Source organism: Peromyscus eremicus, chromosome 8b (assembly GCF_949786415.1).
Source record: "Peromyscus eremicus chromosome 8b, PerEre_H2_v1, whole genome shotgun sequence".
Classification (NCBI taxonomy): domain Eukaryota; kingdom Metazoa; phylum Chordata; class Mammalia; order Rodentia; family Cricetidae; genus Peromyscus; species Peromyscus eremicus.
Window position 1 is genome coordinate 53,968,340 of NC_081424.1, and position 140,814 is coordinate 54,109,153.

The 140,814-nt window shown below is 43.3% G+C and overlaps 1 protein-coding gene across 1 annotated transcript; it reads left to right on the top strand.

Annotated features, from left to right (window-relative positions):
• The first annotated feature begins 8,311 nt into the window (after positions 1 to 8,311).
• On the top strand, positions 8,312 to 118,084 carry Tulp4 (TUB like protein 4). Its single transcript, XM_059272819.1, has 14 exons — positions 8,312 to 9,994; positions 53,773 to 53,901; positions 62,607 to 62,768; positions 78,963 to 79,143; positions 82,187 to 82,321; positions 89,465 to 89,631; positions 95,152 to 95,376; positions 96,346 to 96,580; positions 101,257 to 101,401; positions 103,897 to 104,041; positions 105,776 to 105,869; positions 109,733 to 109,876; positions 111,392 to 113,904; positions 115,995 to 118,084. Exons 1-14 carry the CDS (start codon positions 9,743 to 9,745, stop codon positions 116,109 to 116,111), a joined length of 4,644 nt encoding a protein of 1,547 aa, XP_059128802.1. The 5' UTR covers positions 8,312 to 9,742; the 3' UTR covers positions 116,112 to 118,084.
• Positions 118,085 to 140,814: the final 22,730 nt, after the last annotated feature.

Below are 140,814 nucleotides of genomic sequence, written 5' to 3' on the forward strand. Positions count from 1 at the left end.
TTATAAGTATATAATTCAGTGGTACTATCTATGTTCACAGTACCAGGCAGCTGCTGTACCATGCAACACTGTAATTTTTCTAAAATTAGAATCGTACGCTGTTAACCTCCCCGACTCATTCTGGGTGCCTCATGTTAATGTTTGTCCATATGTACTTGTCATTTGGGGATTGGCTTTTAAAATTTAGCATAGTATCCTCAGAGTTCATGTCGTATCATGTGCCAGAATTTTCTATCTTGTTAAGATTGGATGATAACTATATTTAAGCATGTACCGTATTTTGTTTATCCATCCATTAGCAAGCACTCCTCAATTAGAGTTAGACAGGTTAATTGTCCATACGTCATAATATACTTAGTAGATACATCATAATATATTTAGAAGGTGTGGTTTTGTCAACACGTCACACCCAGTTGGAAAACCAAAGCTCTTCTCATCCATATAGAGTGATCAAAGCTAGGCTCCATTTCCCTTTGAGAAAGTTACCGTACTAAGTGGGAGGGTAGGATTCCAGAATGCCCACAGTTGGGTTACTGGTACTCTGCCCATCTCTAGTAGTGGCCATCTGTGAATCTTGTAGATCACTAAAGATTTCACTGCTTTGCTACAACAGGCTGTATTCATTCCTGGTCACCTTACTGCATAGCACTCCAGTTAACTGCAATGTGGCTCTCCTTTCCTCGTGTTCCCCTGCCTGTCCCGGTGGGACAGTAAAGCTTGCTAGAGTCAAAGTCTGCTTCTCTGTGGGCCTGTGTCATTCTTTAGCCAGCCCTTGTGTAAAGAGGTGGTTGGTTGAGGTAGTATACTTGCTTGACTTAATCAAGGCTCTTTGGTACTTTTTCTGTCAGTCTGATCTCCTATACTCCATTTGTCTTTTAGTAATTTAGAAGACCCATCAATGGTCTCTTGTTTTCTGCATTTCTTCTTTTATCTCTGGTCATTTTAGTGGGAATTTGAGAAACACATGGGTAAATTTGTCATCTTGAATTTATTCTTGTTTTACTGTCTTCCTTCTTTCTACTGCTATAACAAAATGCCCTAGACTGAGTAATTTGTGAACAATAGAAATTTATTTCCTAGAGTTGAGTCCAAGGTCAAAGGGATCAGTAGATTTGGTATTTAAGGAGGGTTGCACCCGGAGTAATCTTATATTGTGAAAGGGACAAGAAAACTTACTGGAGCCTTTTGTATAAAGGTATTAATCTACTATAAGAATGCAGTTTTCATGGTGGAATCACTTCCTAAGGTTCCCACCTCTTAAACACATTTTTAGGCTTATTTATTTTAATTTATGTGTATTAATGTTTTGCCTGCATGTACATCTGTGTACCACGTGTGTGCCTGGTGCCCTCAGGGGTTGGAAGAAAACATTGAATCCCTTGGAACTGGAGTTAGGGATGTTAGTGAACTGTCATTGAGTGCTGGGAATTGAACCCAGATCCTTGGAAAGAATAAGTGTTCTTAACTGTTATATCATCTTTCCAGCCCAAGATCCCAAACTTGATAGCATCACCCTGAGTGTTAGGCTCTAACACAACAATTTGGGGCATACCAAAATTTACTTAGATCATAGCAGTTGTGTTTTCCCATTTTACTTAACTCTTTTAATCTGTTTTCATTAAATTCTGTTATTTATTATATGTATAGATAAAGGTGAATTTAGGTATTTTCCACTGTTATATGACTTCCTCCCCTGCCCCGTGATAATATACCAACTGGAATTTGGGATGATATTGAATAGCAATTTTGTGGACATCTTTTAGCTTTGGTAATGTTGGTTTTAATCACTTTCTGCATTTTGCCAAATTGTTTTCTGGAACAATAAACCAGAATTGGGAAATGATTGTCATCCACATCCACACTGTGCTGAGTGACCATGAATGTTGGGGAAGTTACTTCTAAATCTGTGGCTGGTCACTTTAAAAGTCAATTTCACTTTGGTGGTTTGTTATTTTGAATGTTTATTGAAAAATTTAGGGGATTGTATCTATCTACACAGAGTGTATTATTTATCAGTAAGTATTGTATGAATTCTTAAAAGAATAAGATACAGTCCCCTATTTTAGCTAAATTGACTTTCATTTAATAGCAGGAACAAAAGATACTACAAAATATATTGCCTTAATAATTTAGATGATGATAAAATTACCCTACTCTCAAGACTTCATTATTTTCTCCCTTTAAGTCATTTGTTATTTCCTTTAGATATTTTGGAGCCTGTGAATAGTCAGATTTGGTTTTGATTCATTTTTGTTCTCATCAAGTAATCGTGTCTTTTCCTATTTCACAGCAACAAGGGGTGGGGAGTGGAAATGACTTTTGCTAATCTTGGCAGTGTAGTTTGGTGGAAAAGGATGAGTATTGGTGGGAGATGTTCAGTCTTATTTCTGTCACTTTTAGACTGGTGAGGTTTGAAAACCTCATTTAAAATCTTTGAACCTGATTTAAGAATTTGTAAAGTGGTTGCATTATCTCTCTGGGAGGTTGTGAATGTGAAGGTGAACAGCAGGCCCTTGGTAATGCAAAAATTCTTAGTTCTTGCTCAGCCTTTCTCCTTTTTTCAGTAAGTCACTATCAAAATATGGCCATTCAGTAAGAAGTGTTATGTTTTAGCCTTTAGTTGTAATTGATGATAATTCCCCTTTCTGCATTATTCTTTATTCCTACTTTTAAAATAGAGTCAGAGTGAGTTGTCTTTGAATAGCTTTTTATTTTATTCCAGATTTTACAAATGGTAGGATATTAATAAAGTAACAATAGCAATGTCCAACATTTATTGAATATTATATGGCAGCCAGACAATTATTTGCAATGACTTTATGTATTTGTTTTAATTTTCCCATAGTCTCACACCTTAGGGAATGGAGTCACAGAAGGATCCAGTTGGGGAGCATGAAAACCATACTGCCCAGTGAGTCTGGCTGCAAAGTTGTAAAGGCTGATCACCTCCCATCTGAAAATAGCATTTCAGATTCTGGATTTTTCAGATTAGGGATCTCAACTAACAAGCCTTTCAGTATCTGAAAGTCTGGGAAACACTGAACTCAAATTTGAACCCCTGATCTTACCCGGTGTGGACAAGGCTGCTCACTGTGCTCAGTCACTGTCTGCTCTGCTACTGTCTGTCTGTCTGTCTGTCTGTCATCATGGCCTCCCCAGGAGTGCCTGTTTGTATGGAGGTCTTTTCTTAGTTCCTGTGCTCTGGAAGCCCATTCTATTGCTTATAGATCTAGATGTAAAATAAATATTACAATGGTCTTTTGAGAAAAGGTAATTATTGTGAAGTTAAGATAGGGTCAGGCATAAAGCATTGTTTCTATTAAATATGTTAATTCTAATCCATAGTATTGAGTTTTTCCTAACCTAAGCAATATAATTTGATTTTTTTTCTTTCCTTGAAATTCTCTCTAATCTGAACCACCATTTTTTAAAATATGTGTGAGTGTTTAGCCACATGTATGTGTGTGTGTGTGTACTACAAGTGTGCCTGTGCCTGCACAGGTAAGAAGAGAGTATCCTTTGGCTTAAGTTGCATACTTTTGTGAGCTGTCTTGGGGGTACTGAGAATTGAACCTAGGTCCTCTGCAAGAGCAGCCAGTGCTCTTAACCACTAACCACCTCTCCAGCCCCACCTTTAGTCTTAACAGTAGTTTAACTTTTTCTCACTAATTAGGGTTTTCTTGTCACTGGAGTTTTGCCACTAAACTTTCCTTGTTTTGGCCCAGCTCTTGCAACATCTCCTTTAGCTCCTGCTGCATTGGCTGTATTGGCTGCATTGCGGGACATAGTTGCATGAAGATTTTTCTCAATTTTGCCTGAAGTATTTGTTGACTATTGTTTGCAGCATTGATCTCTTTGCATAGATGTTTGTTTTGCCTGTTTTCTCCCACTGTGCTTGTGCTGCTTGGCTCAGGGCCTAGACTTCATTGACCTGTGCATTCCCAGTGCTGGCCCAGCCTGGGCTTGTGGTTGCTCAGGAAGCAGTTCCTCCTTGAGCGTGCTATGGTTGATCTTATTTCATTCTTCTCTCTGGACGCTCTTAACTTTTGTTAGACTTCTTAGCTGCATCTTCCACCTTTACCTGATATGGGATGTTAGAGTTCACTACTAGACCCATCTCACTGCTCTAGAGGTGGTGGGGCATGGGAGAATGGAGCCAATAAATGAGGCAGACTGAAGTCTCATGCAATAGTCAACTTTATTCAAAGCCTCTGAGCACTAGGAAAGGTCACAGAATAAAGTTCTCAGGAGTTGAAGCTGTATACAATCACAAGGACAAGCTGCACATGGGAAAAACATGTTTTTACATAGAGGCATATAAAGGATAGTTTAAACATTTAATTGAATAACATCAGCAAGCAATAATGAGTAATCTGAGGTAAACTCACTTCTATTTGCTATACCTGGGAGGAGTGTGAAAATACATTCCTGGAACAATTCTGTGTTTTGAAGAAACTAAGGTCACAAGACTTGTTTTCTGGGAGTATACTCACAAGCACTCAGAATTCTCCTGCAACTCCATTCCTGGACTGTGTTCCAACAGATCTGTTTCTCCATCCTCATCTTCTCCCTTGCTGAGCTCTCTGTTTTTGGTGGCTAACTCAACTTTATGTCAAGTGACTCTGTAGTTAATGTCTCCGATCTGTACTTTTTGGAAGCTGTGATTCAGCAGCTCCTGGATACTGCCTACTGAACAGACCAGATGGACTTACTTCATAAGCCCTCTCAGCCTCTAATCCTATCCTTGTTCATGACAGTTACTGCTTTTACTACCTGGGCATTATTCACAGTAACAGACCTAGCTGAGAGTTTAGTAAGTGCTGAGTACTCTCCAGAGTATTCTCAAGAATTGACTGGGAGTGGACTTAGTGTTAGGACACTTAGCTCACGTGTAGGTTCTTCTTACTGAGCTGTATAGCAGACTTGTTCTCTTCCAAGGAGCTCTCAAAGCAACAGACCTCTGTGGGCACTCGGCCCTTGCCTGACTTGAAATTTAGCATTTGAATCTCTGTCCCCAGAAATTAGACCCTAAATCAGACAGCTAGCTGTTATTTTAGAAAACTACTATGACGTGAGATCATGCTTCTTTATAATAGGCTAACTGCGAGGCATTCGCTGGATGGCTAGACAGATGGGGTGTGTGATTAACTTTTCTAAGTAACTGGGGAGTCACCATCCACACAATTTGTTAGTCAAGAAAATTGCATTGCATATTTCTTACGTATTCTACTTTTGTTTCCTTATACTTACTAACCTGTAAGTTTGTTGTTGGTGTAGATTTTGATCAGACGGTTAGTGTAACAATGATCTTAACTGGTGGAGAAAACCAGTGTAATATGAATACATTTGAAGGAAGCAAGTCTTTTTGTTCTTGGTTGGTTGGTTGGTTGGTTTTTTGAGACAGAGACTCTCTGTGTAGTCTTGGCTGTCCTGGAACTTGTTATGTAGACCCAGCTGACCTCCAACTCACAGAGATCTGCCTGCCTCTGCCTCCCAAGTGCTGTGATCAAAGGTGTGCACCACCACTTCCCAGCTCAACTTAAAATTTCTTAAAAGCTAATTAGTATATAAATTTTAAAATACATCAGTGAAACCCCCCCCACACACACACACCCAAATCTTTTTTTTTTTCCCCTGAAATCTGAGCTCTTCAGAGGCTGAAGCAGAAATAAGTTAAGTTCAAGGCTTTCCTGGCTAGCTAGTGCTGCATAGTAAGATAAGACTTTGTCCCCCCAAAACACACCCTCCCAAATTTTTTGTCTTTTGCTCAGATGCGGTTTTCTTATCATTAGTGGTCATCTGGAAATTAGTCCTTCACTAAGGACATGCATCTTCTGAGTACTAATGTGCCTTCGTCCATTTTGTGTTTGAACTGGAAAACCAAAGCTGAGCAGTTTTTAGAGTGAAAAGCTCTTAGTTTTGGATACTGAGTATCAGAGATTGGGTATTTTTTTTTTAAATCAGGGTTTCTCTGTGTAGCCCAGGCTGTCCTGAAACTTGTTCTGTAGACCAGGCTAGCCTCAAACTCACAGAGATCTGCCTGCCTCTGCCTCCCCAGTGCTGGGATTAAAGGTGTGCACCACCACTACCTAGAGCAGGCCCATCTTGTTGGTCTTTGGTGAGTGCCTTCTAGCTGTGTCAATACAGGGCAAATTGCATCTTGTCACAGACGTGTGTGTGTGTGTGTGTGTGTGTGTGTGTGTGTGTGTGTGTGTGTGTGTGTGAGAGAGAGAGAGAGAGAGAGAGAGAGAGAGATATCGATCACACGACAAGAGAAAGCAAGGGACCACACTCACTCTTCTACAACACCTACTCTGTAAGAACTAACTTACTAATGTGAGATCTAACCCAGTGTGTGAGACCAGCATTACTCCTCAGGGGGAATTCCAGGAACTGGCACCTGGACTCCCTTCTAATGGTCTTACCACCTCTTAAGTATGACACACTGGGAAACCAAGCTTCCAGCACCTTAACCTCTTGGGGACAAATCATATATCCAACCCCTCGAAGTACAAAGAGATATAAAATACAAAATTCCTTCATTTATTTAGTAGTATTACCTTCAGCTGCATGGGAAAGGTCTTTGAGCTTTAGGGAGCTATTGAATCTAGAATACTGGATGCTTATGTTCTTAAAATTCTGATTGTAATTTGAAAGCTCAGCTTTTATTATTGGCAACAAATACTGCCCAAGTGACAGGCTCCCTTTGTTCATGTTCAAGAAAATGTCTACCCAGTAGACAAGCAGTTTGTCATTTATTCTTTTCAGTAGATATGGTGTTTGGGGAAGAACAGTGAGTTCAGTTTGCCACTTAAGCTGTATACGAATACTCCCCATTGGGATTCCCATGTACTCTGACCATCATTAGAGGTGCTTTGATGCTTATTTGATAATCTAGAATGTGAAATATTAAAAAGCCACAAACTTAAAAGGTCAGCATTTTGTTAAATTAATAATTTTTGCTGCTCTAGGTAAAGGTCAGTACTTAATCAAATTGCTGCCAGGTCTGGTGGCATATGCTCGTAATCTTGTTTATTTGGGAAGCTAAAGCAGGGGGATCCAAGGTTCGAGGAACTAGCAAGACTCAGTCTCGAAAATCATTTTTTTTTTTTTTTTTGGTTTTTCGAGACAGGGTGAAAATCATTTTTTTAAATGCTGGTTTAAGTCTATTGTGAAGATACTCTGGCTTTAAAATATTCATAGCCTGCTAGTGCAGTCGGTACTTCTCTGCTGGGTCCTGATAGAACTGACAGTTCGATCACTGTTGCTTTGGCAGATTGATGCAAATGTCAAAAAACACAGGGAAGACAGCCAAAGAGGATCTAGTGCTGTGGTTCTTCACCTGTGGGTCACGACCTCTCTGGGGTTTCCAATGGCCTTTCACAGGGGTCACCTAATGCCATCTGCATATCAGATATTTACAATTCATAACCATAGCAAAATTACAGTTATAAAGTAACAACAAAAATAATTTTATGGTTGGGGGTCATCACAACATGAGGAACTTTATAAAGGGGTTGCAGCATTAGGAACGTTGAGAACCACTGCTCTAGGAGTTTGTAGCTAGTAGAAAAGTTGAAGACTGAGTGAACAGCTGTGCTTTGCTCAGTGATAGCTGGCTGTCAGATATGGGAGCTTTTTAAAGGTCTTTGTTGTTTCGGGTTATTAAGGAATATCCTTTAATAATGATGGAAAAAAACAAAAAACCTACAAATTCATTTCACTAACTTTTCTGGGTCTTTTTGAGTTTTATTTTTGAGAAAATTTGCTTAAACCAAGTCATCAGTAGGAGAAAGAACCACACTGAGGGCCTAGAGTTTTAGAAGGGGCAGTGTGGTGCCGTTGACAGGTGCAGTCTGACAGTATATGGCAGATAACTCCTCCTGCTGTATTCTTCATGTATGTTTTCTTCATATCCATCCACTACTGGATTTTACCAGTCACTACAATCAGTAGTTTCATCCAATAGTTGTAAATGTAAAAACTATTCTTTAATTTCAGCTATAGCACTTATTTGTTAGACCTTTTATTTGCTATTTTGAAAAATATACATCTATCCTGTTTTTCTGTCGTTGTTGTTTTACAGATTTGTAAGAGTCCAAGACCTTCAAGTCACGAATAATCTAATGGTTCCTGAATTACCTGGGAAAACAAACATATCAAGTGCCAGCTGAAGAGTGTGTCTGTATATGTCAAACCTCTCTCCACACACTCACCTTCAGAAGAGGACAGGCTCATTCTACACATATGAAAAGAAATCTAAGCATCAGATGGAACAGCTCCATACTGCTGGGGTCTGGAGTCCGTGTTCGTGGGTAAAGCAGGTTTGCAGAGGCAAACGTCGCAGAGAGTAAGCTCAAGAATACCTCTCCAGCTTGGAGAAGGAGCAGACTTGAACACTCTGGACTGAAACTCAGTGACTTTTACTGTGCTTGTGGCTCAAGTGACGGGACAGATCTGAAAAGGAACAGGTTCCTTTGTGTCTTTAGCTAACTATTGGACAATTTTTTATTTATTGTTTATCTTTTTTCTTTTCTGCATATATAAGGTATTTTAAAATACTAATTGGAACTGTCAGTTACAAAATAAATATCAAGGAAACCCCTTTCTTGGTCTAAAGGTATGTGAACAGGCTTGAATGTGAACAGGAAGGTGCCATTCAGCCAAGTGCGGAGCTGCTCTCAAGAGATGCTACAGCTCGGGGGACTCTGATACACACTTGGGTGAATGGCTTCAAGACTTGCATATGACAGGAAGATTATTTAGTGGACTTAATTCAAAGACTGCTTTTTTTTTTTCATCAAAATAGAATAATACATGATCTTTAGGAGCAGAAAAGCAGAGAAACGAGTTTAAGGAGAAACAAACTCGTGCAGCCTCTCTGTCAGCAAGGACAAAGAAAGCACTTGGTCCAGTCTGAAGCTCTATCCTCTACCTCTGCTGAGGAGAGGGGCTTTGCTCCCGTCCCTATGGCACTGAGGAGTGCTCCAACCAACGGAGGAGTCATTGTAGGGAGCCCCGTGTTCCTAGGGACACAGGGCCAGTCTTGGAGACAGAAAACTTCTGATTGTGAACAGTGGGAAAAAGTGTTTTTCTTCCTAAAATTTGGGCTGCTGTCTGCACACGAGCTCCAGTCTGATTTTGCACGTTAGTGTGCCTTTTCTCTTATGCAAGCTTTTCAGCTACACAGCAGAAATTTGTCTAGTTCAGAAAATGTGCCAGAGAGTGGCTTCAGAAGGAAGATGATCTTGTATTGTCTGCATTTGACCTTTTGAATAGAAAATTCCAGTTAGAGGGATTCTTACTGCCTTAAGTTACTTGAAATCTATGTGTTCGCAACCCTTTATCTCTGGAATCACATTACACAAAACTGGAAGCTCAGGCTGAGAATAACCAAACTGAGTAAAGGCGAAGAGAACTGGTTCTCCATCACTACTTACTAACAGCTCTTTCTCCAAAGGATTGGCATGTTTTTCCCCTGAGAACTTGAAAATGGAAATGGACCCCATGTGTTTTTAGGCATTGCCTTTCTTAGCAGACTGATGATATCTTTTATAGAGGTATTTTTTTCACTATGCATTTGGTGGATCTTTATAAAATACTGACCTAATTAGACTCTAGATCAGTTGTAACTAAAGGAGAAAACCAAACCAACCGAGTTCAGCCACAAAAATAAGCCAATGAAAGAACTTGGTTTGAAATTCTCAGTACTTTTGAAGTGAAATAATTCATTGAAAAAAGTATGTATGCAGCAGTGGAACATGGGCCTGTGCTTTGCAGTGACTCCAACATCCTCTGCCTGTCCTGGAAAGGGCGTGTGCCCAAGAGTGAGAAGGAGAAGCCTGTGTGTAGAAGACGATACTATGAAGAAGGGTGGTTGGCCACAGGCAATGGGCGAGGTGTGGTGGGGGTGACTTTCACCTCTAGCCACTGTCGCAGAGATAGGAGTACGCCACAGAGGATAAACTTCAACCTGCGAGGCCACAACAGTGAGGTGAGCTGGGATTTTGTTTCAGTTTTTCTGTGGTCACTTATAGTGGTCTTTTTCAGCCTCCTTCCTGGCCCCAGGCTTCTTAGTTTCTTTCAGTTTCTTAGACTTGGTGGTAGTGAGACTTGATACTGTGAATTCTGTCTCCTGTATGCCACCAACAAAGATCCTAAGATGGGCTTTGTTCACAGTGTCCTGTCCTTCCACAAGTAAGTCACTGTTTTCTCCTTTCCTGCTTTCCTCCCTTCCTGAGAGTTGCTGCTGCCTTTCTGAAAGGCACAGCTATTTGGGGGATACCCACTATGGGGTTTCTGAATTACGGTGGAAGAATCACGCTAGATGATCCTAACCAGCTTTTTAGGCTCCTGGTTTCCATGACAGAGAAAGGGTGTAATCTATCCTAAGGCTCAGTGTGAAAGCCACAGTGGTGCTGTCTCCACCTCAGTAGCCAATTACTGTTTCTGTGCTGATGGCTTAAAATTAGCCTGTGTTTCTTGTATTTGGAGGTAAAAGAACTCATTAATTTGATAAGACCCATTTTTTCACACTGTATAGACTCTATTATATTGATGTTTGTGTATTCTATATTTATACATAGATTCTTCTGGCCTTCTAAAACCCAAAAGTGGCTTATATGTGAAGTTTATTCTAACTATTTGTTGAGGAATGATTAAGTGCTAACAACTGTATTAAAAGAAGGCCATGATTGATAGTTTTTTGCTAAGTGTTTATTTGTATAACACCATGATAATATGCTTCATTGTTCAGTAGCTTATTTGATTGTTTCATATGAGGAAATCTGTGACGATTTCAGGTATCTTAAAATGTCATTAGATGGTTATGCAAAAGCAAGTATATTTTTGAGATATGTGTCTCAATCCATTCAGACTGCTATAACTAAACACCACAGATTTGGTAGTTTATGAACAGTGAAGACTCCCTTCCCACAGTTCTGGAGGTTGGTCTGAAATCTGGGTTGCCAACTGGCAGGGTTTCGTGAGGATGATGGGTATGCTCCTTTGACTTGCACACTGATGAGTGTTTCTTGTTGGAACAGGTTGAGAGGTCCTCTGGAATCTCCTGAGAATACCAATCCCATTCATGAGGGCTCTGCTCTCATGACTTAATCCCTTTCTAAAGGCCTTCTCTTTGGGTTCTGTTTCAACTTAGGGATTTAGAGAGGAGCACAGCAGTCATACTGTAGCAATATAATTTATAGTCTCACACGTAAACTTCATCCACTTAATTATGGAGTATTTCAGTACCTGTTACACAGACCCGCTGCTGTTCCTTCTCGGACTTTATATTCATCTTAGACCATTTTTGCTGCTGTAATAAAATATCTCATACTAGACAGTTTATAAACAATAGAAATGTATTGTTCCTAGTTATGAAAACTAAAGTCCCAAGCTTTACTCTTTGTTTCATAGGTGTTCTTGTTTTCGTGTCCTCAGGTCTTTTATAGAGGTGCTACTGTGCTTCAGTAAGACACACCCTCACTGAAGGGTAACACTGAAAACTTAGTGTAACATCCAAGAGTCATCTCTGTTGTGTACATTGTTAGACTGTCCTTTGTAACTGGTGTTAGTTTCCCATTGATGTAAGATACACAATTTGCCCATTCTGTTGATGAACTTTTGGATTTCTTCAGTTTGGGGCTGTTATAATCATAACTGCTGTGAACATTCATGCACAGTGTATATCTTTTGGTAGAGCTATGCACTCAGAGAGTGGAATTTCTGAGTCATAGTGTTGGCATGTACTTAAGAGTGGAAATTGCCAAATAGTTTTCCAGGTTATACCATTTTACACTCTACCATCGAAATTTGAAAATTTCACTGTAAAGCCAGGTTGAGAGTCTGCTTCTCAGTGTGAGTTTAATTTACTAAAAACTTTCTTATGAGTTTGAACTTTTTTTACTAAAAGTACAAATTCAGGAGTGTGTGTGTGTGTATATATATATATATATATATATACATACATACATACATATATATGCATATACATAATGTTTTTATTTATTCTTGGAGAATTTTATACTTTGAGGAACTATATTTTATAGATACTTTCAGACTTACCATGGTGAATATAAAAAACACATGTCTTACATATACGTAACCTGAGTACTGTCTTAAAAGATATGTAATAAATCAGCATGAATATGTTTGATAAAGCAGCATATATTTTAGGTCTCACAGTGCTGTAGTTTTGAAATCATCATACAGTGTAGCCTCTGCTCCAGATCTCTCAGTCTGGGTAACACAGTATGCTCAATCAGGTTGTTGGGTTGTAGGACCAAAGGCTTTCGGGCCTAAGGGACCATTCAGCGAACTTGTTTCAGCCTCTGCTCTCTGTGTAATCTTTCTGATTCTGTCCCTGGAGAAGGGCTCCCTGAATTGGCTATCCCCATCTCTATTCTTGGAAGGGTACTACAGATTGTACAAGTTAAGCTGGGTGAGTTTAGAAGTCTGCCTACCACATAGGGGTCTGTACTTCATAGATGGTGACCTGTTTCATTGTTGAAACTATTTTGAGTCATTTTTCCCTCACTGTACATTTTTATTCTTCATTAACTTCTATTTTTTTCACATTAGAATGTGTCCCATTTATGACTGCCTGCAGAGTAGCGTGACCAACTGTGCTAGTTTCACAGTGTGGTACTAGCCATGCTAAATCCAGGGAAGTCCCAAACACACTGAGATAGTTATCCCACTGCCCAGTGACAACCTTGATACTAGAAGCTTCCAGCCTTGTGACTGTTTCCATGGTTCCCAGAAGAGTCACAACAGCATAGATGCTGGACATTTTGTCTAATTTCATGGAATGTGTATGGAAGAGAGCTGGAATTTAATTCAGAGCCCTTTGAGGCCCTTCAGCTTAGTCCCATTTTCTCAAAACTTGTATTACATGCAAATCTGTAGTCCCCTCCCACAGTTTTGAAGTCTAAGGCTTTGAAATGGGAATTTTTGTTAATAGAATGGCAAAACCTGCCCATTCTATGAGTGAGGCTCTTTATTATCATCTCATGATAGGGAAAGAAGCCATAATGGACTGGAATAAAGAGTTAAAGAACTGGCCAGGTGGCAATGGCACACGCCTTTAATCCTAGCACTTGGGAGGCAGAGCTAGACAGATCTCTGTGGGTTTGAGGCCAGCCTGGTCTACAGAGTGAGAGTTCCAGGACAGGCACCAAAACTACACAGAGAAACCCTGTCTCAAAAAAACAAAACAACAACAACAACAACAAGAGTTAAAGGATATTTTGAAAGACTAAGCAGCATTTTCTACTAAGTGTGTCAAACCCGCTGAGCAGACAACTTGAGAAAAGCACTGTCAGTGCAACCACAGGAGCCTGCTCAATGTGCAGAAGAAGGGGAGCACATCAGAGAAAGCATCGCACAGCACGTGACCAAACTTAAGCAGCCGTGAGACCACACTGCAGTAAAGTGGAGTATATACGGCTGGCTGCTAGGAGCACTCGTAATTAAACATATATGTCTGCAGCTGAACTGATGGAATGGTAATAAAGAGCCTTGTCCTTCCCAGTGACCTTACAGTGTTAAACCCATAGGTCTCCTTTCTGCACTTGAGGTACCTAAGGCATCAGTAGAGTTCTCTCTTTCCAGAATACCAGGCTCTCCTACTTTACTTTCCTGGCCTTGACTTTCTACCTTACTTTGTAGCCCTGTCCACCCCATCTTTAAATGTTAGAGAGGGTACAGCTCTTTAAAGATTATCTCTTTGTCTCCTGTCTTCTCCCTGTGGTTCCAGATTACACCGTTCAATTTGATATATGAGATTTAAGATTGGACATTGGTAGTCTCAAGTCATAGTCACCACAGTATAACTCCTTTCCTACTGGCCGCTCCACCATTAAACCAGGACCCTTGGTACTCTACATTTCAGTAGGTAAAGAGTCAGCAGTCAAGCTTCTCTGATCTCCCTGAGGATTTCTGGTCCCAAACCCAGTTGTTATAGCAAGATTTCCCTCTGTATCTGGCTTCCAAATCATATCATAAACACTATTTTCCCATCTTTTCACCACCACACCTAGTACAAGCCTCTTTACAGCTCTTTTCCCTAAATGCTATCACTTAGCTTTTCTGGAGATTGTACTTAACGATATATACTTAGTTTCCCCAAGAGTTATTAAAATATTATAAAAATCATTCTAAAGTACTTTCCCCCTTCTTTTAAAGCCACTGCATGGCATACATCACAATTCTAGACAAAACAGGAATGTCTGGATTATGAGAGGATCTTTTAAATTTAGTTTTATGGCTCTGTCATGCTGTGGGGTGAAGACTCAGAGCCAGACTCCAGGTCTACACCTTAGAGCACAGGGTTGACTAGCTTTCTTTCTTTTTTTTTTTTTTTTTTTTTTTTTTTGGTTTTTCGAGACAGGGTTTCTCTGTGTAGCTTTGCGCCTTTCCTGGAACTCACTTGGTAGCCCAGGCTGGCCTCGAACTCACAGAGATCCGCCTGGCTCTGCCTCCTGAGTGCTGGGATTAAAGGCATGCGCCACCACCGCCCGGCTGACTAGCTTTCTTAAATTCGTAAGAGCTGAAAATACTTGAAAAAATGGTTAACATACAAACTAATGGGTTTTATTATGGCATTGAAAACTTTCAATTTAGAAGCATTTTGCAGAATTTAACATTTAGTAATATATACACTAATTTTGTATTAAAGCCAGCAATGCCCACAAAGCTTTTATTTCTTGCAGAGTCTCCTAGATCATCTATTTGTAGTTAGCAGTAGGTAGTACAATGGTAGTTATTTGTGGTTCTTTCCACTTGCTGTTCTCTTTTGATTCAGAGAGCAAAAGCACTTATTGTGCAACTGACGAACTGTGCATCCCTGGAACCCACAATGTCAGGAGGGCACTGACTCCCAAAAGTTGTCTTCTGACCTCTGCACACACTGTGACACATGCTCCTCCATGCACGTGTGTGCTAATATATTCTAAAACATTGCCACAGTTAACTTCACTGCCCCCTTTTATAAGGCCATGCCTGAAGAAGTGTGTTGTAGCTGTTGTACTGAGCTAATCTCTACTGAGTACTGTAGAAGGTTGGAGGATGATGTGCTGTGGCCCCATGTCATCAGAGAAGCTCTCTGGGCACGTCAGAGAGTGAGCTATCCCTGAGGAGCTTACTTTGATTGCTTTGCCATTTAAAGGACCACGCTGAGGTGGACCCTGCTGGGCTTCGGCTGTACAGTGATGAAATAAGAACTCTTCCGGCCTAGATAACTTGGGCATCACAATGGCTACCATTCAGGTGGCTGTAGTGTTGCTGTTGTTGAAAACACTTGTCACATAAGGCTCCATAATTCTTCATGTGCTCTTTGTTCATTATTTTTAGCCCTGAACAACTCTCTACAACTTGGTATTAACCTTGCTATACTGTCGAAAGATTTGCAGCTCAGAGAGGAGATCTTCCTCTGGGCTGCAGGGCTCGATGACAGCAGACTTAGGATTTGAGTTTACTTCTGTATTCCTCCCATATGACACTGTTTCCAGAAGGTGACATGAAGAGGCACTCTGGTGAGCAGAGAGACAGTGAGTGGTTGTGAATGGCTGTAACAAGTACCTTGGATACTCAACAGTTCAGTGTGGAGATTAGGAGAAGGCAAGGCTGGGTGGTCAAGTGGGGCCAGACATAGTGATGACAAAAAGCGGTAGTAGCAGTTGTTTGTGGGAGGGAAGAAGGCAGCACTTTTGTATACCGCAAACACCACTGAAAGATCATTTTCCGAGAAAAAAATGTTAAGAAATCAAATGTGAATTCAGAAATTAGTGTTCTGTTCAGTGCTTTTATTTCCACTCCGATTCCATCCAGTATGTGGTTCACTTGGTCTAACTCTGTCCCTAGAGCGCCCCCCCCCCCCCCCCCGAATCATTTTGTGCTACTGCATCTCCATTAGAGTCGCTCAGTGGCTTGCTTCCCATCTGATTCCAGAATCCCTTTTGTGATTATCATCTGGGGTATTCCCTTTGTTTCTTACTCCTTTTGAATCCTAGTGCCTTTTACTTCCAGTATTTTTGTAAGAGCCTGAAAATAGTAAATTTTAAGATTTGGTATTACTAAACTGTTTTAATTCTGTGTGTGTGTGTGTGTGTGTGTGTGCGTGTGTGTGTGCGTGTGTGTGTGTGTGTGTGCGCGCGCCAGTGTGTGCCACTGGAGCGCACCCCAGGTGTCATTCCTAGGGAGCTGTCTTCCTTGATTTGTGAGACAGGGTCTCACACACTAGGTTAGGCTGGCTGGCCGGCAAACCCCAGGGGTCCTATTCTTGCACTTCCCAGTGCAGGGGTTATATCACATCTACTCTTCCTGCCTGCCTTCTTTCCTCCCTCCCTCCTCCTCTCTCTCTTCTCTCTTATCTTCTTTCCCCTTCCCTCTTCCTTTCCTTTCTCTCCTCTCCTCTCCTCCCTTACCCCCTTCCCTCCCCTTCTCTCTTTTCTCCTCTCTCTTCCTGTACTGACTGGTTTTGTATCAACTTGACACAAGCTACAGTCATCAGAGAGGAAGGAGCCTCAGTTGAAGAAATGCCTCCTTGAGATCCAGCTGTAAGGCTTTTTCTCAGTTAGTCATCAGTAGGGGAGGGCCCAGCCCCCAGCCCATGGTACGTGGTGCTATCCCTGGTCTGGTGGTCCTGGATTCCATATGAAAACAGGCTGAGCAAGCCAGGGGAAGCAAGCCAGTTAAGCATCACCCTCCATGGCTTCTGCATCAGTTCTGCTTTCAGGATCCTGCCCTGCTAGAGTTCTTGTCTCTATTTCCTTCAGTAATGAATAACAATATGTAAGTGCAAGCCAAATAAAGCCTTTTCTCCCCAACTTGGTTTTTGGTCGTGGTGTTTCATCTCAGCCATAGAGCCCTAAGACACTCTCTCCCTCTCTCTCCCCCACTCCCTCTCTTCTGAAAATGTGTTCTTTGTTCTTAGATGCACTGTTATCCTATGGTAGGGGAATAGGGACTGGAAATGTTGGCATCAAGGGTAACATAGTGAAAGAAGCCGGTTTGAAGAGGACTTGAAATCTTTCCCTACCCGTTGCTAATGCAACAAACACCATAATGTGAGACAAAAGCCGACTGCTGTATACAGAGGTGGGAGAGGAAGATGCTGTGTAAATGACCTGTAAAGGGTATTGAGCCTTATATCCTAGTAGATGTCTTTTCCTAGATCTCTAGCTCACTCCCATTCTTTATTTATAAACTTTTTATTCCTATCCATGTGAGGGGAGAAGCACAGAGGATTATAACAGCTGATGAGGAGTTGTAGGGTAGGGGACATCCCTCCAAGAGAGACTAGGCTGCTGTCACTAGTTCTACCATCAGTTTGGGGTTCCTAGGATATGGGGAACCTATAGTATGTTGCTTTCTTATCTGCAGGGCACTCCTGAGTATGTATTATAGGAAGCTTGTGCAGCTGCTTCTTAAGACAACAGAACCTGACCTGTGGCCTCCAGTGTACATGGAATTATTAGTAGACATTTCAACAAGCCCTTTAGGTCTAATTGCAGAAATGGATCCTTAGAACACTTGGCGATGGACATCGTATTTTAGGAGGTGGTTATTGTTTTGTTTTATCTTGTTTTTTTGTCTGAAAGTCAAAGCTGCCCTGGGATGTGGCGTGGGATGGGGTAGGAAGGGATTCTAGTTGGGTCTGCCGACACACTTGACTCCGAGCTTCCCAAACAAACAGGCCTGTATATGTTTTGCCTAAGATTGCACTGCTGGGTGCTTTTATTGTACCTTCTGGCAGCCTACATTTGGTTTCTCTTCCTCATTGTTGCTGTTTTAGGGAATGCTCAGTGACATATGTTGTTTTTCCACTTGGCCTAGTTAGATTTGATCTTGTAAAATACAGAAGAAACTGTCTCTGTCTTAGAGACCTTCCTTTATCCTCGAATATCTCCTGTTCAAGGCAATAGCATCCTTTTTCCTCCCTGTGTAACCCACCACCTAACAATGTGTAAACTGTTCAGTTCTTTCTCTTTCTTTGCTTACGTTTTTAGACCCTCAGGAATGAGTGTTAAATAGAAAATTACATTGGAAGCACTAATTGCTAAAGTCTTTAGGCTTCCTGGTAGCAGAAATAAATGTTTAATGACTTTATAAGATGCTGTGAGTTAATATTTAGGACTTTGGGAAATGATTTTATTGGTACAGAAAACAAAAGTGATCGATTGTGATCAATTGGGAATGACTTCACGTGAGTACGAGTACTTGTTTAGTTTTCCTTTTAGTTAAAATACCGAATTACCTATTTTCAAGATTGAAATCACCTACTGAAGTTAGAATCTTCAATATAAATCAACATTTTTCTCTTTACCAAAGGAATTGTTTAAGGAAACAAGAGTTCTTACATTTTCTCATTTATTTGTTTTATTTTACTTTTTTTTTTTTTTTTTTTTTTTTTTTTGAGTCAGGATCTCTACATAGCCCTTGCTACCCTGGAACTCATTATGTAGACCAAGCTGGCCTGGAACTCCCAGAGCTCCATCTGCCTCTGCCTTCCAAGTTTTGGGATTAAAGACTGGTGACACTTTTAAAATTCAAAAAGAAAGCGATATCATATTCTAGATCACCATTGTGCAGTAAGAATATAGTATTAACCACATAACCAATATTGGAAGTTTTGAGTAGGAGCTGTTTTTAAAAGAGATGAGTAAATTAATTTTAATAAGACATAACCTAATATACTCAAACTATTATTTCTACATGTAATTAGTATACAATTTTTGAGTGTCACTTGCAGTCTTCTAAAAATTCAGCATATCTACATTTGGGTTAGCCCCCTTGCAACTGCTCATTGCAATAGTAGTGATTGTACTGTACTGTGTAGTGTCAGACACACTTCCTATGGAAACCATAAAGGCAAGTCTTAGAACCTTGGGTAAAAGGCAGTAAATGTTTTCCTAAATTAAGCATATGTGGAAGCTGGAATGAAATACAAGGAGAGTCACTCTTACTGAAGTGCTCTTATTGTTAACATGTTGCTTTAGTGTGTGATTTGCACTCCTGAGAACCCTCCTCTTCCTTTGGGAGGGATGTATGTGCCATGATTTTCACACTTGAATCTTTGTCCTTCTTCATGACTCAGGTGTCCTTTTGCTGTATTTTATCTTCTCACCTGTACTGTCACCCTCTCCTGTCCTCTGAGTCCTAGGTTATACCCACACTTACCCTGTCCCTGGTTGTTATTTTCATGAGAATTGTGAATACAGTCTTTTCTTTAACCTCTTTAGTTTCTTGTTCTATATAGGTAGTCCTCGAGGCTGGTCCACTAGCAGATGAGTGGGTAAGAAGAGTGTGGTCCATATACAAAATGGAAAATGATTCAGCTGTAAAGAAAAATGGATGGGCCTAGAAAGTACATTAACAGAAGTGACTCAGACTCAAAGAAAAAGACTCATGTTTCCCCATGTCAGACGTTAGCCTGTAATGGGCGTCTCTTTTTAAGAACAAAGTTGAGATTTTTTTGTTTTTTGTTTTGCTTTTTTTTCAAATATCCAGGGCCCTTTTTTTTTCTTCCTTATGAATTATGGGTCTTGGTGTGTTGCTCAGGTTGACCTCAGACTCTGAAGCCTTCAAGCTTCCAAGTAATCAATGTTATAGTGTGCTTCGTCTCCTCATTCATTTATATTTAGGAATTTTGGTCCCTTTATCTTTTTCATATTTTATTTTAATTAATTCATTAACTTTTGGTGCCAGGGATTGAACTAGAGCCTTGTGCATGCTAACTGTGCACTTACCACTGTATCTCAAACCTTCAAACTTTTGTAAGTTCTTTGTAGCTAGGTATGGTGGTAATACACTTGTAAAATGAGCACTCAGGAGGAAGAGGCAGAAATATGAGTTTGAGGCCAGCCTGGGCTACATAAGACCATGCTTAAAAAAAATTAGTCTTTGTATATTGGGGACATTAGTCCTTTATCTTTGGCATATATAACAAATATTTCTCTAATATTTTATATAATTTTTGACTTTGCTTTTTGGATTATCTGCTGTGAAAAAGGCTTATTAATTTTTTTTAACATAGTCAAATATGGTAGTCTTAATTGCTAGATTTCGAATCAGAGTTAGAAATTTTAATTTTAGTTTTAGTCTTTGGCCATACTACCCTGGATGCATCTGATCTATTCTGTTTTTGAAAGCTAAGCAGGATTGGGCCTGATTAGTATGTGGGTGGGATAAAGCCTTTTTTTAAATGCAGGTTATAGAGAATCCATGCATATTTACTTCTAGCTTATAAGTAGACTCAAGAGTACTGCTAGTAAGAAAAATCAACATACACTTTGTAATCATTGGAGAGTCTTCTATCTGTGGCTTCCGTACAGCAAGGCAAGCACTATTACCCACACTCAGACATGCCAAGCAATCTGTCTTAACACTCCTCTATACATAGCTAAACTAAAGAACAGAGATTACCACTAAGGTAGTCAGAATATTAATCAGTGAGAGAATTGTGAATATACATATTTTTTAAAATCTCATTAGTTTCTCAGTCTATTTATAGGTAGCTCCTAAGGCTGGTCACTCCTTTTAGAGAATCCTGACAATTAATTTGGTCACTTTGTTTAAGATGGAGTCATCTTGAGTCCACTGTTTGGAGCAGAGTCTAATCTGAGGCTCCTCAGTGTCATAGAGCTCCATTTTACTGCAGAGCTATTTTTTAAAATGAGAAATTGTATATTATAAACCTTGCCCATTCTCCCTGACTCAAACTATGGAGACAGTGCAGGAATGAGAAATGGACTCTCAAATACCTTTTTGCTGTTAAAGGTTGTATAAAGACACCTCCCCTACCCCTGTTGATGAGTTAACCTTTAACTAGAGGTAGGGAGGGAGAGAGTTACCCTGTGCAATTGAATTTGAAACTATTGAGTCACTCATTTCCTCTTTCTAAAGACTGCACAATATGCTAGGCATGGTAGCTCACACCTTTGTTCCCAGTATTTGGGAGGTAGAGGGAAGAGGATCTCTTAGTTCGAAGCCAGCCTGATCTATGTAGACAGCTCCAAGATAGCCAGGGCTACATAGAGAGACCTGTCTGGTTGTTCTGTTTGGTTGTTTTTAAAGATGCACAGTGTGAAAGAAAGAAGAGTCAAGGGAGCTAATGCTGAGCCCTCGGTAATCCCCATTGACGGTCAGGGAACCAATAGGAAGACACTTGGCTTTTGGTGCAGTTCTCAGAGGCACTGGGGTGGTGACTTTCAGTCACCTACTTTCTGAGTTGTCATTTGCTTAATCTGTCCCCCGAGTCAAGATTTTGTTTGTCCAGAAATGAGGACTTTTTCCTAAAAACATGCTTTCTTGAATGAATACAGGAAAGGATACACTGCTGTTGTGAAGAGCAGGGCTAAGCAGAGGCCTGCCAGTTAGTTACTCACTGTTGGAGGTGTGTCTTCCACCAAGCATTTTGAGATGTAAAAATGTTGGCTTCTGTGGGAAGAACATTTTGAGAAGATTGCCTTTCCCAGGTGTCAGCACTGCTTGTGATGTACCTCTGAGATCTTACATAAAGATGCCCAGGGTAAGCCAGCAGGTCCACAGATGCCAGCAGCTCCATTAGATTAACAGAGAGTGCTGTACCATCTGCCCCCGTGTTCATCAGCTGGCAGAGCTACACCAAAGGTGTGATCCTGTGCCCAGAAGAGTCTCCAAGAACTTAGGTGCCTGCCTCATGGTTTGTTGGTCAGAGCCAAGTAACGTAGCTTTCACTTGTACTGACTCTCCATGACGCTCTGACCTCTTACCTGTGCTGCTTTAGGACCTCAGGAACACGCTGTATTCAGAAGGCATGGCTTATGCTCCCTCAGGGTTGGATTCTCAGCCACTCAGGAAGGCTTGGCGTTCTACTAAACCTGACCATCTTCCACTTGGGTGAAGTGAATGAGTCCTGATATTACTTTGACTGCTTTGTGGATTAAATTGGAGAATTTCCAGGAGACTGATCAAGTACCACACAAATGTTGTTTTTAATGTTTTAGTCTGGAATTTCCCCAGGAGAAGTGCCTGACTTGTAGCCTTTCAACCCTTCTCTGCCATTCAAAGTTCTCCTTCTTAGACTCTGCTCTGTAAACTCTGTGGAGGTACGTACCTCAGGGATGAGGAAGACTTACAGCATTTGGAACTAAACACATTAGATGTTCTTTTAAAAACTGATGCAAGTATTAGGGAGCTATTCATAGAGGCAAATAATCATCTATGTGTGGATTTAAGTGTGCTTTGAAAATGTTGTGCTCCAAATCCCTTTAAAGGGATTCCTCACACTACTGAAGAGTCCTCTTTTTTTTTTTTTTAAACCAGTTTTCATTCTTTTACTTAGAGATATTCCAGGACCACTCTACTGTTATTTTTTTAAAATATGCAATATGTATTTCAGGCTGTTCTCAAACTATTAGGTAGCCAAGTATGGCTTTGAACTTCTTTCTTGCCTCCACCTTCCAGGTGACATCAGAAGGTAGCCTTCACAGGAAGCCTTCCCTGATTTGTTCTTTCCCTTATGTGGGTTTCTGTGCCAGCCACCACCCTTCCCCCTTGACCTAGAAGGAAATGAGTCTTGTTCACAATTGTGTGTATTGATGGAACTTGAAGGGAGAATCTCCATCACTTTTTTCTTTTTTAAAGAATCTTTCTGTGACAGTTATTTTTGCATCCTTTTCTGGTTATATTCTCCAAAGGAACTAACATGATTTCAAACTTGGTAGTTAAACATATTAAAATTACACATTTTTCTTCCCTTCTTAAGCTGAGTAGGCCTTGGAACACAAAAAAGTTTACGTTTTATTCTAATTATTTCATGTACCTTTCTGTGGATTAGCGTTAGGCTTACTGTTCAGCTTTTGGCCTTTGGATCATTAAAGCAGACCTTTGGGGTCTGGCCTTGGGGGACTAGATTGTTGTGACTAGCTGGGCTAATGATCAGAATTGATTCTTTGATTTTGAAAAAGTGAACTGAAACTCTCTGCACCACCGCCAGCCCTCTCTGCCCCCCATCTCCAGATTCCCGTGGCAGGAGATCACCCCAGACAGCGTCATTCCAGACAGCATCCCAGCACACAGCCCTGTGGACCAGGGAGAAGCCACTGTGTGCAGCTTCCCCAGCTTTGCTAGATAGGCATTCCTGTGCCTGCTGTCCATATAGATGGGCGTCAGGGTGCAGAGCCTTGAGACAGCATTCCAGGACTGACCGACCCTGAACTCACAGTCTCTTCTGGGAAAAGCAGTGTCTGGCTTAAGGTGTGTGTTGTGGGACACTCTTCTTAACAAAGACCTCTTCACCACAGATAGGGAACTGACAGCAGACCAAAGTCAGGGTACCACCCAAGTCCAACTTGAAGAACCAGTGTTTTTTAACTGGGGTTGCTTACAAGACAAGAAATGACTCGCAGACAAGCTGCATCACCAAAGTCCACTCCAGCATGTTGTTAGCTCGGCTGAAGCTGACACCCAGAGTACACTGCACAACCTGCCGGCAGCTCCACAGGTGGCAGAGTGGGTTGGTTTGTTTTGGCAGCTCTGCTGATTTCTGGCTTTTCTGGGCAGTTGAGCTTGTCCCTCAGCAATCCTTAATTGTATATAGAGGAGTGGAGAGGGCGTGGCCCAGTGCGTCTGGTCAGTTCAGGGACTGTTGGAAGCCAGTAAGTTATTTATTTCCTGATTTGACTAAGCTCCCCTGAAAGATGGAGTGTCTCACCTCTCCTGACCTTAGAAATCCTGTTGTTTCACCCCTCCTTTAACATCCCAGGGGCTGTTTGGTTGTTTTTCAAGACAGGGTTTCTTTGTGAAGCCCTGGCTGTCCTGAAACTCACTCTGTAGACCAGGCTGTCTTCGAATCGAGTGCTGGGATTAAAGGTGTGAGCCACTACCACCCAGCAACATCCCAGCTCTTCACAAGCTCACTCCAAAATGGAAGGTTTTAATCTCAGCGGAAACTACACAGCCACATGCTATAAAACATGCTTTAAGAATCAGGGTCCAAGTTGACACTGATTCTCAGAGTGATCAAGAAGGTGGTGAGAAAGAACACCATCGGTAAGTCAGTGTAGAGCTGGTGAGAACGTAGGTTCTGTCACAGAGTGAGTGATAACAGTAACCAGAAAGGAGGTGAAGGGGAAGACATCCATCCGTTAGTACGTATTTTCTGTTACTTGTCACTTAGCTGTTTAATAGTGGAAGGGATGAAAGATCATCAGAGTAATCCTCTAAGGTCCAAGTAAGTGAAATGGCCCTTGGACAAGCAAAAGCCCGTCCAGTGAGGGGTCAGCACAAAAGCACAGTCTATTCCTGCCATTGGAAGCAGTTATCCTCATCCGAAGTTATCCTGCTACAAGGTTTATGTTATTAGGAAATTTACATTCAGTGTAATTATTAATAGTGTGTTTTTCATCCTGTTTCTGTTGTCTTGCCCCACCCCGCCCCCTTGTTAGTCTTTGGTATTTATTTCCTGCCTTCTTTTTTGCTAACAATTTTTTATACTTTTGTTTGTTTGTTTTGCTTTGCTTTTTTAAAGACAATGTCTCATAGCCCAGGCTAGTCTTCAACTTGTAGCTGAAGATGACCTCTACACCAAAAACTCCTGCCTTTACTTTCAGAGTGCTAGAATTATAGACATGAGCCACCACACCCAACTTTCAAATAGCCTTTTAAACTTCTAATTTTAAATTCTATTTCTTGATTTTTAATTTGTCTTGAATTTATCATGTTATACTTATCAGTTAATAGTGCATTCTTTGTTGTTACACTTACTGTATGGAGTATCACTTATGCACAGTACACTTGTGGAAGTCAGAGAAGGTGTCAGTTCTCTTTTTTAGGGGAGTGAACTGGGCTTGTTAGGATTGGGGGAAGTGCATTTACCTACTGAGTCACCTTGCCAGCCATGAATTCTTTAAGGAAAATTAATTGCACTGATTTATATGTGTGCAGGGGTGTGTGTGTATGCACCATGGTGAGTGTTTGGAGATCAGAGGAAAACCTGTGGGAGTTGGAGTCTGTTCTCTCCTTCTACCATATTGTCCAGTCATGGGGCTCAGACTCCAGTAATTAGGCTTGAAGACAAACACTTGCATCCACTCAGCCATCTTACCAGCCCAACCCTGAATGCTGTGATGAAGTCAGAGCTTGTTACCATCTAGTTTTATTTGTTCCTCCCGAGTCTATATGAGGTGGTCTTCGGTTAGAGCTGCCAGAGGAGGCTGTCTGTTGAACAGTGTTCAGTAGAGCAGTATCGGGAGCAGCTGTTACCATGAGTGGTAACATGAATCTATCCAGATTCTCTGACTCTTTGACTAGAGTAGTGTTTAGCTAGGTTTTGGAAAGTTTCTAAAAAGTTTTGAGTTGTGTGTATTTTAGTGTTCAAAGATAGTAATGTGTTGTCCTTTGCAAATAAGAGATAAGCAGTAAGTTCCTAGGTGAGAACCTAGGAAGCCTGTTTAATCTTCTGTGCCAGAATGTCTCTCAGTGAGTTGTTTGTTTTTATAATTTCCCTTTATTTTTACTTTATATGTATGGGTGTTTTGCCTGCGTGTATGTCTGTGCACCATCTGTATGCAGTGACTGAAGAGAGTCTTGGATCCCCTGTGATTGGAGTTATATGGAGGGTTGTAAGCCACCATATAGGTGCTGGCAGTTGAACCCTAGTCCTCTGGAAGAGCAGCCAGTGCTCTTTACTGCTGAGCCATCTCTCTAGCCCTAAGTTTTGTTGTCTTTCCCTCCTTAATTAGTGGGTTTGTGTTCTATTTCATTGAATTGGCAGTGAGCCCCTAAATTACAGCTTATTGTTCAAATCTTTTAGCATCTCTCTTTTAAGGATGCAAGCCACTTAGCATCATTTTCAAATTAGTATATATACACTTTCAGTAAAAGGCCAGCACTGTTTGGAAAGGTATATACTTAAAGTCTTCATTTCCTTTTGGAGAGGAGCATGGAAAGAGAGCCTCTTGACAGATTACAAGATAGGTGCTCATTTTATTACTTCCATTTACATTACATAATTTTCTTTTTTTAACATAGTTTTTTATTGATTCTTTGGGAATTTCACATCATGCACCCCAATCTCATTCATTTCCCAGTCCTTCCTCATCTGCCCTTCACCCTTGTAACCTCCTCCTTAAAGAAAAGAAAATAAAGAAAAATTAAGATGAAAATAAAATAAAAAAGCACATCTTGCCGATCCTTGTGGGCGGTGACCTGCTCCTCTGTCAGTCACAGCCTTCTCTCATACCGGTCAGGCTGTCGCTGTACTCGTACCATTCCGCTCCTCCGTCTGTCCTGCCTCCCCGTCACATGTCGTTTGTGTAGTGGCACTGGGTGCTGAGGTGTGCCATGCAGTACATCCCTTTGCCCAAACAGCTTTCAATGCAGTGAGCTGGTGGGTTGATTCAGGGCCTCTGGCTTCTGCTACACCATCGATACTGGACCCTCACTGAGACTCTTGCTGTTGCTCAGAGTCATGGAGATCCTGTGGCTATGATTCTACAGGACTGGCCTCTTTACATGCTCCAACAGCTCAGGATTAGATGGGGTAGGTTTTGGGTGGGTCATGTCAAGGCCCTGGATCTAGGCCTGGGTGGTAGCTGAGTTAGTCAGCCTGGGTCTCCGCTGGGCCTCCCCTCCCGCTGTGGAGCCGGCAAAGGCCGGGGCCAGCTCCCCTATTCCTATGCCATCAGGGCCAGCTCTCCTGCATCACCAAAGCCAGGGCCACCTCACCTGAGCCCACGCCACTGCCTGTGCCACTGAACAGCGGCTGTGGAGGGGCCGTGCCAGCAGCTCTCCTGCACTTGTGTCACTGAACACTATCACTGGGGGTGCTGCTGGCCAGTGAGGGGTGGGACCAGCTCTCCCGCTGCAGGCCAGGGGCGGGGCCAGCTCAGCATGTTGCTCAGACATCATGTTGCTCAGGTGGCAGTGCCAGCCACTCAGATCAATATGTCCCCTGGCAGCAGCACAGCCCTCAGACATGCACATGGTCTCAGGTGGCAGCCCTGTCCGTGGACATTCGCACAGCCTTTGGCCATGGACATCAATATAGACCCTGGCTGCAGCAGGACTATGGACCCAGACATGGCCTTCAGCGGCAGCTCAGGCCAGCATATATATCACCATGGCCTCAGGTGGCAGCACAGGCCATGTAGATCATTTTGGCCCGTGGCAGCACCACAGACCATGGACATCCAAATGGCTTTCGGTAGCAACACAGACGCCAGCTGCAGCAGGGCCACGGACCCACACATGGCCCTCGGCAGGCCCAGATGTCACCATGACCTCTGGTGGTTGTGCATACTCCTCATATCTACCTGTTCCTCCCTGTAGTTGCATTTTGCCTCCAAAATATTCAGACATGTCAGCTCTGAATCTTCTCCTGTAGTTGGAAAACTGGTCTGAGATCACTTTTATTGGTCTTTACAGAAGGACGCATTGCATCATTGAAGCAGCTCTGTTGCATAACTGTCCTCGATCTAAAAATACTCACTTGAGTGGCATTAGCATTTGCCAGGGATGTGAACTCAACTCCTCGGTTATCTGTACTAACTCTGACTCCAGACTTTCTTGCTATTTGTCCCCAAAGTGATCCTCCAGAGATCACACCAAGCTTGTTCCAGTGAAGTTTGGTATGTTGTGGTTACTGTGACAGCATAATAGACAGATTGCAATTATTGATGTTTAGGCTTGACCAGTTAATACTGGGGGTTTTAATGGTTGTATGTATACTTCTCAAAGGTCTTTGGTGCCTAGAATGTTCCATACTTGCATTTGATCTGTACACAAAAACTGTTAAAATTTCACTCCACACAGCCTCTGTATTGGAGCCAGGAAGATTATCATAACTGGCTTACTGCTGGTCAAGATCAGTATTCTCTTGATTGCTTATTTTGTCATATGAAAAAATACATACAGTTTTCCCTTATAGCTTATGTGTACAGGTTACAAATAATTTATTGAGCCTAAAAATAGTTCAATTAGGAAGAGTGTCTGCTATGTCTTCAGGGACCTGGGCCTGCCAATTGTCTGGCACTAGAGAGGACACCAAGTGTTAGTTAATATCCTGTTCCTGCCACTGTGGAGTTAAGATTGTGTTTCTTTGGATAATTTTTTTCTGTATCAAAATGATGTCTAGAAATTAAACTACTTGAGTCCTGACTGCATGATAGAGACTTGTATCACTTTTTTTTTTTAATGTGTATGTGTCTCTGTGAGTATATGCCATGTGTGTACCAGTACCCCACAGAGGCCAAAAGAGGGTGTTGTGTCCCCTGGAACTGGAGTTACTGGCTCGTGAGCTGCTGTGTGGGTGCTCGGAGCTGAACTTGGGTTGTCTGCAGGAGCAACAAGTGCTATAAAGTGGGGAGCCATCTCGAGATCTCACATTAATGTTTTTAATTTTTGCAATATTTAGCCGCTCCTTTGTTCATTCAGTGTAGTGCAGAGAATCTTTTCTCATGCTATTCTAAGTTTCTGTGTGATCATAAAAGTTTTCTACAAGAGTAGAAAACATGCCATGGTGTAGCTTCACCTATTCTGAAGGTGCTTGGTGGAATTAATTTATAGTTTCAAAGAGCCATTGTGCAAAATACAGGGCCAACTTGCTAAGGTGTCTCCCTTTATATCTTATTAGAATGAGTTTTAAAAATACCCACACATTTTCACATAAAGCCACAGTTTTAACCTCAGGCCTTTATTTTGTGCAGCTCTTATTTTGTTGTACTTCTTGTAGTAATGTCACTTTAGAAGGGAGGGCAACTGAGCATTGCGAGCTTTGAGTCATCCCTTGGCATAGAGTGCAGCAGGCAGGATCAGGACCTTGAGATGGAGGGCATTCACTAGGAGAGCTTGGTTTGACCCTACATTGGACATTTTCTCCTGGGTTCTCCAAAAGTGGGAGCTGAGTGAGTTTCTGGTATGCTTTCAAAAACAAGGTATAGACTAGATGATGCCACTGTTTGTTCCTAGGAAATCTATACTCATATGTTTTTGTATGTATAGAATATTTCTAGAAGGAATGTGTTGCCGCAAAGGGAATCAGGAGGCAAGGAGACAGGGCAAGAGGGAGCTTTTCTTCTCCGCATTTGTTTCCATGAACATGAGATACACATTTAAACCATACATACAAAACCACAAAAATTGTATGTTTTCATGGTGCATGTGTTCTGTTATAAGTGCCTGTTCTCATTTCTCCTGTTTGTTTTGATCAGAAAGGAACATTGTCGGGTCATATGGACTATACTCTTGAGAAGGATTCAAAACCCAGGTCTGTAGTTTAAGCAGTAGTAGTGTCTTTGGTTTCCTGGGAGTAGATTTTGTGGTGGATAACATGATATTAGTGAAATCAGAGTAGTTTTGACAGTGAGCAATTTTTAAAAAGTCTCCAAGTCTTTATTTTCTGTTAGGGATATAGCATTGTGTGACATCTGTATCTTTATTTTCTGTTAGGGATATAGCGTTGTGTGACTTCTGTATCTTTATTTTCTGTTAGGGATATAGCGTTGTGTGACTTCTGTATCTTTATTTTCTGTTAGGGATATAGCGTTGTGTGACAGCTGTATCTTTATTTTCTGTTAGGGATATAGCGTTGTGTGACAGCTGTATCTTTATTTTCTGTTAGGGATATAGCATTGTGTGACTTCTGTTGTTTAAGACATCTAGCGTTCACCCACCCTTCATACCAGTCCCACCTTAGCTGGGGCTCCTGCTGAGAGTCCAGTCCACTGTGAGACAGCTGGTGATGTCCTAGGCTTAGGTGCTCGGTGTTCCTGGCATCAGTGAAATGGTATCAGATAGCTCTTACAGAGCAGTGAGATACAGAGAGACTTTGAACAGCTGTCAAGGGAAAACAAATCTTGTGCGTTTCCACTGGACTTAAGAGAACTTGAAGTTTGGAGGAGTTGTCATCTGTATTCTAGTACCAGGAGCCAACAGAGATTTTCCAACAGGGAGATAAATGATGTCTGATGACCCTGGTTGGACCTGGCTGGAGCCATAGCTGATGTTCATCCAGCTCCTGGCCTCAGCTGTACGGGCTAAAGTCACTTTTGTCTTCAGTTTCCCATTGTATGTCAGAAATACAACTTCCAGTTGTAGATAATGCCATTGAAATTTTAGAATTATTAGCTGGCAAAATGACATGTGATCTGTGCAGCATACTGTATGGTACCTAAAAAGCACTGGCGGATAATACATTCTAAAGTAGAGTTGAGGCCACAAGGGAGTATAGCAAGGTGTTTAGTTCCTTAGCTGGCACAGGCATACTCACTGTGCAAAGCCGTGTACTTCAAAATAAAAATCCACTTGCCTTATAACTGGCAATAACTACTTAGATTAAGTACCAGAACAGAGGCCTGTTGAGAGCATTCTTCTGGGAGTAGATTTGAATCTCTTGTTTTCTAAGTTTTAAGAGACATAATTCCACCTTCAGCTGTCACCCTAAGACTTGGTAGTCTGAGGCAAGAGAATTGTGAGGTCAAGGCCAACCTGGGCTACAGAGTGGGACCTGATCTCAAAAATATTAACAAACAAATTCATTCTGCTGTTTCTGAGACAAAGGAAATTATTGGATAATTTAGGGAAGTACAGGAACAACAAAACCCCGAACAATAGCAGAACAGGTATGAACTGGCAGGTTCTCAGAAGACCCATTGTGATGCATGCTGATTTGACTTCCTTCAGGTCCTCTGAAGCAGAAAGGTCAGAACAACAACAGCAGTGCTGTAGAGATAGGAACATTTGAAACTTGGAAAGCTGTTAGCATTGAACTATAGGACCTATTGAGTTACAGACAGCAGAACTGTCTTGTTGACGTTCTGATCTCTGGACACATAGTGCAGTGTGGCACACATCTCAAAGATTAGGTTTAAGAAAAATCGATTTCGATGTTAAGAGTTTGAGTAGTATGAAGTGATTGGAAAATCCTGGAGTGCTTCAAGAATAGTAGAGAACTGGCTGGAGACATGGCTCAGCTGCTCAGAGCACAGGCTGCTTTTCCAGACGACCTGGGTTTGATTCCCAGGACCACATGGTACTGGGACTGTACTACAACTGTCTGTAACACTGGTCCCAGGGGATCCAGTGCCCTCTTCTGACCTACATGAGTTCAAGGCATACCGTGCAGTCATACAAAACACTCATGCAGGTGAAAATACATGCAAGTGTAAAAAGAATAGTAAAGAACTACTGTCCTTAATAAAAATGCAGCTCTGCAGTGACAGACATTCTGTACATTCTAGATAATCTAAACTTGAAACTAAAAATTATTTCCAGTGCATGTGGAGGAGCTCATGGTCCCATCTGTAATAATCTTGTCTTTTTTATGTTCTAAAGTATTGTCTTCTTATTTGTGTCATCAACAAGTAGACTTGGGAATACTTGGTTTTATTTTTGTTGCTTGGCTACTTTTATGTTATGAAAAGGCATACATTGTAGTGCTTAGAAAAAATTGAGTCTGAGTATAAAGATGAGGAAATCAGACTGATACTTAGATTTTTTTTTTTGCAGTGATAATGGAAATTATTGATAGCATTTTCTGTTGATAATGTGATCAACTTGACCCTGTTTAGTTAAAAGAACTTGAAAGTAGATAATGTGTAAGCAGATAGTAGCAGAACTGTAAATAAATGTTAAATCAAAGAAAGTTCTTCCGTGTGACTGAAAGCTGAGTCTAGTAACTAATAGAGGAATTACAGTACCAGCATGTGTTTATACCTCTGTACTCTACTGTGTGCTAGGTGATAGATGTGCAGTGTGCCTTAGAGGAGCCATAAGTAAGAAACCAAGGAGACTCCAAGTAAAGCCACAGAATTGGCACACATTGCTCTTCAGTTGAGTGGACTTTGTCATCCCAGGTAGCTCTGCACATGGATCAGGCTTGTAAAATGATGATGTTCAGTTACATTTAATGGCTATGGAGTGCATCTCTACGTGAAACTTTTGTCTAATGATACTAATGTTTTTCAGAGAGAGGGCACTTGACTAAACAGGCAGTGGAAAACTTGAGTGTCTTCTAGCCTTTACTCCTTGAGGAATTGTCTTTTCAATTATGCAGACTTTGCCTAAGGACTTACCATAATACTCATCTCCAAGCTACTGTAAAATATGTTTTTAGAATTTGTTGTTGATACAGTCAACAGATGTTTTATCAAGCCCCTTGTAAGTTGTAGCAGTTGGAAACATGATTTAGTTCTATGTCCTCTCCTCTCATCCTTTCTGTCATTTTTAAAAAAATTAGATTTAGTTTCTTGGAGATGAAGATTTCATCTTTGGAGCCTGATTGATTCCATAGAGACAGGAAACATTGGCAGACCTTGCTGGGTTTGCAGCGTGTGCACTTGTCTCGGGACAAGCTGAAAACACTGTTTTCTTTCGTTTGGAAAGATGCTTATTTCACTCTGGGAGTAGAGGCAGAGCTCCAGGTTGGCATAACCCGTTATTTAGGACCTTGGATTGCACAGACTTGCTTTAATGGGGCCGTGAAGATTCTATTAATAACAGCAGGACAGGCCTGCCTGGTTGCTATGCTGTTGAGAAGTAATGCTGATATTTTCTAGGAGTGAATTACAAGTGTGATGGATTGCAAATGATGGCGGTCTCTTGTTATTTATGCTGCTTTTCCAAGAATAGAAGCCACACAGGGGAAGAGTTACAACATGTAAAGAAGATACTTCCTTCATTCTCCATTTGGTACTCCATCATGAGAGTTCTGCCATTTGAGAGAAGAAAGCTGCCATACTGGGGTGTGACTCAGGCAGCATAGTTGATCACTTTGATTGCGGTGTGATTTCACAAACTCACTGTTTACTTTTTAATTCCTTGAAGAGTAAAGTTGCTTATAGAAGCATTTCCGCTTTTCCATTGGTAGTAATAACAGGAAATACAGAGGACAGCATGCTGTACCAGCTAGTGTTAGATAAGTACTCATGGTTTCAGCCTTTCAACTGTGAATTTATTCATAAGTGGTTCTGTCTAGTACTCATTATATATTTTTTTAAATAGGTATGAAAATGTGTCATTTTCTCAAATTATCTTATTAAAGACAATTTTTTTGATGTGTTTCATAATTTCAGGGTGTTTTTTCTCTTCAAAATGGTGGCCTGCTATACTTACATAAGCTAAGTGTTAAACAATTCAGGTTCTTGGCTATAAGTTAAGCAATTAAATGGGGGTTTAAAATTTTTATTTCCTACTTTCCTCCTTCCCTTTGACAGAGTCTCCCTGTGTTACCCAGGCTAGCCTTGAACTTTTAGTTTCTAGTAACTGAAATTATGGATGTGAACCACTATACATATCTTTAAACTAATATATAAATGTGGGAATGCGGTGAGATCTCTATGGGCTCACACTAGAGTAAAGAAGCTAAAATGATGGGACAAGACAGATGTAATAATAACATCTGGAAGGATAGAATATAGGAGATTGTGGCTTGATAGAAATAAGGGGGCTGGAGTATCCTGATGTTTTGCTAGCTCTAGGTAGAGTTCTTGTAAAAGCAATAAGGAATGGTAGAGGTAAGAAGCAGCATGGAGCCAGACTTTCATCCCAGCACTCGGCACTCAGGAGGCAGAGGCAGGAGGATCTCTGAGTTCAAGGACAGCCTAGTCTGCAGAGTGAGTTCCAGGATAGGCAGGGCTACACAGAGAAACTGCTTCAAAAACAAAACAAAACAACAGCAAAAGAAAATAAACATCACGGAGTTTCAGGAAGGTGAGAACTGTGGCTGGGTGCCAGTAGTTAACCCCGGTTATTGTCATGGGCCCATGGGCCTTCTGTGCCTCGTCCCTCCAGCCTGACTCCACTACACTTTAGTTATCTGTTGTCAACTGCATAGCATACTACCACAGAACGTGCTGATGGGAAAGAGCAGAAAGCTCTGGTCAGTCAGGATCTCAGGAGGAGACTCCTGGGCAGTTCTAGGTGGGTTCTAGGAGTTAGGATGGTTGGGTGGTGAAGGGGTCATCTTGAAAGCTCTTCACTCTTGTGTTTGATGTCCAGGCTTAATTAAGCCCTCTTCAGGCCTCTGTGCCTCCCCGTGTGTGGTCTAATTCCATAGTCTCAGCATAGCTAGACTCTTCACCTGACACCAAGAGAAAGATAAATAGAAGCAGAAGTAAGTGTGTGTGTGTGTGTGTGTGTGTGTGTGTGTGTGTGTGTGTGTGTGTGAGTCCCATGTTTATCGCTCTTTTGTGAGACAGGAACAGACAGGCAAGCTCACACTGTTGGATGGGTTTGTTGTGCCAGTAGCTATGACAAGGGGGTGCTTTTGACAGCCACGGACAAGTGCTTACCTCTGGACTTTTAGTTTGTGTGAAAGTAAGCGATTTGTATGAGGTGCTGTTACTTGGGTTCTACTGCTTGGGGCAAGAATGCTTTTTTGTTGGTAAAATATATGATATTGTGCAATAGATTAGGTGAAATAAGTTTTTTATTGTAAAGTCAATAAGTTGGGTTTTTTTTTTTTAATAACAATTCTTTATTGATTCTTTGGGAATTTCACCCTAATCCCACTCACCCCCCCCCCCAGTCCCTCTATATCTGCCCCTCACCCTGCAGCATCCCTCCTCAAAAGAACTCTCCCCCAAATTAATTAAAAACAAAAACTACACCTGGCTCCTCTGTCTTCCCTGCCTCTCCAATACCTCTTAGTCCCAGTGTCATTGGAATCTTCTGTGTGTCACTTCATTCAGTTAGCCTCACACACTTTGTTTATCTCAATGTCCTGAGTTATGGAGACCATGCAGCCATGGTTCCACAGGACCACTTCTTCTATGCACTCTAGCATGTGGAGGAACTAGATGGGGTAGATGTTAGGGTGCACCAACCCAAGACCCAGGATGTGGGCCTGGATGGTAGCTAAGCTGGTCAGTCCAGGATTATGGGATTGTCCCCTCAGGCGAGTGGTGGAGCTGCCTCTCCTATGCCCATGCCATAGGTGCCAGCTCTCCCATGCCTGTGGTGAGGGATGTGGCCATCTTTTCTATGAGGAGCAGGGCCAGCTCTCTTGCTGCAATGTCCAGCTAGGGGCAGGGCCAGCTTTCCCAGAGCCAGTGAAGGGTGGAACCAGCACAACACAGCCCTTGAATTTCAATACGCATGATTCCTATGGCCTCCCGTGGCAACATGGGCCATGGACATCAATATAGACTCCAGCTACAGCAGGACCATGGACCCAGACATAGCCCTTGGCAGCAGCTCAGGCCAGAATGTCACCATGGCCCCGGTGGCAGCACAGGTCAACTAGATCATATGGCCCTGGCAGCAGCATGACCCTGGATACCAACATGTCCTCAGATTGGGTGACTGGACCCCAGGCATCTGCACAGCCCTCAGTGATAACAGGAGCCATGGACATCAGCTCAGACCCTGGCTGCTGTAAGGGCCGTGGACAGCAGCCTGGACCCGGGTGATAGCACAGGCCACCCAGACTAGCATGGCCCTGGTGGCAGCATGGCTCTTGGACACTGTCTGAGTTAGGGTTTCTGTTGCTGTGAAGAGTCACCATGACCAAGGCAACTCTTATAAAGGAAAACATTTAATTGGGGTGGCTTACAGTTTCAGAGGTTTAGTCCATTATCTTCATGGTGCAATATGGTGGTGTGCAGGCAGACATGGTGCTGAGGCTGAGAGTCCTTACATCTTGACTCATAGGCAACAGGAAGTAGTCTATTTAAATGGGCATGGCTTGAGCATATATGAGACCTCAAAGCCCGCCTTCATAGTGACACACTTCCTCCAACAAGGCCACACATACTCCAGCAGAGCTACTCCTTTTGGGGGCCATTTTCCTTCAGATCACTACAGGTACCAACATGGACTCAAGTGGCTGACCAGGCCCTGGGCATCTGCACAGCTTTTAGTAATTCCTGAAGCCATGGACATCAACACAGACCCTTGCTGCTGTAGGGTCATGGGTAAAGTCAGTATGTTTTTATTTATAGGGTTTCACATGTGATTCCTTTGCTGTTCATTGAAGTTCAAGATTTCTCAAGATAGCTTGAGTGAGTGAGCCGGGCGGTGGTGGTGCATGCCTTTAATCCCAGCACTCGGGAGGCAGAGGCAGGCGGATCTTGTGAGTTTGAGGCCAGCCTGGTCTACAGGGTGAGTTTCAGAACAGCCAGGACTGTTACACAGAGAAACTGTCTCGAAAAACAAACCAAACCCAGCCCTTCCTCAAAGGACCAGTGCGTACTCCAGCTGTGCCAGCAGCCTTGCCGTAGTTCTTTTATCTCTGACAACTTCCAAGTTCGCCATCCGTAGAAGCATTTCTATTTTAGGGGAAATAATGAAACTAACCCAGTTTCTACATTAGCTTTCTTAAGTTTCAAGTATTCTAAAATTCAGTGCCTGGACTGTTAAGTGTTGCAAAGTTTGGGCTTAAACGTGCTCATTTCTGTGTTTATGTGGTGGCACATGCCTGTAACCACAGCATTGGAGAAAGTAAGACAAGACAGTTAGTTCATGGCCAAGTGGACTACAAAGCAAGATTTTGTGTTCACACATGTAAGCCTGGTGGCCTGGATAGCTCAGTGGGTTAACGTGCTTACTTCCAAGCCTGGTGGCCTGAATTTAATCATGAGGTCTCACATGGTAGAAGAAAAGGGCTGTCCTCTGACCTCCACATAAACTCACTAGGACAAAGACACTGAGACATATCCTCACTATATATTTCAGACTGATCTTAGGATCATGGTCCTCTTGTCTTAAGGAGAGACACATATATGAATATATGTGGAGGCCAGAGGTCAGATGTCACTCTCTCCACCTCCTTTGAGATGGGGTTTCTCATTGGCCTGTAGCTCACCAATTGGGCTAGTCTAGCTGGCTGGTGAGCCCCAGGAATCCTCCTGTCTGTGCCCTGCCAGCACTGCTGTGCCTGACTTTTACATAGGTGCTGAGACTTGATCTTAGGTTCTCAGGCTTGTGCAGCAAGTGCTTGACCTCCTGAGCCACCTTTCAGCTCAAGTCATTGGAACGTGGATGGGCAGTGAGAAGCCATCTTGGTTTTTTGGACATTGTGTGTGCTCAGTCTGATAAAGAAATATATAGCATGTGTTTAATGCATGCCTACCACTGTCTTAGACATAATAACATCATTTTGGCGAAGTTAATTCACAGTTTACTTGGAAGGAGAAAAGCAAATGGGTAACAGTAACTCTAACTTGAATATATAGCTGGGTTTTTTTGTGCTGGGTTTCATGCCAAGGATTGATGTGAGTAGTGAGTGAGTGCATTTGAACCTCAAAGTAGTACCTGAGGGTACTGTTCTTATTCCATTCGTTTTTTTTTGTTGTTTGGTTAGTTGGGGTTTTGTTTTGGGGGTTTTGTTTGTTTTGTTTTGGTTTGGAGGGGGCTTCTTTGGTTTGTTTGTTTGTTTTTAGTTTTTTTTCGAGACAGGGTTTCTCTGTGTAGCCCTGGCTGCCTTGGCACTCACTCTATAGACCAGGTTAGCTTTGAACTTAGAGATCCACCTGCCTCTGCCTCCAAAGTACTGAGATTAAAGGCATGTGCCACCGCCACCCGGCTCATTTCAGTTGTTTTTATAGATGAGGAAATGGGTCTTAAAAGTTACATGGTTAAGTTTAATAGGCAGGGTAACCTGTTGTTTTAAATAAAAAGGAAGCATCTTTTCAGTATTTTTGACTGTTTACTGTCAGTCACTTAACCAAAGATATTGAGCCTCTGTGTTGGTAATAGCTACTGTGCTGAGTGTTGAAAGTAAGGAGATGAATAGGATAGGATGCCTGCCCTGATGAGCCAGTCAGGTGGTCAGGTCACCCTCTGCATTAGGAAAGTACAAAACATCTTGTGAGGCCATTCTATATGCTAGAATGTTTTTGTATTGTCTTGTAACACACAGTTATAACAGTTATTATTAGTGTTTTGTAGTGTAAAACAACTATTCCAAAGCTTAGTCCTTAAAACAACTGTTTAGCTTAAAATTTTGTGGGTCAGTCTCTGGCCTGGGCCAAAGTAGGACATCCTTCTGGTCTTAATAGACTCAATCATGTATCTCTGGTCAGCTGCCAACCAGCTCTGAGATTGGCAGGCCGTCAGTTATAATGCCATGGGCAACCAAGCCATATGCCTCTCTTCAGTCAGCAGGCTAGCCTGGGCTTGTTTTCATGATCAGGGTTCAGGTGTGCATATGGGAGAAGGTGGCCGAGGAGGAGGGAGATGGCAGTGGGAGAGCAGAAGCAGAAAGGATCTCTTGGCTCAGGGTCAGAACTGGCATATCACCTTTTCTGCAGCTTTTTGTTAGCCAAAGCCACAGGATAAGCCCAAATTCAAGAGGTGGAGAAATAATCCATGTTTCTTATTGATGGAGCTACAAAGTCACATCCTAAGGTGGAAAATGAGTTGTGGGTGGGTAGGTGGATGGATGGATGGACGGACGGACGGACAGACAGATACAGTATCATCTTGTAGTTCTGGCTGGCCTGGAACTTGGTACGTAGGTCAGCACACAGGAAGCTGCATGCCTCAGCCTCCCTACACCACCACACCCAGCAGTTACAGATATTTAAACTACTGCAAGTTTCAAGCTCATTCAGACTTACAAAGAAGGATATTCTAGCATTTATCTCCAGGAATTATGATGATTTCATTTATAAAAGTTAGCGATTAAGATAAGTTTCCAGAAAGTTTCCACATGCACAGGGAATGGTGCTGCCCACAGTAGGATATAATATTCCTAAGTAAACAGGAAATGCATTGTAAGCAACTCCCAAAATTCTAGAAATGACAGAGACATCTGGCTGCCTGGACTGTCACCTGAAGTTTCTCTGCAATGTTGGGGCATCTTGGTCTGATGAACTGGAAGAGTAGAGTTGCCTTCAACTCAGTCAGAGACAATGAACCTTTTGCATTAGTGCTGGATGGACTCTGAGCTGGGTGTAGGTGGGTTTGGTGGTTCCTTACCATCATTCTTTGGTGGTAAAGATAGAGTACCACACTTCATTTCAGCAGAAACTGTGGCTGAAGTTGCCCACAAATGGCTGGGAAGGGAGTTCTTATATACAAAAAAAAAAAAAAAAAGGGTCCAAATCATCTCAAAATAGGGCCTCTTGAGATTCCATAGAAGCACTGAATGTCAGTGTGATTAGTCCCCAGCAGTTGTTGAGGGCCTTGTATACTGGGTGCTGCAGCCATCTCCCTGCAGTCGTGAGAGTAAAGGGACGTGCTGCCTCAGTATGTCGAGAAGTGGTCAGAGTATGGCATTTCTTTTTAAAAAATACTTATTTTTATTTTATGTGTGTAGGTGTTTTGCCTGCATGTACGTTTGTGCATCACGTGCCTACAGTGCCCTGGGAAGATAGGAGAGGGTGTTGGATCCTCTGGAACTGTGGAGTCACAGGCTGCTATTGACTGCCGTGTGGGTGCTGGGAATTGGACCCAGATCCTTTGTTCTTAACAGCTGAGCCATTTTCTTAACCTCAGCTATGGAGTTTCTCTGAGGCTTTAAGGTATTTGGCTCAGGCCTGGGGCTTGTTTCTGTGTGTTTAGCAACATGTTTTATATTTTTCAGTATTTTGGACAGTAACTTCAACAACTGAATCAGTTCCTTGGAATGTTCAAGGCTCCAAGTAGCATCCAAGCCTACAGGAAGTGAAGTGATTACAGACAAGAAAATAAGGTGAAAACCTTGTTCTAGCACCAAGAGCAGTCTAGGTTCTCTGGGAAATCAGTGGGGTTGAAGTCAGTGTTCCAGAGCTGTGCCTCATTCTTATACGTCTGGAAATGTTGGTCTGACCTCCTTGTAGAGACTGAATATGGCAGCTTTGTAAAGGAGTTGAGGTTTAGGGTAGAGCAGAAACCAGGAGCCGTCCGTGTATAACTGGTGTTTGACACTGTTTCAGAATTGCGTAGTCCAGATAAGGCTCTGGTAGATGACCAAGTGTGGATAGGGTGGAGCCAGCAGGAATATTGGTGGGAAATTCTAGGGCTGCTTAAAAGAAAATAGAAAAAGATGACAAGGCAAAAATCTAAGGTGTACAGGAAAAAAAGGAATTAAAAAGATGTAGGAAAAGAACCAGTTTGGGTTGTTGGTTTGTTTGTTTCCTGGGTGGAAGAAGGTACTTTTTAGAACATTTTTATTAGGATATATTAATTGTACAAGATAACAGGCTGCCTGGAAGTACTTACTATAATCTAATATTTTAATAAACTGAAACAAGGGGAAATAAATGCCTTCTAGATAGGAGAAGAGTTTGAAAGTAAAAATGACTAGCCTCCTGTATTCCCATACTTTTGAGATCTTATTAGCAGGTTTAATTGTATTTTCCATTACATGTTAAAATGAGAATCATTTGAGATTTGAGTTTACTTTGAGGCCTTCTCGACAGGTTCCCCAGAAATTATGAACAACCTCTCACCAGCATCCAGGCAATAACAAAGAGTTGGGAAACAATTACACTAAACAAATGCCAGCCCTTAAATGGACTTTCTGTGTTTAGCATCCATGCTTCACATGGATTGCTTGGGCCTGTGAAACAACTTTGAAACACAATAATGACAACAGAAACACACCTAACACAGGTTGTGTGTGCATTGTTGCACTGAAAGGCAGGGTACTGCTGTAAGAGCCATTGGTATCGACGTGGTGATGACTCAGATTTTCCATTTGACAAGAGCCCAAGCACTTTGCCAGGCTCTAGAATGGAGAAATCAGCTTTCAGTTTGTCTGTGGTAAGAGCCACAGACAAACGTGACATGAGCTGAGGTGTCTCACTGTCCAGACCAGGTAGAGGGCCCAGTAGGATCTTGGGATCATTTAGACATTTATCTCTGGCTTGTGGTGACTTGGGAGAAATGATTACAGGCAAGAAAATAAGACACACAACTTTTTTCCTTAACAGTGAGTAGGTTTTTTTGTTTCTGTTTTTGACACAGCAGCATGATTTTATCTGAGGCTGTCCTTGAAAGCGTAGCCCTTGGAGTTTGGAAGGCATGTGAAGCACATAGCACAGAGCATGAGGCACCTGTGATCCAGCACTAACTCTGCAGCAGGCCTCACTGAACAGGATGAGGACAGGTTTAACAGAGCCTTTGCACCCCCTTTGAATGGGTTTGGGGTCATATGGGTTAGTGGGAAATGATTCATTTTCAAAGATTTACTCTTTTAAATATGTGGATAAATGATGACAAACTTGTATTCAAACAGGAGGCTTTTTTTTTTTTTTTTTTTTTTTTTTTTTTGTTCTGCGTGGTCTTAATGCTTACTGGGTTGTGAGAGACTGAATTTTTGACTTGCTTTGTGGATAGTCTGTATTCTACCTGTCTAAGAAGACCATTTCAGGTGTCCTTATTAATAAGAACAATGGTAGGGTTTCATTTATCTTTCTAAAAGCTCAGATTATGGGGCTGGAGAGATGATGGCACAGTGGTTAGAGTGGGTTTGCTGCCCTTGCAGTGGACCCAGGTTTGGTTCCCAGCATCTACATGACTGTTCACAATCAGTTCCTGAGAATCCCATACCTCTGGGCTCTGTGGCATGTAAACATGGTGCACATAAATTTATGCAAGCAAGCGCGCGCACGCGCGCGCTTGTGTGTGTGTGTGTGTACGTACACACATACCACAAATAGCAAATCCTTAAAATCTCATAAATACTTCTTAATGAAATCTTAAGCAGAACAAATTGGCCACTGCTCTTTGTTTAGATTTGTCACCATCACTGTTAATATGTGTAACCCATTTACCACTTGCACACCCATCTCCCTTGAGGAGGAAGCTCCATCCAGGCAGGGGGCATGATGCTTCATTTTATTTTTGGTGTCTAGCGTAGTAGACACTTAGGTGTGTGTGTGTAAAAGAGAAGCTGGAATATGTGGTGGCGGCAAGAACATCACTTTGGCTTGATACATAAGTGTACCATGATCTATATTCTTTAGACGATTCCAGAGGATTCATTGTGGTCTTCTGTGCAAAACCCAAGCTGAGTTCTGGGAATTTGTCTGACTGGGTGGTTGTTCTGGGGTCGTGAAACCCTTGCCTGTACTTATATTTGTTTAGTTTTGGGCTTTCTCATGGGTCCTTGTGCCTACTGATCTCGTGGGCCTTTGGAAAGGCTGGCAGGACAGGCTGACAGTGGTTTCAGTGACTCATGAGGCCACGAGGGTTCTTTCTCAGTTTGAATTGTGTAATAGTTGGATGAGAAAATAGCTTTCCCACATCAGAGATACTCCCCTGTGATCTTTCCTCTTTGCTAGGTGGTGACAGAGCAGAAGGCCATAGCTTGCCTCTCCTTGTTGGTTTTACTTCAGTGAAATTGCTTTAAAGTTATGAACCAGGTTCTCAGATCTGAAATAATAGTAATAGATACTTCTCCCACACAGGTGTGTAGTAAGAATAAAATGATATATTTTAAATACTGTGATAGAGAAAGCCACTTAGTAAATTTGGATAAATGTCACTTCCCATATTATCACTGATAATTCATTACAAAACCATGAGACTTACGGATCATTAACTCTGGCATTATTTGAGATGTCGTTACAGCAAAGGGTGATATATTAATTAGGAAAATATCCTTTTCACATACATGAGTCAAAGAGAATAATAAATGCCATTTATCTTGGGAAGTCAAGAGGGAATGATGCTCTGTCCAAATCCAATAAGAAGCCAGGTTCAGAGATGTCATAGGCAGTTTAGTTACTGTGGATTATAAGAAGTAGTTTATTGAGTTAGAGGCTAAGATCAGCTCATTTTTCTCAGTCCCACAGCCACTAAGATTCAGAAGCTGAACTCAGGCCCAATCTTGTAACTTCGGTCCAGGCATGTTCCTCATTGTGCCACCTTACATTGCTCAGAATATAAGCACTGTCCAGTACGCATTCCAGCAGCCATGTCTGCTTCACTTTGTAAATTATGCTAATATTCTGTCTAGTTCCCTCCTGTCATCTGGTCATGATATTATCTGTCCTATGGTCATATTGTGAGGATTATAATGAAATGATTAAAATGAAAGTGGTTCACAAATAATGTCATACTTTTTCACTAAAATTATCTTCATGGTACAGTTTTGCGTTGTTTGGTGGTTGTCTTTGTTTAAGGCCATGGATGACAGTAAGGAGATAAAACTTATAAAGGTCAACAGACATGTGCTAATAGTGTCCTGGAAGAGACAGAAACTCAGCCACATCAGGATGAAGATGACAAGGGAGTCTACAGGGACCAAAGCAGTGCTTTGACCTGTTCATGAAATGGCTGGGGATGCAGAAGAGCACTGCTGTTGTAGAATATTATTTGAGGTGTGTTACTTTTGTTAATGTTGCATTTGTTCAACTCGGTGAAGCTGTGTTACTGTGCCTATGTAAAACACCTGATGGTGTGATGGTATTGTGGTTCCCCAAAATATTGTACACCCTAATAAACTTATCTGGGGTCAGAGACAGAACAGCCACTAGATACAAAGGCTAGAAAATGGTGGCACTCACACCTTTAATCCTAGCATTCCAGAGGTAGAAATCCCTCTGGATCTCTGTGAGTTCAAGGCCACATTGGAAACGGCCAGGCATGGTGACACATGCCTTTAATCCCAGAAAGCGAGCCTTTAATCCCAGAGAGTGATGGTAGAAAGCAGAAAGGTATATGAGGCGTGAGGACCAGAAACTAGAAGCATTTGGCTTGTTAAGCTTTTAGGCTTCTAGCAGCACAGTTCAGCTGAGAGCCATTCGGATATGAGGACACAGAGGCTTCCAGTCTGAGGAAACAAGATCAGCTGAGAAGTTGGCCAGGTGAGGTTAGCTGTGGCTTGTTCTGTTTCTCTGATCTTCCAGTATTCACCCCAATAAGTGGCCTCAAATTTGATTTTATTAATAAGACCTTCTAAGATTCGTGCTACATGATGGTCTAATAATGAACTGGCCAATGGCAAGACAGGAGAGAATAAACGGGGCTGGCAGGCAGACAGAATATATAGAAGGAGAAATCTGGGAGGAAAAAAAGAATTAGCCAGAGAAGGAGGAGGACTCCAGGAGCCAACCACCCGACTACACAGCCAGTCACAGAGTAAGAGTGACAGAAGTAAGAGAATGGGAAAAGCTTAGAGGCAAAAGGTAGATAGGATAAGTTAAGGAAACAAGCCAAGCTAAGGCCGGACATTTATAAGTAATAATAAGCCTCCATGTGTGATTTATTTGGGAGCTGGGTAGCAGGCCCCCCAAAAGAGTAAAATACCAACAACACACTTCAGACGATTGATTGTGAAGATAGAACCAGAGGCTGTGTTTTGGCTGTTCTAAATATCAGATCTCTGGATTCATGGTCTGCTTGCCTCAACCTCCCCTGAGTGGCTGGGAGGATAGGTGCTCAACATTTTCCCAGATAACAGTCTGACTTCTAGCCCAAGAATTCAAGCCTGTCAAGAGTTTATTTATAAAGATTCACTTCTCCCCCTGTATTCTTTTTTTTTTTTTTTCTGACCAGGCCTTTGGATTTGTTGACAGGGATCAGCCAGCTGTCTAAATTGGGCTGAGGTGGCACTAGAACCCTAAGTGGACCTGAGCAATGACTGTTCTGTAACACTGACCTGAACATAGTTGTCTTGCAGACTTCTAGGATAAGGATAAGGCATTCTTGGGCTTGGGGGTCTGAGTGGATTGTTGATTCAGAGGATGGTCCAGAACTCATCAAGTAATTTTCTCAAGTGTGTTCAATGTAAAGGCATGACGAAGCACATAAAGAACTTGTAAAGGTGGGTTTAGGAACTCTGGAGTTAATGCCACAAATCATAACTCCAGTCCCCAATACAGGCCTTTCAGTTACTAGCTGGTTGACTAAAATCAACACACTGTGGTTTTCTTTTAGAAAGTGTTACCCTCATCTGTCTCAGTGTGTGGCCATTCTGATAAAATTTCTGTATTCCATTTGGTGATGACCCACATAATGACCTGTTGACTGTGCCTCTGTCCTTCCACAGAATTACCATCTTGACAAAAAAACCTATCAGGACTTTAAGGACTTGGAATGACAGTATGTTAACTATAAAACATCTTGAGACCATTCTAACCAGTTTTCTGCTGTGCATATTGTCTGCCATTCTGGACTGCACATCTGCACTCGGGGCTTCTGACGTGGGGCCCCTCTATGAAGTTGTGCTGTAGACAACAGTCCACAGACTGGCGTTTGGGCCCAAATTAAAAAAGCACATTGTGGCAGAAGGAGCATGGTTTCTGGAGTCAAATCCTAGACTTCAGATTAGTACATGTTTCATTTTGGGCAAGTTCATCCTGAAACTTCAGATTCTTCTGTAAAATTTGGGTACCATTTACCTTTGTAACCCATTCTAGCTTTTAACTTGCTTTATAACCCAGACCCCCCAGTTCTCCAGTTTTAGCTTCCCTGATGCTGGAATTGTACAATGTACAACCATACCTAGGAAGGTCCTTTTCACAATTCTTTAATTATCCTAAATGTTTGTCCCCTCTCCAAAGTAGTCTTACCAACAGAAATGTTAACATACAGCTCAGCTTGTATCAGGAAAAGCCTAAAACACACTGTATAATATCTTGATTGTAAATATTATAATTCGTGCTGGGTGGTGGTGGCGCACGCCTTTAATCCCAGCACTTGGGAGGCAGAGCCAGGTGGATCTCTGTGAGTTTGAGGCCAGCCAGGTCTATAGAGTGAGATCCAGGACAGGCACCAAAACTACATGGAGAAACTCTGTCTTGAAAAACCAAAAAATAAATAAATAAATAAATAAATAAATAAATAAATAAATAAATAAATAAATAAATAAATAAATAAATAGCAGTTCATTCATTAGCTGAAATGTTACCCCAGACACTTTTTAAGTTTAGAGCTGAGAAATGGCTCAGTAGTTAAAGCACTGGCTGCTTTTCCTAAGTTTGACCTGGGTTTAATTTTCAGAACCCACACAGCTGCTCATAACTATCTGTAATTCCAGTTCCAGGTGATGCGACCCTTTTTCTGGCCTCTGCAGGCACCAGCACATGCATGCAATACACAGACATATATGCAGGCAAAACAGTCATGCACATAAAATCAGTGAAATACGATGTTTTGAAAAATTTAAATCTAGTCATCACTGAGATCACTGCCCCTATTGATGGTAAGCTTTACAAAATTTTTTGTGTTGCTATTAATAAAATAGCTGAAGTCAAGTAGTTTAGGAGGAAAAGAATTCTTTTAGCTTAGTTCTGGAGATCCAGGAGCAGGTGCCAGCACCTGCTTCGCTTCTGGTGAGGCTGTTAGGATGACTCGGTTTGTGATGGAAAGCAGAAAGGACGAACAGGATTGGACAGAAACTAGTGTATAGAGGAGATGGAAGAGAAGTACCAAAGTGACTTAGAACAACCGACTCTTAGAACCCTAACTATCCCAGGACCAGAAGAGCAATGGACTCCAGGAAAATTACTAGTCCCTTTTCAAGGCCACAACAGTGCTCTATAGCTACACTGGCGTCAGGTTTCAGAGACCTTTGATAGGGCCAAACCATATTCAGAATGGATTGGAATCCAGTAATACTGTGACTGTAGCAGCTCAGAATGCAGGTGAGAAGGTGCAGTGCAGTCTATCTCTCGGAGCCCTGTACAACTTCGGGAACAATCTTGGTGTTTACCTCTAGAACAGTGATGGCCAGTAGAAGTATGGAAGAGCCTAGTAGCCTGCCTGCAGTCTGGTGCTCTGCAGAAGGGTTGTGATGGCATTTTGGATCAACACCTGAGTGGACTGGGCATTCTTCCTCATGGAGGTCAAGAATGGGTATCCACTACAAATCTGAATGTTTTACGTATTTCTAGAGTTTAATCTATTTTTCTTTTTACCCCCACCCCGGGCACATTATACCTATATAATTTTGCTTTATGGGGATTTTACATGGTTTGTTATTTTTATGCTTTCCTCAGTCCTGGAGATGATTTGTGGAGAGGCAGGAGACTGCTAAGGACCATGGGCTTTTGACATAAACCACCAGACTTTACATGTAGCTCCACCATTGAGTTGAGACTTTGAACAAATTATGAAGTTTTTGTATGCCTCAGTTTTTGAATCACTAAAAGTAAGGCCAATCATAATTTTTACTATTGGAGAACTCTCTGGAGTTAAATGAGAAAATCCATGTAATGCTGTTAGTAGAGAGTCAAGCAGTGTGTTGGCACCAAATGCATGGTAGCTGTTGTTATCACTGTCACAGTATTCCCTGGTACATAACATCTAGAGCCAGGTCCCTTCCTGTTTGACCTACTCTGCTGACCTCATCCCTTGAGGGATTTTTGGCCAGAATCACCTTGATTTTAAGCAGTCAATCATATAATGAATTTACATAGAACTTAACTGTCCAAGTTCTGTATAGAACTATACATGTTCTTTGGACCAGAGTCCATTTGAATAACCCAGTGAGTACTGTGGTGAGCAGTTTCTGCTTTTGTCTCATCAAGTGCAGTATCTTAAAAAGGCAGAGTCAGGGAAGGAGTGTACACAGAAGGAATTATTGAGTATGAAATTGGTCTTCCAAAAATACACAGAAGTGTAATCTAGCTATTGTATTTCATATGAAGTTATATAATTAGGGTATGTCACACTTTGTTTTTGGTTAATCATTTCATCTCACTCTTCAGCCCTGTGTCCCTTTTCCTTACTTCACCACTGTATTCTTCCGTTCCTAGTAATTACCTTTCTGCTTTCATGGCACATGTGTTCTGTTACCTAACCCTGCCTCCTCTTTTAAAACCCTCTCCCTCTCTCATGGTCTCCTGTCTAGTTTCAAGACCTGTACCTGCACTCAAGCCCACACAGATAAGAGGGAGGACATGCAGGATTGTCTTTTCTGTATAGAAGTTACTTCAGTATAATTTTCAGATCCATTAATTCTCCTACAGCTTTTTAGATTTCATTTTTCTCTGCAACTGAATGAAGACTCATTGTATTTTTCATTGGACCACATTTTCATTGTCCATTCTGTCTGCTTATGGACATCCAGGCTGATTCCATTCCTTACTATTGTGAACAGAGCATCAGTAAACATGGAGGCACACGTATCTGTAGTAGGGTTTGCAATACTTTGGTTATATTACCAGGACCAGTAGTATAGCTGGGTTACATGTTACTTACAGTATTGATTTCTGAGAAACCATCACATTGATTTCCATGGAGTATGCATCAGTTTATAGTCCCACCAGCAGTGAGGAAGGGTTCCTCATTCCTCATATCCTCTCCAGCATTTGTTGTTATTTCTTTTCTGTCCTGTTTAAGTTTTTTTTTTTAACTGTATTTTGTGTTTGTTTGCTTATTATGTTTGTAAGCACACGTGTGATCCCATGCATGACATAGTTTGTGGAGTTAGAGGACAACTTGCAGAAGTCAGTTCCCTCCTACTGTGTGAGTATCAGGGATCAACCTTGAGTCAGTCATCAGATTTGTGCCGTTACCTGCTGAGCCCTCTTGCTGGCCAACAGTTTTTGTTGTTGTTGTTGTTGTTGTTGTTTTCCAGTTTAAAAATACGTAGCTATTCTATATTCTGGATACTAACTCCCTGTCTGCAGTGTAGCTGCAAAGACTGTCTCCTGGTCTGAAGTGTTCCCTCTGCTCATGTTTCATTCACTGTCAGAGCTCTTCACGTTCCTGTGCTCTCATTGGTCAGATCCTGGGCTTGTTTCCTGTGCTGTTGAAGTCCAGTCAGAAAGTTCCTGTCTATGCCTATATCTTGAAGTGTTTTCTCTATATTTTTCTCTAGCAGTTTGAACATTCAGGTTTTATATTAAGGTCTTGGATAGATTTGAATTGATTCTTGTGCAGGGCAAGAGATAAGAATCTATTTTATTCTTCTGTAGCCAGATATCAAGTTTAGCATGCATCATTTGTTGAATAGACTATTTTTTTCCAGTGTATATCTTTGACATCTTTGTCAAAAATTAGATGGCTGTAACTGTTGAGGTTTATTTTTTGGTCTCTTTTTCTGTTTCATTGGTGAATATACCTGTTTTCGTCCCGGCCCCAAACTGTCTTTGTCACTGTAGCTCTGTGGTATAATTTGAGGTCAGATAATGTGATGCCTATAAGGGTTGTTCTTTCTGGTTAGGATTGCTTTGACTGTTGATGCATTTTGTGTTCCTATGTAGATTTTAGCTTTTTAAAGTTTTGTGAAGAATGTTATTGGAAGTTTGCATTGAATCTGTAGATTTCTTGTGTTGTCTTTCTTGTGCAGTTGAACTTGTTGCTGTTTCACTTAATAAGTTACAGAATCAGATGAGCTGGATGATGATCATCATAGGATTGTTATGGAGGCTGATTTTTTTAGATCTCATTATTGTTCAAATTGTGTTCTTTTTAGATTGAAGGAAACGGTCCTGAACATTGGTGATGCAGTTGCTCAGTGAAGTCATCTCATGTGTGTGTGTCTACACCATTTGGAGAGTCCTACCTACTTCAGGAGCCAAGCGTCAGCACTAACTGGCATTTATCTTGCTTTCCCTAGAAGTAACTCTAGGTATAAGGAGTGGAGTAGCATATTTTGGACCTTAGCTTATAACCCAAATAGGCTTCTAGCAGTCCTGTCCTATGCTTTTATTCAAGGTTTCTCTAACTTTAATAGCATTCAATAAATACTGATTGACAGCCATGCTATAAATTGATAGGGTGGATCTTACATTAGAGATGGTCATAAGTTATTCTTTTTGTTTGTTTCTTTCTTTGTTTTGCTTTGTTTTTTGAGACAGGGTTTCCTCTTGTATCCCTGACTCTCCTGGAACTCACTCTGTAGACCAGGCTAGCCTCAAACTCACACAGATCCTCCTGCCTCTGCCTTCTAAGTGCTAGGATTAAAGGCATGTGCCACCATACCCTGCTGAATGAACTGTTTGTTAGTTTGTTTTGAATACTCAAAGGCATGAATTAAAACTTATCTCACCTCCTTTTTTAGTAGATGAATGCAGCCTTCTGCTAACACTGTAGCTGGAGAAGTTCTTTGGTGCAGACTAAATTAATCCTCTTACCCTTTAGAAGTGTAGGAAAGTTGTGGCTTAGGATGCCTGGGTAAATCCATAGCATCTAACTTCATGATCTGGGCAACTGAGATCCCAGCTGACCCCTGGCTGGTAATTCCTCAATACTTTGGTATGTTCTAACATTGCCAAGGAGGCTGGCAGGATTTCGAGAACAGGAAATAAGCTGTTGGGAGATAAGGCAGGCAGCTGTGCATTGCAGACAGGAGAGGATATGAGAATGAACCAGCCAAACAAACATTAGCAGTTGTACTTCATTTTTAAATCAAGAAGCAATGGAAAGACTCCTGCTTCCAATTCAGAGTCATCCACCTACTCAGTTGTGCCAACTAGAACTTGGGGTGAAGAAGCATGTGAGGAAGGACCACATTTCCAGTTACTGCTACATCTCAACTCAATTCCAGAAGGATGAAACTGAGTCAGAATGTCTTGTTTATCCAACAGTAGCAACTGTGTTATCTTAAGATTTTAAAAAAAAATCTTACTTTAATATTAGAGATAATTTAAAATACATTTCATCTCGCTCTTTTGTGTTTGTGTCATTCTGTGACTGCAGGTTATTTCCGTGAAGAGGTGTTTCCTAGATGGTAGCTAAGTATGTGATCACACATGGCAGTGGCCACTAGTGACAGAAACATTCATTTTACAGACACCCTTAAAGTAGGTGAATGTTCACTATGCCCATCCAAAGAAATAATTTAAAAGCTGCAGTTATGAATATGGTGTTCCTGTTTGTTATATTCCATTCTTTGGTAGCCATTCTGAAATGGTTACGGGCTACTGGGAGAATAGCTTGTCAACAGAAACCAACTTGTAACCACCCACATATTTGTGTATTGCAGTGCTCAGGGCAAATCCCTGTCAGATCTGAAGGAAGTAAAGGAATTTGGCATTATTGTCTGTTAGGAACTTGTGAATTTTATGACACATTCAAATGTCATTTAAAGACTTCAGCTGTTGATTTTTTAAAAACAATCAAATCAATTTAAATAATCAAAACTAGATTTATGTAAGTGAATCTTAATTTGTTATTCCCTTATCCATACCTGTGAAGGTCTCCACTTCTATGCATTTGCAACTCTTGAATTGTATATAGAGCACTGTATTATACCTGTTGAGTAAACTGAACTCTGGGGCCAGAGATGCCTTAATTCCTTTCTTTGGCATCTAACAGTGTTTAGTTCATCTTAAGCATACAAGTAGTATTTACTCTTGTTAAAGTGCCTTTGGGAATTTGAAATAATTTTTAATACTTTTTATAGTTCAAAGATATAATTTAATAAGTATTAAAGCTTTCAGTTACATTATCATTTCAAAATACACTAAAAATAACTGGTCATTTTGAAGATGCCCTCAGTAACACAGATCCTGCATTCATAATGATAGCCACAGCCCATATGTCAGCGACAGACATGCAGGGCTGGCCAGAGCAAGGAAGAGATCTCAGTTCAGGCATGGCTGGATGGGGCTACTTGTGGATTTCTTAGTGTCTCCACCCTTGCAAGTTGACTGTAGCATGGTAGCCATCAACTGGATTAAGTTAAAGATTGCTGGGGTTCCAAAGATCACAACTAGACCGCTTCCTTTGTTTTTAGTAGTGTTATAAAGATGCAGTAATACTCTTTACCTCTCAAAAAAAAATTGAGGTAAGCAAACTAGGGCCAGCTCAAGGCAGACTAAGGCTATTCTTGGGGCCTCTTAGTTTTATCATGCCCCAGAAACACATCCAAAGACCTCCAGATCAGGTGTACCCCCTGCATAGTTTTGAGAAGTTATGGGACTTATGTATTGTTGGTCTGTAAGGAGGAAGTATTACAGACTTGAGGAGGGTCTGGCATTAGAGGAGGTCCACTAGCCCTCAGGCTTACTTCAATGTAGAACCTGAATTCAAACTTGGAAACCTTTACAGTGGCACTTCAAGTACACAACTAGGGAGAGATAAGAGCATGTGTCTCGATTAACTGGAGTGCTTTTGCTGATCGGTGACAGTCCTCTCCTGACACATCAGAGGCTCCATGTGTCTGTGGGTGTTCTGGGTCTCAAACTTAACTCTGAGCTCACTGAAGGTGGTGGAAGTGACTCATAGCCTCCAACTCAACATTAGCCACAAAGCATAAGTGTAATAATGATGCTGAGTTCATTACTGTCCCTAGGTGGGAACTGCCTTAGGGGACAGTCACGTGGTGAACCTTGATCTACTGGTTTCATGGTTCAGATTCGCAAGACTAGGCAGCTGTTCTCACTGCTGCATAGATGTTCCTGAACCTTTTAATTGGGACTCCCAGACTTGCCAAGTGTTTATTATGTAAACTCACAAACCACCTGACCGACTTCCTGCCTATTTTATTTTATTTTATTTTATTTTATTTTATTTTATTTTATTTTATTTTATTTTATTTTATTTTATTTTATTTTATGTTTTTTGGTTTTTCGAGACAGGGTTTCTCTGTGTAGCTTTGCGCCTTTCCTGGAACTCACTCTGTAGCCCAGGCTGGCCTCGAACTCACAAAGATCCACCTGACTCTGCCTCCCGAGTGCTGGGATTAAAGATGTGCGCCACCACCACCCGATGACTTCCTCCCTTTTAAAAATTTTATTATTATTATGTCTGTGTGTTTATGATGAGGAGGGCACACGTGTTAGCATACACATGTGTGGAGGTCAGGTGGTAGATTTGTGTAGTTGGTTTGCACTATACACCTTTACTCAGGTTCCAGGGATCAAATTTTGGTTTCTAGGCTTGAGGGAAGCACCTTTACCCACAGAAACATATTGCTGTCCCCAGACTTTCTATCTTTTTAGGTAAAAAGGTTACTTATAATTGAGAAAGATTAAAAGTAATTTCTCTGGATTTAGAATTTTCAACATTTAAATTTTAAGTTCTAATTAAAAAATTAGTAGTATATATTAATTTTGCAAAAGGAGTTAAGTTCCCATACTCATAAAATTAGAAGCTGTTTTAGGCACTGTTCTATTGCTGTGAAGAGCTGCCGTGACCAAGGTAACTCTTACAAAAGAAAGCATTTGATTTGAGGCGTGCTTATGGTTTCGGAGCCTTAGTCCATTATTCTCATCCTGGCCGGGAACATGGCAGCAGAGCAGTACCTGATCCATAAGCAGGGGTAGGGGGTAACACGGGCCTGATGTGGACTTTTGAAACCTCAGATCCCACCTCCAGTGACACACTTCCTCCAGCAAGGCCGCACCTCCTCCAGTAAGGCCACACCTCCTGATCTTTCTAATCTTTTCAGATAGTGACTAAGCATTCACCAGGATGATATGAGCCCGTGGGGATCATTCTCATTCAAACCACCACAGATGCTTATAACTTCATATTTCTCTCAGAAAAATCCAAAGCAACTGAAATCTTTCACCTGTGTTTTCCACATTGCCTTTGTTTAGATGCTAAGCTGTTCAGAAGTAAGATAGTCCAGAAAAGATAGAAAATTAAGCCTCATCTTTTCTTTTTCCTGTACTAAACAAAATAATACCATGATTCAAAAATGACAATTTTGTAAAAACCATCTCTCTACAGCACAGGGCCAGCAAATGAAAGATCATTGCACACCTGTGAGAGACAGGTGCTGGGTTCAGGTGGGGCCTCTCTTCATATAGTGTACATATTTCATTGTTTGCTCAGTTGTCTACTGTCTTCTAGGACATGTCAAGTGTGTCTGGATTCATGTGAGCTGTACCTAGTTCTTACACTAATCCCCACATTCTCTTCCTTCCTTTTCCTATTTAGGTTTGGGATCTGAATACTTTATGGAAATGAACTTGACCAGTTGTTTTTCTTGTTTTTAACATTTTCTTGTTTTTCTAGGTTGTGCTGGTGAGATGGAATGAGCCATACCAGAAATTGGCCACATGTGATGCAGATGGAGGAATATTTGTATGGATTCAGTATGAAGGCAGGTGGTCTGTGGAACTGGTCAATGACCGTGGGGCTCAGGTGAGTGGATGGTAGACTTCTTCTAGTGAAACACTGCTATTTAGAGGTCACCAATTTAAAAAAAATTAAAAAAAAAAAAAGACGTATGGGGGCTGTAGATGCTCAGTGGTTAAGAGTGCTTGCTTGTCTTGCAGAAGACTTGGGTTTGGTTCTCAGTACCCACATGATGGCTCACAACCATCTATAACTCCAGGTCTGGGAGATCCAATACCTTTTTCTGATCTTTGTGAGCACTTGGCATGCACATGGTATTCATACACATATGCACACAAAAAACTAATGCACATTGAAAACAAGAATCCTATACTTTAGCTAGATGGATAATTACAGCATTTCAGAGACCCTATAAGCAACATTAGAAAAGTATCTATCTCATAGATATCCATATGAATTCTGTGTGCAGGCTCACAGAGCTACTGCCTCATAGTCCCCAGCATAGGGGCTAAACAGTAGCCATATGGCATCCCCAAAGTCACATTTCAGGCATTGAGCCTGCAGGTCACATGCAGTGACATCTGCTAGGTGTAAGCAGTGTTTGAGGCACTTTCCATGAACAGTTTGATTTAATTCTCAGTGACCCCTGAGACAGGGATCATTACTGTCACCCTATTATAGATAAGGAAACAGGCACAGAGAACTACTTTACACTTAGAAATCAAGGGCTGGGCTTCTGACCTATGTGGTCTGACCACAGAGCTCATGCCCTTGTCCTTGCAAATGGACATGCACTTCCCATGGACCTGCAGTGTAGCATGAATCTTAGAGAGTATTATTAATAAAATCAAACCCGGAGCCAAGTATTGGAGTGAAATGCTGGTAGATCAGAGAGACAGAACAAGCCACAGAGCACCTCACCTGGCCAACTTCTCAGCTGGACTTGTTTCCTCAGACTGGAAGCTTCTGTGTCCTCATCCCAGTGGCTCTCAGCTGAACTGCTGCTCGAAAGCCTGAAGCTTAACCAGCCAAATGCTTCTAGTTTCTGGTCCTCACACCTTATAAACCTTTCTGCTTTCTACCACCACTCCCTGGGATTAAAGGCTGCTTTCTGGGATTAAAGGCAGGAGTCACCATGCCTGGCTGTTTCCAATGCGGCCTTGAACTCACAGAGATCCAGAGGAATTTCTGTCTCTGGAATGCTAGGATTAAAGGCGTGTGCTAACATTTTCTAGCCTAAGTATCTTGTGGCTTTTCTGTTCTCTGACCCCAGATAAGTTTATTAAGGTACACAATATTTTGGGGAACACAATACCACCACACTGCAGACTTCTATATTTGTAGTTTTCCTTCAAAAGGTCTGATTAGTGTCACAGGGCATGTACCATTTCCTTCTTTCCTCACTCTGAGGCATGATGGAAACAGATGAGGTTTTATCAGTGTCAGTGGATCCCATTATGCTTACCTACTAAATGAATGTACTTTCACATGAAAAAAGAATTCTCTGTTTTCTCCTGTGATGGGCATGCTGTAAGACCCTCAGCCTAATCAACTCTAACAATATCTTAATGCCTTGGAATTTCATTTCACCTGAGTATCTTTCAAATGTGGGGAGCTTTTAACATTTAAGTACCAGGTGAGAAAGGAGCACATGATGATCCTATAGACTAGAAATGTACAGTGAAGCCCTCACAGGGAAATAGTTAAAATAGTGTAAGAAACCTTCAACAGTAACTGCGCCCCAAGGACAAGAACTACCTTTGATGAGTGTCCATAAACACAAGCAAGGAGGAGTGCCAGACAGCTTAGCCTCACACTGGAGGGTAGGTGCTGAAGGGCAAGCCAGAACAGTCCAAGGCCCAGTTCTGTCATAGCAGTAGCTCAACAGGAAGTCCTTAGAGTAAAGACCAAGTGTATCAGGGAAGATGACAGCAGAAAAGAGCCCCAAGACTCTTCCCTTGGTCAGGAGGCTGTGAGAAACAGCCAGAGAGAGATTAGCACATGGACTAAGACAGCAAAGGGGTGACCACCGGAAGTACCTCACAGAGTCCAAACTAAACACAGAGCTCCTGCTTCAGCACCTGCCTGCATGCTGCAATGCCCACCATGATGATAGTGGACTAAACCTCTGGAACTGAGCAAGCCCCAGTTAAAAGCTTGCCTTCATTAGAGTTGCCTTGGGTGTGACGACTAAGACATATGCCATAAGTGCTTTCTTTTTTTTTTTTCCCATGTGTTTTTCTTTCAAGCTTCACAGGAACTTTATTCTGAAAATTTGCTGTTCTCAGCAAATAGAAGAGAAAAAGTCCAGGTCAGGATGTTCAATAACTTGCCTAACGAGGTTTATGGCCATTAAAGTGAGAACCCAAACCCCATTGTCCTTCTAAAACATTGTACCACCCTTTTTCTAGGCAAAACAAAACAAAACTCCAAACCATTCTGTTTCTCTCTGGCAAAAATCCATGTGTTCATACTATATCCCCAACTGCCCAGACTTTATTATTGTTTGAAAGACCCACCCTACCAGCCAAGAAGCAGCACCACCGCATGGTTGCCCCAGCACTGTCCTTTCTCAGCAAGGACGCCCCCCCCCACTCCAACCCCCATTATCTCCATCTGGCAGCTGTGCAATTGATAACACCTGTCACGTCCCTACATGGTTTTTTCCAGAGACTTTAGAACAGACACACATCAGACACAAGAAAAATAGAGGACAAGTGAGCTGGTGTGGACCATAGAACACCTGGCAGCACTCAGAGCTCACAGGGGACTGTGCCTGCAGGGGCTACTGAAGTATTGCTTTAGCTCATGACACAGTGGCAATTTTTATGTTCTTTTGATGTTTAAAACTGGTTCTTCAGACCCTAGAAGCTATGAGCAGTTGCTGTCATTCAGTACTAACATTTGGAGGAGTCCTGTTTGCTTTTGATAATGTGGAGTTAGGGCTGACCTTATTTAAAAAAACAAACAATTCCACAGACAGATAATGAATGCTGCTCACTGATTGAAGCAGTATGTGCTTAGTACCCCTGGAAAAGTGTCTGGCAGAAAGAACAGTTGTGCAGCTTGGTGGAGGAGCATCCTTAAGCCAGCTCAAAGAAAAGCATCACTGTTTTAGAAGGAGCAACAGATGATCCTTGCTAAAGCGTGCACAAAGTAATCGAGCAATTGACAAAAGCTGAGTGATGCTGTAGCAGTTTCTTTTTCAGGAAATGATCAGGAGGCCATTGTTTCAAAGTGGGTGTGGAACAGTGCACGCATTCTTCCATAGTGTTAGTCACTGAGGGTGGCTGTGCCAGGCACATACTCTCAGAAGGTCTGATGAAAAGCTGCCTCAGGCAGTGGTGTGGCCAAGCTGCTGCTCAGCTTCAATTAATCTGATAACTCTCTTCAGTAAATGAGACTAATAGGCCTTTGCAGTCCTAAAACAATCCCCCGAAGGAATTTCTGCTATTTTTTTCTAGCATTTAGTACTTGTTCTCCATTTTTATTTCTCCAGTTTGGGAAGATGGAGACAGGCAGGCACGGGGTTGGGGGTAAACACTAAGGTACACATCCTTGGTTCTTTCAGACATGACCTCCCTAACTATGTATACCTTCTGCTGATTTGAACTCAGGATCTCCTAGCTTCTACTCAGCAGATACCATGCATTCCTACTGCCTTGTGCTAAGGTAGTAGACTCAGTCGATTCATTTCAACATCTTATATTACCTTTTTGTGAGATTGTCAGTGGCTTTTATTTCTTTGGGGGTGGGGATAACACCCCAAAAGCACATGAAGCAAAAGCAAAAATAAACAGGCTTATATCAAACCAGAAAGCTTTGTATAACAAAGAAAATGACAGCCTTTAGAATGAGGGATGTTTGCAAACAGTACATCTGACAAGAGGTTAAGATTTAGAGTTGAGTGGAATATAACAGAAAAAAAAAAAAACCTAAGATGATCCAATTAAAAACTGGACAATAGACCTAAATAAATACATCTCAAAACATACAAATAGACAGCAGATGTATGAAGAAATGTTCAAAATCAGTAATCATGGAAATGCACATCACAGCCACAGTGAGATACCATCTCCTTATGAGAAGTCTACTGTCAAAGAGACAAATTAGTGCTAGTAAGAACATGCATGCTGTTCTGGATGGTCTTATGTCAACTTGACATACAAACTGGAGTTACCTGAGAGGAAGGAATCTCAATTGAGATGTTGCCTCCATAAGACTGGCTATAGGGCATTAATTGGTGATTGATTGCAAGGAGGACCCAGCCCATTGTGGGTGGTACCACCTCAGGCAGGTGGTCCTGGGTTCTACAAGAAAACAGGCTGAGCAAGCCATAAGGAGGAAGCAAGTAATCAGCACCCTCCATGGCCTCTGCATCAGCTCTTGCTCCAGGTTTCTTCTCTGTATGAGTTCCTGTCCTGACTTGAACTGTCAATTATGGACTACAATGTGAAGTGTAAGCCAAATAAACCCTCTTCTCCCCATGTTGCCTTTTGGTCATGGTGTGTGGCAGGGTCCTGTGTGTTGTTCCCTTTGGGGAAGGGGGTCAAGTAGGCGCAGAGTCAACGTCACAGACTCCAGGAGAAATGTCAAAACAACAAGCTCAGTTTATTCAGGAAGAGGCAAACCTTATATCTCCTCCACCCAACCCTGGGGGAAGGTCTGATGAATATGCATCAGCTGGTGTGACTTGGCTGCCTCTCATTGGTCCAGGTCATCTCCAGATCATGTCTTAGCTGCTGTTGCTAAGGCCCTTAGGCAGACCCAGGTTGGTTCTCAGAAAGTATCTTTTTTACTGGTTTGTTGAGTTCAAGCCTGTTAGGGATGAGTCATCCCACAATGGTGTTTCATTGCAACAATAGAAACCCTAACCAAGACACATGCCGTTGTTAGGGATCTTAGTACAACTGTCATGAAGAACACTATAGAAGTTCCTCCAAAGTTTAAAGTTGGAACTACCATATGATCCTTAGCCCACTGATTAATACACACAGCAGAATGCTATTCATCCACAAAGGGATGAAATTACTCATTTGCAGCTGTTGGTGAAACTGGAGGTCATTGTGTCACTGAAGTAAATATGCCACAGAAAGACAAGTATCAATGATCTTATAGTCCAGTTCTGGAAAGATTCTTTTCAAAGGGGCTGAATTAGAATGGTTGCTACAAGAAGCTAGGGAGAGAGAAGGGGAGATGGGGAAAGGTTGGTCAGTTAGCCTAAACTATAGTTAGGTCAAATGCAAGTAGTTCTGGGTGTTGCACAGTAGAGCAGGACTTCTTTACTTGTCCATTTATGACCTCTTTTCACCCATGAAATCCTTCCAAGATAAGTATATACAATGAGCATGTAAATAAAATATTTACTGATAATAAGTCAAAAATTTACTTTAAAACAATTCATATATATACATATATATACATTTTTTCACTTATTAAAGATAAAGCAAAATTTCATACTAATAAGATGAATGTGTTCAGTTTTTTCTCTAAAAAGTTAAATATTGGTTGGGCATGGTAGGTTATATCTATAATCCCAGCACTTGGGAGGCAGAGGCAGGAGAACAGCTCCAAGTTTGAGGCCAGACTAGACTATATACCAAGTTCCAGGCCAGCAGAAGACCACATAAGGAGAGCTGTTATCAAAAAATAAACACAAAAGAATCGAATCTTGGCTGAACATTTGATGCTGCAGTATATACACTGTCTTCAATAGATTTTTAGAGTAGATTGGTATTTCAATCTTAAAATCATCAATGCTGAAAATGCCATTTGCATAAATATGTAGCACAAGATGGCAGAAGTATATGTAGTCCATTTTAGAAATTGTTGGAAATTCTGCCCTAATCCCAAGCTAAAATTCATAGAATGATTTTATGAAACTCAAGTCAGCAACTAAAATACCAGTTTTAAAAATCAGACATTCTAACACAGTGTGGTTAAACATAACTCACACAATACATGCTGAAGGATAATAGTAGAAAATAAGAAGTCTCTTTTTTTTTAAATAAAGTGAATGTTTCTGCACAAGAAGAAAGCTTTGTGTGTGAAGTAAAAACAGTTCAGTTTGTAAGGTATGACAGATTTGAATTTGAGTGGAGGTGCTTCAGACAGCATTTGTTGGTATCTCATGGTGAACAGTGGTTGTGCATAGTTCAAGTGTGTGTATTACATGTTCAGAACCAAGGCTATAGTGAAGTCTCACCATGCAACACAGGCAAGCGCTGGCAGAAACACCATGGGCTCATTATGTGTCTGATTGTGGATTAATTTTTGGTCATTGCATGCTCAGAAACCTTTTATTTCTGCCAAAATTTTTGGAAACCTTATATTCCATTATTTGACTTCATATGGGATTATGAATAAGTTTAAGAAGCTAAACAACAGAGTGATTATAAATAAATAACTATAATGTACTATTTATTGCTTCTTATCATTGGCTGTGTGTTTTAGCTTTCTAAGACATTCCTTTTATTATAACTCTTTCATGACACATAATTAAAGTACATGCAAATAATAATGGTCTTTGGGGAAAATGTGAAATTTATTGCCCAGTGTAATATGCTGTCTCTGGAATCTTCATGTTCTTAAGAGAAACTAGTTCATGTAAGTGGATGGAACATGATGTGAAGCCAGAGTTCTGAGTTTTTCCTAAAGAAACAACTTTGTCCAGTGACTTACAACAGCTGTTGAAGGCCTGTTCCTCAATCAGTGCCATGTCACTGTAGACACTGCTCAGCGGTGCCAGCTTCAGCCTGCTGAGAAAACAGCTGAGAGTGCCTTTTCTTTACTGTTTTCTTATTTCTTGAAATGTAATAGATACGTAGCAATGTCCCAAAGTTTTTAAAAGAATATATCCAAGTATAAGCAACAGTAAAGATTATGGTTAGTGATTTTTGTATGTGAGAGAGAAAAGTGAAAAAGAAACAAATAGTTGCACAGACTTAAAAAGGAAATTAAGGTGGTAGAGATAGAATCAAATCCATCAATGAAGAGAGTAAATAGCAATAAAAAATAGAAGTGGACAGAGTCTCCTTTTAAAAACCTGGATGGGGCCAGAGACGACTTAGCTGGTAAAGTGCTTCGGACGAAAGGCAAGGCCCTGATTTACTAACTCCTTGGTTCACTCTTGTAATGCCAACACTTAGGAAGCTGAGCCAGGAGGATTGCCACGAGTTCAAGGGCAGCAAGCTGGTCTGTGTATGCAAGCATAGCCTACTCTCTAAGGCTCTGTCTCACAACAGACTGCCCCAAATACCTGCATATTTGAAAACAAATAAATGTGTGTTAAATAACATCTATTAAATCCTGTATCTGTCGGGGGAGGGGGAGTGGCGGTAGTGCACGCCATTAATCCCAGCACTGAGAAGGCAGAGGCGGGCAGATCTCTGTGAGTTTGAAGCCAGCCTGGTCTACAGAGCAAGTTCTGGGCTACACAGAGAAACCCTGCCTTGGGGGGGAAGAAAGAAAGAAAAGAAAAGAAAACAATCAAATCCTGTATCTGGGGGCTGGAGTGATGGCTCAGTGGTCACCAGATTCAGAGGACCTTTGTATGGTTCCCAGTGCCCACCAACAGCAGGCAGCTCACAGCTGCCTGTAATGTCATACCCAGGGGACTTGGTGCTTTCTTCCAGCTTCTGTGCACATACCCTTAGACAGATACACATGTACATATGATTAAGAAGAATAAAATAAATATTTTAAAATTTCTGTATCTGCTAATCATGAAGACATGGTTAAATTGTTAAAGTCGTAATATGAAAGAAACATATCACCTTTCCCTGCCATGGTAGGAATCAAGATTGCGGTCAAGTTCTTTACTGCTAAACTACACTTGTTGCCTAGCCTTAATTATTTACACACTAGTCCCCCATCCCTCGGGTATGAGAATAGTGAAATATTGAAAAACCCATAGAAGTAATTCACAGAAAATTAAAGGAGAAAAGCAGCATTTGAGTACATGTTCTAAATAACACTTGAGTCACTCAATACAGTTCTGTGCTTTCCACTTAGGTCTCTACCCTGCACTCTGATCAGAGGATTCCTCTCTAGTACTGTGAGAGAATTAGAAGAGTAGAACTGGACCAAGAGATGGAGGTGGAGAACCTGTTACTAACTGTATAGGAGGCTGTGTGGAAAAGTCTTAAGAGCTCTGGAGCCAGGTGTCTCTGAGATGACTCTCAGCTCTGTCACTCACTGGCTGTATGGCTAAGGCTAAATTACTTCACTCCTCTGTGCCCTAGATTCTCTATAGATGGAATGATGCTACTTCCTTGGATGGCTGTTGTGGGCTTAATGAATTCAAGTACATAAAAGCCCTCTATAGTTCTAACACATAGTCCTTGCTGTATTTTGTTGCAGTGAGTTTACTGTGTTCTCCTTTCTCTTCACTCATCTTCCAGACTCTTCTCCAGAGTTGGGTCTGAAACTCAGGGTCTTGCTTCCCTACCACCCAGTACAATACCCAGCTCCTAGGTGGTGGGTTTTTTTGTTGCTGCTATTTTGGTTTTGTTTCTTGAGGAGGGGTTGATAGGTTGGTTTTGTTTTGTTTGGTTTTTGAGACAAGGTCTTATCTTGGAGCTAAGATTGATCTGGAACTCAAAATGTGATAGCGTGCAACTTGCCCAAAGTACAGGAATGCATCACCATCTCTGGCTACTATAGCCTTCCCTCATATAGTGTTGTCTTCAGGCTGTCTTGATCTTAAACAAAAGTTTAAAAGAGTTTTCCCTTTCATGCTGTAAGCTGACCCTTCTGCATATGTCTTTCAGGTGAGTGACTTCACATGGAGCCATGATGGGACTCAAGCACTTATTTCATACCGTGACGGGTTTGTCCTGGTCGGTTCTGTCAGTGGACAAAGACACTGGTCATCTGAAATCAACTTGGAAAGCCAGATCACATGTGGTATATGGACTCCTGATGACCAGCAGGTAATGATTCTGAAACGTCACTGTGCACTGTTGCCATAGCAGGTTGAGAAGGAGGCTGAGGGGGACAGATGCCAAAGCCTCTTAAGAATCGCAAAGCACTGAGGGCACCGTTTGCCAGTAGAACGCTGTCAAATATGCACAAAGCCTCCAGTTCCATTTCCAGCACTGAAGGGAAAACTAAAACAAAAAAGATAAATGAAACAAAGATTAGAGAAATCCTAATGTGGTAAACATTCAGTTATTGTTTTAATTACATGGAATTTCCATATAAATTCATTTTTAAAATCCAAATAAACAGCCAGTTGATCAATAGGTAACAAATAGAAAAGGAAATTCAGCTAATAATCATAATGTGGAAAAATTTTTCTCTGTAGGAAAAAATGAGCACTGTTCACTTAAGATCAGTAATAATGATATAATACAAAGGGGGCTAAGGTTATTGGGCCAGAGTGTGAACAGTGTCCCCGTCACTTCTGGTCAGGGAAGCAGTTGGCCAGAGTCTGTCAGAGGTTTACAGCTTGGGAATATACTTTGGGAACTTTTTTTTTCCCCACTAAATTCCCTTTCTCTAGTTACCACACATTCATTTCCTGTTTCCGTCATTTCAAGTTTAAACAGGCAAATGTTTTCAAATGTTGCATTTTGTTTGATTCTAAAAGTTAATGTTGTGTTAGGGAAGGCAACCCTGGCTGACATTGGATAGTGGACAAAGACTATGTATATTTCACTAAGACTGCTATAGCAAAGCACCATAGATAGGGTGGCTTCACCAGCAGGAACTCATTCCTCACAGTGCTGAGGCCGAAGGTCAAGACAGACATTAACATGTGTCTTTGGCTTACGGCTGGCCGCTGCTTATAGTGTCCTCGGGTCTCTACCTCAAGACACCCGCAACCCTGGAGTCTGTCTGTCTGTCTGTCTGTCTGTCTCTCTCTCTCTCTCTCTCTCTCTCTCTCTCTCTCTGGATGCCCACCCCATCAGGACCGCTTCAGTCCTTATCTTAGAATAAACTCACATCCAATAAATTTCCTGGAAAACAACATAATTTGGAGGCGTCTAATTCAGTTTGTAACAGACTAATAAATTATTGGAAAAGAGAAGTTCACAGAAACAGCAGTAGTATAAACAGCTCGATAAACTTGGGATGTGTTTATATTAGAACAATTGTAGGGCTTGGGGAAAAGGATGGCATACATTAAAAAGAAACATATGATCAGCAAAAAAAAGTCTTTAGGTCTCACACAGATCCAGGCAAATGAAGCAGTGACGCTTTTGCAACTTTAAGAAGTCACTGACATTGGTTTCCTCTGTGTCCTCTGGGATTTGGGAGACCAGACCACTTGGTCTCAAAGACCAAGTACTTTGAGAGGTAGACATTTGAAACTGTCCCATCAGTGGGTTTAAAGGTCTTGGCCATCTGTCCTGCTAATCATGAACACTACTGAGAGCTTGGGATTCATCTCTCTTCTTCAAAAAGGCAAAGGGAGTGGCAGCCGTTAACAGCTGGCCAGTTGTGCTTTATCTGACTGACAGAAGCCCCCAAATCAAAAAATGGAGACTTCTGTGGTAATAGTTTGTGAGTATATGTAGTAACGTGCAAGAGAGTCCATGACTCTTGCTTTTCCTAAAAGAATCTCAAGAAAACAGTTCTCAGGGGCTTTCCTCTGCCACAGGACAGGCTTCCACAGGACTGTGTGCTGTAGAAGGAGAATTCTTTACCCAATATACCTCTTGTTAGCTATATAGACTTGAGTTTCCCTGAGTACAGTTCATACTTATTCTGTAAACACTAAAACTTTTAAAGGGAAGGATTCTTAAATCTCATATTTTCTTACACACTCTTACAATGATTCTAAATAAAGTAGGAAGGGTCTCGATTGATAAATATTGAAAAACAATGGATCATCATGGCCTTAACGACCTGCTTACTGCCGCATGTGCTTCTGCTCTCTTGCTTGCCTGGCCTACCTTACGGCTTTAGAGTAAATGAGAATGCAACTACTAGACCAGAGGCTGAGGCCTTCCGGAGCTACCCTGGCTTCAGTCCACCGTGGCTTCTCTTTTCCACTCTCATTGGTGTTGGAGAGTTTATTCCAGAAAGATTTCGGCAACACATTCATATCTTACAAATGAAAGTTCCCCCAAATGAGTTTCTCTCTCCTGAAGCCAAGCTGTTACATTCCTCAGAGTCACGTGTCTCCAGTGGCTTCCGTACCAGTACCTTCTGGAGATGTTCTAGTCAGGAACCAACAGTTACCACACAGGTTCTTTAACAGGTTTGTTCTGGTCACCAGCAAAGGTCTTCAGCAAAGTCATGGATCATCAAAGTTTTAATCTACTATGTTTCTGAGTTTTTTGTTTTGTCTTTCTTTTTAAAGAAAGGATCTATTCCAAAAAGTGTGTGTGAGGGAAGGGAGAGACTAACCTTTTCTTTTCCTGCTGGGCTGAGCACAGCAGCTTTTGAGTCTTTCCCAGGGCAACAGAAGCCTTTGCCATAGGACTCACACCCTGCAGGCTCCTGGGGAGGCAGGAGTGGAGCAGCCAGGAAATGTTTCCTGCAGTGAAGGCAAATCTGCTGCGAGTGATAAACAGTCACCACTGTTTTAGGTTTTCAAGTTTGACAGTTTTCTACCGAACGTGTGTCTCTTCTGGGTGTTAGACCACCTGTGTGTCAAGTTGTAGAAATGTGCTTTTTGGTTATAAAGCTGCTGTTGGCTGAGAAAGCAGAGGCTGTGTGACCCAGAGAGCTCCTTCTGTATCTGACAGCGGCTGCCACTCTGCTGGGCTAAGGCTGGGAGGGCAGACACATTCTGAAAAGACCTGTGCCAGTACACTGGGTATGGGTGAACTCAAACTCACTCTGGTTGATTGTGAAAATACAGCAGAGCTGGGCATGTTGGTGTAAACCTTTAATCTCAACACTCAGGAAGTAGAGGAAGGTGGATCCATCTCTGTGTGTTTCAGGACAGCCTGGGCAACAAAGCCAGTTCCAGGACAGCCAGAACTACGTAGAGAGACTGGGATTCAAATAACAGAACAAATACAGCAAAAACTGACAAATGACAGAGTACTTGCTTAGCATACACATGGGCCTGGGCTCAGCATTACACATATGTGCGCTCGCGCTCTCTCTCTCTCTCTCTCTCTCTCTCTCTCTCTCTCTCTCTCTCTGTCTCTCTCTCTCTCTCTCTCTTTCACACACACACACACACACACACACACACACACACACACACACCCAAAGAGAAAAAGTGATAAAAAAAATGAAAAAAAAAGAGGCAAAATGTTGGTTTCTTTATTTCATTTGTTTTTGACAATACTAAGATTGCCCTTAAAAGTTTAATGATTAATTAAAAATCTTAATTTAGATTTAATAAAACAAAAATATGTAAACTTAGAAATCTCAGGGACTAGGGAGATAGCTCAGTTAATAAAGTGCTTCCACAAACCCTGAGGACCTGATTTTGGCCTCTGGTAAGCCTCAGGGCCTAGTGAGAAACCCTGTTTCAAGTCCTGATTCCACTTTACCTTGACAGAAAATGAAAGTTTTATTCTAATGACGTACATACATAGAGAAGACCTTTACTTCATATGGTGGCTTTCCTGGCTTTCCCTCAGTGTCACCTAAAGATGACTGGATAAACTCAGTGAACTTAGAATAATACCAGCACACATCAGAAAATGTTTTATGCTAACCCTCCTTTTAGGAGATGAGACAAAATAACTCTTTCAAGGTTAAAAGAGAGGGGGAGAAATGTGGCCGATCATGCCTGCATATTCTAAGATCTGGAAAATAACAAGAAAACAAAAAACAGAGTCTTTACTTAGTAACTGTCAAATATTTACCATTTACTGGAAATGAGCAGTGCAAGTAGTGCTTTAAATAAATCACTAAATCAGTACCTAATAATTGGTCTTTCCCCCCATTCCAGTACAAATGCACTGTCTATTAAAATAAACACGTTTTGAATGAGGACGAAGAAAGACACACCTCTAAAACACAGCCCCGTGAGCAGGCCTTCGAAGTGACACAAATACCCAGTGTGCCACTCACCAAAAAGGAGGCCCAAGGTGGTTATCTACACTTGAGTTTTTATGAATGATTCCAAGTGATGCTGGATCCTCTTAGCTTGTTGAATCAGTGAGGACTGTCTAGACCTGTTGGGAAGCATCCTTTTCTGTGCAAAGGACCCAGGACCAGATCCAGTTTGTGGTCAACTGGTTCTGTTATAACTCGTACTTTCAAACACTGCTCCTACCCCTCCTCTGCCAGCCATAAAAGCTTTCCAGTCTGATTTTAAAATGCTACAAATTTATCCAAGTATATTCCTAAATATAGTGAAAACATTTTTTTTTTCTTGTTGCTACTAATAAGCTTCTTCACAAAAGGACAAGTGGAAGGCTGGGTGTGGTGCATTTGGACAGAGGCAGGCTGCTGTGTAAATTCGAGGCCAGCCTAGGGGTTTAAGAGGTTGTACCACCTGTGTCTGTGCTGCTCCACAGTACTTGAGATACCTAGTGAGGAAAACAGTCCCCCAGTCTCTCCAGGACTATGACTGGTGCCAAGGACAAAACAAGCACACCACAGGCTAAATGGGAAGGGCAGGTTTCAGCTGCAGTGGCTCCTGAAGCAGCCAGGAGTGCTGAAGGAAGCTAGGCCGCTCTGCCATCTGTGCAGACGTGACTGGGTGGAGTAAAGACCGAAGGAGGAGGAGGAGAAAGAGGCACCCGACACTGTGGAGCAGGAAGACCGCAAGCAGGAAGAACCTGTAGATAGAGTTAGGATTCCAGATCCACTTAGCTGACCTCCCCCAATCAGGACCTGCGACCTGTCTTGGGTTGTGGCCTGGAACTAGTTCTTAGAGACCTTGAGCTTTCACAGGCAGGAAGTTGAGGGAGGCCAGTGTCATTCTAGGGCCATGGCCTTGAGTTTTTAGAAATACTATCAGTGTTCACTCAAGGCTGGGAGAGGGAGAAGGGGAGTGTATGAAAGTATTTGTGCTGAAATTCTGCATTTTCTTAGGTCACAGTTAGGTGTAATCAAGGTCAGGGCTCGAAGACTTGGACTGGAGTGTGATTGGGGATAGTTTTTATACTGAAACAGCACATATCTCTTCTCTGAGAAAGCACACATCCCCTCAGTGTCAAGGGCAGACGTGCTAAATGGGCTGCTGTAGACAAGCATGAGAAGACCACCTAGCAGTTCCACAGGAATGCCTGTGGAGCCCTGGAAGATTGATTCTGGAGGCCAGCCATCTGGCCAGACACTTCATTCAGATAAGGCCCATCATCAGGCTGTGGTAGTGGAAAAGCCATTTGAAGACGGTATAGCAAAAGGTTGACTTTAAGATGTATATACAACAATTTTCTCCCACCTTCCATTCTTAATTTGTTCAGTGTTTATTTCATGAAAAGTTTCTATTTACTGTATCTTGTAATTTATCTAGTGATTCAGTAACTAGCTGAGCACAGAGAGAGCCATGAACAACCAGAATTCTAATGTGTGTTGGAGCAGGGTCTTGCTAAGCAGCTCAGGCTGGGCTCAGATTGGTGGTTCTCCTACCTCAGCCCCCTGAGTACAGAGATTACAGATGTGCACCACTGTACCCAGCTCTGGGTCTCAATTGCTCCCTTCAGTAACCAAATGTGAAACACAATGTACAAATACAGTAGCTGCACCTCTTTCAGTTAAAGAAAGTTCTTCCACAAAGCACTCAAGAAAATTTTCAGAATACATGCAAAACAAAACTAAATGCTCCAAACTAGAAGTAAAATAGCATAATGGTTGTATAAGGATAGCCAGGAAAGGCAGGAGTCTGTCTCCTAACTCTTCCCTCTTTTCCTCACTTGTGATGATTCATGTACTCCTTGCCTGTTTTAGAAAGGAATCTTCCCATATATGATTAGTTAAGGGCTTAAAATAAAGATGGGGTTCCCTTTTTACAGTGTAGCACTACTTTAGAGTCAGTCCTGGATCTGTGGGGAGGAGGGAGGAGAACCACTCTTGGCATTGGGCTCATGGACAAGCTCATTTCTGGGCAACAGAGGGTAACTCCTCCCAGCTGTCTAGGCTAGTTTAGAAGTGGTCTTTCCTGAAGCAAAGAGATGAGGTGTCTTCAGAATGACAGAATTACAGGTTTATCTCTAAGACACAGATTTAGAAATGATGGTTACAGTCAACTGTGAAACTTCATTTCATGCCTTTTCAAAGTAAAACAGGAATAGTCTGTCAGGTGAGCAGTTCTTTCATTTACAGCTGCCCCATTTTAGGAATGGATTCTTTAGTTACATCATGTCCAGGCCTAGCCTTGATGCTCCTTTGAAGGTCACTGTTCTAAAATGCACCAGGGAGGTCTTTGAGAGAGGAGTTTGGTGTGAGTTATACATCAGAATGAATGCTCCCTCTGAAGAAAAGGAGGGATGTCCTTTCATTCTGGTCCTCAGCAGCCCATTCAGGTCTGCCACTAACAGTGCTAAGGTTTCCCTAGCTCCAGGCCATAAAGCTTATGGAAAAAGTCACCACCTCCTTCAGGAACTAATTCTAGTGCTGGTAATTACATGCCATTACAAAGAGCTGTTCACAAAGCATGTGTTGTTGACATACAGTTCCTCAGTCTGATCTTACCCAAGAGAGTAGATGAGTATTCTGTCCAGAGTTAAAGGTACTGGTGAGATGCTGCTGTTTCCAAAATAAGAGTCCTAGGAATGTTGCTTCATCTTCGTCCTCTCCTGCTCAGGGTTGGAGCTTAGCTCCCAGTTCATTGTAAACCACTGGGAACAATTGGGCTTATCTAGTTCTATTTGGAAATGGCTTACACTTCAGCATTGCTGTTCATCACTGAAGAAAGTCAGAACAGAAACTTAAACAGGGCAGGAACCTGGAGGCAGGAGCTGATGCAGAGGTCATGGAGGGATGCTGCTTACTGGCTTGCTCCCCATGGCTTGCTCAGCCTGCTTTCTTATAGAACCCAGGACCACCAGCCCAGGGATTGCACCACCCACAATGGGCTGGGCCCTCTCTCATTAATCACTAAGGAAATGCTCTACAAGCTTCCTACAGCCTGATCTCATGGAGACATTTCCTCCCTTCCTTCATCCTTTCCTCCCTCCCTCCCTCTCATGTATTTGTTTGTTTGTTTGTTGATTGATTATTTTTGTTTCTTTTTACATCTTGATTGAAAATTCCCCTCCCTCCTCTCCTCAGTTGCCCCACTACCCCATCCACTGTTCCTTCTCTGTTTGTCTTCAGAAAAGGGCGGGCCTCCCATGGATATCAACTAGCCACGGTATATCAAGTTGCAGTGAGACTAGGCACTTCCTCTCCTGTTAAGGCTGGGTGAGGCAACCTGGTAGGAGGAAAGGGTCTCCAAAGCAGGTAACAGAGTCAGAGAGAGCCCCTACCCCCACGATTAGGAGTCCCACAAGAAGACCAAGCTAAACAGCTATAATATATGTGCAGAGGGCCTAGGTCAGGCCCATGCAGGCTCCTGGTTGCCAGTCAGTTCAGTCTCTGTGAGCCCCTCTGAGCCCAGGTTTTCTTTGGGTTTTCTTCTGGTGCCCTTGAACCCCTCTGATGCCTACCATCCTTCCTCCCCTCCTCCACAGGATTCCCTGAGCTACACCTAGTGTTTGGCTGTGGGTCTCTGCATTTGTTTTTTTCCTCTTGCCAGTTGTGTTTGCTTCTATTCTAGGTCTCTGAGCTATCCCACCTCTGGGTTGGAGGCAATTTCTTTTCTTTTCTTTTTTTTTTTTTTTTTTTTTTTTTTTTGAGACAGGATTCCTCTGTGTAGTTTTGGTGCCTGTCCTGGATCTCTCTGTAGACCAGGCTGGCCTTGAACTCACAGAGATCCGCCTGGCTCTGCCTCCCAAGTGCTGGAATTAAAGGCGTGCACCACTACCAACTGGCCTTGGAGGCAGTTTCTTAATTGAAGTTCCCTCCTTTCAGATGACTTTAGATTGTGTCAAGTTGATGTAAAACTATCCAGCACACATGTGGATTAATAAAATCACATTGTTGCTTTAAAAAAAATGGAACTAGAGAAATGGCTCGGCCATTAAGAGTGCTTCCTGCTCTAGCAGACCCCCCAAGTTTACTTCACAGCACCCCTCTGAGGTGGCTTACCATGTCATCTGTAATGCCAGCTCTAAGAGAGCTGACTGTTGACTCATGGACACATACCTACACACATTATGTATAATTTTAAAAATACAGTAAAATAAATCTTGAGAAGTTGCCTTGTACTTTGTATTTCCAGCTGAGATGTGATTGAAATGCAGAGATAGCATTATTAGCTGTCTGCTGATAAAATTGTAGCATAACCTTACAGACTCTCATGCCTGCTCTCACGTGAAGAACAGGAGCCACCAGAAGAAATAGTAAGAAGGAAATGGGAGGGCTGTCTTTGGGGAGGATGTGAATATTGGGTTTTAATTGAAAGAAAAAAGTCAAAGTTTGATTGATAGAAAAATTTGGGCAAAAGCCAATGATTTTTGCCGAAATTAATTTACAATAGTCATTGATCATTTGTTACAGAACCATGTGACATCTTGGGATGCAGACATGCCCTCAAGAGATATGATAGAGACTGACCCAAAACCAGAATGGAGTATAGAGTACTGTAAATAAAAGCTGTGGTTAGCCTGAGATCAATTCTGTATGGAGAGCCCCGAAGTCCTTACGTGAGGCATGAGTACCTGTTGTGTTCTAGACAGATGCTGGGCATTGGAGCCTAAACAGAGCCACAGTCTTTACTGGCAGGAAGGTCTGTGTGTTTGCTCTAGGTGAAGGCAAGAACATGCATTTCTCCTTGGACATGCTAACATGGAAGGGCTTTTGACACTTCCGGGGGAATATAGCAGGTGGGCAGTTGGAGATGTTATTCCAGAGCCTAGGAGAGAGACTTAGGATGGGACTGACTGTAGCTGAGATTTGTTAGGCTGTTGGCATGATTGTAGTCTCTAAGAGAAAGAGTTAGGCCTTACCTTGAACAGCAAGACAAGGAGAAGCTTGGAAGAGGCTGCTGTGCTGGGGAGGAAACCCCAGCCCCAGTTTGCCTCAGCTGTACTTCTTACTTGGCTAGGACTGTGGCCAGAGACTGATGTCTTCCCACATGTGTATTAATAAATATTACATTGTCTTGTTTTCCTGAAGTCCTTGCCTCCCAGAAGCTTTTTCTCATTTGTAGTGTTCAGGTGTGAAAAGAACTTGTAATAAGATTGTTGTTTTTCAGCTCTGACTTCATGCTGTATTGGTGTTCTTCAGTTACCTGTAACATACTTATTCCAAAGCAGCTGCTTTCTCAGTCACGCTGACAGCTAGACTGGGAGGGTTCCTTCCCTTTCAGCCCGTCTCAGTAGTGGACGGTCTTCCTGTGGGAGACATAGTTGGAATGAATTCATAGTGAGCTCTTGGAGCTGGTGTTTTGTTCTCTCTTGCTTTGGTGTGGATCTTGAATAGCAGTTACTCATTAAATTGCCAGTCCTTTATTTTAAAGACTTACATGTCGGCTCTCCTAGCTGCTCTCTGTTCATTCTCTAAAATAGAAACTGAGTGCCACTAAACGCAGAGGCGTGTCCTGCCCTTTGCAGACACTTTGCCTCGCTTAATGCACAGTAACAGGTCGTGGGGAGACACATGCTGATATACAAAGTTCCCATCCTTCAGATTTCAGCTCAGGCTGCCAGAACAAAGTACTGTGAACAAGTTGGCAGAAAGAGACTTCAATTCCTTCTATTTCTAAGGAGGTCAAGATAAAATGTCAGCCAGTTTGATTACTGGTGAGGACTTTTTTCAGATTGCAGATGGCTGACCCCAGGTACTCACATTGCATCTCTCTGATGCTTGGAGGGAGAGAGGGAGAAAATACAGCTTGTATCTCTTCCTTCTAGAGGGGTACCAATCCCTGTTCTCACCACAAAGGCCCCATTCTTGGGACATTATCTAGACCTACCCCTCCTGTAGGCCTCATCTCAAATTGCTATTAGCATATGGATTTGGCAGACATAAACAGTCCGTTGACATTCATGTCCTCAGAAGGGGGCTAGACGAATAGTCACATGGCAAAGACAGGAGGTGATGAAGGTGCCAGTGAGAATACTAGTTTCATATGAGAACCCACAATAGTCAGGATGCTTGGAATTCTTCAGGATTGTCATTCATTAGTCCTGAGTACTTTTGAAGAATTGCTGTCATCTGCTAGCGAGTTGTTTTCATCAATAAGTCTTATGTCCCCAAATGGCCCTTCACTTCACAGGAAGCCACATGGGAATTTGGGAGCGAAGAAGAGAAATATCCTCCATAGGCACTGTCCATAGCATTAGTGTTGCTTGGGACCTACTATACCTTTTTCCTTTGGAAACATGCATCTCAGTTGAAAGTATAAGAAAACATGTTCTGTGCTTGTTGTTGCAAACTGTTCATTAAGTACATTAAACACCTGCTTGTTTGAGTGGAGAATTCAGCAGGTCTGAGCTGTGTTCTTACATTCCGTCTTTGTGCCCATGTTGCTTGAATGTACTGTAGACATGCCATCAGATGTTGGGTTTTTCTGTTGGCAGCCAAGATGAATTTCTCTGTTACTAATAGTTCTGTCTTATTTACCTTTAATCTGCATGCACTGATGAATTCATCATTAATGATGGGTGATGTACCTCTGCATGCTGTGAATGTGTTGCTCTGATTGGTTGATAAATAAAATGCTGATTGGCCAGTAGCTAGACAGAAAGTATAGGTGGGATAAACAGACAAGGAAAATTCTGAGAAGAGGAAGGCTGAGTCAGGAGCTGCCTTCCAGACACAGAGAAAGCAAGCTATAATGACAAAACTAAAAAAAGATACCAAGCCACATGGATAAACATAGATAAGAATTATGGGTTAATTTAAGTGTAAGAGCTAGTCAATAAAAAGTCTGAGCCTAATGGCTGAGCAGTTATAATTAATTTAAGCTTCTATGTGTTTACTTGGTAGACTTGAATGGAAGAGATTGGTCCTGACCGACGGCCAGCCAGGACACAGGAAAACTTCCAACTACAATTACCCCTGGGGGAAATTTTTTCATTAAAGTATAGATAATGTTTAAAGGACTATTTGGCATGGTAGTCCATGCCTAGTCTCACAAAACTTCAGAATGTGAGGCAACAGGCTCACAAGTTTGAATCTAGCCTGGGCTATACAAATCCTGTCTCAAAAATGAGAGCAAAACAGAATATTTAATGAGTGTTTGGTTTATTCTAAAGCACCTATACAAATTCCATAAACTTACTGCTTCTTAAGGGAAATTTATCTTCTCTTATAGTTAATCATTTACCCATATGTCTTAAAATTGCCACTGTTGGCTAGGCAGTGGTGGTGCACGCCTTTAATCCCAGCATTTGGGAGGCAGAAGCAAGGCAGATCTCTGTGAGTCTGAGGACAGCCTGGTCTACAGAGCAAGTTCCAGAACAGTCAAGGCTACACAATGAAACCCTGTCTCAGAAAAAAAAATGCCCCTGTCCTTAATTTTAATTCATTTGTTTCATAAAAAAAAATATTCACCAAGAGCCCACTATGTACCCGGACTCTGTGAGATGTCAGGGATATAATCGTAGAGTCAGCTGAAGAGATGTGTGTCACCTGAATCTCAAGAGCAAAAGGATGCCAGGATGAGAAAGCTCTAAATATGTCCTGAGTGTGAATTCTAGCCCTTGCAGTCAGATAGCCCAGGTTTGACCAATCCATGACTTCATCAGGTTGCATGGTTTCTTCTAAGCCATTTGTATCTGTGAAATACAGATGATTGGTATGCTTGTCACAGTGAGAAGTAGATGGTGAGCTATAGTTGGAAGTTTTCCTGTTTCCCACCCGGTCTGCAGCCGCTCAAACCCAAATAAACACACAGAGGCTTATATTAATTACGAACTGTATGGCCATTAGCTCAGGCTTATTACTGACTAGCTCTTACATTTAAATTAACCCATAATTCTTATTTATGTTTAGCCATGTGGCTTGCTACCTTTTCTCAGTTCTGCCTTGCCATCTTGCTTCCTTTGTGTCTGGCTGGTGGCTCCTAATTTAGCCTTCTACTTCCCAGAATTATCCTTGTCTGCTTATCCCGCCTATACTTCCTGCCTGGCTACTGGCCAATCAGCATTTTATTTATCAACAAATCAGAGCAACAAACATTCACAGCATACAGAAGGACATTCCACAACACTTCCCCTTTTCTGTCTAATCGAAAAGGAAGGCTTTAACATAGAAAATTACATATAACAAAACGGTTATCAAGCAAGAATTACAGTTACAATATCTAGTCTATTTATATTTGGCAAAATCAAAGAAAATATTCTATTTATTCTATATTTGTGAGTCTAAGGTTTCATATCTAACTTATCATAACCAAGGAAAATTATAACTATTTAGTCTTCAACTACATCAAAGACCCCAGAAGGATATAATGTTACCTAAGTTAACAGGAAGAGCATTGTAAGCATCTTCCAAAAATCTAGAATGACAGAGACAGCTGTCTGCCTTGACAGTCATCCAAAGTTCCTCTGTAATGTTGGGGCATCCCTCTTCAGCCCACAGGCCTAGAGTCTCTCAGTCAGTTTCCCCTGTGTCCTGTAGAATGTCTGGCAGTTTCCTCTGTGAAACAGGAACCTGAAGGACCATCTTACTTTGCAGAGTTCAGTGGTCACTTTCCTGTGGGTCATGCATGTCCAGTCCATACAACATTTTGTCAAGCAGTCCAGGCAAGAACAGTTTCTTGCCCAAATGGCTATTTTTCCCAAGAAAAATATAAACTCCAAATGGGTCTTTGACACCCATCCTCCTCTCTGAATTAAATCGGTGCTGCCAAGGAGAAGACGTGTCTCATTGTCCAGGAAAGTCTTAAGTTTTCAAAACATTTTAAATGCCATACTCTGTAGGTCTTTGAAGTGTTTGAAGATTATCTACCTAATTGAATTATATCTCTGTATACCTAGAAAACTTAACATGACTGTAAGTTTAACTATCATAGAAGACTAATTATTACTATGTATTTTCTTAATTATCCATTATTCTTTAAATGAGCTGAAACAAGAATAGAAATATACATACCTAATAACAAAATTAACTTTAAATTTGTATCAAAAAACTAAAATCTATACCAATATAAAACATTTTAAACAAGTTACTCTTTAAAAGTAGGTTCAGCAATCCACCCTTTTATTCTATCATATCTATATCCTATATTTTCATATCTTATCCCCCTTTCTTCTTTTAGAAAGATATTGACTATGACCAATAACAGTTTGTAACCAACAACTTAAACAAAGACAAACATCCATAATCCATTTTTTGGGAATGTGGGCATAGTGTTCTAGACTACTTCCTGCTGATAGGGGGCACTGGTAGTCTTATGTGGATCCTGAGAAAATTCAAGATAATGGTCAAGTCCTGGGAAGATCAGCTATAACCTTTGTTGATAGGTACCGTCTGTTAAGGTTCAGGAGGTTTGGCTTGATCAAATCTGATTCATCTTAACCTGAAACAAATCCATAGCTTCTTGCTTCCTGTGGAAACAAAAGCAGAGCCTCCTTTCCAAAGCAATATATCCTTAGATCCAAATTTTGAAGTCAAAATATCTTTAAAATATACATATTGGTTTAACTGAGCTGCCTTTACAATCAAATGTCTTTCTGCAGTTAAAAATGTCAAATGCAACACAATCCAGATTCTCCGTGTAATATCCATCTTTACATGGCTTATTTTTTATACTACCTTTACTGTTTCTTTAAAGACTTTATTTTTTTAAACTATTTGTTTATATAACTATTTATATTAATTTTCTTCTCTCTTTCAAGCCTATGTACATTTTTACACACATTGTAAACCATTTAAAGTCTTGTTCCATCTGAATCTGCCTTATTGTGTATCTATTGCTTTAAACTGCAGCATTACTAGGACTGAAATGGCAGCTTTGGCTGCTGGCTCTAACCATCTCAGCTTTCCAGCATGGCAGAACTACATTTACCGCCAGCTCTGGGGAAACCATGCTCTCTGCCGACTCTGAGAGGCAGTGGGTCTATGCTTCCATCCAGCAGCATGTAGCCCAGAAACTTTGTGTGTGTGTGTGTGTGTGTGTGTGTGCTAGCAAAAGCTAAATCCACCACACAGTGTGCTGTGCGGCCCGATACGCCACTGTGTACAGTGGCAGGAATTCGCCATGCTGTACTCAAGCCCATATGCTGTGAACCTGCTATACTGTAGCTCAAGCCCGCAGGCTGTGATGTCTCTGTATCACAGCTTTCTTGAGAGACACAACTAGGAAGCTGCTCATGGCTCCATTTTAGAACCCTTTTTTAAAGCTTTCTCAGGTTTTGAGTGGAAATTCTTGCCCCATATCTGGATACCATTTGTAGTTGTTTTGTTATATGTAATTTTACTAAGTTAAAATTAAAACCTTCCTTTTGTTTAGACAGAAAAGGAGAAGTGCTGTGGGACATCTTTCTGTATGCTGTGAATATTTGTTGCTCTGGTTGGTTGATAAATAAAGCCATTTGGCCTATAGCAAGGCAGCTTAGAGGCAGGTAGGAAATCCAGAGAGACAGGAAGAAAGCAGGGGAGACACCAGCCGCAACTGAAGGAGAAGCAACACGCCAGCCGACCGGTAAGCCACAGGACACGTGGCAAAACATAGATGACTAGAAATGGGTTAATTTAAGATATAAGAGCTAGCTAGCAAGAGGCCTGCCATAGACCATACAGTTTGTAAGTAATGTAAGCCTGTGTGTTTAATTGGGTCCAAGCAGCTGTGGGACTGGGCAGGACACAGGAAAACTTCCAACTACAGTGAGCACAAATTACAGTTTGTAATGGTGTCAGATGCAAGATCTCTAGAGACTATCACAGAGGCAGTGGTGGCACTCCTCACTGTGAGTGGCTTTCTGGGACTCAAGGCTCCTCTTGTGATGTCTAGCTGGTGACACAGTTATGTCCAGCATGCCTTGTAGCTGCTATGTGGGGTGCCCCATGCTGCTCTCAGTGAGGAGCTGACAGCTGCAGAATCTTCTGTAGTTTTGCTAGCTCTGATGTGTGCTTACCTACATCCATTGGGGGATCAAAGAAAACTTTTTAGGAGTAGCCCTAAGCATACTGAGATGTCAGGCTCCTCTGGGGTCCATTCCAGCATGAACCAGAAGTTTCCGTTACTGTGATGATATGTTTAGCATCATGCTTAGCACCAGAGTAAGCATTCAGTGAATATGTTAATACCCTCCATGTGTCACTGCATTAATTATTAACTCATTAATGTTACTATCGTGTGAAAAAAATTCTAAACATAAAGATTAAAAACTGTTTCAGGAAAAAATATACTTGTATGAGATTATATTAATGAAACCCATTATTATTTTATAAGCCATTCAAAATTTTTAATTAAAAAGTTATTTTAGGAGCATCTTGTTTTCCAAATGTGGTAAAATAACATGCTTACATGACCAGATGTATTTTCTCTTCAGTCAGACATAAATATTTTCTTTAAATTAGAATTATAATAATGAATTTCTGCTGCATCTTTATTTTCCAGAAAATCAAATATCTTTTCTTAGCGGCTCTCTTTTAGACAGAAGTCAAAAGAAACAAAAACAGTAAAGCAGGTGTTTCTGGTATTTGAAAATGTCTGAATAGCATAATGTAATTATGTTGCTAGTCTCACAGTATAAGAGGTCTAAAATTCTTGCAGTATGGCTGTGATGGTTAGTGTCGTTGTCAACTTGGCAAAAGCAGGTTAGAATCACCTGGGAAGAGCCTTTGAGCATGCTCGGGAGGGATTATCTTGATCACAGTAATTGAGGTAGGAAGATCCACTCACTGTGGGCTGCACCACTCTTGGTTGTGATCCTGGGCTGTATAAATGGGAGAACAAGCTGACCGTGCATATGTGCACTGTTCTGTGTCCCTGATTGTGGAAACAGTGTGGGCAGCTCCTTAAGCTCCTGCCACTGTGACTCCCCATTATGGGGACTGTCACCTGGGACTGAGCCAAAATAGACCTTTTGATGTTGCTTCTGTGGAATATTTTATCACAGCAACAGAAAAGAAACTAAGACATTGTCCTGTCATCCTCAGTTTTAATTGGTTTATCTTTTCAGATGTGCATGTATTTTGTCTTCCTGAAACAAATTGAGACTGAGATTTATTCCTGCTTGTTCAAGGGCCCTGTTCTTTGGTTGCAGGTGTTGTTCGGCACAGCAGATGGACAGGTGATCGTCATGGACTGCCATGGTAGAATGCTGGCCCATGTCCTTTTGCACGAGTCCGATGGCATCCTCAGCATGTCCTGGAATTATCCCATCTTCCTGGTGGAGGACAGCAGTGAGAGTGACACGGACTCAGATGATTATTCCCCGCCCCAAGGTAAGCAACTTGCTGCCCTAACTGCACTGCATTTGAAAGAGAGTGACACCACTTAGAGAAGAAGGTCCAACACACACACACACACACACACACACACACACACACACACACACACACACTCACACACTCACACACACACTTCTCTTAACTTCCTGGGGAAATGCAGCAGAACTGGCCTACTCTCTCTCCTTGATGCAAGGCTTCCCTGTTACCCTTTTCTCAAGATCACTGGTTGAGTTGATTGCCCTCCAGAGGCTTAGGTTTTCCTAGACATAAAATGAGACATATATCTCCTGCTGTCCCTAGGGTTTTGTGGGTCTTAGCTGCTTAGCAGGAATAAAGGGCATTGCAGATGAAAAGTTCTGTACTATTAATATAATTTAATATGAGGTATAGCCACATCTCTAGCGATTTTAAAGCCAGTAGCTTAGCTTCAGTTGTATAAAAGAAAGATTCATTCTACTGTTCCAGAGACCAGCAACTGGAGCTGGTACTCCATGTCCTTGTTTGTACTCTGTCTGCTTTCACTGGAGGTGGGGACAATTTCCAACTCATGCCTCCTCTGCCTCTGGTAGTGTGTGTAAAGATCAAAGGAAAGAAACATGTTGAAGGAAGCGTTTCATACCCTGCTAGCCTCTGCCTCCGTCAGCACTGGCTCTTCACCAGTATCCCATCCCTGCACTGTCCTTTCTTTAGAGCAGTGGATTATGAAATGGAAAGCAACAGCTCCTTGCTTAAAAGGCCGTCGGACAACTACAGGCTCCTGTTCCCGATGGATTTTGTTGTGGACCCTTGAGTTGAAGCCTTGCATAGTTTCTCATCTTTCTGCCATCATGAGGCATGCCGTCCTGTGAAGGGCTTGACCGGTGTCATCAATGTCCACCTGGCACTTGTCTCCTGTTCCTGTCACAGAGACAGGTGCTTCCTAGGAATTTTTCCCATGTGAAAAAACAAATTATCAGGAGGGTTTCAGGATCACTGGGTTGTAGGAAGGAGAGTGTTCAAGCACCCCCAAATTCATTCAGGAGGTAATTATCCCTTTCCTGATGGGACACAACCTTGATGAAAATGTTGGTCATAGTTAGTTCTGCAGCCTCAGAATAGTCAAGTCAATTTCTATGAAATGCAGTCAGCTTGTCTTTAAACAGAAATCCTGTCTGGTAAATGGGATCCAGTTTTACTCATCCTTATTTTACTAGGAGAGGAAATGAGGTGTGAAGAGCTAGGTTACAAAGCAAGTCTAAGTTGACCTGAGGCCACAGGCTCTTCCTGACATTTGAGATGTAGCAGTATTTGAGTGCAGAGATAATAGGGTGCAGTGGCTTAGAGTAAAGAAAAAGAGTGTGGTCTGGGTTACCCAGCAGATGAAATGTCCAGTGGGCCACCCGACTGGCTCCTGGAGATGAGTTCAGTGTGACTGTGTCACCTTCAGAAGTTTCTGAAGAGTTCTGATCATCTGACTGTTCAGAGAAGCTTTTACTTTAAAAAAAAAAGTTGTTTTGTTTGTTTGTTTGTTTGCAAAGTGATAGTGGCACACAACTTTAATCTCAGTATTTAGGAGGCAGAAGCAGGTAGTTCTCTCTGAGTTTAGGGCCAGACTGGTCTATAGAATGAGTTACGCCAGACTGGTCTATAGAATGAGTTACAAGACAGCCAGGGCTCCACAGTGAAACCTTGTCTCATAAAACCAACCTCCCCCCAAAAAAACCCAGCTGTTAAAAATGCATTTATTTGGGTGGTGGTGGCACACGCCTTTAATCCCAGCACTCGGGAGGCAGAGCCAGGCGGATCTCTGTGAGTTCAAGGCCAGCCTGGACTACCAAGTGAGTTCCAGGAAAGGCGCAAAGCTACACAGAGAAACCCTGTCTCGAAAAACCAAAAAAAAAATAAAAATAAAAATAAATTCATTTATTTAATATGTATGGAGGTTTTGCCTGCATCTGTGTCCATGCACCACATGTGTGCAGTGCCTGCAGAAACCAGAAGAGAGCAGTAGATCCCCAGTATTGAAGTTACAAGAATGGTTGTGAACAACCATGTTGGTGCTGGGAATCAAAGCCAGGTCCTCTGGAAGAGCAGTGAGTGCTCTGCTGAGCCTTCTCTGCAGCCTAACTTTTACTTTGTTAAGTAGCCTGTGGATGAGCTGGTTCATGGCCTCTTGTGCAAGAGCACTCCTTTTCAAGCAGAGTTGCCTTCTGCTGGTTGTGTTCTCCACACATGGTTAAGTACTTTAAGCATCACATCTGGGCTCTGCCCTCTCTGAAAACTTAAGAAACTAATACTGGCTGCCTTGGCTGCTTATTGCCTGTAACATTCGGTGAAGCTTTTTGCTCTGTGCATTGGCCCACAGTAAAGACAACATTTTTGTCCCTTTCCCGCTATTCTTTATATTACACACCATTGAAACAACTGACTCTTGATATCTGAAGGAACACATAATGCTTTAACTTACATGTTAATAAACTCACGCAGGCTGTCACCCTTGGTTACCTCTGGGACTGCGTATCCTCCATCCCATGCTCGTGCCCTGCTGTGCAACTCCTGAGTGCCTCAGTGCTTGTTTCACTCAGTGGCACCCAGGCCAGACTGGAATCTGTTAGGAGACACCTTTCAGGGCACTGTGATGGTTGGAATGAGAATGGCCCCAGAGGCTCATAGGTTTGAATACTTGGTCTCCAGTTGATGGAACTGTTTGGGAAGGATTAAGAGGTATGGCCTTGGAGAAGGTATGTCACTGGGTATGGAATTTGAGGCTCAAAAAAGCCATTCCATTCTGAGTTAGCTCTCTCTGCCTCTTACTTATGCATAAAGATGCAAGCTCTCAGTGACTGTTCCAGCACTGTGCCTGCTTGCCTGCTGATGGACACCCTGCAACAATGAACCCCATATTAAATATTTTCTTTTATAAGTTGCTTTAGTCATGGTGTTTTGTCATGACAACAGAAAAGTCACTAAGTCAGGCACTGTGCAACAGTGCAGCCTTGGACACCTGGATCAAGTTTGTGTTCATTATCTGCCTTTCCCTCGCGCTGTGTTTCTACAGATGGTCCTGCGGCATACCCCATCCCTGTGCAGAACATCAAGCCTCTGCTCACTGTCAGCTTCACCTCGGGAGACATCAGCTTAATGAACAACTATGATGACTTGTCCCCCACTGTCATCCGTTCAGGGCTAAAAGGTACAAAATACACCTAACCCACAGGTGGGACCTGTGCACACCTGCCTTCCAGGCTGGTGCCTGTATGATGACGTTTTTACTGGAATTCATTGACAAAGGCGCTCTGCTAAGCTACCCTGCTTATCTTTAAAAGTCTACAGCTACTCTTATCTTGAGTCTGGATCCCTAATACTCAGTCTTCATCTCCACCTTCTCCTTTGTCCATTTTGACAAGGGTGTCCTATTGTTTACATCTGCCTGTCACTTTACTCAGATGGCAGCACCTGTCAATTTTGAGGCAGCAGATGGTTACACAAGTTGTCCTTTACACAGAAGCACTTAGAATTTTGGCACGCTTACTAAAGAATTGATCGTTAAGCAGTAGAGTTACTGGAAAGACCTGTGGACATTCCAGTCTGTCATATACATGAAGGGCAATGGTAAGTGCGGGTACCTACCTGTGAGAAAACGCTTTCTCGAGAAAAACGTTAGTGGACAGAGCTACTGGCTGTGTTCTGATCATGCAATTCAAGATTACTTAAAGACATAGTGACCTTGGTGGATTTAAAAAAAAAAATCTTGCCTCTTTATGGTTCACTGGGACAAAGTAGAAAAACTTTTAAATTCTAATCCTGGACTGGTTCTGGTCCTTGATATTACAGGGATCTGCTGTCATCTGAGTGGGAGACAGACACGCGAGGCCCTTCTGTGCATCTAGTTCCTGTCTGAAGCTGGCCATCATCAAGAGCCATTGCTGTGGCAGCAGCTGCTGTTTTTCTAGGTTTTTCTGGAACCTCAGGGATATGAGTCATGTCTGTGCACATCACACTTGGCAGCAGTGTATTGCACTTATCTGTACTACCCACACACTTACTAAGTCTATTTTCAAATTAGAGAGTATTTTTAAGCAAATTGTACTTGTTCTTAGGTATCTCATTTTGCTGTTTCAGAACTACACTTGTAAGGAATTATTTACTCTCTCAGCTCCCCCAGGACAGAAACTATTCATATCATAAATAGTCCCTTTAGGGCTTTTAAGTATCTCTCTTTCTGTTCCTGGCAAATTTAAATTCTTGTGCTGCTCTGTTAATTATTTTCTGAATGTTCTGTCTTCCATGGAGTTAAAAATAGGGTTGGCCCTTATAAATTCCTCCACATATCTCCTACTCTGAAGTTCTATTTTTCTTCAAAAATTCTTTTTTTAAACTTTTAAACCACATTTGCTAATTTCTTGAGCTCTGCCTCTAGTTGTAGAATCCAGAATTTTGTTCTCTATCAGATATCTTGTTACAGTTCAAAACAGTGTAATTGCCATTCCATTCCTGTGTATTCTTCAGGATTGCTTCCTTTGCTCCGCCTCCTTGCTATGGAAGTGCTTCCTCTCTGTTTATCTGTGTGTTATATGCCTGCCTCCCTATCAGCTCCTTGAATGTCTGTCGACACCTCAGTTTACCAAGTGTGCATTATGGTAATAGGAAAACAATAGGTGAGCCAAAGTGGTCTTTTTAACATGCACTGGGGTTTTAAGTTCATTGTGCTGTATGACTTTAGCGTTATAGGCATTACCTAGGAGCATCTAACCTCCTCTGAAGTGTTGGAGTTGTTTATGGGGCTGTAGCTGGGGATGGTTGTCTACTTCGGTGCTGTGCCTTCTCTCCTGATTTCAGAAAGTTAGGTTCACCTGAGCTAGTGTCGTCCACTAGTTCCTGTATAAAGGTAAGACATTTCCTGTCTTGGTGTCAGAGTATTTGTTTCTGGTCTGATATCAAAATGACTTAGATTCAGTCTTAGATGTGGAATGAACAGCAGCAGTAGTTCTTGTTTTTAGATTTTATTTTTAATCTATTATGGAGGTAGTTTGAATGTAATTGGCTCTCATAAGCTCATGCAGAGTGGCACTATTAGGAGATGTGGCTTTGTTAGAGTAGATATAATTTTGTTAGAGTAGTGTGTTACTGTGGAGGCGGGTTTTGAGGTCTCATATATGCTCAAGCCATGCCCAGTGTCTCAGACCTCTTCCTGTTGCCTGTGAGTCAAGATGTAGGATTCTCAGCTCTTTCTCTAGCACCATGTCTACATGCTGCCTTGTCATATCATGATGACAGTGGACTAAACCTCTGAAACTGTAAGCAAGCCCAATTAAATGTTTTCCTTTATAAGATTTGCTGTGATACCAGGTGGTAGTGGTGGTGGTGCACACCTTTAATCCAAGCATTTGCGAGACAGAGCCAGGCGGATCTCTGTGAGTTCAAGGCCAGCCTGGTCTACAGAGCAAGATCCAGGACAGGCATCAAAACAACTTAGAGAAACCCTGTCTCAAAAACAAAAAGAAAAAAATAAAAGAATTGCTGTGGTCATGGTGTCTCTTCACAGCAATAGAAACCCTGACTACTACAATTATCTTACAGTCTGTATTAGTAAATAATAGAAAGAAACAAGTAATATGATATCAGAGATGCCTGGTCATTACCTTATGACAATACTGTGTGAAAAATTGGTGGGCAGAGACACTGAGAATGTTCAGATTTTGCAGTTCAAGACTACTAAAGATGATGTGACCCTGGTTCTTTGGAAAAAGTCTTGTCCCCTCAGGGTCTCAATGAAGGCTGAAGGTCTCTGATCCCCTTGGTCTTTGGGAGTGTCTCAGGGGAGAAAGGTGACTGGTGATGCCCTTTACTACAGCACTGTAACTCATGTCCCGTGCAGACCTTACAGTCCCCCGCCCCCGTCCTCCACGACCAGCCCTCTTCTGCAGCACCTGTCATGTGAGGTTTGTGCTGCAGATTCTGGAGGCTGCAGAGGTGGGTGTCCGCTTTCTCTGTGCAGCTATTGGTGAGGGCGTTCCACTTGGGACGAACTTGGCTGAGTAACTTACCTCAAACTTCTGCTTAGCACACGAGGGGTAGGAGATGGGCTTTTGGTGTGATTTTTCTTTTCTTTTCCTTTTTTCGTTTTTTAACTAAAAAAAGCCTGAGTCATGAGCTCAGGTGTTCTGACACAGGCAGGTAAAAATCCACTTCCAAAGACCCTTCACATTGCATCCCATATATATCAGGGAGCAAAGGACAAAAGGTGGCCTCATTGTGTTTTGTCATGCCCCCCACCCCCCCAGAGTGCATAGTTTTTTCATTTTACAGACAGCCCCCTCACCCAGTGCCAAGTGCTCTTAATGGCTGAGCCATCTCTCCAGGCCCAGAATTGCCCCTTATATTAATTCATTGAGTTCTCTGAGAATCAAGCAATTTTTGAGATAGTTGGTGTCACTCAGTGAAAGCTGTGGCGTCTGTGGTTTGGCCAATGTGGTTGTATTGCCACCGTCCTCATGTAGCGTGTGCTTTGCTTTTCAGTCCTCCCTCTGCTCCCTAGAGGAGAGGGAGGAAGGGAAATAACCCTCCTTTTTTCCCTTTGCGTGTATGTCCATGGATCTGAGTGTGTCTGGGTCTCATCCTCTGAAATACTACCTGTGTTCTCTGAGATAGGGTTGCTCATTGGCCCAGCGCTCCCTAAGGATTCACCTGTCTCTGCCACCTCTCTAGCAGTGACATAACAGGGATACACCAGCACACTTGGATTATTTGAATTGTATTTGTGGGTCACAGTCCATTACAGAGGGAAGTTGGGGAAGGAACTCAAGCAGGCACTTGACGCGGGAAACTTAGGGGAATGCTGTTTGTTGGCTTGCAGACAGACTCATATTCAACGAGCTTCCAAAAAAGCCCAGGACCAGCTGCCCAGGAAATGGTTCCTCCCACTATAAGCTGGACCCGCTCACTTAAGTATTAGACAAGGTAATTCCCACAGATGTTCCCATAGGCCAGTCCCTCAGGTGAGACTCCTACTTAGATGACTCTAGACTGTGTCAAGTTGACAGTTAAAGCTAACCAGGACAAGAAGAATAGTACAGATCTGCTGTTTTTCTTGTTGAAAATGTTTAGAAGGCTTAAATGCCCAGACACCTGAAATCTTGAGAAAAGTAGGGGAAGCATGGGAACAGACCCCTGAGATGTTTTACACCTACCAGGCCCTGCATTCTAGGAGCTGCAGCACAGCTAAAAGGAGGCTTCTTCAAAGTGCATTCATTGGCTGCTTCCACTGTGTTCTAAACAGCAACTTCAGAGATTAAAAAAAATTAAGGATCTTGAGAAGAAGCATTGGAGATTATTTTTCAAGGTGATTCGAGCATAATTTATATTTAAAAAATCCTGAGCTGGGCATGATAGTGCACGCCTTTAATTCCAGCACTCGGGAGGCAGAGACAGGCAGATCTCTGTGAGTTTGAAACCAGCCTGGTCTACAGAGTGAGTTCCAGGACAGCCAGGGCTACACAGAGAAACCCTGTCTTGAAAACGGGAAAAGAAAAAAAAAAAAAAAATCTTTTGGGAGCTAGAGAGATGACTCAGCAGTTAAAAGCACTGATTGTTCTTCCAGAGGACCTGGGTTTAATTCCCCACACGCACATAGCGGCTCACAGCTGCTTGTAACCCCAAGATATCACATACTCACAAAACATACATGCAGGCAAAACACCAATGCGCATAAAATAAAAATAAACAATACATCCTGAATAAGAAATATTATGTCCCAGACACACCTAGGCTTCTATATATTTCTTTTCAGCTGTCAGTCAAGTGAATACTCGCTTTTAGTCTTGTTTCCCCACCAGTTTATGACTGTTTCAGATGTCAATCCGGAACTCTGCCCCTGTAGAGAGCTTAGTACCTTGGTTACAGTGGAAAATTCCAGGGTGTTTTTTTTTTTTCCTTAGTTGTCAGGGCTTCATGAGGTTACCCAGTATACTGTGGAGCACAACTTGGCCCTGCTGCACCCCTTGGTATTACAGGTTCTATCCTTGCCAGTCCATGAAGTGACTGTTCATATGGAGTTTGTACTTTTGAAGAGATGACCTCACTGTTGCAGGCGACAGCCCTCAGTGTGACTCCGCACCTGCATGAACGACATCTCTGGGTTGTGGTCATAAATTCTCCCCTCTAGCACACAGATCCATACGTTCTCAGCATGTGCTTCCTTCCCTTGGCTCTGAGCACTCTGAAGGCATTGTACATCCAGTGCTGCAGAGGCAACAGCTTGCTTTCTCGTTTCAAATCCACTTGATGTCCAAAAAGAAAAAAGAAAAAGGAAGAGGAAATAGAGGGGTACAGTTACTCATTCACTCACTAAGCGGGGTACGTCAGATGAGGAGCCTTGGAAACATTGCCATCTTTATTTCTTCCCCATCTCAGCTGTCAGGGACCAGAATCCTGGTTGTTGCTGCTTTACTGTGATTTTCTCTACTTTCGTATGTGCAGAATGTTATCATCCAAAGAAGGTCATTTCAGTCTCATGATAATAACCAAGCTTTTCTCAACAGTCTGGCATCAGATGTGCGGAACATACTGAATGTATATATGTCTTTTAGGTTCCCTCTCCTGTTGTAATGAAAATCTTATTAACCAGTATATTTACTTGATTTTTTTAATTCCTTTTTGTTGTCTGGTTTGAATTTAATTTATATGAAAAGTGCAGTTTATTGATGGTTGTCTGATTTCAGGTGCTTTCAGCCTCTTCTGTTGTGTTTGTAGCTGTTTACCTTAGCCCTGGTTCCTGGTTTCTGCTATGTACTGACTCAGTGAGAAAGCTCCAGGAGGCTGACTTGCCTCAGGGAATGCTCTTTTAGCTTCTCCAAGATATTAAAGAACTTGAGTGACTACAGAGTGCATTGACTGTAGCATCAGAATCATTTCCATCACACAGGGTTTGATCCCATGTAATCTGGTATAGGTTGGGCACTGAATTCTAGCCCTGGGTTCTGAACTATGTGGTTGTCATGGTGACTCACCTTCGATGATTTAGTTCAACCACTCTACAAAGTGAATCTACATTTCAAAGAGCTATATAGCCAGATGGTAGTTTTAAGGCACTGAGAGAAGGAAAAGAGCTGTGAATCTTATTAGTATTAATAGGTGTTAATTTGTTTGTTTGTTTACTTATTTATTTGACCAGCAAGAGATAAGTAATTGCTCATACTAGGATAAGATACAGTATTTACTAGCCATTTGTAGGTAGGCATCTCTTCTCCAGTGTGAAGATTTCTCTACTAATGCTATCTGCCACTTAGCAAAAATGATTTTGTTCTTTTCTCTGTTCTCACATCATCATAAATGTCAGAGCTCTCCTACATCATGCACATCCAGTACCTGAACTTTACAGGCCCAGTGGTACCCAGACATTAATTAGTAGACTTGGGTCTGCCTTGATTCTTTTTTAACTGGAGAATTTATAAGTAAACTCTATCACCTGTGGGCATGAAGGATACCACAGTAGCAACGCCCTGATAGAACATGCCTCAGCCATAGGTCTTTTCTTATAGGAGAAGTTCACAATTTGATTTGGGAATGATGATACTGGAAGTAGATATTTGCCAGCATTTGTTTATTTTTGCCTGCAAGTATGTATGCAGGAATCAGATCCCCTAGAGTTAGAGTTACAGACAGCTGTCATGTGGGTGCTGGGAATTGAACCCACGTCCTCTGGAAAAGCAGCCAGTGCTCTTAACCGCTGAGCCATCTCTCCAGCCCCACATTTGTTTATTTTTATTTATTTATTTATTTATTTATTTATTTTATTTATTCATTTTTTTTTTATTTTTATTTTGTCATACAATTCAGTTCTACATATCTGCCACGGATTCCCTTGTTCTCCCCCCTCCCGCCCCCCTCACCTTCCCCCCAGCCCGCCCCCCACATTTGTTTATTTTTATCTTACATATTTATGTGTATATATCTCTATACATACTTTAATAATTCAATCTGCTCTGTAGCCCAGGCCTGCCTTATACCTGTGACCCTTTTGCCTTAGCCTACCAAGTAGCTGGGATTATAGGCACATGCTACCATACCTGGCTTTAACATGTCAATTTTCTTAGATCTGGTTTTCACGCTGAATTAGTTATATTTCAGAGGAACAGCGACCCCCACCCATGTACTAAATACCTGTTGTTAGTAGAGCATTATTGTCTTGTAAGAGATGTACCTTCATGAAAGAAAGAGGAAGAGCGCTGTTGGCTTTGCATAGCAGCTCTGTGTTTGAAGCTACTGAAGACACAGCCATGTGGCTGTTGAGGAGGGCTGTGTCCTCATGCTAACCAACCCTTTCGTGTGGTTTCAGAGGTGGTGGCCCAGTGGTGTACACAGGGAGACTTACTGGCAGTTGCTGGGATGGAGCAGCAACCCCAGCTCAGCGAGCTGCCCAATGGTCCTCTTCTGAAGAGTGCCATGGTCAAGTTCTACAATGTTAGAGGGGAGCACATCTTCACGCTGGACACGCTTGTGCAGGTGAGGACACTTGAAAATGCCAGTTGCTACGTTCCATCTTTGGTAAATAGTCATGTAAGTTATTGTAGTTACCTTTGGGAAGCTTTATTTTAATCTTTTTTTTTTCTCTCAATTGATTCATGGCATATAAACCAGGAAAATTGGGAAGAAAATATCTTAAACCTTTTAGCCAAAATGCTTGATTCTATTTTGAAATCAAATGAGTAGAGAGAAAATAGAGGGATCTGCTTCTGATCTGGTCACTTAACAGGAAAACCCTGAGATGGCTGGATTCTAGGTCTGCACACAAGAGAAACATAGAGACTTAACATAGCTCCTATAAACACGAGAAACAACCATAGAATTGATAGAATTAACTCTAAGGTAGGTCTCCGAGGGCTGTATTAGACTGCAGGCTTATAGACTTTGCTGAAATGAGGAGTGAGTGGAAAGCTCATCAGAAGCAGAACAACGCAAGACAAGACCATGGTTTGTTTTGGAGCCTTTTCCACAGGAGAGTCTCTGTCAGTTCATCTTTTTCATCCTGGTGGAGACAGATGGAAGTCCCCAGTCTGTAGCAGCACAGTTTCCCCTGTTTCTGTGAGTTATACTACTTAGGCTTCATGTAAATGGAATCATAGGGAATGTATCCTTTTTTCTCCTCTAGCTTATTTCACTTAGCATAATGTCCTCAGGGTTCATCTGTGTTACAGTGCTCAAGCTGTATCTGCCTGCATTTTTATGTCTTAATAGGTTTTATTATGTGAATATAATATATTTTGTTTGCCTACTTATGCATCCATGGACATTTGAGTCCTATCTTTGGCAGTTGTTTTATTTTGTGTGAGACAGGGTTTCTCTTTGTAGCCTTGGTTGGCCTAAAACTCAGTATGTAGACAAGGCTGTTCTTGAACTCCGAGAGACCTCCTGCTTCTGCCTTCCAAGTGCTGGTGTGGAGTCATCCAGCAGCACACCTGCTGACTGCTGTAAGTGTGCTGCTGTGAACATGACTGCACAGATACCTCTCTGAGACCCTTCTGTAAGTTCTTTTGATAGACATCCAGAAGTTCACTTCTTGGTCATGTGATAATTTTTAATTTTTTGATGACCCACCATTTTCCATTGCAGCTGCTTGTTTATACATCCCCACCCACCTTTCTAAGAGTCACAATTTCTCCATGTTCTCACTAGTGTTCGTTATTTTCTGGAAGTTGTGTTCGTATGTTTTGTCCTTTTGATAGTAGCTGTCACACTGGATATGAGGTGCTGTTTCATTGTGACTGTGATCTGAGTTGCCTGATACTGTACTGAGTATCTCACTGGTGATTTCTTTAAAGACATGTCTCTTTAAGTCTTTTGCTCTTTTTTAATCAAACTGTCTTTTGTTTATAAGATTTAAAAGTATCTTTTGCTAATATTATATCTTTGTGAGTAAGTAAGCATGTTTGCTTACTTATTAATTCACATATATCGCTGATATTTTGAGAGGCTACTGTGTGGTGGCATAAGCCTTGAAGTACCACTGTGTAAGAGCTAAACAAGGAGACAAAATCCAAAACCTTGGAAACCAGCTAAAGAAGATACATAATAATCACAAATACATGCTGCAGAGTTTAAATGAGAATTGTCTTCCAGATGCTGTGGTAACATGGATAAAAGGAGTACTTTTTCCAGCTCTGTCAGCCCCCCTCTTACCTCATTCAGTAAACCTTGTGCAATCTGTGACACCCTACAGTTTTCATGGCTGTTTGTAAAGGTGTAGAACATTCATACTGACATGGAACCACTTTATGGACAGGCTCCTCTGAAGGTCAGGGTGCCACCCATCAGTGCTTCACCCAGAAACCAAGCCAACCTCACTTAGCTCAAATCTCAGTGATACTTTTACTGACTTTCAGCTATAAGTCCAGCCAGATGTGTAGTTGGAGATAGGAAGAGGGACTAGCAGTCAGACAAGAGCTTAAGTTAGAGATTCCTAGGCACCTGCACAGAGACCTTTGGAAGTTGAAGTGAAGTTGGATTAAGTGCCAACGGAGTGGATAGTGAGAGAGGGCAAACACAGAAAGAAGTGTCTGTGCCTAGAGAGTAGAGCATGGCCCTTAGGTAGCAAGCAGTAGCTGCAAAGGAGAGAGAATGTCCTAAAGAACCATTAAGGGAGGTAGGTCAGCCTGCAGGACAGCAGGTGAGTGTAGACATGGCAAAGCTGGGTTTGGAGGTTGTAAGGGGGAGTTGTCTCATCATAATGACGGAAGTTATACTGTCAGATATTTTTTCACTCAGTGTTTGTAGGGTTAAGTATTGGTCTAGATGGGAGAGATGTCACTGCAACAGCCAGAGTGAGCAGCGATGTTTCCTGAAGTAGAAAGTGACCAGGTACACAAGAAGATAAGGAGTGGAGGTAAAATGAAACAGGGAGATGTGTGTTTGTTCATAAACAACTAATAAGATCTTGTGGTTAAAAAAAGAATAAGCTGAACACTGATCAAGGGCAGGGTGGAAAGTGGGCTTGGGGACAGGGTGGTCAGCCTGGAAGCCATGCACAGGGAAGAGATTATAGCAGGAGCCATGAGGCTTTGCTAAGGAGAGGAAGGACAACTTCTGACTGACGCCCTGATAAGCTGGGAGGTAGATAAAAAGCACAGATGGACATAGGATACAGGAGCCCTTGGGAGCCATAAGCTGAGAGGAAATCCACGTGGAAGCTGGGAGCCTCAAAATAGCCATTGGTGCTATTTCCTCCCCTTCTAGAGTCAGAAGCACTGGTACCTGGAATGAGGGTTAGAAAGGTCAGTGTACTCTCGGGTGAAGGCCTTGACGTCATCAGAGTGCGTCAGAGGGCAGCACATACCTACCAAGATGGAGCAAGCATAGCAGCTGGGCTCCCTCCCCTCTACCAAAACCACTGTGCCTTCCTGGAGCCCCTTCATTGCCTTCCTGACCCCAGTCACCTCTCAGCGGCCTTGTGTCCAAATAACAACCACAGCATTGAAGTTTGAGGGTTACTTTTTCAATGTCTGGGACACATTCAAGTGTATGCACAGCAGGCAGGTAGAAAAGGATGGGAGGTTTTTCAATATTTCTCAATTCATAAGACTTCTGTGCTTAATTGGCTATTTGTGAACTTGACTTGAGACATACCTCATGATTCTGTCTTAGAGTACATGTCCCACCAGTGTTCTGTTCCCTGGTAGAGAATGTCTTGCTCTGCTTTCTCAGTTCAAAGAAGTCTATCCCTAACACCTACTGGATAACATGCTCCTTTAAATCTGCCCCAAAAGTTGACGACCTTCTTTTCCCTGAGCCCTTATAGTGTGGAATGCCTCCAGCATGTATTACTTTACTGTCTTATTTTCTTCGAGCCAGGGGCCACATTTTCCTTGATTTTTCTGACTGCCCCTGTGATGCCCAGCTTGAAGCAACACCATCTTCCCTTACTGTACTGCGGCTCTGCTTTCTCCTGTTCCTCTACTCATACTTCTTGGGGGTGCATCCGTGCTTGTATCCCACCCAACCTGTGGATTCTTTCCTGCCATAAAAATCTGGGTCTTGGCCAGTGCTCTCTGTGGAGCCTGTGTCTCCTGTCCTGTTATCTTTTCTGTAAACATATTTTATTATTGTTGTTTTTGTTGTTGTTTCTTCAGTAAAATAGCCTTGACCTAAATGGACTAGGAAGAGAATGGGGTTCATTACTGACTAAATGGCAGGTAGTTGATTTTCTGAGTGAGGTAGTACACATTCTTAAGGCTGTTTGTTGTATCAGGACACCAATACTTAGGAGAGGTGACCATTTATTGGGTTGGACCAAGAGTTGTAGTTCTCCGGTTTATTAGCTGGAACTAAATTACCTAACCCTCTTGATTTCCATTTCCTCTGGTTTTAACTGGAACAGGACTGCCTGTGTGGCCGTTGAGAGTACTGAGACAATACATATGAGCACTTACTGTGACACCAGAGTCTAGTGGGGTCTGAAGATGGGCTTCCTTTGTTAAAATGGATGGCGATTGAAACTTCACGTTCAGCTCAAAGTCTGAATTAGTAGTGTAAATTCTTGGTATAAAGAAAGGAGATGTGCGCTTAGGGTAATTTATACCTGACATGTAATCGACCATTATACAGAAATAGCTCCATGGGAAGTGGAACTAGGAGGAGAGAGGGCAGGAGTCTGCAGTCCCCGTGATGCTGGTATAGCAGATCCATTCATCTATCAAAAGGAATGGACAATTGCAGGAAAGAAGTCGTATTTCTGCAGCAGCTCTAGTGTGTCAGGATGTACAAGCTGAGGACTGGTTCTCGTGACTTAAGCACCAACTTAGGGTGTAAAGGTGTAAAGGGTCAGCAGCTGTCTTTAAAACTAAAGCTGAGGGCTGGGGCTGTAGTTCAGTCATAGTGCGTTTCCACAGCAGGACTCCAGCACCACCAATGGTCTACCCTCTGTGGAATCATGCCATTGGAGAAGCCCAGCTTGAAATGCTCTAGAGGCCCTCAGATTTGAGTTCCTGTATCCGTAGTTAATAAGTGCATGATCTTTGGTGGGGGAGCTGTGGCCCAGACTCATGGATAAACATACAAGATAAATTATCTTCAGCCTTGCACTTTGCTTTGAAATTGAAACCAGGATCAGCTGACCCTAGGGGCTACTTTAAGAAATTGTCTTTATGTGTTCCTTTTATCTTGATGTTCGTCAGTAAAGTATTTTGAAAATTCTGTCCCTATCTGTCATTCCTATCAAAGACCTGACATCTCCACTTGTGATCTCTGAGACCCCTGGAGACCTCATTAAATTAGCACTCTCTCTGGATCAGCATGAACAAATCTCACTGTTTTCTATCACAGCCCTTACCTCTTTCTGCCTTGCTCAGCTTGTATACTCTTACTTAGGTAATACTCTTGAGTTTGAGATTTATTTCAGTACGAGAAGTTTCTAACCTATGCATATTTGGATTGCAGCTTGAGTTTTCAGAGAAGATCCTCATAAACCCCTGGAGACTTTTCTAGGAACTCTGCTCCCCAACTCTCCCTTTTCCAAAGAGAAGTCTGCTTGCCATTCCTGGCCCATTGCTGTGAGGCTGGCTGAGAACAGCAATGACTTAATTCTGAGCTGTAGCCATAATAGGTCCCAGACGCACCATGGTACCACCTTCTCCTGTAATCCTCAGCATTCCTGTTTGGTTCATAGATAGAGAAGGATGCTTAGAGCTGGGGATTAGTCCCAGATTTCATGACCGGGAGCCCCACATCCATTGTTAATTTGACCTTTAAGTGCTGTCTCTTGGAAAAATTGATTGAAAGAGGTCATGTGATTTATCTCTTCATACTTTCTAATTCATTGGAACGACACTGGATAATTTGAGGATCAAGAAGCCCAGCACTGGGGTAAGAAGTATAAGTGAGTGTGCCCTGAGGCAGTTGTCCCTGCTTTCAGAAGCCAGTTCATGCAGAGCTAGTATTCTCTGCTATGCTTTGAAAAACCAGCATTCTTAAAACTGTCAAATGACTTAATTTTGCTGAAATAAGTTTAACTGCCCCCCCTTTTCCCGGCAGCGCCCCATCATCTCCATTTGTTGGGGCCATCGGGACTCCCGGCTGCTTATGGCCTCAGGACCAGCCCTGTACGTGGTTCGAGTAGAGCACCGAGTGTCCAGCCTCCAGCTGCTGTGCCAGCAGGCCATCGCCAGCACCCTTCGAGAGGATAAGGACGTCAGCAAGCTGACCTTGCCCCCTCGACTCTGCTCCTACCTGTCCACTGCCTTCATTCCCACCATCAAGGTAGAGTTTCCTTCCTTCCTAGCCTTCTTACCAGAAACTGGAGAGATGCAGGAGGGGAGCAGAGGTGATACAGAGACCTCTCTGTTTCCCCGTTAGAGTGTCTGGGGCTGGCTGCATGGGCTTGGCAAAAACCAGTGTGTCCTTATGTGTCTGCAGCCTGCCTGGCCTTCCTGCTAGTGTCCATGTGAGGTTTGCTCTACAGGACTGATTTCCTTTCTCATGGCCAGTTGAGTGTTGTGTCATCCTGATGATCAAAGGAGCAAAGCGCTTATTTAGGACCCGACAGTGTACCGAGTACTTTATGAAGATCTGGTTTGTTTAGTCTTGACTTCAAGCAGACTCTGACATCATTGTTTCCACTTGATAAATCAGGAAACAAGTTCGTATAAGGGAACTAACTTGTAAAGCTAGTTATGAGACTAGTCAAGCTTGATCTCCTCCCACTGTACTGAGCGTGACTCCCACATAGTGCAGCTCCCGGCCATCTTTCATACAGACTGTCCCCCAGAAAATGCCTATATAGAAGCAACATGCATGTGAAACAGACCTGCCAGTCTCTGCTCACATGAGGCTTCTATGACCTTGTACTCTATACCCTGGCACCTTTTCCACATTCTGTCTCTAGATAGACTTGTTGATCACTTTTCTCCTGGTAAACCAGAGGTTTAGAGTCTCAGGGTTCTCTTTTCTAAGTTGCCTTACAATATTGATAATGTCAGCAGGGCTCAACTGTGTTATATCGGAAAAAGCAGATGTCTAAGCTGCCACCAGTTGCTGCACCTCAGTGTCCAGTGTGGCCCTGGCTTGCTTACTGTTTGGAAGCCTCCACAGTTCTGAATCTCCCTTCTACAGCATGCAGTTGGCCTCTGCATGGCCTGCACTCTGCCGGAGTAGCTGAGACAGAAGCCAGTCTGCCCTGTGCTTTCTGGATTCCCAGATGTGTTTTTTCTGCCTGTGTCCCGCCTCCAGCCCCCGATTCCAGACCCCAACAACATGCGAGACTTTGTCAGCTACCCCTCAGCTGGCAATGAGCGGCTGCACTGCACCATGAAACGTACAGAGGATGACCCAGAGGTCGGTGGGCCCTGCTACACACTCTACCTGGAGTACCTGGGAGGACTCGTGCCTATTCTCAAGGGGAGGCGCATTAGCAAGCTGAGGCCAGAGTTTGTCATCATGGACCCTCGGACAGACAGCAAGTCAGGTAGGGCCCTTGCTGCAGGGACTCTGACCCTTCCTGTGTGGTTGTGGAATATCACTCTTAAAGGCATGCAGTGAGAATACCTGTTTCTGAGACATGCTCTTGTACTGGCTAGTGTGGAACATTCTCAAAGTTACTCTATTTCCTGGTTCCCACCTAAGTGAGCAGTTCTCTAAATGCCCCTGTTGGGAGGTTTTCCTAGCATTCCAGGTGTCTCAGGTTGAGGAAACATCAGCTCCCATTCCAAGAAAAGCTGCTAGTGTACGCCTTCTGGCACTGGTTACAGGCTCTCTCACAGTCACTGAGTAAGCATCCATTGAGTACCTCAATGTAGTGCCGGAGAAAGGAGAAAGCATTAAGTCCCTGTCTTCCCAGAAGGATGATAGAATTCAGCTTTTCAAGCCTTCAGTCCGCCCCAGCCTTAGGGTTTGGCTTCTGTTATCTACTATTCGGCTTTCCAGTTAGGTTCTAGTGAAAGTTTCTTACTGATCCGTTAGTTTCCAACGTGAAAGAACATTCTGTTCTTGTGGAAATTAGACACATAGAAGATGCCTCTCTAAAGGACCCTAGACTGAGGCCCCCACAGGAAGGCACTGTGAGGTTTCGTGCCAGTTAGTTACCAGCCAAATGTACATGCACCTGTGAGTACCTGTAGCTTATAAATTCTGCCACCTCCCTGTGCACCCTGCCACAGAATGCACAGCATTGACCTCGATGTCCATCACCTGCCAGAGTGTCCTGCTTGGCACACTGTAGTCGTCATTCTCAGGGTCCTGCTTGTCCTGGAAGGAGGGCACTGGTCATCTTTGTATTCCGAAGTGCCAGACCTTGAGACAACATTGTTTCGATTACATTTGTTTCATTATTAATATTCTCCACTTGCTAGTACCAGTTCACTATTCCAGCTGTTGGACTGGCCTTTACCCCTCATTGTGTCCCTGAAGCTACCATAGCATGTGGGACCAAGGTCTCCCTAGTTCTTACAGCAGCAGCCTTGTTCACTCTCACCCTCTCTTGGCAATGCCAGTATTTACATGTCTGCTCCAACCATCTTGGTTAGGCATTATCACAGCATTCATGGCAGTGTTCTCTACCAGTGTTCCTGTATAAAATAAAAAGCTAAACAAACAAACAAACACAGTTTTCCAGTGCTGAGTGTTCATTCTTAGTCCGGATTTTTGATTTGCATCATCAACTAGTACCAAGGGTGAAGAATTGAGGGCATGCAGTCAGAAAAGAGGGCAAGGGGAAGTAGAAGACTGCACAGAATGGTTTCAGGAGGATAGTCCTGTTGGGAGGGTGCAGGGCCAGGTACCTCGGAGCCTGCACTCTATCCCTGTGCATTTTCCTCTCCCAGGGGCCTTCACAAGGCACAGCTCTTAACAACTTAGGCTGAGACCGAATATGTAGGTCTCTTGGGTAAAGGGCTTGTTTTTCTCCCCCATGTGTCTGAATTCCTCTGCAGAAGAGGCTGCTGCCTCCCAAGGCCAGACTTACCTGCATCCTGACTTACCCGCCCAGTGCCTGGTTTTCCTTAATGGTCAGACTGCCAGCTCACTCCAAGTACAGACTGCTCAGTTGCTCACACTTCTTTGAGAAATGAAGTATTTTGTCTTAATAATTTTATAATTGTAAGTTATAAAGTGAATACACAAACACCAAGTCAGTGCCCACTTTCTGTGGCACTTGAGCCCCTGTGAACCCTGCTAGAGCACAGAATGATGTAAGTGCTTGACAAGTTCATCAAATTCAAACACCTCATGACAGAAATAGAAGCTGTGTCACAAGACACAGTCTGACTAATTGGAAACTAATGGGATATATAAAGGAGCTCAGAGGATGGAGGGGATTTGTAACTTTGAAAAGCCAGGACTGTCTCATCATGAGAAGCTAGTTAACCCAAGACTCCACAGTGTCATTTCTCAAGATGTGATCCTTGGACCACTGTTATTGAAAGCACCTTACATTAACTGATGAGGTCAGCTGTGGGACCTGGGTTCCTTGTGAGATTTTTTTTTATGCACTTAACTTTATGATTTATGTTAGGAATGTTCAAGTGTCTTGCTGGAAATTGAGCTTGGTTTATACAGTGCTTGTCCAACACACACAAAACCTTGAGTTCAATGCTCCTGTAAACCAGGCATGGTGTGACATAATCCTCACATTTCAGAATTGAAAGTAGGAAGATCTGAAGAGCAGAGTCATCCTCATATGTTTAGTAAGTTTAAGGTCATCCTGGGATATATGAGACTCTGTCGTGTGTGTGTGTGTGTGTGTGTGTGTGTGTGTGTGTGTGTGTGTGTGTGTAACTAGTGTGTATTTTTATACTGTGTAATATGTGTCCCAGAAAATTTTTCAGTGAAAATCCAGAAATTTGAGGAGGCTAGGAAGGTAGCTCAGTCAATAAAACTTGAATTTGATCCATCAGAAATAAACACACACACACACACACACACACACACCCTGAGCTTGCCTCTGGTTTGAGTCATGACTAAGCTTCCTTTGGTCCAGTGACTCAAATATTAAATCCTAGAAAGCACTGTTCATTGTATATGGACTGAACCTTTTTATGTGCTCAAACTCTGACACGGCACTGCGGCTTGCTAGATACAATGTTCCTGTGCTTTGGTAAATAGCTTTAAAATGGGGTGACAAGAGACATGTACTGGGTACCAGCCTCTTTTCTAGTTGCAGGCAAAGCTCTTTCTGTACAAAAAGGTTCCACTCTACCTGTTAACCGCCATCTACTCAGAAACTCAGTGACAAGCTTGAATTAACAAACCCATCCTTTGAAATGTCAACATCTGTTTTAAATGTTGGGATCACGTATTATTTATGTTTGAATGTTGCAATTTGATTACTTGGTGAGGTTCTTCAGAGCCTGAAATTTTGTTAGCACAACAAATTTTGAAGAACGGGGAACTAACATTAAGCGGGGAGGGGGACGGGGTATGAGGTGGGACTGGGGATTGGGTGGTAAAAAGAAGGGATATGAGAGTGTGGGGTGGTGGAGTCAGCGAGAGACTCCTGGAGGTAGGATGCCTACTTACAGTTGGGTGTTTGGTCCACTCCGCTGCACTTTTCCTTACCCTCTGTTTGGGGCTCTAATATTCCTTCTGCTGGCCATCTAGCAAAATTACAAGGAATGGCTTCCATATGAAGTATCCATAGAGCAACCCCAAACTACCACTGAACATCCTCACTGCCCAGAGTCTCCCTTTCAGTTCTCTGATGGAGTCAGCTGTACTGGGTAGAATCGTCAGGCCCCAGACAGCCTGTGGCAGTTCCAGAATTGCCATTCTAGACCAATCATGCCAGAGAACTTGGCATGGACCCAACTCGGCAAGATGGTAGTTCCTGCAGATCTGGATTGGTCGGTCCTTCCCAAGTCAGAGGCAGGTTCCAGGAAGTCTGTGAACAAGTCCTCAGCCTGGTTTCCTAGTCTAGTTGAAAGTTTACACAGGCCTAGGTAGGTAGTGACTGAGTGTGCTGAGGCTCCATAGTAAAATTTTTATTTTCAGCTTTTGGCATAATGAACAGTTTTGTATATTTCTGGGATACTAAAATATTACCTATTTTAACAGCAGTAGTAGAAATTGCCTACTTCTGCTTAGAAAAGAGCATAAAAATGTAAAAAGAAAAGGACTGCTTCTTTCTATTTTAACCTCTGACCTAATGTGGAAGCCAATGAAGTCCATCTGTCCTATGTAGCAGTAACAGTTGCTTACTGTGAGTGAGTATTGCATCACTAGGGTATCCTGACTGCTTGGGAAGTCAGGCTGTACTGGAGTTGAAACGGGACAGCTGAGCTCTGGAGGGAAAGATATCCTGACTGCTCGGGAGTCAGGCTGTACCTGGAGCTGGGGATGGTCTCCCCACAGGATAGAGCAATCCTGCTCCTCTCCTGAAGAGCTGCTACAGCTGAGCTGAGCTCAGCCCCCTTACAGAGGCTTCCCAGCAGAGCTCTGCTTCTTGTCCAGCCCGAGATGTTGCTTCTTTTGCTTCACTCTGCTAAAGGGGAAACCCCTGCAGAAATGTAGCAGTCTCCTCCAGCTCCAGGAAAAGTTGTTCATTTTTCTGCTCCCCTTTGCTGGGTCCCTCTAAGGCAACGTCTCTGCAAGATTTTTTTTTCTGCTCCCAAGGGACATCTTAGCAAGGTTCTTCTCTGTGCCGGTGAATGAAGATCTTCACCCAAGACTCTTTGGAGAGAGATTCATTTGGGGAGGAGGAGTCCAGGAGAGAGGCTGTGAAAGAACAGCCATACCTGACCAGGCAGGGTGGTTTCTATAGGATTTCTCAGGGCGGAGCTTCTCCAGGGAGATTTTCTGTTCAGGGATTGGTTAGTTTCAGTGGTCAGGGGCAGGGAGGGCAAGGATCTCAGAGCCAAACTGTGTGTCTTTCACTGGCCTTTTTATCTTTTTGGCTCTAATTCTGAGGCTGGGGTATATTTCTTTGACTAGCTCTGATTCTAGGGACAAAGTGTGTTTCTTTGGCACTGGTTTCAGAGTCAGGGCATGTTTCTTTGGTTCTGGGTTCAGGGATAAAGTGTTTCTTTCACTGGCTCTGGGTTCCAGGGTCAGGTTGGTTTCTTTAGCTGGTTCTGGGTTCCAGGGTCAGAGTGGGTTTCTTTAGCTGGCCCCTTTTTCCTACCCTTAGACCTGATGGTTGGTTTCTTACAGATGAGATCTATGGGAACAGCTTGATTTCTACCGTGATTGACAGCTGTAACTGCTCAGACTCCAGCGACATTGAACTGAGTGATGACTGGGCTGCCAAGAAGTCTCCCAAAATTTCCAGAGCTAGCAAATCGCCCAAACTTCCAAGGTAACAGGCTTCCCTTGTTGTGCCTCCAACGTGACATGACGTTGTTTGTTCTAGAGACAGAGTCCCATTGAAGCCGACTGAGTGAGGATTCCCGACTCTCTAGGTCTAGATGGATGCTCAGTTGTAGAACCTGTTCTGCCCAAATGAATGTGACAACGTGGAGAAGAGGAGGAAGGAAAGGAAGTGCATGCTTGCACAGCAGCAAGATCAACTCCTCTTGTTTCCTCACCACTTTTCATTCTGGAGCGTTCTCCCTGGGATAATTACAGTTTTCCTTTCCTTCCTTCCCGCCTCTCTTTGTCCTCTGGGGCAGCCATTGCTTCCCAGCTTGTGTGTTTGCCCTTCGGGTTTCAGAAAAGAAAACAGTGGTTTAGAGCAGACCTGCTGTATTGAAGAGAATGCCGAGTTCTGTGCCTGTAACGCTGCCTGAGGCAGAAGGGCTGGTGTCACCACCTGGGAGAGAGAGCACTGTCTTCCTCCTGTTGCTGTCAAGGCTGTGTGACTAGACAGACAGACTTACCATGGGCAGAAATGGACAGACTCTTGCTTGTTTACAGTTCTGTGATAGCATGTGACATCGGGGTGTGACTTACATCCCCCTTACGCATGCCCAGATGCTCATCTTTCAAACATTTGGGTCACTGGACTGTGGTACACCAGTGTGTCTCCACCAGTTCAGCCCATCATCCTGGAAGGTCTTAAGTGTTTCTTGCGTTCAGTATGACTTCTGTTGCTATAGATTATTATTTTTTACTGTTGAATTTCATATGAATATGGGTCCTGTTTATTTAGCTTTTTTTCCCTCAACACAGTATCATGGATATCAGTGCTTTGCCTTTTTATTTTAAATCACTTTGTGAGATTATTCCATTAAAAACAAACATGTCACTACGTGCTTATACACTTTACCAATCAATGGATATTTGATAGTCCCTAGTTTAGGACTGTAATGAATAAATCCATTATAAACATTTTGTGAAAATCTTATGGGAGATATTGCACTTATTTCTCTTGCATATATTCTTATGAAAGGAGTTAGAGGGTCATGAGTTGAATACATTTTAAACTTTGGTGGAAACTGTCAAGTAGCATTACAAGGTGACTGTACCAAATTAAATTTCTACAACAGGATATAAGAATTCCAGCGGATTCCATTCTTACTTCCAGCTCCGTTGTCACATTAGGAAACTTTTTCCCATTCTGATGATGTGTAGTGGTGTCTGACATCCAAGTTTGACTCTGGTCCAGGAGTGATGATGCTGAGCTGAGCACTTGTCCTGGGTGTGTCAGCTTCCTTTGGTGAAGCTTCTGTCTGAATTCTTCCTTCATTCTTCATTGGGTTGTTTATTGAGTTGTAACAGAGAGAAGAATCTGTGGCAGGTACACATTTCCTAGATAGTCCAATGTGTGAGGTCCTTTTGTGGTCAGTGCCTCTTGAGTTGCATTTAAGAAATCTCTGTCTATCCTAAGACCATGAGCATTCTTCCTGCAGCTTTGAAATTACAGTTTCACATGAAAATCTCAACTCTGCTCTATAGCCAAACTAATGTTTGAATATAACATGACTGAAGAGTATACAATTATTTTTACTGTCCAGCTCCTCCAGTAATATGATTCATTGTTTTGGTTTTTTCATCTAAAGTTTGTTTAAACTGCATATAAAATTATGAACTTGTAGTAAGTATTGTGTTTGGCTTTTTCCACTACCGAAGCAGAGAGTCATTTACCATACATTTTGTCTATAAATATCCTTTGAAGGCTCTACCAACTCTTTGTGACTGGTTTTTCCTTTCTTCATTCTTTTCTACCTGGAGCTCCTTCTCCACAGCAGCTAAGCTAATAATCTTAGCACACAACTCAATCCTCCATCTTCCCATCTCTCTGGAGCCTAAAGTTTCTTACCAGGTTTGAAAACAGTATACATCTGGTGCCTAGTGCATTTTTCGCATAGGACATCATAAACCTTAGCAGAGTTGTTTTCATAGCAACATCTTTAGGAGTAAACAAGGGAGTAGAGATAGAACATGGAATCAGAGGCAGCAGAAAAGCTTTGGATTCAGTTATTTGACTTAAATATTGTAAGTGACAATGTTAAATTTAAATAGTCTGCTGAAATTCAAACTGACACAGAAGGGATTTTATAGACCACAGTGGCCTTAGGGTGAGAAAGAGTCTTCCTCCTGCCATTTTCCCGGGCTGATTCTGCAAACCTTTGGCAGAAGGCATGTGGACTTCTAAGTCAGTACTGCAAGTCAGTAGGTAGAGTGTTCATTCTCTAGGCTCTTACAGATGAATCACTTGGTCTGATCTCCATATTTTTAAACTCTGTGTATATTACTTCATGTCTAATTGGCATTCTTTCCTAAATCAAAAGCAAGATCACTTTGTGAAATTAGGGCCTTAAGCATTGAGAGCCAACCTCTGCGGGTGAGTATGAGAGAAAGAGGAGTCCTGGATGCAGATGCATGTCTCACCATCCGGCTTTGTCTTCACAGGATCAGCATCGAGGCCCGTAAGTCACCCAAGCTGCCCCGGGCTGCTCAAGAGATTTCTCGGTCTCCCCGATTGCCCATGCGCAAGCCCTCCATGGGCTCGCCCAGCCTGACTCGGAGAGAGTTTCCTTTTGAGGACATCACTCAGGTAGACATGCATACCTGACAGTGGAGCCTCCGTGCTGTCTATACCCATCAGGCTACCTGGAAGCACCACTGTCCTTCCTAACGTGGCTGTCTTGTCCAGTGCTACACCTGCATGCACACTGTGTGGTTCTGTTCCATGTACCTCCCTGTTGCTGGAATCTTCCTCCCAGGGAGCTCTAAGATGTATTCCCTTCTTCACTTTTGCCTCTTGGTCCTGCCGTGACACCTCAGTTCTAGGAAGGGAACGCTGGCCGTAGCCCCCACAACCTGGTCTGCCTCCTCAGCCTTTGTGCCCTGTGCCTGTGTTATGCCTAAGTCACCTTCTCCATCTCCTCCTCATACAGTCAGGTTGCCTAGCAACACCCCCACTTCCGGCCCTAACTCAGTTTGTACCTTCTCAGTGAAGGCTTTTGCCCTGGCCCAGCCAACACATGTGGTGCCTATCCCTTCTGGTGTTCTTCCAACACTTCTTGTGTACACACCAGGGACGGCCTTATTATCCACCGTTAGGTCCTAAGTTCCCCCAGGAACTGTCTTCTTCACATCTCTATCTTAGCCACACCCACCTTGAGCATAGCAGTGACTTTTTCAAGTGTTTTTTATCGACTTGATGAAACAAAAGGATAATTGGGAGGTTTAAAGACATAATGGTTTCAATTCAGCTGACATCTGTAGAATCTATCAATGATAAAAAGGAGAAATGAACAAAATTGTATTCCAGTCACTTTGGTAGCCTTTTTACCTTTAAAATTGTATTTATTTTAGGTTATGTTTTTATTATTTCACATTATGTTGTTATTACTTTATTATTTAATTACTCAATTAGCTTGCTTGCTTGTTTGTTTTAGATATAGCTAGCAGTCCAGACTGGTCTGGAACTCAGTATACTCCTATCTCAGCCTCCCAATTGCTGAGATTACAATCCTCCACACCTGCTTTATTTATTTTCTTTTTACTTATTCTTGAGTTGAAGCTATGCTGTTTTGTCCAGGCTGGTCTCAGATTCCCACTTCATCCTCCTCACTAGTGAACTACAGACATACATCACTACTCTGAACTTGGTTGGCCTTTTTGGAAACAGGGTCTCCTCTAGTCCAGGGTGGCCTCAAACTTGCCATGTAGGCAAGGATGACCTTGAACTTCTGATCCTCCCAGCCTAACCTCTAAAGTGCTAGGATTACAGGCCTGTGTCACCAGGTCCAGTTTGTGCAGTGTTGGAGATGATGCTGGGTGGACATTCTGCAACTGACCACATCCCTAGCCCTTTAATAACCTCTCTAAAGATAGGTTCATTTATGTGTGTGTATGTGCTTTTATGCGCTTATGAGCACCAGGTGCGTACATGCGCCCACTGAGGCCTGATCTCCTGGAACTGGACTTACAGTTGGTTGTGAGCCACCTGACGTGGGTGCTGGGAATGGAACCCCTGTCCTCTGCAAGAGCAGCACGTGCTCGTAACTGCTGAACCATCTCTCCAGCTGCTAATGACCCTTTACACTGAACACATGGCCATGCTGGGACAGAGCAAGCACTCCCAGCTCAGTGTACCACCACTGGGACCTGGGAGCCCCTCGTGCTCTGGTTAATCTCTGATCTGAAAAGGACAGAAGTTGGACATTGATGTTGCTGGCAGTGCTCACTACAGCGCTTTTCATGTTAGTGCTTGCACTAAGTGACCAAGAGACAGTGTCAAAACAGACTGAGATTCTTTCTTTTCTTCCCTCTTCTCCCACAGCACAACTATCTTGCTCAGGTCACATCTAATATCTGGGGAACCAAATTTAAGATTGTGGGCTTGGCCGCGTTCCTGCCAACCAACCTCGGTGCAGGTAAAGACTCATTCCATTTTCTTATTGTCCGATTCAGAAATCAGAATAAAAGTTACAGTTTCAACCTGTGGCAGCTTAAATTAGAAAATGAGCTCTTAAGACACTATGGGGTTGGTATGTCTGTCACTGGACTCCAGCCCCGATGATGTCAGACCTCTACTCATTGGCTTTTGTCCCTGGCACTTTCATTTTTTTTTTTCCCCTGATAAGCTCTGCGTTTTGAAACTAGTAAAAGTAGGAGAGCGTTAGAAGATTTCTAGCATGTGGCCATTGTGAGCAGATTCAGGGTCCAGCGTCCAGGTTCTTGGATCACAAGGAACTTCTAGAGAGAAGAAAGATGGGCATTAAAGACCAAGAAGTTAGCTGGCTGGTAAGAATGTGGTTCTTAGCAGTACATGTCTATCAATCTTGTTTTTCCTTATCTGATAAACATCCTGCCCGTGACAGGTTTGAGACACAGAAGGAAACCTATGCAAGGGAAGTGGAGGCCGGGCCACAGCCCAGGCTGCGGTCTTCATTGGCATCCCTACTCAAGGTAAAGCCCGCTGCCTTTACCTTGGGGCAGGGAAGATGTGGAAGTGCTGGAAGCCTTCCCATGGCAGCTCCTTCTGCTTGCTGGGGCTTCAGAGGCACAGCCTGCTGCTCTCCCTGCCCCTGCCACCTTCCTGCCTTGCCTTCCCTCCTTGCCCACATGTCTCTCTCGGTGAGGCCAGGTCCGCCGTGGCCCTTCATCCAGTATGTGCTCTCTGGAACCAAGTGAAAATTGTTCCTCACAAATCCTGCCTGTAGAAATCATATCCTCTGTAGACCTATGCAGTAAATGATTCTTGAAAACTGAAGGTTAAAAGTCCATTTAGGATGCAGTGCAGCAGTAGAGCACTTGCCTAGCATGCTTGAAGCTCTAGGTTTGATCCCTAACACCGTTGCCCTCCCCCCAGATCAAAAGACCTGTTGCCCTGCTACAGGTATTTATTTAAATAACACTTATTTAGATTTTTCATTTCCAAGGATTTTACTTCAAATAAAATTAAAGCAAATAACATCAAGTTGAGTAGAATTTAGTCCTTAGCCTCACAAAAAAATACTAAATAAGGCTTGCTCTGTATAGTCTGATGAAGAAATGAGGTAGCAGTATGCACATGGGTTTATTCAATAAATGTTAAGTTTTAGTGCGGGAACAATGGATCTTTCCTTCTTCTTCACCCATTTTCTTCCACAGCACAACTCTCTTGCCTACAAAGGAAATTTCTCACAATGTTTCGGTAACCTGAAAACCCTCTGATGACCACCAAAATACTCAGTTATTCACCTGTGTCCTTCTAATTTATTTAAATATCATTACCTTCATCTTAGTAAGGTGAGAACTTAGCCTTCCTAAACTAAAGATTAGGAGAAAGAACTGAGGTGAAAAGTTATTGATTAATTAAAGTCTGCTCTTCTGCTATGGTAACTAGAGCCACAGTTAAGCCAATAAGGACACTAAGACAGGAGCAGTGTGTGTCTTTGGGGCCATGCTGTTCCAGTGTGAATTAGTAGAGTGTCAAGACAAAAGCTTCACTGTTCTCCTAATCATTTACTTAAAAAAATTTTTTTCTGTGCATTGGTATTTTTGCCTACATGTATGTCTGTGTGAGGTGTCAGATCCCCTGGAACTGGAGTTGCAGACAGTTGTGAACTGCCATGTGGGTGCTGGGAACTGAACCTGGGTCCTCTGGAAGAGCAGCCAGTGCTCTTAACTGCTAAGCCTTCTCTCCAGCCCCTTAATCGTTGACTTTTTAAAAAAGAGCATTTGGTCCATATAGTTGCTATTGCCAAGCTTAAAGAGTTTTCCACTTGATTATATTACAGAAGTCAACTTTTGGATTCAAGAAAGTATACTGTTCATGTTACACTGTTAGGTTTTTCAAATATAATATATAATGTGTTTAGAAAATGAGTATTCCCTATATTTAATAATTTGTTTCCTTCAATTAGAACAGACTTAGCCAATAACGAGTGAAAGAGAAACTGAGCGGGGGAGGGGGAATTCAATATAAAGATTCATTGAGGGAGAGGGCAGCAAGAGGGTCTGGCTCAGTCCCCCGTGGCATCACCCCCTTCACCACCATCCTCCTCCTCTTCCTCCACATCTGAGACGGTCTCACTCTGTAGCTCTCCTGCCTTCTTGTTGAACGTGCATCCTCTGCTGATGTAGGGTGAGAAGCCACACAGCTCCAGGGTCATGTCCTCCATGAACATGATCTGTTTGCTGGGCCCCCGGAAGCTCATTGCTGTGCCTGGGCCTGCTCACATTTGTCTTCACCTCTGGTCCTTGTTAGGGCCTGTGACTGGGGGGTATCTGGACTGGTCCATGAACTTGCTTTAGTTTTAATTTTTCATATAACTTAAGAGCTATGTAAAAGCTATATTAAAGGGGGACATAAAATTTAAAAAGTAATAATAAAGCTTCCTATCATTACTGCAGTCTGCCTAGTTTTTCTCCCCTGGAGGCAAGTGATGTCTGTAATCATTCCTTAATTTAAAAAAAAAAAAAAATGTTCGCGGGAGCTGGAGAGATGGCTCCAAGATTAAGAGCCCTGGCTGCTCTTCCAGGGTCCTGAAACCTGAATTCCCAGCAACCACATGGTGGCTCACAACCATCTGTAGTGAGATCTGGTGCCCTCTTCTGGCTGGCAGGCAGAACATTGTGTACATAATAAATAAATCTCTTTTTAAAAAACTGTTCTTTACTGATCTAATAAAGCATAGCTCTTTTGCACTAACTCAGAACAATATGGAACTTTTCCACCAAAATCCATATTCTGTATTATGGGCAAGAGTGATGAGACTGTGAGTGAATCTCCTCTTAGTTTGGGTGGGAAAAGACACCTCCTGAGTGGCAGCCTCGTACAGAGGGCTCAGCAAAAGCTGCTGCTTCTAGGGCAATGCTGGTTTGTCAGACCACACTAGTTGAGGGACAGTGGTAGAGGGAGGGTGTGGCTTCTCTTACCGGAAAATGCTGAGCACAAACAAGTACCTCCGTGTGGCACTTTTTTCATAGAAAAGAGTTTTAAACATAACAGATGGGCCAGGAGGATTGCTCATTGGGTAAAGGCACTCGCACAAAGGCTAGGCAACGTAAGTTTGATCTCCTAATTCTGTGAGACCATGGCTCACATGTGTAATGACATGCATATATCGGTCTGTATGTGCATACAGACAAACGCACATTCACAATTAAATTAATAAATTTTTAAACATAAAAGAGAGTTGGCAAAAACAGCCTTGTTTTTAACCTGCTTATGAAACTTAGATTCATAATTTTTAAATTAATTTTCTTTTCTATTTAATTTGCAACTTAGGCTTTCTCCTAACTATTCATGTTAAATTCAAGTTAAATCTTCAGGTTTAAACATATTCTGCAGATCACTAAAGGTGAAAGTCAGTAAGATAAGAACTCGATCCTGAACAGCAGCAGCTCTTTATGCATCTGTGGTACCCTAGTCCCACAGATGTCAAAAAGCTCCTAAGCTTGGCACTCTTGGCACACTACTGTTTCAACTAAATTATCCTTCTGGTTGCAAATAAAGCTTTTAAAGATGTATTTTTCCTACATCTGCTCATTGAAAGAAAGGATTTAAGTATAAGGTATGTTTTCGGCATTTAAAATTTGTGGTTCTGTAGACAGAGTAAGAATTTGCCAATCCCACATGGCTCTGTATCCATCAGAAGAAGCTATGAGCTCCACTCAAGCTCCTGGTCCAGCCTGTGCAGATCTGCCTGCCAGCAGAGGGATCCCCAGCCCTCCCTTTCTCTCCGTCACACTGCTGACTCTGGCTCTCCACTGATGTGCCTCCATTAACTGTGCGTCTCTCTCCCACCAGTAATCTATAAAACCAGCCTGCTGCATCTCCAGCCACGGCAGATGACCATTTATCTCCCAGAAGTTAGGAAGATTTCCATGGACTATATTAACCTACCTGTCTTCAACCCAAATGTTTTCAGTGAAGATGAGGACGATTTACCAGGTGTGTCCCATCCGTGGACTTGTCTGTCACAGTTCCTGTCCTTGTGTATCATGCAAGGGGGTAGAGTCCAGTGGTCACTGAGTCCAGTGCTGGCGCAGTTAGAAAAGGCCCACCTCCTCAGTGAGCTTAGAAGACATGGTGTGCCTGGGAGGAAAACCACCAGAGCATGGTTGGTTGAGGTAGCAGTGACACGTGACAGTTCACAGAGCACTTCTCACACCATGTGTCATCATTCTTTGCTTTCTGTTGGTTATGTAAACACCATGACCAAAAGCAACTTGGGGAGGAAAAGGTCTATTTCACCTCACAGCTTACAGTCTTTCACAAAGGGAAGTCAGGGCAGGAACTCAAAGCAGGAACCTCGAGACAAGAACTTAAGCTAGAAGCGCTGTGTAGAATCAAAACTAAATTATCTCTGTAGCCTCACCCAGCCTCCATCCTTGTTATCCCTGCTTAGAGAGCATCTCTCTAGAGGCCTGGAGTGCTCCTAGATTCCAGCTCCTCAAGCCTGCCCTCTCTGCAGGACTCAGAGCCTTTGCATTTGAGCACCCCTTCCAGGCTGCAAAGCAAGTCTCCTCATAGAGGCCTGGCTTGAGTTAGAGATGCTATTTATCACACAGTTTTTAAATTTTACTTTACAAACTGTGGGCTTTAAGATTTGTTTACTGTAGTGGAGATTCTTAAACGGTTCTGTTTTGTTTACAGATCAATGAGTTGTCTCTATTCTCAGTTACTCAAGGGCACTTGAGAAACATTCCCTTTTTTAAGTACAAGCCCACTGGTAATTTTGTAGAAATGGACTCTACTTCCAACATTAGTGCCCACCCTTTGGTGAATGAACGTTGGGTACTTAAGCTAGTCCAGAGTTTCCAGTTTAGATACAGCATGCACTTTCCCTTTGACAAGCTCTGTTCTCCCAGATGCAGTGAAGAGCTTTCTCCACATTCAGTTGCTGCCACAGCTCCCAGGGCTGTGTGTAGTGCTCAGCCGAGAGGGTGGAATGCACAACCTCAGGGCTCACAGACACTGCTTAAAACTCCAGAGACTCCACACGAGGGGAAATACCTAAAGTCATTGTTCCCTGGAGACCAAAGAGAGGTCAGCGAAGGAATGATAGGAAGCTTGAGGTGGGACCCAGATTCCTGCAGCCAGAGGATGAGCTAGCCCATTGGAGGCCCCAAGGAAGAGGCTTAACTTTGGATACCTTGGTGGCTGCAGTCTGCATTTGTGTATGATGGTATTATTCAGGCATGTGGTACCAAATTCAGAAGGTTCAAACCTGCTCATTGAGGTGCTCTGACAGTGCCTCAGCCCACGTTCAGCAGGCTGGCTTTGTGTTCTTCCAGAAATGTTAGGGAAGCTGTGAACAGCCTTATTGTCTTCAAGCAAGCGCATGCCAGTCTTAATGTTGCATTTTGCTTTCAAAAGATGAGATAAGTCCAAGCATGCTGCTTATTCTGACCCAATTCCACAACATTGTTTTGGAACCAGTTCTTTTTTCTTATTTTCTTGCAGTTACTGGAGCGTCGGGTGTCCCTGAAAACAACCCACCTTGTACCGTGAACATCCCTATTGCACCAATCCACAGCTCAGCTCAAGCTCTGTCCCCCACACAGAGCATAGGGCTGGTGCAGTCCCTGCTGGCCAATCAAAATGTGCAGCTGGATGTCTTGACCAATCAGACAACAGCTGTGGGGGCAGCAGAGCATGCAGGTGACGCTGCCACCCAATACCCAGTTTCCAGTCGCTACTCCAATCCTGGACAGGTGATTTTTGGAGGTGTCGAAATGGGCCGCATCATTCAGAACCCTCCTCAGTTGCCTTTGCCGCCGCCACCGCCACTGCCGCCGCCACAGCCCCAGCCCCAGGGGCCTCTGCAGCTGTCTGTGGTGGACCATGAGCACCTGCAGAAGTCAGCCAAGGCCCTGCGGCCAGTGCCTCAGCTGGCAGCTGAGGGGGATGCAGTGGTTTTCAGTGCCCCCCAGGAGGTCCAGGTAGCAAAGATGAATCCCCCACCCCCCTACCCAGGAACCATCCCTGCTGCCCCCACCACAGCAGCACCTCCACCCCCTCTGCCACCACCCCAGCCCCCGGTGGATGTGTGTCTGAAGAAGGGAGAGTTCTCCCTCTGCCCTCCGGCAGCGCACTACCAGCCTCCCCTAGGCTATGAAAGGATCACCACCTTTGACAGCAGTGGCAATGTGGAAGAAGTGTGCCGGCCTCGCACTCGGATGCTCTGTTCCCAGAACACCTACACCCTTCCTGGTCCAGGTAGTTCTGCTACCTTGAGACTCACGGCCACTGAGAAGAAGGTCCTCCAACCGTGCACCAGTGCCACTCTGAACCGCCTGACTGTCCCTCGATACTCCATCCCCACAGGGGATCCGCCGCCATACCCTGAAATTGCTAGTCAGCTGGCCCAGGGACGGAGTGCTGCTCAGAGACTGGACAGCAGTCTCATCCATGCCACCCTCCGAAGGAACAACCGTGAGGTTGCACTTAAGATGGCCCAGCTGGCTGACAGCTCCCGCCCCCCACTGCAGCCCCTGGCCAAGCCTAAGGGTGGCCCCAGTGGGGCCGTGGCACAGCTCCCAGCAAGGCCCCCACCTGCCCTGTATACCTGCAGCCAGTGCAGTGGAGCCGGGTCCAGCTCACAGCCAGGTGCAACCCTGGCCCATGCTATCAGCACCTCCCCTCTGGCCTCCCAGTCCTCCTACAATCTGCTGAGCCCTCCGGACACCTCCCGGGATCGTACTGACTATGTCAATTCAGCCTTCACAGAGGACGAAGCCCTGTCCCAGCACTGTCAGCTGGAGAAGCCTCTGAGGCATCCCCCACTTCCTGAAGCTACTGTCACAGTGAAGCGGCCTCCCCCTTACCAGTGGGACCCTGTGCTGGGTGAGGATGTTTGGGTTCCTCAGGAAAGGACAGCACAACCTGCAGTGCCCAACCCCTTAAAACTGTCCCCTCTGATGCTAGGGCAAGGCCAGCACCTGGACGTAGCTCGAGTGCCCTTTGTGTCTCCCAAGTCTCCGTCCAGCCCCACTGCCACCTTCCAGACGGGGTATGGCATGGGAGTGCCATATCCAGGCAGCTATAACAACCCCTCTTTGCCTGGAGTGCAGGCTCCATGCTCCCCTAAAGATGCCCTGTCGCCAGCACAGTTTGCACAACAGGAGTCTGCTGTTGTTCTTCAGCCAGCGTACCCACCCAGTCTTTCCTATTGCACCTTGCCCCCCACATACCCGGGAAGCAGCACATGCTCCAGTTTACAGCTGCCACCTATCGCCTTGCACCCTTGGAGTTCCTACAGCACCTGCCCGCCCATGCAAAATCCCCAGGGCACTCTCCCCTCCAAGCCCCACTTAGTGGTGGAGAAGCCTCTTGTGTCCCCACCACCTGCTGAGCTCCAAAGCCACATGGGCACAGAGGTGATGGTAGAGACTGCAGACAATTTCCAAGAAGTGCTCTCTCTGACAGAGAGCCCTGTCCCCCAGAGAACAGAAAAGTTTGGAAAGAAGAACCGGAAGCGCCTGGATAGCCGAGCAGAGGAAGGAAGTGTTCAGGCCATCACTGAGGGAAAAGTAAAAAAGGATGCGAGGACTTTGAGTGACTTTAATTCTCTCATCTCCAGCCCCCGCCTGGGGAGAGAGAAGAAGAAAGTGAAAAGTCAGAAAGACCAGCTGAAATCCAAGAAGTTGAACAAGACGAACGAGTTCCAGGACAGCTCCGAGAGCGAGCCTGAGCTGTTCATCAGCGGGGATGAGCTGATGAACCAAGGCCAGGGCAGCAAGAAGGGCTGGAAGAGCAAGCGGAGCCTGCGGACCGCCAGCGAGCTGGAGGAGTTCAAGTGCCGCAAAGCCAGCGAGAAGGAGGACGGGCGGCTGGGCAGCCAGGGCTTCGTGTATGTGATGGCCAACAAACAGCCTCTGTGGAACGAGGCCACCCAGGTGTACCAGCTGGACTTCGGAGGAAGAGTGACCCAGGAATCTGCCAAGAACTTCCAGATCGAGCTGGAGGGGCGGCAGGTAAGGAGACTAGCCACTGAGCAAATGGGCCAGTGCTGTGGCCTGGAGGAACAAGCCCTTAAAAGGCCAGGCAGGAAGCACAAAATAACTCACACCTCTTGAGTGGAACTAGTTGGTTCGGGTTCTGATTCTCAGAGTACCTTCTGATGCCTTCTCGTGTACTTTAAATCCAAGTGATGCATGCACATTAGTCAGATGATTCCATGAGATCAGAAAGAAAAACCACAGGCCCCAACCATTCCTTCACCACCTGCTCTTCATTCAGTTGCAGTGTCTCCTGGAGTTCAGAGTTTTCTTGCAGCTAGAGTTTTCCTGCCTGGCCCGCAGTCAGGACAAATCTCTGTCACCAGCCAGTCCCACAGTCGCTCAGACCCAACCAAGTAAACACAGAGACTTATATTGGTTACAAACTGTTTGGCCATGGCAAGCTTCCTGCTAACTGTTCTTATATCTTAAATTAATCCATTTCTATAAAGCTATACCTTGCCACGTGGCTCGTGGCTTACCGGCATCTTCACATGCTGCTTGTCATGTGGCGGCTGGCAGTGTCTCTCTCCGCCTTCCTATTCTCTCCTTTCTCCTCTCTGTTAGTCCCACCTATACTTCCTGCCTGGCCACTGGCCAATCAGTGTTTTATTTATTGACCAATCAGAGTAATTTGACATACAGACCATCCCACAGCATTTTCTGGTATCTGTCGTTATATTTGTAAAGAACATACATTTAGTTTATTGGTATTTCTGTTTTAGCCATCATATGCTTTCTTCCTCCTGTGTAACTCTCGACTGGATTGTGCCATCTGCTTCCCTCAGGAGCTGGCAAACCTGACTTTCCTTCCTCAATCAGTGCAGTTTGGATAGAGAGGTTATAACATAGACAGTACCCCTTCTTCTGCAGTTTGGATAGAGAGATTATAACATAGACAGTACCCCTTCTTTCTCAGCTGCTCATTACCCTGCCTCCCCTGCCTCGTGTGTACACATGAGAACTGCCCCCTCTTTCCCAGTTTAAGCAGTAGGCATTAGTGACTGCATTATGTCAGTAAGTAATTAATGGCTAAGCCTTGTATGAGTTTTTCCTAAATGTTTTAATTGCCTAGTTATTGTTTGTTTGTTTCTCTGTCTATTGCTAATCCATCCTCTAGTTCTCTAATAGAAGGCAAGGTCCCTCTTGGTCCAGATCAGGACCATAGAAGACAAATCGTGTTTCTTACATCACAGATGGCCTCTAACCCTGCCACCTCAGTTCACCTCTTGACCGTCCTGAGAAGTCCATCCATTTTAAATTTCATTTTTACTTAACTCATCAAATATTTTTACTGCCTGCTATGTGCCTGGCAGTTTCTAAGCCAAGAATCAGCAAACTGGCCCATGGATCCATCTAGCCCCTTTCCTCTGTTTGTAAATAAAGTTTTATTGAAACACAGTTCTTCCTACTTAAATCTACAACTACTTTTATCACAAGCAAAGTTGAGTGGTTCTACAGAGTATATTAATTACAGGCCTAAAATGTTTATTAGCACTTGACAGAAAGCTTGCCAGCCCTTATTCTAAGTGAAATTAAGAATATTGAGAGACATGGCAGTAACTGTTCTCATGTGTCTTTCAAAAAGGGGAGAAAGACCACAAAGAAATGAGTGTGTATCCTGTGCTGTGATGTAGTAATCTCATGTTCTGAGGCCACAGGAAGTGCCAAGTCACAAGTTGAACAGGGAAAGGAGGAACATGGTGGAAAGGAGGATGTGATATTCTAGAAAAGTGACCAGGGAAGCCTGCTCCGAGGCAGAGACCTCAGACAAAGATGGCATATCTCTGCTCTCTCTCAGAACATGGAGTCTTCTTTTCTCTTCCCTGGAGAACCCACGTTAGCTCACTTGTGGCACTCATGTGAGCTCCTTGTCTTCCCTTACATTATCACCCATGATCCTCTGTCCTCTTCCCTATAAACCTGTAGATAGAGAAGCCCTGTCAGATTCAGTGACGTGGTCTCTAGACCTCTCCTGGACGATGCTCTCTGCCTCCCTCGGAGTTGGCACGTCTGGCTGGCTGCTGCTGCTCACTGCCTCTTCCTTTCACACACTCCTTTCCTAGGTGATGCAGTTTGGACGGATTGACGGTAACGCCTACATCCTAGACTTCCAGTACCCCTTCTCGGCTGTTCAGGCTTTCGCCGTTGCCCTGGCCAATGTGACTCAGCGCCTGAAGTGAAGAGACAGATGCAGGAGGAGACGTACCAGGAGCTGTCGGAGGAAGGCATGCTGCTGCTGCTGCTGCTGCTGCTGCTGCCCAGGAGGAGTGGGGACCGTGCGGGAGAAGCAGCCAGCAGGCCAGGAGGGCGCTGATCTTAGGCATGGTCATTGTCCAGTTACCCTTACTGTCCTCCTTTCTTCTTTGGATAGAGTGGTGTTTGAAAGCCAAGACTGTGAGCTCTCTTGTGTTCTTCAAGGCAGTGTGGCTTGGCTATAGAGTGTTTTACTGGTTTACTTTTCCGTGACTAGGACAAGGGCCTTTGGAAAGAAGACAGAATAGCTTTGAGCCTGCTCTTCTTTTAGACGTAGGGAGCGTGTGTTAGTGTTCATTCTTCATGTCATCTGGCCTCTGTTACCCTTCCAACATTATCACTAGCGCAAAACAAATTTTCTTTCAACACAACCAAAACTCTGGAGGAGTCAGCTTGTCTTGTGGGAGAGGACAGTGCTTAATTCACACACATGTGCTGCTCACTAGAAGGTACCTATATGAGTGAAGGAAACATAGGCAAATGCCTTGTGCTCTGCTGATGTAAGCCAAGGTGTGACTATGCGGAGAGACAATGCCCTTGGAGACAGACCTACAGCACTCTGCAGACACCTGGGTGAGTTGGTGATACGGCTTGTGCAAGGCTATTCTCTTCCAAGGATACTGGTTGGAAACCCCACTAGTTTCTTGACAAAGTCAGAATCTCATCTGACTTTGGGAGAAGGTAGGAGCTGTCAGTGGGTAGATCCAGACTTGGGCAAAGCTGGGCTTATATCACATTCATCAGAACGGTCCATCACCAGGTACCTTCACTTGTCAAGAAACCTCCTTTGTTCTCCCTAATCCTTTGTTTGTTTTAATCCAGAATATTTTACTATAAACATCTTTCTCTTTAGGTCTCATTGCTCTGCCTTTTCCAAAGTGTGAAGGAGACACCACTCCTTCTCTTGGCCACATTAAAATTCAGTTGATTCGAATGCTTTCCTTCAATTATAAGTGTGATCAAAATATTTGTACATTTCCCAGGATATTAAAAGATAAAGCTATGGTCAACTCTTTGGGAAAAGCTCCACAGTATTCTCTACGGGAAAAGGAACCGTCTTTGGGTGTATAGACTCTACTGGAAGAGGAACCACTGGAAAACCTTGTTAAGACGTCCAACGTAGGTAGTTGGCTGTCTGTACTTCATTCCACCTGTCTGTAGAGTCTTTGCCCGGTTTCTTCTCCTCGTGGGAGCACACCTTAGGCAAATGTCCAGACCTTATAGTAAGAAGCAGTTCACGTTGTGGTTCTTAGCTGTGGTGTTGTTCGTCACCAGAGCACAGGAACTGTCAGCTGGCTTTGACTAAGTCTGGGTTTTATTTGAAAACTGACAAGTGGAAGATGCTACAGGAAATTCTTTTCAGCTGAAACATTGTGTTTTTGTTTTTTCTTGTGTTTGGTTTAAGAATTAGAAAAGAAACTGTCTGGTTTCTTGATCTGGGAAAATTAAATGACTTCCCATTCTTTCCAAATTCCAAAGAAACACTAACAAGGACTTCTCCCAGCAGATACTGGAGTTTTCCTATTATAGTTTAAAATATGGGAGCTGATTCTCAAGGGTCAGTTTTCCAGCAAGAGTTGATTAGTCTATTGGAAATGACTGTGTTGGTTTACCTACGTTTCTGTAGCTTGATAAAGGTGTATCAGTGCTTATCATTAGTTGTGCAATACGGTTGTAGCCTTTCAGTTTATGAAATAATTTAAATGCAATTTTCTTTGTTTTGTTGTCTGAGAGATAGTTATTTATCTTGTTCTTTATAGTATTCTTGGGAACTATTTTGTTAACTATGTATTGGTGATTTATGCCCATTTCATTATTTATTTAGAAAAATAGTACCTTTGTAATGACTTATTTGGTGGCAATATATTTTGCTGCAAAAAATAAAGAGAATATGACAAGATTTTTTTTTGCTGGATAATTTGTAACTTTCTTGAGAATTGGGAGAAAATCCTATTGACCTTAAAAAATAAATTCACTCTTTATGTCAGTATTGATTATATGCAAAATAGGCTGTTTCTTTGAGATAGCATACCCTAAGGTAGTATTTTTCCTTATTTTGAAAATTTTAGTTAAAAATAAAAAGTGATAGGACATAAGGAAAAGTGAGACCTTAGATAGAGTAGCAAAAGAGGGACCTTAATCAATAATCTTCAAAATGTTTTTAGTTCTAACTGGCTTTTTGCAAAAACTGCAAAAGTTATACTTACAGCTTTGCTAGATAAGATCAAATATGGAGGAAATCGTCTCTGAAAGGTATTTTTCATCCATGGAAGTGCAGGTTTCCTGTCTTGAATGATGCTTGACCTGTGAGCTGCAGAATAGAGCGAGAATGTCTGCCACCCTCTAGACTCCGAGTCTCAGGTACCACGTGTTCAGTAGGCTGCTGGCTGCAGTAGGCTGCTGGCTGCAGCAGTCGGGACACAGTGTCATGTAAGATAACTGCTTCCTTTCAAAATTGCATCATCTAGTCAACATCATGGGTTAAATTCTCAAGTTAAGACTTCACGTAACAGAATTCTAGGTACTTCGTGGTTATTAACAGCAGTTTGTGAATGTTGCGATGTCTCATTGGATCCCTAAATTAAAAAACAGTCAACTCCATAAGGACTTGTAGAAAAACAGTATATTAATAAATAAAAACCAGCATTAGATTTGTTTGGCTCTAACCTCATCAAATCAGAGGTCATAGGTGTTTGTAACAGTTACCCATTTGAATCTATATTCTGAGAAAAACTGGACCAAATAAGCTAGGAATACTCAGAGCTCGAATGGACACAGGAAGCAAAAGCTCATGCATGTTGGTCCTTTTCATCCACACTCCTGCTCCCCTGTGTAATGTCCATTCTGTCATCAAAGGTCAGGGGGCCAAGGTCGAATTGCTCTGTCACAGGGGTGGAAAGTGACTCTGGGCAAGCCCTGGGGGTGTCTGGACTCCTTTGTCCATCTCTTAAATGAAAGGGATGCCTATGCAAACTTGAAAACTCCATTCTAGCTCCAGTAGCCTAATTCAGCAGCTCATCTTCCTCTTCATGAGGGTGAAAGTATGTTTCAAAACATGGTCTTTTTGTAGGAAAAAAAAAAATTCTTTTCTTGAGTCGAAGCTGTCTACTTGAACAGAAACCAGCATATTTACCATGTCTTTGAAAGTTCACCCCTAAAATGTGTTTGGAACCATGTTTAGTCTACTAAAATTACAGAAGCACCAAATCCAAGTACAGTGGAAGTCCTATGAGGGTGCTCTCCTCAGTGGGCTCCTGGGAGTAAAACGAGGGACTGTATTGAGAGCGGGTTCAGAAAGGAAAGGAGTGTCACTCACAGCTTGCCTCCTTTAGAGCATTCATGTGTAAGAGTACTACACCTTTTCAAAAGATTTTCTGAGAAAGGGACCTGTGGGAAGGGAACCCGTGCTGTCCCTGCCCGGGCTGTGGCTGGGTTGACAACATCAGCTGTTTCCCAGCTGTCCTTTGAGTCCCTGGACTTGATGGCAGCATACATTTCAGAACTCTACACCACTGTGTATCTGTCTCCTTATCTCTGGCTGATAAGCTCTGGAGACTGGCTTATTTTGTTTCCTTTTTTTTTTTTTTTTTTTTTTTCCGGCTTTGTGCAGTTTTCTTGTGACTTTAATTGAATCTGTATTTTCTGTTTACAAGTTGATCTTTAAGGGGAAGGGTAGGGTTTTAGGATCTTGTTTACTGTAGATAATTTTTTTCTCGTGTTGTAGAAAAGCATGGGTTATACATTCGAGTGGAAAAGGAATTGTATTATTTACCAAAGGGGTGTTGTTTGCATTTGTTTATAAATGCATTCTTTTAGTCCTATACATTTGGACATAATTTCCAAGTTTACTACTGTTGCTACTGCTGGCATCTACCTTTCTCCTTCTCTCATCTTTTTATTCTCATAAATGTGCATTGTGGGGTGCATAGGTCACAGACCAGACGAGACCACCAGCATGTTCTTGTCCACACTTTGGGAACAGCGTGCACTGTTTGTACACGTCAGCCCCCATCCCTGCCATGTTGGTTTTTATCTTTTTTTCCATTCAGCATCTTGCTTTGTTTAACTTTCCAGACGAGATCTGTTGGGAGTCACCATTGCTTTTCAGTGAGCTCTCCTGTATCTGCCTGTCTTTGTATGGCGTTATAGTCTTGATTGTGCAGGAAGTACGCTAGAAGGGATTAATGGTTTGCATTCAGAATGATGTAGTTTGTCTAAATTATTTTGCCTGTGTTATTGAGATGGGTTACTCTCATTTTTTTCTTGATGATTTGAAATTGTAAGATTTGTCCAGCTATTGCTTAATAAAATTTTGCAGATCAAAAAAAAAAAACCCAGTTATATGTGTGTCAAGTTTGAATTATAGGTCTTGGGTCATTTGAGAAGAAATTTCCTTTTCCATTGGCATGACCTTCTGATCCCCCAGTTGCCTCAGGGGTCCCCCGGGAAATGCCAACGTGACTGGGAACACTGAAATGTCCCTGCCGTTCCACTACTGAGTTTGAGAGGTAGGATTGTGTTGTCTACTTGGTGAATTGCTTTAACTTTTTATTTTTTCTTCTTTTTGAAAAAGACTCCAGTTAAGAATTCATGTATAGTCTGGGATGACACTGAATTTACCAGATTGTGTAGCTTGATTTATGCTACTTACTAATTTTTTCTAATAAATGTTTAGTTATATCATGGGGGCAGAAATGAATGCATCTGTATAGTACCTAAAAGATCAGAGGTGCCAAAGAAGTTGACACCTTAGTTACTTGTGGGAAACTATTAAAACTCAGTTTTAAGCCATTTTGCTGACACACACCAGTATAACTGTTGACTGGTACGAAGTGCTTGCAAGCCTCCTTTCTCTTTAGCCATGGGTATGGGGACTGGAGTATTGGGAACATACGGACAGGCACTTTCCAGTGTCTGTCTACAGAACACTGTCATGCTCACTGGGGCTTAAGGAGCCAGAAGAACACAAACCTGCACAACGCCAGCACAACCCAATTATGAATTATTCTAAAATAATTATGGGATTATAAATCAGTGCTTTACATAACCAAAAGATGACCTACTTCCTATCTCATTTTGTTATGAGTGTTCATAGCATTGGGGAATATTCATGATATCTTCACTTAAACCAAGTGCCAAGTCCTCCCGCCCACTAACATTCTCAGCACCTATCCCCTCCCTGGGCCTGCTGGAAGGAGATACGTCCAGGGTTGTACTACCGCCAAGCCACGTGTCATCTTTGGAACAGTTCAGTCAAGTCAGGTTTTCTAAGAATAATTTATGACTTTTAAAGATTTAATTTTCCTTTGTATGTAAGAGTATTTTGCCTGCATGTATGTGTGTCCACCACGTGGGTGCCTACTGCCTGTAGAGGTCAGAAGCATTCGTTTGAGCCCCTGGAAGTTATGGACAGCTGAGACCCACCATGTGAATGCTGGGAATCAAACCTGTTTGCTCTGCAAGAGCAAAAGGTGTTCTCAACCACCGAGCCAACTCTCTAGCCTGCATGATTTATTTTTAACATCCTGGAAAGAGAACTTGGAAAATCTCCATCTATAAACTCAGTTTAGAAATGTTGTGTTCTGGGCTGGAGAGATGGCTCAGAGGTTAAGAGCACAGGCTGCTCTTCCAGAGGTCCAGAGTTCAATTCCCAGCAACCACATGATGGCTCACAACCATCTATAATGAGATCTGGTGCCCTCTTCTGGCATGCAGGCATACATGCAAGCAGAACACTGTATATATAATAAATAAATCTTTAAAAAAAAAAAAAGAAAAAAGAAAAAAAAAAGAAATGTTGTGTTCTGTTAATTAGTTTTAATTACCTTTTCCTAGAAACATAGGGGATAAGTTTGCATCTCCTAGCCCCAAAAATTGAGTGTGAAGAGGAGTGCCTGCCTCAAGGAGACTGTAGTGTAGTTTCCCAAGGATGTAGAAATACTAACCAAAGCATGATGCCCTGACTTCACTTCGAAGAAGATGCCGTTCACCTCCCTTTTTATAAGGACAAAATTGGATCATTGAAGAGGTTGAAATGATTGCTGGATTCCATAGACAAAAGCCAGTCCTGAAACCGAATCCAAGGTTTCTGGGTCACATTAGTGAGGAGACCTCAATTATTCCTACATTCTCACTTTCTTCTTTATTTGGTTTGAGACAAAGTCTCCATATATCCCCAGCTCTCCTGGAACTAACTGTGTGGACCAGGCTGGCCTCACTCCTAGAGATCCACTTGCCTCTGCCTTCTAAGTGCTGGTGTTAAAGGCATGTGCTGTGCCAGACTCCAGCTCCCCACTCCTGTTTAGTAACAACCTGTTGGTAATCAGTCACCTATGATGGGCTATCCTTGCTCTTCCCTAATGAGCCTGTCCGTTCTGGAGGTGTTCTCATGCCAGTACTTTCAAATCTGAATTTTTAAAGTCTAAAAGCTTGCCTCACAGGCTATATTGTTCAGCCAGGCATCACAAGAACATGGTTTAATGTACATTTGTTCATCTGCAGTTCTTAGAAACATTTGTGCCATCTGCTGAAAATACGAAGCTATTCATATGTCAAGCAGCCGCACTCGGAGGTCTTTTAAACCGATGGCTTCAAGTGAAGAAGGTTGTGCCATTGTGGAGCAAAACCCAGCAAGAATCCAGTGTCAGGAGCAGACAGTGGTGCACGGTCCCTTGGTTTTTTCCTCTGGGTTTCCTGCTGTCTACTTCTCTCCACAGGGAAGTGTGCTCCTGTACCACAGAGGATGTGAAAGCCAGTACTCAGTTCTCTTGAGTCAGGGGTGGGAGCCTTCTGTGAAGCATCGAGACTTTGAAGCTGGAGACGAGGTAAGAGAGCTCTTGGGAGATTACAGAGCCGTAAACGTGAAATGACTGTTTATATTAGTGAGGAATAAGTCTGAAGGATTTCTTCAACTCTAGTTTTTTTCTCTTCATCATGAGCAGTTTGAACTCCTCCCAGCTCAGCATTTTAGAAACTCGGGAGTCCCGTTCGCCCTTCGAGCCTGTGCTCCTCCCAGGTGCTCCCTCACCTGGTGCTCCCTCACCTGGTGCTTCTGCAGTCATTCATCAGAAATACAGCATGACTCCCTTGTTCCACTCCACAGCAGCCCTGAAAGGAGGAGGAAGCTAGATGGTTCCCTCAGCAGGGCCAGCCAGCCCTACCCTCCTGGGCCCTCAGGGTAGAGAGGGCCTAGTGCTTCTCTTGACTTCCAGAACAGCAAGACTGAGTCCTCCTGATGCCATCCCCATTCTTTGATGGGAACTGAGACATAGCTCTCTCAGTTCTTTCTTGGACTGAAAGGTCTTCTGTGATTCCTCCTTTGACATGAAGCATCTGATAGATGTTGCCTCAAGGGTCTTCTGTGAACCTATCAAGGTCTTGCGCTTTGGTCCAGTAGTAGGTACAGTTTCTTTTCACAGGTTGGCTTCTTGTTTTGCTCTGTTACTTGTTTTTCCTCTCACCCAAGTGAAAAGGCAAGGGCCCAAAAAGCAGAGTACAATACAGGTGCAGCTCCTGTAGGAGAGTTGTGCTCAAGGAATGAATTTCTTTCTGTGCGCCATCAGGGTCCTGACTTCTGCTGCTGCCTTTGTCAAGTTCCTGCTGCTGACTGGAGGAGGTGAGAGTGTGGTCTCTTATCCGTGGTAGACGTTTCAGGCCCGCCCTTTGTTGTGAAGCTCTGTGAAACCATTCCTCTGGTCCTCACTCATCCCTGCTAGGGCCCATCTCCAGCAGTGGGAAAAGTGGTGTCTTTGATGACTGCAGACACCGCCCTGTAGACTGCCAAAGGAGGGTTGCTTTATAGCTGCAGGTCATACAGTTTATTGAACCCTTAGACTCTGGTCCATCCCAGGCCCCTAGGAGTTAGCAACTTGGCTTCCTCCTGCCTATCAGTTCCCAAATGCTGCACCCTGAGATGTGGTGATACTATGTTCCCCAAAATATTGTGCACCCTAATAAACTTATTTGGGGTCAGAGAACAGAACAGCCACTAGACATAGAGGCCAGAAAATGGTGGCACTCATGCCTTTAATCCTATCACTTGGGAGGCAGAGATCCATCCGGATCTCTGTGAGTTTAAAGCCACACTGGAAACAGCCAGGCATGGTGACTCACGCCTTTAATCCCAGAAAGTGATGGCAGAAAGCAGAAAGATATATAAGGAATCAAAACCAGGAACTAGACCCTGGTTAAGCTTTTAGGCTTTTGAGCAGCAGTTGGCTGAGATTCATTTGGATGAAGACTGAGAGGCTTCCAGTCTGAGGAAACAGGATCAGCTGAGGAACTGGCAAGGTGAGGTAACTGTGGCTGGTTCTGCGGCTCTGATCTTCCAGCGTTCACTCCAGTAACTGGCTCTTTTAAGATTTATGCTACACCCTTGTTTACAGAGCTTCATCTCATGAGATGAACTTAAGCATTCATTTTGGTTTTACCCACACCTCCTAGCAGGTGCTAAGCTGCAGAGCTAACTTTAGCTCCAGGGAAGCTGGCAGGAAGGTGGGAGCTGAAGGGGACCCCTGCAAGCGGGGTCTCCCTTCCAGACCCGTTTTAGGCACAAATCACACCCAAACACCTGCTTCACAGAGGTCTTTATTAAAGGGGGAAGAAAAGTTAAAGTGGCTGCTTTCTGACTCAGGCAAAAAAACAGCAGCAAATGACCTTGCAGGTGTCATCTTAAGAAGAGAGAAAGGAGAGGTCTGTGTTAGAATGGGCTAGGGCTCAGTTGTAAATGAGATAGAGCATGAGGGAGAAGGGAAAGGGGACAAGGGAAAGGAGGCAGGGGTATTTGTCCCAGAGAGACAAAGGACTGCCTCTGGATAGAGAGGAGACAGAGGTGGCCCATAGGCAAATGGCAGTTTATAAAGGGAAAGGAGGAAACCCTGTGTTAGCATGAGGTTTTAATTTTAATTGTGTGTGTTAATTAGATGAGCCAAAGGGGGCTTCTGATTGCTGGACTTTGGTAGTCTGTCTCAGGAGAAGGAAGTGACCACATAAGGAATAGACTTTGGGGGCTAGCTTTAGGAATGTAATCTAACGGTTTTTAGGAAAGCAGAGGCAATGGGAGAGAAGGGCAAGGCCTGCCAGAGCCACATGCTAGAGTGGGCCAGTGGCCCTTCAGGTCAGTAGTCTTTGTTAGAGAACTGAGCCACAGCTCCCAGGAAGAAGTGGTGGGTCAGGCTAAACCCTGAGCTTCTTAAACCGAGTCACACAGACCTGCTCAGTCCCTGGTGAGGAATTCTGCCTGCCTGTCGGCCACAGCAGGGACAGCCCAGCTCCTGTGTTGTGATGGGTCTCTGTAGCAGCTTTGCCAGCACAGCTGACTGATGGCAGAGGCACCAAGGCAGCCATTCTGCAGGTCAGCAGCAGCCTTGGCCTCAGCAGTACTCCCTCATGCCTTCTCATGGCATTGCTGGGAAGTTCAAATGACTCAGTAATGGAGTTTGCTGAAACATGCTAACAGTACATAAACAGAAGAAAAGGCATACAGAGTCCCTAATGTGCACTGGAGCCACTCACAACAGGAAACTCAAAACACAGGCAAAGTGGGTGCTAGAACTGTAGACCAATGTAGCCTGGGGCTGGAGAAATGGCTCAGTGGTTAAGAGCACTGACTGTCCTTCCAGAGGACCCTGGTTCAATTCCCAGCACCCACATGGCAACTAACAACTGTAACTCCCAATATCTGACACTCTCACACAGACATATATGCAGGCAAAACACCAATGTATGTGCAATAAAAATAAATATAAAAAAAAAAGAACTGTAGACCAAGTTCCTTGGGAGGATGAGGCAGGAGGATCACTTGAGTCCAGGAATTTAAACCAGTCTGGATTACATAGTGATAAGACATCTTTAAGTAAGTAACTTAAAGGGGGTGCTGAAAAGATGGCTTGATAATTAGAAATCCTGCTTTGGCAGAGGACTTGGGTCTGTTCCCAGTGCCCATATGGCAGCTCACACGGAGTCTCTTAACTCTACTTTCAGGGGATCTGACACCTTCTGGCCTCTGTGGCCACCAGGCACACGTGGTGCACGAACAGTATGTGCAGGTGAAACATCCAAACACACAAAATAAAATGAATCAGCCTTCCAACAAACAAAAAACAGGACATGGTGGAACATGCCTGTAAGCAGAGATGGGAAGACCCCAAGTGTACTTGGGCTCTACAGTGACTTTGGGACAGCCTGGCATAGAGTAAGTGCTCATCTTGAAAACAGCAGAGCAAAAGTGGAGGGGGAAAGGCCCAACAACGTGGTGAGGCTTCAGTGATGGGAAGGAGAATGGGGGCCGCAGATGATCTTAAAGGGGGAAGAAATGACTGAAAGAAAACGAATGGGCTCTGCAACCGGAGAAGCGTGGTACAGAGCTCCCTGGGCTGTGTGTGAATTGTTCGGTTTTTCCATTTCTTCTCCAGTAGCGAATTCTTGTGACTGAGATTTCATAACACTGCATTCCTTTCAGGGTTGTCAGAAGGACTTCAGAGGAAGCTTCTCCTTTGTGGAGGCGTGGGGAGGAATCGTATCAGAGAGGATGAGGGACCCCTGGTCAGTTTGACAGATGTCACTGTTAAGCTATAACCATTTCTTGTTCATCCCCAAGATCACATAGGAGTATCAGCATTATATAAACATTCCAAATTTTAAAGGTGCCGCCATCTTTAAAATTTTAAACACTTAAAACATCAGGCTCTTTAAAATATTCAGTCTTTTAAAATTGAAAGTTTTTGTAAAATTCCAAAATCTCTTCAAAAGTTCAGTCTGTCAACTGTAGGCTCCTGTAAAATCAAAGAAGTTAAATACTTTCTTCAAGAGAGAAGGACTAGAGCACAGTCACAATCAAAACAAAACTAAAATCCAGAAATGTTAGCAACTCAATGTCCAATGTCTGGGATCCACTCACCATCTTCTGGACTCCTCCGAGGGCCTTGGGTCCCTTCTCCGGCTCCGTCCTCTGCAGCACACACAGCTTGTCCTCTAGGCTCCGGCTGGCTCCACTCCATCACTGCTACTGTTCATGGTGGTCACCCCATGGCTCTGGCATCTCCAGAATGCTGGGGTCTTCAGCTGCAACCGGGCTGCACTTTCTCCAGTAGCCTCGCATAGGCTCCCTTCATGATGCCAAGACTCGACTTCTCAGCATGACGTCTTTACTCTTTGGCCTTCAACTGCTACTGAGGCTGCACCTTCACCAATAAGCCAAGCCTCAGCTGCTCTCCGTGACCCCTTCCTGTCTTCAAAACCAATACCATCTGGGTGACTCTGAGATTACCAAATTTGGCTGCCAGTGTAAGGTACAACCTTGGCCGTCTCTGGAACACAGCTTCCCAGAAGATTTTACCTCGATGATGCTGGTCTCTTCTTAACCACCACTAATTTCTCAGCTCCAATTGACCAGCACTGATTATCTCAGCAAAGCAAAGGTTTCATTTCAGTAGTTCAGGTCTCTTGTTAATCATAGCCAGTTCTTCAGACAGCTAACCAGAACCACAAATTATTAATCCAAATGGTCTAGTGGGGTCTTTGGTTCCCTCTGAACTTCACAAGTCAGGCCTCCATCATCTGCACTGCTCTCATATTCTTTGAAGCTCCTACAGAACAGCCCACTGAGCTCTCTGTGATGAAGCATCATAACCAAAGCAACTTGAGGAGGAAAGGGTTGATTTGGCTTCCACTTTACGTCACTATTAATCATTGAAGGGAGTCAGGACAGGAACTCACACAGGGCAGGAACATGGAGGCAGAAGCTGATGCAGAGGCCAGAAAGGGGTTCTGCTTACTGGCATGCTCACTGTGGCTTGCTCAGCCTGCTTATAAAACAGAACCACTGGCTCAGGGATAGTACCACCCACATGGGCTGGACCCTCCCACATCAGTCACTAAATAAGAAAATGCCCTACAGCTGGATCTTAAGGCGGCCTTTTCTTAAGGTTCCCTCCTTTCAGATGACTCTAGTTTGTGTCAGGTTGACAGAAAACTAGTCAGAACAATGAGACAAGGGCAGGGGAAGGTCAGAGAGACGAGTCTGGTCCTGAACTATGAAAATGTATGGAGCAGATCATTGTCTACTGACCCAGTCACCATGCCCATAAGCCTGTTGTTAAGGTGGTGGGTGTATACTGTGAGAGGCAACTTGATCACAGGAGTGCCTTCTTTATGTCCACATGGATGTGGTTCCCTGACACCACAAAGTGAGGAGCAGCAGCCTGACTGGTCCCTGGTTCCTTCATGCAGCACTCCTGAGATAAGCCCTGAGAACAGGGCTGTGCTGCTAAACGACTCACAACCAGCACTCCAGAATCAGGAGTGCAGACAAAAGCGTGAGGGTTACACGTGTATATGAGTGTTCTGGACTAAGATGACATGGTTATAAATAACAAAATATATAGTACGCTTTCGTTTTAACCCCATTTAACCAACTTACTGGTGCAGAAAGCTTTTGTTTTCCTAGACATTTTCCTAGCAACAACCTGATTCCAGTTGATAGTTTCAACATGAACGTTCGTTTATATTTTTATGTTCATTTTTAAAAGAGACAAAAGTAGTGAAACATCTGAAATGCAGTTGTAACCTCCCTCAGATATTAGCGGGACTTCTTTGTTGATCTGGATAATCATTTTTTAATATGAGGTTTTCTCGATTTTTTGTTGTGATATTCTTGACGGGACGGCTGCAGATACAGCATAGTTTTCATTTAGCTCCCCTGACACTTGTTCATTTCCCATGAAAACAGGAATCATAGCCTGGACCTGCTGGCACCTGACCCATCAACCCAGCCACCATAGAGGCTGAGGCAGGAGGATTGCCAAGTTGAAGGCTGGCACTCTCAAGTAAGGGTTAGGATTATAGCTCAGTGGTCAAGTGTTTAGCTAGTGTTTGCAAAGCCCTACACCAAAACAGTTAAGTGTAAAGCAAGCCGAGATGTGAATCTTCCCACCAAAGTCCATCTCCAGGGGCACCAGTGCCCTAGATGCTGGGCAGTCAGCAGCAGCTTTCCTTTTTCACGACTGCTTCACCCCCAGCTTTTAAGATTCCTAATTTGGGGCTGGAGAGATGGCTCAGGGGTTAAGAGTGCTGACTCTTCTTCTAGAGGACCCGAGTTCAATTCCCAGCACCCACATGGCAGCTCACACCTGTCTGTAACTCCAGTTTCAGGGGACCCTGACACCCATGGCAAAAACACAAATGCACATTAAAATAAAATAAAATATATTTTTTAAAAAAAGATTCCTAATTTAACTCCCAACTCTCCTAGTTGGTTGAAAATGACTCCAGCATGTTTGGGGTTGTGTGTGTGAATATTTCAGAATCAGAACAGGCCAGTCTCAGAACCAGGGGCACTGGAGGGGTGTTTGGTTAGGCAGTCTAAGTCACACAACTGGTACATTCAGTAAGCATGTATGGTGTCTGCCACCATGATGCCTGGCTTGGGTGGGAGGCAGTTGTGCTTTGAAGAATACAGTGCCCAGCCTTGCAGTTGCCAACTAACCTGCCTCTGAGGATACTGAGACGTCTTACCCACCCAGCATCTAGTACTCCAGAGCCCCATAGAAGGGTTCATCCTTCTTCCTGTTCCATGGAGCTCCTCACCAAGTCCTACTGGCTCTTACTGCTGCTCAAAACCTCTGTAGCTCTCCTCCCTCACATCTGCAGAGGCCTCTCTCTGAGTTGCCTACCCTCTCTTCCCAGGCCAGTCCACTCAGCAACTAGAGTGGAGGTTTTTGCATTTGTTTTGTTATGAACTGTTTTAAGTAAAATACTAGTGTTACAGTTAAAACCATTTGCTGAAAACCTCAGCTTAAAACCATTTGGCGGCAGCTGAGTGTGTACTTGGGTGTGTGTGCAGTTGCTGATGACTGGGGATGGTAATAGGCATCTCTATATGTTTTTGCAATGCACCATGAAGATCATCAGTACTGACTCAGCCACACATGGACTGGATGACTTATGAATACTGCAGTTGACTTCTCACAATTCTGGGGAGTAAAGGACGAAACCATGATGCAAGCCTGGTGAGGATCTGGTGAAGGCCAACTGCTTTTTGTTCTCACAATGGTGGGCCAGGGTTAAAAAGCCCTCCAAGATCACTTACTAGACCATCCATGAGGGCAACTAGACAAATATTAGCATGATACATAAATAAAAAGAGAAAGCATGGGGATGACTGAAAATGAAAGGGGGGCATGACTTCACATAGAGACTGTTGTAAAGAAGAATCTGATGGATACTGTGTGCCATACATTTGAACACTTGGAAATTGAGTCATTAGTAGAAAATCTTCCTGCAAAGAAATGTCCAAGACCTGATTTTCCTGGTGAGTGATATCAACTCTGAAGGAACTCCTCCTCCCACTCTTCACATACTTAGAGGAGAAGAGCTGGGTGGGGGAAAGACGGGGCACATTTCTCCTTGAGCCCAGCTCCCAACATAAAGCTCTTGGAGTGCTACCCAGACAAGACGACCTCATCAGGAAGGGAAACCAGGCCTCACTTTCTGTTTTGTGTTGTAGAATATTATTTTAAGGTGTGTTACTTTTGTTTAGGTTGCATTTGTTTAACCCTGTGAAGCTGTGTTACTGTATCTGTCTAAAACACCTGACGGTCTAATAAAGAGTTGAACGGCCAATAGTGAGGCAGGAGAAAGGATAGGCGGGGCTGACAGGCAGAGAGAATTAGTAGAAGGAGAAATCTGGGAGAAGGGAGAGAGGGAAAGAGAGAAGAAGGAGGAGGACATCAGGGACCAGCCACCCAGCCACACAGCGAGCCATGGAGTAAGAGTAAGATTTACAGAAGTAAGAGAACAGGAAAAGCCCAGAGGCAAAAGATAGATGGGATAATATAAGTTAAGGAAAGCTGCCAAGAAACAAGCCAAGCTAAGGCTGGGCATTTATAATTAAGAATAAGCCTCTGTGTGATTTATTTGGGAGCTGGGTGACAGGCCCCCCAAAGAGCAAAACAACAGTTGTGTTTCTCTTTCTCCCTCTAGAAACTGGTATTATAACAGCAAACTCATCAGCCAAGGTCAGGACTGACGAGTTTCCTTTTGGGTTAACTGAGCTAACTAAAGACTGTTGGGGGCACATGCCTTTAGTCACAGAGGCAGGGAGATCTCTGTGAGTTCAAGGCCAGCCTGGTCTACATAATGAGTTCCAGGACAGCCAGGGCTATGTAGAGAGTGCGTTTCCAAAAACAAACAAAAAACCCCAAAATGTATTTGTTTATTAGCTTTAGGAGAATTTGATTCTTATAGTTTGTATTACTGTAAAGTACTTACACATTTCTAGACAGAGACAAATAGATACATCATGTGCTAGGGTACTATGATAAATTTATAGCTTAATAAAAACCTAGGAGGTGAGGTTATAAAAGGGCAAAGTTTCTTGTTGCATTCTAGAAATAACCTAGAAGTAAATTTTCTACTGCATCAGAACAACAACAAACCCACAGGACAATACATATTTTTCTGAGGATACTGTGAATATCAGTGTCCAGAAATGTCAGGTTATATGCAATATACCGATAACCACTGTCCAGGTGTCCAAGTGGAACTTTATGGATGAGGTTTTAAAGTCTGGAGGAGATCAATGAGTCTCCACTACAGATACAACATGAAAAGCACAAGGTTGGGTCTGGAAATGGAGCCCAAAGCCTCATGCTTGCCAGGCACTGAGCTGTACTCCTGGCCCCTGTGCACCACCACTTCCAGTGATGGGCTGGCTCTCTAGCCTTATCAAGACAAAGCGAGTGTGAGTAGCTGAAAGCTATTGGTATGTAGCTAGAAGGAGATCCTACTGTGTCCCTACATACTAAGATACAACAGAAATTAACCTCTGACCTAGGATGTGTATGACTGAGAAGAGAAAAGAATATTATGAATTCTGTTTCCTGTGTTGAAACCATTGACATCTCACAGATAATTGGGGGACCATTGGGAAAGAAACTGACCAGAAATGAACCAATTCTGTGTAAACACGCAAATGACATGACACAAAAAGCATTCAAATACCACACCCATTCCTTGCTGTGTAGATACTTATTAAAAATGGCACAATCTATCCAAGAATGAAATCAGCAATATACTTGGAGATGAATAGACAGGTCAAAAGTGTCGGTTAGTCACACCGTACAGAAGGAAAGCCTCTCTGGCATATGGACAGAACCTGAGACACTAGTGTGCAAATTTTCTGAAAGCCTTACCTGTCTAAAAATGGCCACAATAGTCATACCTGTCTCCGAAATGGCAGAGAATACCAAGTAAGACAGTGCTGAAAAATGTCTAGCCAAGCATCAGGTGCACGGTACATGCCCATGTTGGTGGAAAATGCATTCAGAGAGTATCTCAGCTAAGAGCCATAAAAACAGGAACCTTACATGGTCTCTAAGGAAGAGTGAAAGAAACCATCACATTTGGCTGTTCGTGATTCATTGCCCTCCCCAGCTCGTTTTCCAGGCAGGTCTTCTTGATGACCTTTATTTAATTTGTCTCAGAGAATGAAAATGATTTTAGCAGTCCTTTCCATTTGATGGTTCTTTGTAAAGTCTCATGTGTTCTCAAGAGGAACAGTGCCCTTTAGAATGTGATCCACAAACCAGCCATGAAGCAGAGGGTGGCTGTGCGGATGGAACAGTCTGCTCTTCCCCTGAGACTTCCTGTTTCAAAAAGACAAAGAGGCAGAGGATTCATTTCAAGTGGTGTGTTGTCATCTTTTTTCTGAGACAAGGTGTCCTGTATCCCAGGCTAGCTGAAGTTCCCTCCAGCTGCAGATACCCTTAAACTTCTGCTCCACCTGCCTCCACCTCCCAACTGCTGAGATTATGGTATATGCCACCATACACATGGCACATGGTGATGCCTGGTTCAAGTGGTATGTCTTCTTTTTGCCACCAATACTTTTTAAGATGCATCAAAATATATTTGCATAATGTATATTGGCTAATTTTCATTTAGGTGAACAATGTACTTAGTAGTTTTCAAAACCTTATTAGCATTATGTAATTTCTATTTCATTTCTGTGCATATGTATGTGTGTGTGTGTGGTGTGTATGAGTGTTGCATGTTCGTGAGCGCACAGTTGTAAGGGAGTGAATGTGCTTATGTATGCATGTTGTCACCAGAAGTTGAAGTTGGTGGGCTTCTATCCACCTTACATAGTGAGGCAGGACTCTCGCTGTATCCAGAACTCTCCATCTTTGTTAGTCTGTCTAGCTAGCTTCCTCCAGGGACTCCCTGCCTCCTGTGAGCTGATGTCACAGGCAGACTCCCTCAGCATTTACATGAATTCTGGAGATTTGAACTCCAGCTCTCACACTTGCACGGCAAGCATTTTACCCATTGAACCTTATCTCCAGCCTGTTGGTCTGGAGATAAGATGGTCTGGCTGTGTTTCTTAGGCTAGTCTAGAACTCTTGACCTCCAATGATCATCCTGCTCCAAGCAGCTGGATAGAACTATAGGTAGATGCCACCATGCCTGGCTCCTCTGTTTTTAATTGAACCATGGGGCACTTAATGTTACTTCAGTTTCAATAAACATCAGATCATGCCCCATAGAGTCCAAGCACTAAAAGGTCAACTCTGATTGAGGATCCGTTCATGCTGTCGAGGAGTTCTTAGAGTAGTGATGCAGACGGGTTAGCCAGATCCAGATGATGCACTTAATCCAGAAGACTCATCTCTCAGAATGGTGGGGGTTTTCCCTAGAAGATTCAATAGGCTTGCCCAAAATCAGGAAAGACGCCACTGACTTCAGCATCTCCATAGCCATGACTGATGACATTAATAACGTGTTTGTCAACATCAGTAAGTGACATCTACTTTAAAAAAAAATGTATCCACTCAAGCAGGAGGCTTGAGTGTTGATTGGTGGAAAGCAAAGCTGATAGCTTCGTGTGTGGAGTCTTTCATGCTTCTGGGTTCATTCAGGTCCGCGGAGAGGATCTGAGTTCACTGAATTTCACTGCTGTGTTACAAGTTAGACATTTATAGAAAACAGTCTTTGACCTTGTGCCCACAGACTCACTGTCATTGTGTTTACAGAATTCTCAGTCTCTCTTAGTCCTTGGTTGGATGTCAGCTCCCAGTTAAGTTACAGGGGTATTATATTCTTCAGTCGTTAAACAGTATTTATCAGATGCTTGATCATGGGCAAGACTGTTGTGGAGGATGGAGAGGCAGTCATATTGGTAGAACAAGTAGTTAGTTACCTGTGACTTGAGGGTCATTAACCTGAAGGTTCTACGGAGTCCCCCACCCCACCCCCACTATGCAGCCTTGGATGGTCTGGAACTTGCTCTGTAGATCAGGCTCATCTCATTTTTATCCATACTACTGCCTCTGCCTCCTGCCTTCCAAGCACTGGTATTGTAGATGTTCATCACCTTGCCTACCTAAGTACCTCCTGTTTTAATACAGTTAGTAGTTTTTGCCTTAAATTCCACCTTTAGAGATTGAGAGATTCATTGTTTTTATTGAAAACTGCCTTCACATAAGTACAAACTTCCCAGTTTGAAGTTGGAATTGGGCATTCATAGAGCTGGCATTCATGGCATATGAAGTGTCTTAGTTAGGGTTTCTAGTGCTGTGAAGAGACACCATGCCCATGGCAATTCTTACAAAGGAAAACTTTCAGTTGAGGTGGCGGCTTACAGTTCAGAGGTTCAGTCCATTATCATCATGGCGGGGAGCATGGTGGCATGCAGGCAGACGTGGTGCTGGCTACATCTTGATCAGAAGGCAACAGGAAATGGGCTGTGTCACTGGGTGGTATCTTGAGCATAGGAAACCTCAAAGCCACCCCCTACAGTGACACATTTCCTCCAACAAGGCCATACCTCCACATTCAGACTACCACACGAGTTCATGTAAAATAAGGGCTCATTAACTTTTTATATGTTTGATGTTTTCCATGATAAAAATGTTTATAATGTTTATATTCTTTTTAGCCCAATGACTTAATTTTTTACTATAAGGATATAGTCTGAAATAGAAATATTATCCATATTCATATTTGTTGCAGCGCTATTGAGCACTACTTTAACAACAAAAACATCAAAACAATAAACTAGTGAATGAGAGGGAGGGATTCTGTGCATTGTCATACACCACTGCTGTTTAAAAACTTCATAATGATGTGCCACTCTCATTCACTAAAGAGAGGAATTCCAAATAGTGTATGTGTCACAACTCCATATATGTAAAGCATTTAGTATGGAGGGAAGATGGACATATAAGGGACTGCAGAAAACTCTGGGTGTGGCATTTGTGTGCATTGTGTTATAGATCATAAGGAGAGCTACCCCAGGACTCTGCAGACAAGTGAATGTGCTGTTATACACACACACATGCTCCTCTATCTTAAAGTGGTTGTTATGCTGTCTTAAGTTGAACAAGCAGAGTCACAAGTGACAATGGACTGGCCTGGTGACATCTGCACAAATTATACAAAACTAAGTACTTTGGGATGAATTAATTATGTGAATACTATAAATCATTAAAAACTGCCATAACATAAAACAACATGAATGTTCATATTCAACGTAATATTCAGCAAACAAAGGAAAGTGTGCTGTGTGGCCCCATTTTTAGAATGCTCAAAAACAGGCAAGACGTCATGTACAGTGATAGAAAGCAGAAGGGGGGTCAGGCTTAAAAGATGAGTCCTGGGACAGAGTACGGCGGCGCCTTCTGGAGTGCCGGGACCAGGCTGTGTCTTCAGCTCTGTGTGGTCTCCAGGGTGAGTATATATGTGTAAGTCTGAATACTCTGCACACCTCTTAGGCATTTTATGTATATTGTACCTCTTCAGTGGTTCCCATCGCTGCCTTATTCTGGGCCCTCAAATGCTGGCAACCAGACCTCCACTCTCCAGTAAGAAATGACAGAATCCTTTTCTACTGAACCAGACAAGTTGTATCTGTTCTAGCAAGAGACTATTCTGACAACTTACCAGCCTATGACATCAGCAGTGCTGGACTGGGTTGATTGAGTGGCATGTGGGCGTCTCCTGGACCACTTGCTTTCTCTGGTCATGCTCCTGTGGCTGCTGCAGCCGAGGGCTGCGTGCAGGCTGGTGCCTTGAAGAAAAGCCTGCTCTCAAACTGGTGGTTGGTGTGGTTTGTGGTGGGCACCTCAGGTTCCCTCCACACAGCCTCTCAACTTCCAAGTCTTTCTCTACATGTTAACAAGTTCCTTACACAGGGCTGTCCAGGTAGTGTCACACCCAGCTCATTGCACTTGTCCATGCCAGTTAGAAAGCCAGCCCAGTTTCCATATCCCACCCCTGGATGGGAGGAGCGACAGAATGCTGGAGTGAGTGTGATCTGACATAATATGGCACCATGGGTGGCAGAGCAGGGGCCAGCCCAGCCTTCCTAACCTGTACAAGGTGGTTCATCTGTTTCAGAAAAGGGCCTGAAGCGTATCTACCCCCTCAAGCCTTCCTATTCTTCATAATTGCAGATACCACATAAAGCCACAACTTTCAACACCATTTCAGTCATGGGCAGTGTAAAAATGGCATGATGGGCCCTCTAATGAAATTCACAGTGGAGTTTTGGAGCCACTGTGGAGCCCTCAGCTCCATCAGAGACACGTCACCTATCCATGTTTCATAGGAGTGGGTCTCCATCTCCTAATCACTGATATGGACCCCAGTGGGCAAGGAGACGAGAGAATTACTATCAGCAACTGACATCTCAGGGAGCCTGGAGGCAGCCTTGCTGTAGTAGAGGCGTGTCCCGAGGTGGTCATTCACTGAAAGCATAGGAGCATTTGGTGCTTAGACGCTATTAAGTACAACAAGATCTATCTCCTACCCACCTGTGCAGAGAGTTCCCAAGTGTTTCTGTGCTCCACTCTTAAGTAAGATCCTTTAGCCACATCTCTGGATGTCTAAAGAAAATTTCTACAAAAGACAAGCTAGGCATGGTGGTGCATACCTGTAATCCCAGTAGAGGCAGGAGGATGAATTCAAGGCCAGCCTCAGCTATTTGAGAATCTATACTTGAAGTCCATTGCATCCATGAAACAGGAACAGGATTTTCTATAAGAATGAACATTCTTACAGATGTTCAGAAGTTATGGGAAGATTTACAAGGCCTAAGAGAAGAGTTTGGCTAGCCAACAAAGAGTTAAATCAATAATTTTATTATTTATTTATTTATTTATTTTGGTTTTTTGGAGACAAGGTTTCTCTGTGTAACATCCCCGACTGTCCTGGAACTTGCTCTGTAGATCAGGCTGGCCTCAAACTCAGATCTGCCTGCCTCTGCCTCTCAAGTGCTGGGATTAAAGGTGTGTGCCACCACCACCTGGTGAGTTAACCAAAATTTAAAAAGGAAGAAATAAAAAGCAGTGATAAAAATGAATGGGTAGAGTTAGAGCATAGTTACAGATAGCAGAAGACATGAGAATCCTGGGACTGTGTAGACTTTGGTAATGATTAAATTCACTTGGGAACCCAAGCAAGCCACATTCCAGGGCCACAGTGATGTCAACTTGACACTGTCTAGAAGAGAAGGGTCTTCTAAGTTGGCCTGTGAGGACCTTGCTTCTGTTGACGGAGATGGGAAGATCCTTGTGCTAAGGACTGTACCATTCTCTGGGCCCAGGATCCTGAACTGTGAGTGGAGAACCAGGGCTGACTATAAGCATGCATGTGTTGTTTCATTCCTGTTTCTTGACTGTAGATGCAATGTGACCACGTCTCAAGCTCCTGCACTATGACTTCCTCGCTATGACAGACTGTAACCTGGAACCATGGGCTAACATAAACTTTTCTTCCCTGAGTTGGTTTTGTGAAGGCATTTTGTACAGCAGCAGAAACAAAACAAGGCAGACCCATATTCTAAAATTTAACCTTAATTGTAGGAACACACAGTGTATTTTTTTAACACGTTTCCCAAGATTGATCTTCCATGGGAACCTGCCTTGGATCCAAGTGAAAACACAATACTATTTGACTTAGGTGTTTCTGCACTTACTATTAGATTTACAAGAGATTGCTCCACTCCTTTAGTATCTAATCCCACGTGTTAATTGTGAGTTTTTATTGTACCCACTACCAGGCTTGTGGGATGAGAGACTCCTTTTCCCAGGCAGTATTTTGAGGGAAGGAGAGTAGGACATAGCGTTTTTCTTGGCTACCACCCATTATCCTTAAAAATAATATTATGATATAACCAAATTCGGGGGTTTTTTGGGGGGGGAGGGGTTCGAGACAATTTCTCTGTGTAGTCTTGGCTACCCTGGAACTCGATATGTAGACCAGGCTGGCCTTGAACTCACAGAAATCCGCCTACCTGTGCCTCCCAAGTGGTAGGACTAAAGGCATGTGCCACCACCGCCCGGCCTTTTTTTTTTTTTAATATAAATAGATTTCTTTTACATTTTTGTGTATGACTTCCCTGATTGTCTTCCCGATATGAATGTGCACCTCATGCGTGCTTGTGGTTGTCAGAAGAAGGGAGCTGGATTGCTAGAAGCTGTGAGCCACCATGTGGTTGCTGGGAACCGAACACAGGTCCTTTGCAAGAGCAACAAATGTTCTTAACTGCTGAACCATCTCTTCAACCCCAGGGGTTTATTTTTAAATGCTTTTCTTGCCCGGAAAGGGAGGGTGTTCTTGGGATCTGTCCGCGGTGCTGAACGCGGTCGTCTGCTTCCAGCTTTGGGCATGACCTACAAAACAGGCCTCAGGGCCCACCCTCGAGCCGGTTCCCCTTGCTGATCTCTCTTCCAGCTTCTCTCCTTCTCTGTACAGGACCCAGGGAGGGCAGCACCGGGCGGCTGATGATCTCGCGCTGGGCCTCCCTCTCCCGGGTGGGCCCCCCTGGCAGGCGGGCGGCGACTGGGGCCTCGGGTGGCGTGGTGGCGCCGGCGCCTCTGTGCGCGCCCCCTCCCCAGCTCCGGGCCTCTGCTCCTCCCCCTGCCCGGTCCCGCCCAAGTGCGCCTGAAGCCGGTGCCGGGAGCAGGCCGTGGAGAGGGGACGAGGACGGCGATCGGGAGGGCGGAGCGCAGCGCGGCGCGGCGCGGGCATGGACGCGGAGTACCCTGCCTTTGAGCCGCCGCTCTGTAGCGGCCTCAAGCAGCTGTGCCAGCGGCTGCAGGAGGCGTACCGCGAGCTCAAGGAGGACCTGGCGCCGTTCAAGGATGACCGCTACTACAGGTAGGTGAGGAGGGCCCCAGCCTCGGGTCTCCGCCGCCGCCACCACCGCGCCCCAGCCCCGGAACGCTGAGCCCGGGACAGGGCGAGGGCTGCTGGCTGCTGCGCGCTCGACTCGGGGTCAAGGGCGGCCCCAGGCGGCCTGGTCCTGGACCCTTCTCCTTCCCAGAACCCTGAGCGGGGAGGCTAGCCTTAGGAGGACTGGGCTTTCGTCCCTGCTTGGCTATGTTCCTGTCTCCCATGCCTGCTGCCTAGCTGTCGCCACAGGGGCCCTGGCCAAGCTCTGCTTTGGGGAGCCGCCGCCCTCCTACACACACACACACACACACACACACACACACACACACACACACACACACGCAAGCACGAGCTTCCTGGAGCAGGGTAGGCCTTCGCCTCTGTGCTGGAGTGCTCAGGCCCAGGCACATGGTCCCAAGCTCCAGCTTCTTCCTTTTCCAGAGAAGATGCTTGTAGCGGCCACATAGGAGCTGTGGATGTGGGTTTGTTTGAGCTCCTTCTGCTCCCTCACCTGCAGTGGGAGCCAGAGCGGTGGAGCCTGTGGATGCTTGCTGAAGGGCACCCTTCCTTTCCTCCTTTTGCGCCATGCTTTCTGGTGGGGAAGTGTGTCTGTGGCCAAAGGCCTTGCATACCTAATGCATGGAGCTGGAGGGAAAGGACTGGGTCCAGAGGCACGGGCCTAGGCTGATGGTGTTACTGAGTAGCGGTGTGAGCTGGGAGCTACCTGAGTCGAATCTCAAGCTTCCTCATCCGTGAAATGGACAGCTTGAACTAGGTTTCTGCACGTGGGGAGTCTAATATGTAAACAGTTTATACAGTGGGTGGTAGGGGGTGGCACGCTGTATGCTGGGCTAATAGTTACACTATTCACCAAAAGTAAATCTTCTCGAAAGCCCAGCCAGCGGCTTCCTGGGGCTGTATCCTGGCCATGAGAGTTATTACTGAACGGAAAGGCCATTAAAAAAAAAAAAAATGCAGTGTGGGCAGGTGAGGGGACTCAGCGGGTAAAGTCCCTTGCTAGGCAAACCTGACGACCTGAATTTGCTCCTCAAACCTGTGTAAAGGTGAAAGGAGAGAACCGACTCGAAAAGGTACCCTCTCACCTCCGCAAGCATGCTGTGGCACACATGTGCCTGCACGTCACACATCATACACGTGCACACACATACCATAATGAAATTTTAAAATATTTTGTAGTGTAGTGATGGTGTGCCGAGGCCCTGTGAACCCCATAATCTCTCTAATGAAACCTCCTGGGAGACCTGGCAGGTAAAGGAGCTTGTGCACATTTTAAATCACATTGTTGAAATAAGATAATCTCCCATCTCTTTTCCTGTGTGTTTCCCACCTTTCCGTTCAGTGTCCACTGAGAACATTCCTTTGGTAAAACAGCCAGCAAATGAGGGCATGGTCTCCATGCAGGTAGCAGAAAAGAGAATATGACACACACGTGGTTAA

Excerpts from the sequence above, each read along its gene's own strand:
- Tulp4 (XM_059272819.1), top strand. The coding sequence starts at position 9,743 with ATGTATGCAGCAGTGGAACATGGGCCTGTGCTTTGCAGTGACTCCAAC. Across the intron at positions 53,902-62,606 it reads TCAATGACCGTGGGGCTCAG|GTGAGTGACTTCACATGGAG; the intron begins GTGAGTGGATGG and ends TATGTCTTTCAG. Across the intron at positions 105,870-109,732 it reads GCCAACCAACCTCGGTGCAG|TAATCTATAAAACCAGCCTG; the intron begins GTAAAGACTCAT and ends CTCTCCCACCAG.